Here is a 144,179-nt window from a genome sequence, read left to right on the forward strand (position 1 = left end):
ATCGACACGAGTGACTGGTTGTACTACGTAGATTTTTTTCATGAGCACAATGACCGCGAATATTTATTATATTCGCGAGTAGTAACATTTTCATCTTTTGTATTTTATTTATTAGTTCAGGCTAGGTCTTCTTGTACATCCTGTTTTTGAATATTAATAATTTTTTTAATAATAATAAAATATGAATATAATATTAATATTACTATAATATTAATATTACTATAATAAATTTGAATATTCGTATATAATTTAGCATAAATTCTAAATAAATTTAATATCTAAAATTAAAAAATTGTATATACAGTATATACAATATGAATATATTTATAAAAATTAAGTATCTATATGAAAATTTGAATAAATAATAAATAATAGATTATATTAATTAAATAGTGGAGAAATTGTATATCCTTTGTTACAATTATTATAAAATGAGAATACTCATATATTATTGATAATGCAATAATAAAATTATTTTTAATTTTATTTCATGATAATATTTTAAGAATTTAGTTATTTGAATTTCAATATAATAAATATATTAAAATTTTATTTCTTTTATCTAAAAATGTAATAAATTTTAAGTACAAGAAGACATTTCGCGACAGGCAGATCTCATTATCAAAGCAATAAGTTTTGAATATCGATTTTTTATTTTTTTAAAAATATGCTTTGATGAAAAGATCGCCTGAGGTTATTTCTTTTAATATATCATTTAATATATAATTATTTGTGTCAATTACTTTTGTTTATTGAATTTTATTATTAATATCCTTTGTAATAAGTAAATTTCATTTTTATTATCAATATTTTTCTTTCTTTTCTATTAAAATTTTAATACTTCATTAAATTCATAATATTTATTAATGTTTGAAATAAAATAAATCATAGTCCGTTAGATACAAAATACACTAATATTTTTTAGCTCAGGATTTTCAGGTTTAATCCTTTCCGTGTCTATTGCCAGGATCTCATTCACGTGCCCAGGTGCTACTTGGATGAGAGAAAAGCGATAGGCACGATGAACATAATTTTTAAGTTTATAATAATTTTTTCAGCGATTGACGATGTGTTAGTGTATCGTGCACGACGTATTTTCCGCATTATGTGTGTATGGTTAGGCTGTGGAATTGCGTCGTTAATTTATTATATTTGAAATAATTAAAATAATAATCATAAATATTCTACTACTTGTAATTAGTTCAATTTAATTACAATTTATACAATTAATAATATTACATCTATATATTATCAATCTTATTATTAAAATAATAATTAATAACACTTTACATATACAACAACTTCATTTTTTTTTAAAATATATATACTCTTTCAAATATAAATATTTACCAATAACAAAAATTAACATAGATACGATTTTTTATCATATTTTACGCAATGATCGCTAGCCATCGTCAGTCGATTTCAGGAAAATGGTACGTACAGTTAGAGTGTGAACGTAGTGTGCCAAGCTCGGGTGTCGGAGGCGTCCCGGGACGTTTCCCTAGTTTAGGCTTTTGCGCCCGAGCATTATGCGTGAGAATCGTGGAATGAATGTGTTGGTATGCCTGTTTTGCCATTTTTTTAAATATAGAACTAGGTAGGATAGGTAGTATACTTCTGGTGTGTCTGTTAATTATAAGTAGGTAGGGCCGGGCAGATTGTCACAGTCTCTGATCGGGTAGGCGCGTTTTCGCGTGGCAATCTGTTTCAGGGAATAAAATTTGAAAAATCGAAGATGAAACTAAGACGATATGGCTTGTATTTGAGTTTCTTCATCGATTTTTTGAATTTTGCGATGTGCTCGAGAATATACGTATGTATAGATAACGATCATTGATCGTTTATATATATTTAGATTACGCGATTTGGTTTTTTTTTTTTTTTATTTGCGATTAGTGAATCTCGAGCCTAGATATAAGTTTCAGCGGGTATTGCGCCCGAAGAAAGAAGAGGCTATGAGCCGAAGAGGCCCGGCAAATCGCCATAGAAGAGGGCAACTACCAATGGTCTCTCATTTTTTGGATTCTCTTTGAATTCAAAGAATGGGAAATCATTTTTGTTACTACTTTGTCATTGTGCTCATTTTAGTAATATGTAGTAGTAGTATGTAGTAGTAGTTATTTTTTTTTTATTACATTAGGCCGATGCATGCTGGCCTAATTTGCATGCCATCTAGATCCAGTTATCATTTTATCCAGTGGGCATTTCGCGATTTTGTATTAGTGTTGCGAATTATAAAATATCGGTTTTTTTTATTATAATTTTTTATAAATTAGCATTAAAATTTACGTTATTTATTATTAAAGTCTTTATTTTCAATTAATTGTATTAGCTATTTAATAGTACAGAAATAATAGTTTTTGAATTGAATTCTTTTCTTTTTAAAAGTTAGTGTCGTGATTCTACCGCGATTTTTCTTGTTATTTTTTTATTTAGTGTTGCGTTAAAAAATAATCGCGTTTATTCAAGTAGTGTTGCGAAATACTGAATGCCCAAATTCAACTTCCACTAGAATTGTGGATACTATTTATGTTCCTGCATCACCTGATAGACGATACAAAGGTAATTCTTTTTTCAACGAGATAAATATTTTATTTATAATGCTAATTAATTTTTAATTGATAAAAAAATTTTAAAATTTCCAAAAACAATCAATTATATATGCAAAATAAATATTGTCATTGAATATTATTGAATTTTATTATTAATATTTAAATTTGAGTGCATAAAGTAATGTAAATTATTATAATTAATATTGTAAATAAAACATTTATCTTGTTGATTTAAAAATTTTTTTATTTTATAAGAAATATTAATTTATTACTGTGATACAAAATAAATATTTTATTCACGGTTCGTTATTTAGTCTTATATTGCATGGAAAATATTTTCATTTTAATGGTTTTCCGGTTATATAATATGACTCGTTGTAGAGATTATTATAGAATTGATTCAAGAAAACTTAGGCAATATTTTCAGATTTCTGCTAGATAGAAAATCGATTTATAGGTGGTATCTTAGATTCTTAAATTTCTGCCAGTTATTAAAACAACATTTAACTTTTTTACAGATAGGAATTATAAAGAATTGTAGATTCAAATCAAATTAGTCTGAGTTTGTTTCAATAGTTTTTAAGAATCAATTAATGAAAGAAATATAATATTTGAAGATAGAATATATTTTTCAAAGATTGCAAAATCCATTTTTTTAAATATTTTTAGATATTTGTCTAAAAATTACAGTATTATATAAAATGATTTAAATAATAAGAAATTTTTGATATTTATCTAAAAATGAATTTATTAGATTAATAGAATTCTAGATGGCGTAAGAATACTCATCTTCTTCAAAATCGGTATTACAGAATTCTTTGCAACTGTAGATAACTACAAATAGTAGTGCAAATCTATTTATCGATCAAAACAGTATTACGCGGGAAAACTTTTTTTATTTAAATTTACTTAATTTTTTACTTTTGTTTTTGCAATCAAGATTTAAAAAAGAAAATATCTAGTGTTTAAATATATGTAATGATTCAGTTAGGTTTATATTGTGTATTGTGTGTATGATAATTGCATAAAAATGTTTTTTTATTAATTTCTTATTTATTTTCAATCTCTTTAACAATTTAATTGAAATATACATTATATCATTTGTATCATTTTTTTTATATTATTTGCCAGGTTTCCAATGATTTTTCAGCTAGACTTTTTATATTGAAATTATAAAGCGAGTCAATAATTAAATTTATAATAATTTTAGGATCGTGACATATAACAAAATCATATATTTTTTATCTTCTTTATTATCATACGCTTTCGTTGTTATAATTATGATAGAGCAAGATTACATGTACTCTACAAGTTAGTTTTGATAAGAAATAAGGACGTAAAACGCTCGCTGTCCTTCCATTTTCGTAAAAACTGGAAGACTTAGAGGTGTATCGAAAACTATCGGTTAATCGGTAATACAACGTACGAAATATACAAAGCAGGCTCCATTTATCGGTACCCGCTTATCTACCGTCTTACGACTATATGTCTGACGTTTAAGATTAATATTGTATTTCGAACTTTATACGAAGAACTCGTTTACATCGCGACTTCGTTGCAGTATGACGCCACGAGGTCGCACTGCAAGCGATTTAAGGCGATTTAAGTACTATTAATGATTTTGGCACTTAGATTTACCATTGCGCTAATTATAAAATGGTATTTCTTATTTTCTCAATAAGGAAATGCACCTCTTTTCATTATATATATATACGTGTATTTGTGTGTGTATCTGTGTATGTGTGTCATTAATTTCGTAACATTGTAGTTGATTTTTTATATTTTCGCGCCACGATCATTTCATTCGGTATACAAATATTCTGCGCATGCGCAAAATTCAATTCAAATGTATATCTTTTTTCTTCTTTTCTTATAAACGACAATTTTGATTAAAATTTTTTCCAAATTATTTCACTTACAATTTTATCAGAGGTATATAAAAGCTATAATTTAGATATAAAATTTATACGTATACGTAGCGATTATCCGTGAGAATTTTATTTATATCAAATTTTACCCGTTTTAATGAGAATTCATTATTACAAATACGGTAATCATATTCGATTCTAATACTTGTAATATATTTCTTGCGTTTGTGTATTCAATAATGTTATCCTAAACTCTAAAAAAATTTGACTGCACTATACTTTTCCTCTCTACTTTGGCATATCGACCGAAACAAAAATATCGCCTAACGCTTACAGGCTCTCGTTCAGTATGACGATTGAACTCTCGAAATGAACGAATAGTGCACGTTAAATTACCGTTTCTTTTTTTTTTTTTTTTTTTATATATATCTTTTATAAAGACTCGATTTTCCCTTAGATTGTTGATTGTTATCCTAAATCGACGCTACGAAAAATTGGCAGTATTTGAAATTTGCATAAAATACTATCTCTTTTTTTTTTCTCTCTTTTTCTCTCATCCGAGTAAGGCAAATTGTCAGGCTATCGTACGTGAAGTATTGCTTTAGCAAATCGCTTTAGCTCGGTAAAGCGATGCAAAACTGCTAACGTTACGACGCTGTGGTACCCGTTTATTGTTCATTTCGTGTATTACGTTAAATTAAACAAAAAAAAAAAAAAAAAAAAAAGGAAAAAATAAGGGAAAAGAAAAAAATAAAAACGAAGGCAATGGAGGCACGATAAAATCTGATGCACGCAATGCATTGTTCTATGATCGATCAAATACGTGTGAATGAAAAAGTAAAAAAAAGTAAAAGTCACGATTAATAATATTATAATTTTATAAATTACACACAGATAAATCTTCTGAGTTTTCCTTTCCTAATAATAACGAACATCATTATGAAGAATATTTTAAAATGAGAATGGCCAATGAACGAACGATGAGAGCAACGACAATGCAACGACGAGCATTCAGATATCCGTAACTTAAATTATCACGCGAATAAAAGTTATCGCTTGGATATAATATATTTCGCCGGATTATTGAGCTCTGACCAACTATGAATAAGCTAACTGAATATTCTCCGTGGAATGGCTGGGATTTTATTTTATACAATATTATATCGAACGTTATTATCCGCGTAAGCATATAGATGATCAATGGAAGCACAATGTGTCGAGAATCATCTGGATGATAATCGATGGTTTAACATGAATGATCGGATCGTAATAAACTGTTGTCGGGTTAAAGAGATAACATGCGATCGTGCGATACATATATTTATATATGTATATACTCGATGAGCATAACAAATTATTTATTTATTATTGGTAACTGTTTACAATTCTCTCTATATGCTTAAGCAGTACAGCGTTCATCCGTTTGCTATTTAACATTTCTACCACGACGCAAGCATACGAGATACCGACAAGTTCATCGTGCTAAAGTTCAACCTTTCACTGTACGAAAAAGACGCGTGGAGAGAACCAAGCCAAGTTTTCCCGATCAAAAAGAAACGATGAAAATTTTAAACGAGTCCAAAATCGGTGTGAACAGTAACGTCGCAGTTGTTCGGCTTCTCCGCAGCCGCCATATTGACCTCGACCAACGTGTCCACGCTGTTGATGGGGCAACCTTTCAGAATCTTTTGCGCCGCCAGGCTGGTGAATTGAACCTGCATGTCGCTCAAACTCGGATACGTGTACAGATCTCCTCGACTGACCGTTTTCTCCAAGTTCGGTTCCGAGCCTTGAGGCGCTCTCTGCTGTTTCGTAGCTTCGAGATTCTCTATATAGACGTTGTTGAACGATCCACCGAAACCGTCGTAAGATTTTGTGGGCGAGGGTGGATTCGACGCTATGTTATTCTTCGAACCTGGACGGAGAAGGTTCCTGTAGCTCAAAGCGTCCTTCGATAACGATAGACTCAATTTTCTCGAGTTGTTCATGGCGTCGTTCGTGTTCTTCATGCTTGATTGCTCGTTGACCAGTGAATTCTTGTCTATGTTGTTGGTCGATCCGTCTATCAGATGCGCCTGGCTGTTGTTCAGCCGATTCGTCAGTTTCAATTTGTTAGGCACTTCCTCCTCCACCTTTGGTTTGTTCTCTTTATCGGACTCCGACAACAGGTGGCTCGGTTTCGATTCTTTGGAAGCGTAAAGGGAGGAAGGACGTTCGATCTTGCTCGACTTGTTCAACTTCTCCTCGTCGAGTTTCGATTTGAACAGCTTCTCCTCGTCTATCTTGCTTTTGTAGAGTTTCTCGGTGATCAATTCGCGATCCTGTTTCTCCTTGCAGTCCATCGCCTCCTTGTCGGCCAATTTCGTCTTCACCGTGCCGTTCTCGAACGTGATCACCGATCTCATTGGAGAGTTATTCTGTTGAACGTAGATCTTTGTGCCGGGTGAGCCGGAGATGGTTGTCGTGCTCGTTGCGTTCGAGGCAAGCGTCACGCTGTTCTGGATCGAGCGATGCTGATCTTGCGATGGGCTGACCGGCGTTAGATTCGTCGATACTTGCAGAGTTATCGAATTCTGCGCCTCCTGTAGAGGTGTCAGGGATCCTTGTTGAACCATTTTCAGCGGGGATGATTTCGCTGGTAACGTGGACGTTTTCAACGGCGATGACGAGAGTTTCCCGCTCGAAATCGATTTTCCACTGGAGTGGGACGAGTGGCCGGACGATGTCTTTTGTAGCACCTGGAAAAATATTACGTACGTAATATCTGTTTTATCGTCTTCAGATCACCGATGTTTCATTCGGCACATAAAGCTACAGTGTAGATAGTTTCTATTGGTAGAAAGTAGGTTTGGAGAAAATTGATTTTTGAAATAGACAAAGAGAGACAGGTATTACTGTTTCTTCGAAAATAATTTAGAATTTTGCAAATAAACTTCTCTTTGAAAGAAGTAGTTTAATTTTTCGAACATTTTTTAATACGACGATTGAATCAATTTTTCAATCATCAATTTCTCAATCTCTCTAATTCTTTAATAAATTCGAAGTTAATATTTAAAAAAAAAGAATAGTTTCCATGTATCGTGTCAATTTTAAATTTTAATTAGTAGTCTCTCACGTTTAATCAAATAACGATGGATTCGTTTTTCTTCGGAATTTTTAAAGAAAAACAAATACAACGCAAAGATTATTCTCAAACTAAAAGACACATGTTTAATCACCTTATGCTGAGGCGATCCGTTTGATTTCGTACCGCTGCCAGTGGAATCATGGCTGGGTCGTCTGGAGTTGGATTGTCTCGTGCTGGATCTGCCCAACGTGGCCGTTTTCGCCGGGCTCGCGTTCGTCGTTCTGACGGATCCGGAACTTCCGCCGCTTCGACTCGGCGACGAGTTGGCCGAATTTTTCCCGTTTTGCGTTTGATTGCGCGTCTGATACGGTTCTTGGTTCGTTGTTGGGGGAAGGACAGAAGCTCTGGACGTGCATCTGCTCAGGCTGGAGCACTTTGATCTGGGCAGTGTCGAACAGGGTGATCGATGTCGTCTGGAACTCCTTGGCGTCGAGTTCGCCAATAAACTAGAGGAATCGCCGCTTGCCTGGCGTCGATGTCGCCTGGGCAGTGTGGCGGATCGCACGGAGCTCGAATCATCCCATACTTGGAAACTGGCCTGCGATTGATCTAGACCCTCCATCATCTGAAAACGTTAGTTCGTTGTTAACCGGCTAAGAGCGTGCGCTCTTCGGACTCGCGCAATTTAATCATGGCTCCTGCATTCAATTTCCTACCTGCTATCCTTGGCAAAAGTCTTTGATCGAGTGCAATAATATATTAAATTCGTCAAAAATGATTGTAATTTTTCGAGATAGACAGGTAAATATCGAGCGCAATGGAAATCTTGTATAAACGGATTATTAAAAAGAGAAGATTGAAAAAATATAACTTTACAACTTTACTTATATATTCATTCTTTCGATTCCTATTTTCTTTTTTCACTTTTTCTGTTCTCTTTTTTATAATGCACAAAATCATCTGTATTTATTTCGCATCGCACCGATCATAACGTTTTACGCGTGAACAATTGTTTCTAACGTTTATTTCTAACGAAGAAACTTCGTATTGGCTCAAGAAACCTTTCGATCGAAGAGCAAAACACGGGATGCATTCTCCTTTTTCGTATTTCAAATTGAAACTCACCGAGGGGCTAGCGGCTCTCGTTTGCGTGGCTACGCTGTGTAGGTGAACGACGCGTGGATTAAACCACTCGGTAGGAGGATACTGGGCGCTGAACGTGCCCATTAACGGTGCACCCTTTCTTCGCGTACTGCGTCGGAACAGCCTCGAGAGTAGACCTATTTTCTCTGAAAAAATCCCCGAGAAACCTTGAGAAAAGCGGAGGGATCCGGTGTTGCGTTTCTTAAACGAGAGATTCAGGGGGATCGAGGAAGGGCTTGCCAGCTAAGGGTGTCTAAGAAGCTTCTGTATCTGATGGATGTTCAGCTGTGGTCGCGGATTTAGGAACTCGGGGGGAATCGCAAAAACTCTCCACCCAGGATTCTCGCAACGGAAATAGATGGAAGAGCAGAGCAGAAAAAGATTCAATTACTCGAATATCTTCGAAATTGTCGATCATCAATTAAGAAATGTTTTGGACAAAAGTTGGACAATATTGAAAGTTGATGGAATGAAAGATCATTAAGTTTACATTGTCTTTCACGTAACAAATTATACAAAATTTGAGTTAAAATATTTTCTAAATTAATAATTTCTTCGTCTCTCTCTTCGTTTGAATTTTTACACTACAATTTTTACATTAATCCATCAGTTTCAAAGATATTCAAGATTTGCACGCATAGATCTTATTTACACGAATACGAAAAATATTCCAGCGAGAAAACGGAAATACAAATTTCTTCAACTATAAATTGCAAAACAGCAAGTGGCGGTCTCGTTCTTTACACATTGCGTGGAAAATACGAAGCGAAAAGATTTTAAACGGAAAAGAGAATATATCCACATATCAAGCCTCAAGTTAAGCTCGTCTCCCGATTAAGCGATCATCCATCACCAAAAACAATCCCTTCCCCGGACTCGACTCACTGGTTGGGCTATGGGGCGCGCTGTCTGTGCTCGCGTACTCCGCGCTCGACGAGGTGTCGCTTCTTTCCGGCCTTCGTGGCAAAGACCGTGAACTTCCGCTTCTGTGTAAACGTCTGGCGGATCCCCAAAGTCGCAGAGAATGTCGCCTCTCCAGGCGACCCGGCATCGATCGACATCTTGCGAACAGAACTTTGTCGTTGGGATTACCTGGAAATTTTTACGTGCCTTTCAAATTCAAGGATTAATCGTTTACGAATGACAATATATGGAATAAGTTTCTTTTTTTATTTCTTCCGTGATAATCCTTTTTAACACTCGAGAATGGTTGAGAAGAAGGAAACAGGCGTGTTAAGATATAAAAGTACAAGAGCAGAGTAGGTTCCATGACTCGTCATCATCGGAAATATACAGGAGAGAATACAAGAGTCGAAATCGAACGACGATCGAGAGACGCTCGTCCATTCGCGGACACGTTCGATTCACGCGAGTCGTATTCCTCAAAAAGTGGAACACCCTCGTCCCTGATTTTCATCGCGGTACACAGAGAGCCCAGAGGCGGTGGCGACGACCGGCTGTAGGTTAGCAGCGTGAGAATCACTCGGGAAACAAGTCGGAGAAAAGTAGGAAGATTATATACGTGGCCCCCCACGTGATCTCGACAGCGTGTGTAACGGTAGACAATGTCGTGACCAATAGCTAATATATCGGCTGTGCTAAACGCTTTCCAGGGATCGCCGACTTGGCACTGCTCACCTCTCTGCTATGTATACCGATGCTCGCGTGTACGTCCTCCATACACGTCCTCCTCCCCCCCCCCCCCCTCCTCCCCGATGTATGTAGAGAGGTGAAACACACGCGAGACGTCCAAGACGTGTTTCCGTGTCAATGCGCCAGAAAATTCCAGTTTGAGCGGGTCCAAAAGTTCTCGCGACCAACGACAAAGACGACGACCGCGACGACGACTACGAAGAGGACGAGGGCAAACGTGTTTTCAGAACACGGCGAATACGATCGCATGCAAGGATGGCCGGTGCCTGGTGGCGATCAATGCCGCTGGTAACAATGTAACGTCGTTGCACGCAACGTTCCACCCGTTGGACAGCGGCGGAGAGAAAAGGCTGATAGGGCAGGGCAATATATGGAAACGGTATTATCGTACAATGCTGAAATCACGTTGGCCATAACGGGCGCGTGCACGATATCGGGTGAAAAAGAAAATGTTTGACTTTTCTTTATACGAGGCCTGGTGATACGGTATTACCATTTGAATTTCTAATTTTAAAACGGGCGCGGGGATATAAATTCGCGGCCGAGACGACAACCACTCTAAATACCGAGATAAGAGTGGCGCAATTTAAATCGAATCGCGACGATTTTTCGATCCACCCCGATGGAATGCGAGGGGTCTTCCGGCGCGGGACTTGCGTGGCTTCCAAGGACGACAACAACATAAACGCACGCTCGACTCGTCCATCGAGTTTAGAGAAAAAGAATCGCTCTCGGCGGCCAGCTCTCGAACGCTCCTCCCGAACGATCCCCGAACGAACACGTGCCGAACGGGTTTGCGCGGATCGACCGGCTAGTTTCTGTCCGATTGACTCTCCCTCCCTGGCGCGGCAACTTTGTTTCCCGATCGATTTACGCTTCCCCTCTCGGAAGGAACCTTCGCTTTGACGAGATTTTTTTTTGAATTACGATAAGATATAAAATATGGACGAATAAAATCTATTTTATCTATTTTAATCGATTCGAATCTTCCTTCCAAGGATTCGTTTCTTCTTTACAGCTAGATTTAACACAGGGTGAATTATTCAGAATTACTCGTCCAAGATTCGCGAGCTTATTATTCACGAGCGCTCTTATCTTTTCCTCAGAACGAAAAGAAAACAAAATCTTTCGAAATTGTATTTCAGTCAACCTCCACGAAGGAAATAAGGATTTCCACGCTTCTCGCGATTTCTATCTCTTCTCAGCAAAATTTCGCCGATTAAACTTGACGATAAAGTGCAGATGTATGATCGACGAGCGTACGGGATTTCTTACCTCCGCAAATAACGTCTGCCAGATTCGTCTGCACAGCTTGATGCGTCACGTCGCCGTCCCTCAGGGTTAGCATCTCGCCGTGTACGAGCGCCATGGCCTCGTCGTTGGACATGAGCATGCTACCCTGACCTCTCGATCCGCTCACCTCTCTAGAACATCTCCTCGAGTTGCTCGTGTCGCGTCTAAGCCTCCTCGTCTCGGGCGTAACCACGAAATAACCTTGCGACGTGTGATAGATCTTTCTCTCTTGCATCAGTTTCGCGAGGGCGTCGTAGACCAATTCGCGGCTTGGTCTCTGCATGGCTGGAAACGCGTTCCTCAGGGCGGATCTGAGCGTGTCCAGAGTGGCAGCTTGCCTCTGAGAAGTCAACTCCAAAATGGCCCAACAAAGAGCTTCCGGTAGCGGCGTGAATTGCCCTTGGGCCACCGGGGCAACCAGGCAGTCCTCGATATCGCCTGAAACAGGAAGGAAAATTGCAATTACACTCTCCGTCCGCTCGTTGTATGGGGGAGGAGAGGCAGGACAAAATGAATTATCGACGGATAAAATTGATCGTGGAAAAAAATTTTATGCTAATTGAACATGCAACATTATGCATATTAGCCAACAAAAGTCAATTGAAAACGATTTTAAAAGATTAGAAAGCAACACGCGTATATGCATATTTTAAAAGTTATATATAAGTTTGTAAAAATTTGCATATATGAGAGCAGATATAAGGTGTTGTATTTACAATTTTTTCGAAGGATGGGATAGATTTAATTCTCAAAATTCCAATATTTTTTTCATATCTTGTATAGAGCGAGGGTTGACTTCTTCAAAGCGATATTAATGTCGTAGTAAGTTTTAATTAAAAATGAAATTTCGCTTGGGTGACACAAAGACCATTCTCATATTCTTGAACTTCAACATTTGATTCTTAGCAAAAGGGATCAAGGCTCTGATACTCAATGCGAAATAACCCGGCGGATGCAAAGGTTCGTGGAAGCGGTTAGTGATAAGATCAGACGTTACGAGACATGCCTATCGGATCTTTAAAGTTCTCGCGTTCATTAAAATTCTCCGTGTATATTCGCTCGACAGAATGAAACCGTAATAGCCAAGTTGGCTGCCAGGAACTAGCGACATTCAGGTAACTGCCTTTCTAGCTTCAACCGAGACGGTTCGGGTTTCCATGCGCGTACAAACAGAGTATTTCATTAACGAACACATGTATGTAACCTTCTCGTTGTCCAACGTAATATTTAAGGCATGCTTTCGAATCGGTTGGATCGCGTTTCCTTCTACAGCAAAAAAATACACACAGGAAAATTGATTCTCCTGTTATAAAAGTAGCCAGAGTTGGCCAATCGTATTTAAATTAGTTGCATTTTTTTTATCAGCCTCCATTGAAATTTTAAATCTTTCCCCATGAAAAATTTATGCAATGGACGTAATCTACATATCGGCGCACAGTTCGTTGCCGGAGGACTTATCTCATCACGTTCTATTTCATTCAAAGGCATTCTCGGGTGGCAAAGTTCAATTAAGAGGTGTTAATTTCTTTGGATCTCAAGTTATTCGAATATTAAGAAAAAAAGAAAAAAAAGGGCCGATATTTCAATTTTAAATCTCGTGATTTGATCCCGATATTATCGGCAAGCACCAACGAAATTCACTTTGCGCCGCGTACGATAATCCAAGATAGTTATGCGAGTGCGTATTCATGGAACGGAGGATTTAACGCGGCGGAACATATCGAATTTCATTTTCAACAGACAGGCGCGGGTATATTAAGCTTGTGACAAGTAAATCGCGGTAAAATCTGCGCGTTGCATTCGCATGCGAGCGACGTGCCGGTTGTAAATCCACTTACAGAATATTCCCGTGAGATCTGTCGTGCATAGAATGGCGCGATGCGCGCGTAGGTATGCCTGCGTGAAAGCGGAAAATTGAAACGACCACGCGGCGCTGCCTCGAAGCAGTTCGTAAATTGCGTATTATCGGTATCGATTCGGTCATTCGTATAGAAAATCATTCGGCGTACCATCGATTTATCGATGGTATATTATTAATATACGTTTATTAAATGCTTAACGAGGCAATATAATGTTTCACGATTCCCTCGTTCGAGTGTATATTTCAATCTTTGGCACAGGGGGAGAGAGAGAGAGAGAGAGAACAATTTTCACGAGATTGTGTAGTCACAATAATGCCACGACACTTTCCTATTTGTGATAAATTTATAATATTGTTGGGCAGTGTAAAGTCCGTGATTTTTAAATTAATTTCTTTGAATGTGCATACGAGGGATGGAGTCAAGAAGAGGAAAAATAAAATTTATAATTAAATATTAATAATTAAAATTTTCAATTAGTTGTACGGAATGAGAAGATGAAATTTATAGAGTGGTAGGACAGATTGCAACACAGAATGAGGAAAAGTTGGTATATAAAAGTGTCAGTTGTGAATTATATTTAATAAGTTACATTTAATTTTTCACGGAAGAAAGATGTAGCAGCAATAAATTTGTTCGTAAATTTAAATTTTTTATTAATAAATAAAGTTCAACCGACGTTTTTATGGTAATTTCATTTTTCAGATTATCCGTCTAAATTTTCACGTAGTACTTTCTTTTATCCAAGGAAATAGTTTTAAAACTATTTTTGTATCGTAAACGTTTTCACGTAGAAAACTTATTTTATCGAAGAAAGAAAAGAAAGGATTTGCGGTTGGATAGAAACATTTATACTGGCTTTGAAAAAAGTTGAAGTTCTGGTTTCTTTATTCCGTGATACATTTACATTTATATTTAGAACGTTGTTAATCGAACCAACCATCAAAACAATAACAAAACAAAGTTTAGATTCGGTATCGATACGCAAAATGAGCTTGAAACAGAAAGTTAAAAAGTTGATCCAAATGTTGAAAATTCACCAAGTAACAATTTTCCATTTACAACGCTTTACACTTTCGTCCGAGGTATACGCGTGGATCCTGTTTCGCGGTTTCAATTTTCATCGAGCGAACATTCTCACGTGTGCAAAAGTCGGAGAAGCCAAGACTGAAGAAACTAGTCAATTTCTAGACTAGGAGCGGAGAAAATCGGCATGCCAGAACAAATCTGCTCCGGGCTAACAATGCCTAATTAGCGTTTTAAACGTCAGTCAAGCTGAGGCTTTCCATAAACGCAACAGCAGAGAAGGTAATTAAGGCTGAATAGAAACTGAAAATTTTCGAGCGGCTCTCGAAGGAGATTCGAGAGAGGGCGATCCGTGGAACGAAATTGAAGTCTTTGTTCTTCCGGTCACGTTTTAAGGTGACTTTCCAACCCTCGAGGCCTTCTCCTGTACATTTTGGTCCACACCCACGAATAAGACCATGGATTATTCTAAGCTCGCGGCTCTCAAGGACTCCGAAATTCCCGTGGTATCCGCGTGGCTCGTGCCGAGAATGCTCAATTTTGTCAAAGAGCGCAATGTGTAGCGAACAGCTTGTCATCGCAAAACTTGTGAAATTCTTTTGGACCGTGGATCAATTTAATTCTTCTGTTTTTTCTGTTTTCTTTCTATTCTTTCTTCTCGTGAATAATTCTTTGAATAATTTCACGAGTGATTTGAATTATCGTTGGCATTCTTAATGATGTAATTAAAGATGTAATTAGAGGGGAATAGATGAATTAATGAAGTATGCTCTAGAAGTTGGATTCCAGCCAAATCGTTGCTTAGCTTGAAAATGCAATAGCATTCGAGGATAATGAATGGATGATTAAGAAGTTCTGAATTGAAACGAAAAAGATATAATCTTGTAATGTTTCGAATTATATACATAATCAGTTTGTTCATATTAATAGCAGTTTTATCTGATTAATTAATTTTTTATTTATCAAAAGGGTATTCACGTAAATTGTGGGTTAGATAGAAAATTAGCTAAAGTTCAGATTTCCATTATATTCGAAAAACAATTGATTAATTATTAGATTGATAATATCACGTTTAAAAGTATGATAAAATTTGACACGCGAAACGAGTTTTCGTTGTTCGTTTGTTACGCCATTATTATAGATTGACGAAACAGATGGCACGTAATTTTGCCTCTATGAAAATTAACTATCGTATTTATACGCCGCACGTTTAGATTTCGTGACACGACAAAAATCGACTTGAATACTTTCGTTCGTTCACCCTCGCTTTGAACCATCATGGACCTTCGAAATGTATTTTAATATATTTCACCCTCATCCCTCATGCCATATGCCAATTTCGAGGGGTAGCTCAAGCTTCTATACGCGATATTGCGCTGACCCTTGACGGATATCGATCTCCCGCTTTGAGACTGAAAAATATTCGGTAAATGTTGCAGAAAGCAATTCCACGAGTATTCGAGCATCGTTATTTAGGAATTTAATCTTTCAATACACATATATTTTACTTATTTTTAAATTAAAAGTAATTTGTATAACGTTTTATTTATTGTGGCAATTAGATATTAATTATTTTGACTCGAGTATATTATATTTCACATTATTTAACAGTATGAGAATAAAATGTAAAGTTTGGTGAAAAATACTCCATTAGAAAATATCAAATACTTTTCAGCCATTATAAAAAATACATGTGTTAAACTAATATTTTAAGTTATAATGTTACAACTATCGTAAGATATACAAGATACATTCTAATCATAAAGCTTAGACACTTAGAGTCTTATTGACTATTTATGATTTCAAATAAATAATATAAGATAAACGCCGGTTTAAAATTGAAAATTATTGAAACGTGGAATGCTATTAAATATTCGTTTAAGATTTTATTCTATCTACGTTATCTTAATACTTGTATCTTACAATAATTATACTACATTATTTATGCACACTTTGCGAAAAGTAAGTTTAAAAGGACAGGGTGTTAATATATTTATGCCACATCTTTGGATAATCGATTCTAAATAGATTAAATTACAATTGTTGATACAATATAAAAGTTAGCCTATAAACGAGCAACATTTTTGTACATCAACTTTCGTTTTATATAAAATACACGTACATACATACATACGTATCGCCAGAAATCGCGTGCGCGCAATTTTTCCAAAGATTCCATTTTTTAATTTCGTTAAATGCTCCGTGCACAACAATGAATCTACCCTCTGGAACAGGTCGAGATCACGGATCACTGCCATTTCCGCGCACCGTTCGATGACGCTCTCTCACTGTTCTAGTCCCCTAGTTGCTTTGAAATCCTTGTTTTTGCGGACAGGCAGGAAGGAACAGAGCTGTAATTACGAGCGTTCAGCTACGCCAGAAAACTACGCCTACACCGGTATACCATTCTCGTTGAAGGATCGTTGTACAACAGGCCCTCCGTATGGGAATCGCGCTTCTTAACCGCAGTTTTCTCGTTTCTTCCGCGGCCAATGTCGGCTGATTTCGAATCGCGCGATATTCCAGATTTTCAATTTCAATTTCACCGGAGACGAGAGATGGAGCCGAGGAGAGCCAGCTCATCGTGAAATTACCACGTACGGAGGGAGGGAGGTGCGATCGACGATGATTACGATTCTTTCGCGGCTTTCTCATGGAATATTCATCACGCGGTTATTCGAATGGAAAAGTTGGGCACGGTCGTTACACGAGGTCCAGTTGCCCACTTCCCTGGAATTTCTCCGCGGCCCACGGAGGGAGTTGCGCGCGTAATTATGCAAGGAGGTAGCCCACCCACGCGCTCCTTTTAAGGAACGAGCCGACGACCAGAGCGGGCGAGGAGTTGGGAACGGTTTACGGACAGGTGCGCGATCGAAACTCGTTCTATTTTCGCCGCTCTTTGATAATGATCGCGGGTTCTCTCCCGTTCAAAGATTATTCCAGAGAGGGGTATAAAATTCAGAGGAGGGATTTTTCCTATCGAAAATTCCGAAATTAACTTCCTTTTAAGATTTGTTCTTCTCGCTTTTTAAAGACAAATTAAATCATCTTCGTGTTATCGATTATATTTTGGACAAATGAAATTACTCGTTAAGCAAATATTTTTGATCTGTTACAATTTCTTGTGTATGTCAGAGATTCCTTATTTTTTCAAACAATTGTGCGTGCACCCTACTTTATTTACAAGTAAAAACAAGTCCAAATGAAACTCGTATACTATATTTCTATACCAACGTAACGAAAAGAAAAAACATCCTTTAAACTCTTTCGTCCACGAGTCCAATAAGTGTATACTCGCTTATACTCGATCGGGAAAGATCGTTTCTCCACCGAGGAAAGTTATAAAACCCCTTCTGTTTTAAAATACTTACATCTCGAGTTTATTTTCCGCTTTTTTCCCCCTTTCCCCCCTTTTTCCTCACTCCGGATGGCCGGGAGTAAAGAAGGTAAGTCCCCCACGCTCGATGCTTGAAATTTATTCGCGATCGCCGGGTGTTTCGCGTGTGTATACAAGTGTACGGGCAGCATAAATGGCCCAACTAAGACGGCATAATGGCTGCGTGGGAGAGAGGCCAGTTTCGATCTCGTTTACGAGATCTTATCCGGGCGCGCGAGCACGGTCGGAAAAAAAGAGTCGGGATAATACTTGGGCGTCGTTACACGGCGGCGAGCTGTGGGGGGAGATCGACACGAGGAAACCGAGAAACGTTCGGGTTGCACAATTTTCGCGGGGCTGGTTTCGACGACGAGGGAGAGGCCGGCTCGTTGTTGGATCGTGGAACTCGATACGTCAGTTTCTGGGGCGTGGAACATCGTGTTCCTCCGTGAGAATCTTGTCCCGGACAAGCGTTTTCAATGCTTTCCACTGTGTGTACGTAGCGCGCGTAATGCGGCCCCTCGTGATTCTCGCCTCGAGCTCTCCGCTGTTTGAGCACGGGTTAAGAAGATGGGGGGAGAAAAAGAGCAAGAAGGGAGCGCGAAAATGATAGGCCATTTTTCACGAATCGAATTTGATAAGAATTTCTGTGGAAAAATTAATGGAGTCGGATTCAACGAAACGAAATAAGAATATAACGTTAGAGATATTAGAATGAATCGAATTTCTTTATAAGCAATATTTAATTACGATAGAAATTTGGAAAATTTGTGTGGAATTCTTATAACTTCGTGAAAATAGTTCCTTTAACGGGATTAAGTAATACCAAAGGTATTCACGCATAATCAAGAAAACTGAAATCGAGATTTCTATTAAGATAGACTTATCAAGTTTTCCGTTTCTCGTTCAAAAATTCAACAACTCGATAAAAACAGCAAAAAAATATTTGTTGAATCCATCGCCCAACTTCAGAACTATAATGTAGAACGAATCAACCACGGAGGAGATAACCGGATAATCGAAACGCGACGATTTAATACCGAACATCGGGGGGGAAATCATCGATATCCAACTTCATACGTAACCGGCTGGCTAAAGCACAGGTTACCGTTTTGTCGTAACGATAAAGCGAGACGAGTCGAAGACGGGGCCTCTCATCTGTGTAAATACAGATGAACACCTGCCAAGCTTGGCGAGCCGCTATTATTACCAGCCTCCCTTGTACCTTTCTATCATTCCGCCGGGGCTTTTATTACAATATCCGAACTGCCCACGTAGACGTAGCGCACGGCAACGAGGTAAGAGGAGGCGGATCTGCGGTATTCGGTCGACTCGCCCACGCGAATATCATCGAGGTATCGGGCGGCCGGAAAGAGACAAGAGCCGCGCGCTTCGAGACACACGGCCGGATCACTTCCGGTGTACCGGTACACGGTGCAGAACACGATGCATATATCCTTATCGCCGTGATCCATCATGTCGGTTGGCCGACCTCCGCCGCTTTATGGGTCTGCCCATGGGAAATGGCAAAGACCACTTGCAAGGAATCACCTCGTAACAAGACGACCTTTGGGCACCCGGCCTATCCTCTAACCAGCCGGCGACGCTGTTCTATGCAAATCCATGGGATGCTGGTCGTCGTCCCCCTTTTCCTATCCTTTCTTCTGACCTTCGTCTCTCTGTTTTCCCTTGCTTTTTTTTTTTTTTTTTAATTGTCATCGTTTCAGTTGCAGAACATTGAACTTGAGATTGAACGAGCGGTAGAAAAGTTTCTATGTAATATTGGATTGCAGACAGCGTTGTAGGAAGGAGCATGATTTTTCTTCTGAAAAAATTTCAAGATATTTTTCGAGAAAATATATTCTTTTCTTAGAATTTCAATTTTTGTCCATTCACACTCGTGATTAGTTTCTCGATTAAAGATAATCCGGATTAAATATATTGGTTTTTTTGATTACGGTTGCATAGTAATAAGTTTTACTACCAAGCCAAATAAATTATATTAGACGCGTATCTGCCGTGTTCATTAAGAAAATGCTTTACCTTTCACTTCTGGTCGCCAGGAAATAATGCCTTTACGGTAATCAAACCGGAAGAATAGTTCTGTGTTTAAAGGGTAATTAATATAATAACGATGAAGCTGATCATCATCGTAACGATGGTTGCAAACGTGTCTTCGTCATTATTTCCAATTTAATCGTAAGAGCCTCAACTATTTTATTTTTCATAAATCAATTACAATTGATTCATCGATAACGAGGAGCAAGTGAAAAATCAAAATCAAGTGAAAATCATTCGAAAATTTTTTCGAAAACGAAGAAAAACGAGACCGTGTCTTCCCTTGCGTAGATGTGTCTCGAGATCCTCTCGAGAAAGGTGTGGTCGGTGGCAGCTTGATCAGATCGGCGGGCCTAGCTAGGTCGTTGCCTCGTTGCTATCTGGATTTATGTATTTACTGTTGGCAATCGATACACTACCGAGTTAACAGCCGACCGTTTTGTTATCCAAGAAGCGGAATGCAAATACGTTGCGCAACTTGTTTAAGTTCGCAAGTCAATCGTCGTGCGGAGGCACGTGTTCGTCCGTGTAGTAATAATAATAACCGTGTTGTCTGGAACACGGTTGCTCGACTTAATAATAATCCTTCGTATCGTTATATTTCTTAACCGGAAATATCAATGCGTGTCGAGGAATTGTGCGAAGGAGGGGGCGGCGGTTTATCTAGGAAACTTTATCGACGACGATAATTCGAACGAAACGTCGAACGTAATAGGATTATCCGATTGTCCCTTAACAATGGAATGACTCGATTTCTTTCACCTCGACTTTTCGAATTCCCGATTCGAGCCGCGTGCTGCACAGAAGCTGGCGCAAAATGGATATCGATTCGAGAACAATGGCTCGTTTACCGTTCCCGGTTTCCAAAGATGATTGGCACTTCTCGTTGCGGTGTCGGCCACGCTGCGAGTCTATCTGTCTTCGTGCTCGTTTCGCCTTCGACGGGGGTCACGAAAGATGATATCTCGAGCGAAACGTATCGTAAGGTACCCACGACCTTTTCCACGAATAAAATCGCGGATATCGAAGAGAGGCCGCGAGACAAAAAGGCCTGTCGTTGTAAATTTCATGCAAATCCTGGCTTTCCGTGAATTCGTCAGCTTTCACCATCGTGAGATCCCAGCAAGATCGCGCGCGCACAATGGGGATACACGCAGCTCATCCCCTCCCCCTTTATGAAATCCTATACACCCGATGTCCATTCCCTGTTATTTATTCGCGCCTCCTTTACTCTAAAAACAGTTCGTCAAATCGCGCTACTCGCGTTATACCGTTTTGATCCATCATTTTTACACTACTTCTTACTGTCACGTCTCTTGCCAAACTTTGTAAAAAGTAAATTTGTATCGCGTACATAACACTTCTTTGAAATCTCATCGTATTTCGTTTAAGAATATCGTTCGTACAACAAGATCTAATCCAGAAAATCGTTCGTTTTACAAAGTTTCGACAAAAACAAAATCATCATTCAAAGCTTTAATAACATGACTCGAAAATTTGCATTAAAAATAATATTTAAACTTTTACGACTAACCGTACACGGAATTATTTTCACAAAACTTTCACGAACTGATACATTGTTCGAACAATCGTGTACGTACGCGATATTCCGTATCGCCCGCATTACCAAGGCCTCGTCTTCGAGTGGTCGATCGAACATTCGGAAGGAACTACTGACCGACATCGTCGCAGATGCAAATGGGTCGCCGCGGCCTCTGTAGGTAAGGTAACCTTTGAGTAACGACAGTCACGAGGAGTGATGGGAGTCGTGATCTTCCCGGGAGAATTCCGCGATTGGATCCGGGTCGCGACAATGCGGTTGTCGAGGACGATCCTAATGATCGTCGGTTAAGGCCTCCTGTAAACCTCCCACTCTTCTTTCGTTTGAGAAGTGTGACAAAGAAGCGTCTATCCATCCGAAGAGAAATTAGAATTTTCACAGAGTCGTATCTCTCTCTCTCTCTCTCTCTTTTTTTTTTGTTCGACCAACGATCGATTCGTTGCTGGAGTCAATCGTATCGAAAGTTTTTTTCGAAAAGATGTTTCGTATCGATTGGCGGAGTCAAATCGAAAGGAGTTCTATCTAAGCCAGTTTTTATTCGTTCGAAGTTTTTGTGCAAGTTCTTGGTTAGGATTCGGATAGGGGAGAGGAGATAATAGAGGAGACGGGTTGGGATCGATTTCTCAGCAACGACAAGTTTGTTATTAAATCGAAATCGATGTAACGTGAAAGGTACATCGATTTTCTTTCGAGTCGTTGCACAATGCGTTTAAAATAGAAAATTTTAAGGTAACGAACCATTCTAAAGAGTAAGACAAATATACGTTGGAAAAATGAGGTTTATTTGTCGAGTTGATCGCAATATGGATATATTTATGCAACTAAAAATGTATTCAAATATTCTATTAATGCTCGGCTAATATGCTTGTGTTATGTAAAATATATGTCAAGTATTTTAACCAACAGTGTCTCCGAGGCATCATGAGTTTCCAATGCGAAATTGAGAAAGTATGTATATATGCATACAATATCGAATATCAATTATCCATTTTATCGTATCCTAATATAATAGTATTCCTTGATCCAATCTTTCGCAGTTAAATTGTATAAAATAAATGGTGAACAGATGATTCGATAAGCAGTTTAATTTCGCTTGATATTTTTGCATACGACTTTATATCCAATAATTCGAATATCTTCGTACAAGCGAAACGAATACAGAGTTTCGTTCTACAAGAAGATGAAAATATGTACAAGGCGTAGATCGTTTTAACTTTAAATTATACTATCTCCTATCGATCTTATGGACCGCTTATTTCTCACACTTTTTATGTTCTCTCTTCCACATATAGAGTTGTGTGTGTACAGACATAGGTGCCGATTGCACAATTCGAACCCTGTAAAGCGTGAATGAAAATGTCGCTCAGAGATTCGATGATACTACAGACTTAGGTGTCTAAGGTTTAACAAATTTATGTACAACTTGTTTGTTGCTGCCCGCGCACGTTACCAATTGCATGCACCAATGAAAACGTAACGTTCAACATGCTCGTTTTAAATGGTATGTATCGAGGTTAGGCAAATAATTTTGCAAAGTTCACAGCGAACCACCTTAAGGATAGTCTAGTGACAGGTAAGGTGGGACTGAAATTTACTAACTCGAGTTTATCGTAAGATTTCTTGAACAGGTTAATCTGCGTGATACATCGTTCGATAGTTTCTCTCTTCTTTCTTTCTTTTTTTTTTTTTTTGATTTTGATTTAATTATCTGTCAATCGTGTAATTTCATCCTAAGAAATTTTACGTATCCGCCTGTTAAATTAAATGATGTGAACTGTAACTAAAATTTTTTAAAGAAAAATCAAAAATTCATTCGTATTGTCATATTGTTCTTATTAAAAAAGAAAGAAATTTCTAATCTTTACAAATTTACATTTTTACATTAAATAAAATAAATCCTCCCCCGCTCGTTCTAAAACATTTTTAATATTCAGATAAAAAGGCACGAAAATTGCCATTTCTTTCTGTTGTGATCACATTTGTGAAACGCCAAGTTAACAGGCGTTTAGAAGAAGTTTCCTAAGATGGTAGTCAAAGAGAGTGTGACAGAGAATAGGACGGGTAGAGAGCGGTCGTCATTTAATTAAAACGAATCCCCTCGATGTTCGCGATTTTTCGTCGACCGGAACGAGGATACGAGAGAGGCCATGAGAATCGACTGCTAGCCTGGATTCCGCCGTCTGAGGTCGCGCCGCGTGTACCGGTACCATTAGCTCTTTCCGATAAGGGCGTAGCCGCCGGAATCCTATGTATATCTGATGTAGTCCGTTGCTCGAAATGGCGTCTCCTCGTTCGCCAAATACGTTTGTTACTATCGACGAGATACTACCTTCTTTGATCGTGAATATTGAGTACATTCTTCGAGGGAGTTTAAATCGGCGGAGGAATTATTTCGAAGGGGAGAGACGTTAGGTTAATTGGTTCGCGCGTATTATTTTTCCTTCTTTCATCTTCTCAGCAATCTCGTTCTTCGTTAGTATTGTTAGTTGATGAGAAAAATCATCTCTGATGCAATATATTCTGTCGTTGATTAAATTAATTAAATTTAATTCAAATATACAGGGTGTAAATTTAGCAAACGATGATTTGGATAAGTATCTCCAGTACAATCGTAGTTTTATTTATCCTGAATACGTGAATACGATGATAATGGGAGAGTGGACTTCTCCTTTCTTTTTAATAAGACAATTTGCAGATGGCTGGACACCATTTCATCTCTGAATAATATCTCACCAAGAGATGACATTAGCTCGTGGAAAGCTCACTATCCTCATATATCAAAATCGATTATTCTTTAACGAGGCTCGTAAACACGTACACCAATATCGATTTTCTGATCCCGATTCGTACAATGTTCATCAATCACTGCAACAAATATTACATCATCTGGTATTTCAAGTATTACAGTGATTAATAAATAATTCTCAATAATCAATGCGATAAGTAACTAATAAATCATTCAACAGTCACGATTTATACATTAATTTAGAACCACACACAGCGTATCACGGACATTGTTCCACGCAAATCCATCCAAGTTTGCACAAGTATTAAGCAAAAATGGCGGCGTTTTAAACTATAAACTCTTACTTATCCGAGGAGAAGAAAATATTTTAACTCGCCTGTTTGCTTGCAACCGATCACGAGGCGTTCGTTTTCGATAATGGGATAGGCCCTCGTTTCACCATTTCGGATACAGATAAATCCCATCGAGGATCGGGCGGTTTTTACCGATAATTAGCGAGCTTTTTTCGCCACGATTGGATCGTGCCACGCCGCCATCCTCGAACAAGCCCTCCCCCGTCATTAAGACGGTTTTATTGCTTCGCCTCCGCTATTGTTTCTTTCTAGGTAACCAAGTTGTGCAATCTTGAAAGGATCGTTGCCGTTTTTAGCCGGCGATACAATTTAGCCGGCGTGTCAGCTTTGAGTTATTGAATTCGGAATTATCCGCCGTTCCTATTCCGCGCTATCGACTCCGCAATTATCTTCGTTCTTTTTAGTTATGAGCAAACAGATGTATGATTTATGGGGCAAGGTTGGATCAGGATGGGAACGCGGCGATCTATTTCCTTGTACACGCAACAGGATACGTTTTTTCATTCAAGGTGAATATTATGCAGGCAAATTGAAATTGTTATCAAGAAGGAGTTTTCGTAATATCCCGGTTGCTGGACCTGTTTCAATGTATAGCTTTAATATAGCAATTTCTATGAGTCGTTAAGAGATACGTTAGACGGGAAATGTAAGTTTGTCTTCGAAGCTTTCTCTGTAACGTGTTTATGACGATTGAAATACGTGCGAATTTAAATATATTTTTTTTTTCTCCTCGATTTTTAGATGTAAGAGGATTACAAATTATAAATATATAATTCGGTCTAGATGTATATATTTTATATAAGTGACGTAAATATTTTTAGATATATTCGGTGAGATGTTGCCAAGTATGAAACGTATAGTGGAAAATTTATTCTTCTATCAAGTTCAACGCACAGTGCTTCATAAAAGAAATACGACAATTATTCAACAAGTAATATAGTAAATTTAATATCGAATGCGTGTTTTAATTTACGATAAGCACGATGAAAAATTACTGAATCTGCAAAACCGATCCTCCAAATTTTCAGATGTATCTCAAATTGTTTCAATAATTTTAACTTATAAAAAGACTTTCGGTTTAAAAAAATCATTAACATAAGTCAAAATTAATCGTGCTTTTTCCACAAATATTTTAAAATAATGTAAAAACACGATTGAGAATTATAATTGTATAAAAATCCTCAGTCTCTCGTTCACTTGTTACTTATTAGCAAATATCATTCGAAGATCCTGCAGAAGAAGAAATAAAATGTAAAGAAGATATAAAAAATCCAAATAAAAATATACCTACAAAAGAAGAAATGCATTTTTGATTACAGATAGGATCTAAGAAAATGATTATTGACGATGAAACTCATTTTTGTTATGAGGATATAGTTGGAAATATAATTATATTCGAAAACAATATTTAAACTTCTTCGTTCGATAAATATCCTGGAACAGTACTTCCGTTCCATTGCAGCCCATCGATTAACAAGCGATTTTCACTTTTCGCACGTCGTAGATCATTTCGGCGGCGAATAAATTATTCTTTTCAGATTATATTTCGTTTTTAAATTACGATCAAAAAAGATCAAACGCATAATGCGTTATATAAAACTATAGGCCAGGCTTATACAAAGGATCGGTGTTTCCAGTGGAAATTTCTCACTCGCGATCGGCCAAGTTTGCTGCGAGCCTCGCGAGGAACACGTTCGCCGATAGTTGGTGAATTTATGCCCCGGTTATCGGCGTCAATGTATCAAGGATAACGCGAGCAACGACGGAATTGCGGCCGATATTAATAACAAGCCTCGTATTTCCACGTGTAAATGACGATATATCTTCGGTTGATCGGTAACCCGCGCTCTCTCAGTGTTCGTTAGAAGGCGTCAGCACGAGTGATTCGACACGCGTTTTAATTAGAAAATCGTTTTAACGCGTCGCGTCGATCTCGATGAGATTTAAGAGGTTTCTCGATTTTCACGAATTCGAGAAATTTCTCTTGTTGCGATCGCTTGTTTGCGCAATTTACCCATATTGGCAGGGCAGAAACGTTTTCTCAGACACGTTTGATGATATTTAAACGGTAATTTTAGCCGTGTTGGGATCGAAATCGATATAAATCTACGTTTAATTCGAGGATACGTTTGGGATTCGAGTGCTATTAGTAAGGTATAATGATGACTTGCCAAGTACTTGACAATTGTATGGTTGAACCCGAAATATCTGGAATCGAATATTTATGAGAGTATCTCGTTAAAATTTTATTTCAATTTAGTTTGTATACAATTTTTAGTTCAAATATATATAAATAAAAATTTCAGTTCACTTTTAGTGGGAGTGTTATAGAATATAAAGTTCACTGAAATTTTATTTATAATTTTATCATTGAATGTTGCTAGCAGTATTACTATTTCATAGTTGGTATCCTTTTGTTTATCTTCGATATGCACTCTTCAGTCGTTTTGATAAAGATACGTGCATTTACGTGTATATATAATTGTCGTTAACGAATACCCTTGCGATTTACACATCTTGCAGATCAAGAAATCAGGACGACATAATAATTGGAAGCTAAACCGAGGGGGTTAAATAATTTTTGTCGTGGAAAGTGAAATCGACAGTTGTGTCAGGACAGGTTCAAGCTTACCTGCGTTCGACGAACCGTTCATACTCTTGATGATCGCACGTTATTGTAACGTTGGAACAAGTAGAAAGCGCATGGATGAACAAAAAGAAGGAACTCTTCCTCGTTAGAATCCTTTTAGACGTTAATTTCGGTGGCCAGGAGAATTTTTGCCAACTTTCCCCGCCACGTCGCTTACGTGGCGGAGAATCGCGCGACTCGAATCGAAAATTGTTTTGCGCGAGATGGAGCAACTGGATTGTTACCGCGTTAACAAGCGATTCCAGTCGGTCTCGCGTGGTAAATTGGACGTTATAGAGTGGGCGATGATGCGCGTCATCAATCACATCGCGCGCATTTACCAGATCTGTCATGCTTTCTTGACATTAGCCTACATATGGCATTAATGAGTTCGGGCGAACGACCCCTTTTACCCAACCTTCTGCCACGCCTCTCACCTGGATGGACAGGTTGGTTGGTGGCTAGCGTGCGCTTGTGTAATCGTGTCACCTGTTGCTCGCGCTCCGAGAATTATTAAAATTGTGGCAAATTTTTGTTTAGATATAATAACAGGGCTTGCGTTATTAATGCCTAAAAATGATTATGAAGAAAAATACGAGGATGTTGAATATGCATTGATTCCAATAAATAAATAATTTTAAGCGACATTTTTATGTACCAACTCTTGCTTTCAACACGTAGAATGTATGCATATGTTCCTCGTTTTATATTTTATGAATATTACGATTGTTTCGACGTATATTAACGCCACTAGATCGTTAATTAATATTCGTTATCGTTCATCATTTCTTTGACCAATTATATTCTTTTTTTTTTTTCTTTATATATCGATGAATTCGTTAATGAATAAATTATTCACGATTATTTTCGAGGTTTCGTAAATTTTGCCTGAACTTGTCATCAGGTTTCACAATGAGACACGCATCGCACGTCAAGTGCACACGTGGTGTCCATGAAACTTTCTGAGATTACTCACTCACTTGTCCGGCCGACGAATCCTGTACATCGAGAGATTTACACGCGTATTTTCTAAGAAGCGTGCAAGAACACGTTAAACGCAAATGTTTAGTGGCCGTCCTCGTGACGTATTTATACGGTCACATTATATTCGGACAACAACTCGCAACAAATTTCGTTGTTTCTTTCTTAAAATCGTCAAGTTTCTGGATTGCAAAAAGACCTCGTGTTTAATTTATGGTGTTGTGTCGTGACGTAGCCCTCGTTCGACATTTTTACGACGCGGTTACGAAAAGAGATTTACTTTTTGAATTTCTCGCGAGAATTTCTTTTAATTCGGCGAATTTGGAGGAAGCGCGAATTTCGTAACGCAATTTCGTTAAAAATACTCTTATTCTTTTTCTCACTCTTTCCCTTCCCTTTCTTTTTCTTCTTCTTCCCTCGTCTTCGAGACAAGCCACTCGATTCAAAGGACATCGCACGGGTGAAAGCAAGACATGGAAATCCACTTGGAGAGCCACCTTCTCCGCTCTGACGAGCGCCGCCGAGAATACTTGCGCGCGATCTTCAGACATTCAAGGACGCAACTATGCAAACAGGTGTTCGCCTGCAGTGGTGTTGAGGAAAGTATAGAGCCGCGACCTTGCGGTATCGTTCAAGTTTTTCCTAGATTTTTTGGACGAAAGAAAGTTTCGCCATCCTACGCTTATCTGGACTTTCCAATTTTCTCTCTGTCTTTTTAATTTCGTACACGCGTGTAACAACGAGGATATTACGACGAGGCTGGATCGTCTCTGTTACCTCACGTTACGCGTGTGCGAAAGTATTTGAAAGCATATGAAAATTTTAAATAGATAGAATTATTACTCGTCAAACTTTAGAATAGAATGTAATAACTGTAAAACACGAAACATGTATCTCTTTACTTTATATATTATAAAGCCACTTCGTTCAGAGTGGACATTTATCCTGTTACGTGTTAAACTCAAGTTTGATGTCGCTGTTCAATTGATTTACAGTACAGTAATAACAAATAATAATAATAAGCAAAATCTTCCTTTCACATATTCTATATGTATCATCTTAACACTTGATATCTCGAACAATTTATCTCTGAAACTTAAGTTTATAGAACAGAATATTTTATTAGAAGAAAGCACATATAAATTATATATTAGCAGTTTCAAATACTAGTTTTTCTAATCCGTTCGACACACTAGTTCTTACATCACTCGTAATCGGTAAAAGTCAAAAGCAACAAGTTTTTCAACGAAATTGCGCAACCTTTTCGTGAATTTGTTCTTCCATTCTCACGTGGGTGTTATTCACCTGGAAATATCCAAGTGAGAGTGAAGTGTGGGATCTTAAGGAGACTTCCTCGAGAGAGAAAATAATAAGCTAATTATTCCATCATCGTCTCAATAAACTTTTGCCAAGCATCCCTCAAAATGTTCACAATTTGGTAAAACCGCGATACATCAATGCAGAGTTGAACGATGAAAGCGACGTAACGCACAATGCAACAGGAGAAATTGCTAAATTATCGTGTGTATATGTATATATATCCGGGAGTGAAATGCAGATACTTTATCTGGAACTATCGTGTACAGGCGTTTAAAGTAATAAAATTCTGCGGAGACGAGGCAAGATCTGGAAGATCCACGAATGAGATTTGCCCGGTGATCTACGAGGGAACCGTGAATCGATGCCACGGAGACGAGTCGAAGGCAATTGTGGGCTCGCGATTAAATCTTCATACCCGATCGGACATTGTTCCGTGGCACGGTGACAAGAAACCCTGATGCGGAGATCTTTTACTCGGAACAATGAAATACATTAGGAGGAAACGGAATATTGTTTTACAAGCGCGATCGACCATCGAGATTGCCAAAGTTCAACCGCAATTTTTGCGAATACGAACCAACACGCGAATACGTATTTAATCCATATTTTCTCACGTTTTTCTTTTTCTCATAATCATTCCGAAAATAAGGCGGAGAAAGGACGAAAAAGTTCGAAAAAGTTGCGAGCAGTTCACCATCTTCTTCGAAAATCTTCGTGTCACATCGAGAAGCTTGATTTTATATAACGATTGGATTAGTCTGTTACAATAATGTTGTGACGATTGTATCGTTCGTTCGAGAATTATTCATATAACGGGGTAGGGTTTGATCGATCGGGTTTGGACGCGCGTTTCCATCGAGAATCACTATTCCACGGTCTACCACTAAAGCAACAGTTTGATTGTTCGAGGCTGGTGAAACGAGTTCAATCGAATTTGCCAACAGGCCGGCAGAATCGCGATAGCCTATCCTATTTGTTGGATCCGTCGCAATTGGAACGACGGCAACTATAAAAGCTTTTCAAGGGGGTCGCAATTATTCCGCCCAGTCACATGAAAACGGCGGATCCAATGCGAATCACGAGGATGAAAATTAAACGAGTTCCCCACGATTTTCGTGCTGGAATCACGCCAAACTGTTAGCCTACATTCGAGCGAATCGCGTTCGACGTAAAATAATTCGAAAAAGAAACGACGTTCTACCACGTTCATGGGCTAAACCCGTTACGAAGTGTAAGGAAGAAAAATTTTGTAAATAATTGAATACAGATAAGCAGAAAATAAATTAAAAATTGACGTGATCGAATATTGAAAAGATCTTGTGTGTTTTATTAGCATGCAATTATCCTAGTGGCACAATTGAAATAGTTGAATTAGATACATTAATATTAAGTCCTTCTAAGTCAAGAATAATTAATTAGCTCATTGAGTCATACTGATTTGTATATCGTAAAATAAACTAGTAATAAAATAATTATTCTTATTTTTATTTCTTGAGAAATTAGATTCTGTGAAGTTTGAGACTATTTAAAATATGCTGATAGCTCAAACGATACTTCTATTTTTCAATATAATTCCAATTCATATTTGTGACAATTCTCAACAACATGCTCACAATTATCAAATAAAGAATAGAATTTATCGTTACGTGGAATACTTAACAATGGCTCTAATGACCAGGCTAATCAAACGTTGCGTTTCGTTGCGTGGAAATTTAGAAACTCGTCCCTCGACGATACGAAATCTCGGATCCACGATCTAAACTGTAACGCCTCGGGTGGTGCGGGTCAGTATCGGCAAACGAGAAGCCGGCCAGAAGTTATATTGGCAGGCTTATGAATAACAAATATCCATTGCGGCGCAAAATCGTGCAGAATCCTATCTATGTGTGCGTGCACACGTTCGAGTATCCATGGGAACTGGATCGTACGCGTCTTTCTCCTCCTATATACCTTCTCGAACGAGAAATATGTTTCCTCCTTGGATACTTGAACGTGCCAACCCTTCATACCCGTTTCGACGAAATTCTTTGTCGATAATTAATTTTTTTAATTATATATTTATTTATTTTTAATCCCACAACGTTCCTTCGATATATTTTCTTTTAAAATTAAATTCTCGATTCCACGCAACAGTCAAGTTCCTCTTGAACAAAAATTTATTTCTTCACCTCGACGCTTTTATTCCTGCACGAGATAAATTTAAAATTTTCGTATGAATGGAAGGAAAAAAAGAAAAAAAAAAAAGGAAGAAATCTGTAGAACGTGTACAACGTATAACGAGTTGTTTCGTCAGCGAGCGAAGAGAGCACGCGCCCAATTATTTCCCTGCTCGTTCGCGTGAGTTTTCACCTGATTGTTTATCGTGGAACCCTCTAACAGATTTGTAATAAATGGGCCTTTTACTTTTACCGCGTTAGACACATAAATACGAATGGAGCCGGACAGAAATCTGGGCACGTCGCCGAGGCGCGCTTAATAAGAGGAGAAGGATAAAGTCTCGTTTGTCTAAAGGAACATGATGCAAAGAGTGCTGGTTTATCTTATGCGAGTATAACAACGTCCGTTTACTTTCGAGACCACGTTGCCTGTTATCGTTGCATCTTAACGAGAATCGGCAATCTTCACAGAGTGTCGTACATATAGACGGCCTTGCGGACCTCGAGTACCATCTTTATAGGGTGTCTGGGAATTTTCTGCCTTCTAAGAGAGAGATTGTTACACGCGGATTGTTTCTTTGTTCGTAAAATATCGATCAAAGTTAATGGAGGATGGCTTTTATTTTTATTCTTTTTCTATCTTATTAATACAGTAGGATTTATTTTTAGAGTTTATACATGGATGGATATATATTTTTGTGCGAAATAAATGTTGGACAAGGCGAGTTTCACGATATAAGGAAACGATATATTTTTTCTTTAATTCTATTTTTAAATCCGATCTAAACTTTCTTCGTGTATAATTATTTTTACGTAATGAGAACAAAAAAATACTTGACAAAAATCAATTTCAGGTTTTGAAAGAGGCCATTAAAAAACATGAATATTTTTCTCCATTCGTCCAAATTATGTTAGATAAAGAGAAATGTCGGGAGAAAAATGAAAATTTTCATATTTCCTTATTTTTCAAACCATTATTCGGGCCATTTTTCCTCCCAAAGAGCGAGATTCGCAATTTATGCAAACATTACGAGAGGTTTTCGAAGATATAATCGGCTGCCAGTTGGCATGAATTATAGTAGAAAGGCCGGGCGATGTTAGCGGCGAAACGAACGAAACGAAACGAAACGAACCATTTCATTTTGAGTCATAAACGACACCCAGTACACCGGGCTAGCCGGCTAGCCGGCAGAATGTAAACGTTTGCGTATTTAAACGAAACACAGAGCGGGATGAAAAGCGCAAGCGGGGAAGATCTATGTACCGATTCAGGTTTCCAGCGGATTCGTAATTGGAGAGAGTGAAAGTGCACTTTCAAAAGGTACGACCCGATATTCATACAAATTTTCCAAAACAGTACCCTCGTTAACGGTGCTCTGATTGTCGGCAATCACGTATCCGTGCACCACGTCGAACGAACAGGAACAATACGAGTTACGGATCGTATATCTACACTCGCGAAAACCATCGCTTTCCACCAAGGTGGATCGTGTCCAAGAACCAATTACTCGTGGCGCAAGTGTTGCGGGATCCGTTCATCGTTTCGTTGAAACTTTTCGACACGATCAATTTATTTGGAAAACGTTCGTGCTTTGCCAATTTCAATTTTCCTTAATTCATCTTCAACGATGATGAATTCAGTTTGTTCTAATTAATTGTACAAATTGTGGTAAAGTTACAAATGTATAATTTTAATAATAATAATTAATTTTTAAAAGTAAATTTTAATTGCTTTGCCACAAACTAAAAAGACGTTTCTCGCAAGAATAATAATTAATAACAAGTTTAATTTAATTCAACTACGATAAAGAATAATTTAAACAATTTTTGAAAATACGTGAACGTTTCGCTAAATAAAAAAGTACACAAACGAGCCAAGTTTAAGCGACTGAAAAAAGATGGCCCTTTTTTTAAAAAAAGTGAAAACTAGATCATCGCTGCGCTCTCCCCTAATTCGTCTCGACACTGTCTGAAATGAAGGTTCCGCGTGGTTTCTCCTCTCGATTCTTTCAGTCAGAGTTCCTTCCTTCCTTCTTCTTTCTTTTTTTCTCTTCATCGCCAGGGAACGAGTTTTTATCGCGACACCACGCCGCACGATCATGGTTGGAAGAGCACGAAAGCTCATTCGAGCGGAGTTTTGCCAACTCGGATCACGCGATATCCCTCGATAACCATGAGTTTCCCTTTCGCAGACAGAATGCCGCGCGATCTTCCTTTTTCTTTCTCTCGATCGGCCTCCTCTCCCACTGTAATTTCCCCACTCGTTTTCTCCGGTCGAAGATCGGTTCCTCTCAGATTCTCGAGATTCTCGCGATTTTCATAGGTGGATCATCGCTTTCTCGACGGGAAATATCGCGCGCGCATATAATCTTAAATCGTTCCACCACGCGTCCAAGTACACGCGTTGATTGCGATTTATACGCGTGGCAAGGATTGTATTTCACGTCGTTTGATCCGTTGAATCCGGTTGATTAGGTGTCAACTCCGCGTCCTAGCGCTATATTCGGATCTAGCCTCGTGATAAAGCGTGTGCAAACGAACGAAACATGTATACGCGCCATCTTCTGATATGTATATATATATATATATTTTCGATGAGAAAATCTCGTTGCGAATAAATATCGTAGCTCTTTGTATAGGTTCGTTAAGGATGGCGTTGTTCAAGGAAAGAGAGAACGTGCAAGAGATTTTATTCTTTTGCGAAAATTTTTATGCGTTTTCTCGAAGTATTTTGCGAAATATTATTACGTTTAATTTATCTCTTTAATTACTGTGTATATATCAGAAATTTATTAACGATTTCTTTGCTGCGATAACTGTATATGTTTAATTTAATCAGAGAAGCAAATAATAATAAATTATTTAACAATATCACGATTTATTTAAGGATGAAAATTGTGATGTTTATAAATACCCATTCGACTAATTCGAGGAATAAAATAACATTAATAAAAAAATAAAACGAATTTGCAGAACTTGTTATCGTAAATAGAATTTAAGATAAAGCTTTATATATGTTTACGTACCAACTTATCTGTTTTCGATTCTCAAAAATTGTCTCGAACGAGCATGTATTAACATCCTGTTCATATGAGAGAATCCTTCTGTACATCCGTTATTTCTATCGCGCGAACAAAATAAATAAAAGAGGCTAGGTTCGTTCCCCATCACGCCAGCCGTCCATTGCGGTGAAAGCATTACCCTTCATCGAGAATAATCAAATAAAGCTGCACCCGCGTCATCGTCGTCAGACGCGCGAGCAAACGTGTGAAAGAGCGAACGCGTTTAGACCGAACGAGGGGCAGAGAAAGTCGATTTACATTTGTTATTAATCCAAATTGCGGGGTGAGAAACTCGGCCTGCCCTTTAATTAGATTGTGGCAATAAAAGTTCACCCTTCGTTGTGAACCGTGTAACTCGACACGGTTTGATATTCATCTCGTTTCTCCGCGAGACGAGTCCGTGGAAGAATATAAATCGTCGCGAGAGAAAAATAAAATTTTCGACGATGAAGAATTAGACGTTTTGGCCATGCTTCTCGCTCGAGTTTCGTGTCGAACTGGCAGTTTACGTTTGATGAATTGCGCGCAATTTTATCAAGCAAATTGTTCTGATAACCATGGAAAAATAAAAGGGAATTCGTGACTTGGATATTATTGAAATATTTGAAAAGTAATCTTTAAAACAACAATCGTCACGATGTATTTATGACACACCGTGATTACGTGATTCTTCGCAGTGGTTAATATTTAATTTATAATTATTTATATAGATAATTAATTTTTTTAATTTTTCTCAAACTCCTCTCTGTCATTGTATTATATATTCGACAATACCTATAATTGTATTTACAATTGTTATAATGGTACGTTTATATGAATGAATTATCGGCAACAAAAGTTTTGATAATTTATTCTTAGTCAATTCGTTAAAATAACGCATAATCTCGTGGCAAATTTCTCGCGTAAAATTCTCACTTCTCTTACCTTATTCCTATATAATAGAAATAATTATAATTGATTGCGAATCGTTATTTTTTGTTTCAAACAAAATGCAGCCAAGCCTGTTTGCTGGTTCTTGGAATCTGTGTTATCGAAAGCGCGTAACGATCGTTCAATTAAACAACGTTCAATTAAACTATTACAATTAGTGTACGAGTTTTCTCACATCAAGCCGACAAGTGTATGAGTTTTTCCGCGACACCTTGACCCAAACCCGATCAATTGCAACGATGCAAGGTATCCATTGGACGATTGCTATAAGTCTTTGGTGGGCGTGCCCTAAGGAGATCTAGCAGATTAATTTATTAGCCGACGCAATTATCCGTTCCAGCCTCCCTTTACAAATCGCGCAAGCCTCTCACCATCTTAAGTAAACTAGATGTTGATTTAACACTGACGAAATGTCTCGCTACTGGTTTTCGTTTAATTGCGAACTTATTAAACTCACGGTTCAGGTTTTAATATTTTTATCAGATTTGCATAAAGTGTGAACTGCATCGTTGATGATGAGGATAATATTTTCCTGTCTCATATATTTACGTATTTTACATATTATATCGTTTCTAATCTTTAGTCACGAAAATGATTAGAATTTAAATTCTTTATAGAAGGAATACTATAAAGAAAAGATAATCGATAGTAAGATTTCTTTAAAAACGGGATAATTTTCAACTATCCCATGATTGTATGTGAACAATTACTTATTTCCATGAATGGATAAAATGGAAACATTGGAGTACACAGGATGTAAATAATAAGAATAGAAATTCTGGAGAAACAAAATGCTCATGTTTCGATTGTTTGTACGAAAAAGATTAGAATTTAAATTCTTTATAGAAGGAATACTATAAAGAAAAGATAATCGATAGTAAGATTTCTTTAAAAACGGGATAATTTTCAATTATCCCATGATTGTATACACAGTGTGAACAATTACTTATTTACCAGAAATGAATGGATAAAATGGAAACATTGGAGGATTGCAAATAAGAATAGAAATTCTGGAGAAACAAAATGCTCATGTTTCGATTGTTTGTACAATCATTAGAACGATCACACGTTTAGGGATCCAAGTGTAAGACAGTGTATGCCCTTGTGTTTCCATCCCACCAGTCATCGGTTCAATTGTCACTCTTAGAAGATGGTGAGAAAGCAGCTGCCATTCGACAGGAAGTTGTCACTCGAAAAGTGCCATGGGCCAGCCTGATGGGCCCATAAACATTTTACACCGCGGCAAATAGATAGCTACTTGTCTCTCTCCCTCTCTCTCTCTCTTTCTCTGCTATTTTATTCGTGTAAGTCGGTGCCGGCGGAAGAATCAAACATGGGGGAACCGTGGGACCTGTTTCCAACCTCTGTTTGCTCCGCAGATAGGAACGAGCTTGAAGTCTTATGGGCGAGCAACCGTTGCTCGTACTAATGGCAATTTACATGAGCGTCCCACGGGGCCCGGAGAGTGGCAGGACAAATAAATACGCGGCTAGAAACGATTTGATACACGTTGATCGAGAGTGATCCACGGCCTCGAGCACGCATAAATCGGCGCATTGTAAAACCGCGTTCATTCACAGACGTTTGGTGGCGAACGCACGCTCATATTTGACGTACACTCTCGTTCATAAGTATATTCTAATTGCAATTTAAAAAATTACCTCTTGTTGGAAAATATATTTTAATCATTCATTTGATACTTTACAAGTGTATAATATTTAATTGAAATAATTGTTTGAAGAAAGTTATGAAATTAATCGTGTATTTAGCGTTTCATCAAAAGATTTAATTTTCTTTTTATCAATAGGTATAAACTGTTGAAAGGATTTGAATAATATTGTTTGATTATACTTATTATCTTGTACAAAGAGTAATTTGTACATTCGTTCATTTTGTTGAAAGCAGGATATATATTTTTGGATGAGAGTGTATGTGCGTGCAATATGCTACGAGGCATGCATCAAACATAACCACGTTGCACGCGAGATGTTTTCGTATGATTTATTTATTTCTTCGAGCTGGTTTCAAGATGTAATCAATTAATAGCTTGCTAAGCCTAGCGCTGGAACGCGATACACTTTCGGATCGGATCTAAATTTTGAGAACACGTTGGTTGCGTGCATCCTATGCATTACGTGTCCAACAGGTAACGTTCATTGACAAAGAATTACGCCTTTATTCGATCACTTTAAAGTTAAGACTCGTTACAGTTCTTAGTTAATTCTAAAAAAAAAAAAAAAAAAACTCTCCTTATATTTTAACTATAGTTCAGAGAATCATCCCTATAAGAATATTAAATTCTATACAGATTGCTTGTATGGTATCGATTTTAAAAAATAATTAACGACTAACAAGTTCATACATGCTCTTCGTCGATATATATGAAATTTGGGTTAAAAAATTTCCGATCGATCTGATCGCAGCGTGTACCTAGCGTGTCCCTTGATTCGAATCTAGCCAACAGCAACAGCGTTTTTTCCCTGCACGATACATGAATTATCGAATGGGCTAACGAGTCCTCTTATCTATCCAAGATATTAACTTGTCCGCATTAGCATCTGGAATTCATATTGAACGATCGAAGGCCTCGAGACGAGTATCTATTGGCGTAATGCGCATTAACCGTCGCGTATGCATATCGATATATATCTTTCGAGTAGGAATGCGCCAATTCTGGCGTGTGGTGAAGCGAAGCGAATCGTTCAGACGATCCTGCGAGCAATCTGCGGGATATCGTTGCGAACAACTCATAAACCACTTTCCAAGTCGTGCTCTGCCGCTCATTGTTGGGCGCGCGATAACGGAGACCTTCTTTCCAGGTGTCCAACAGGCGTCGTGTATGCTAATGCCGGCATACCAGGCAAGCTGGGATAAATTTATGGCGAATTAGACCGTTTTCCTCGGTGGATTACGGAAGCAGAAGGGGACCGGGCGTGAAAGTACAAGTGCGTCTGTCGCGCAGTGTTTCATTGTCGCGTGCGCGCGCATATATGCGCGGTGGATCACGCGCGAAACGAAAACAGTTATGAATCGTTTTCATCCGGTTCCACGGTTTTCGATAAAAGTGATAATTGATCGATTCCGATATAACGAAATAACAACCTTGATTGCGACTTTCCGCGGATAAAAGAGGAAAAGGAAGGGGAAAACGGTATAAGAGGTATAAGATAATTGGTTAATTTCGATCGATTCACGGATCGGTTCTCGTGGTTTTCAATCTAGCTTCGGATATATAAGTGTTATCGGGACTTTTTGTATTTATGTGTCTCTCTGTTGAAACGGGACGATGATTTATTTAAATTACAACTTTCACGAGTCAACGATCTCGGTCATACATCTACCGTTAACTATCTTTTTTTCGAGATACAGTTGAATGTACGCAAGTATATAAAAAATACATGTAGTCGATGTAAATAAGATAATGATTTTAAATAATGCAGAGGTATAGAAATTTCGAGATATTAATTAATATGCATATTAATAAAACAGACGTCTGGAAAATGGTTTAAAAAGATACGTGTATTAATTAACTCTATTATTATCTAATATTTACATGGACGAATGAAAATATTCTGTTGCTTAGATTTCTAACATATCCAATTATTGATAATTATTTTACTTACAAATATTTACATTAAACAAGAAGCACTCCTGTTTTTAAATAATCACATATATATATATATATTTATTAAGCAAGGAGTTGATGATGAGAATTACATTCCCAAGAATCTTTTTCGAGACATTATAGGTTGCGTAAAGTATTACATAAAAATGAAGTCTGCACCATGCTCGATTAAATGTAGATGTTCTAATTAGCGATCGAAGTAGTTCAACGAAGTGAAACGTCCTCGTAAATCAAGTGGCAATCTTTCCACACCTTATCAATGAATAATAGTTGTTAGGGGCCGACCTTTACCAGTCCACGTTCCTTTTAATACGTCGTTTCAAAGTCGGATTATCAGTAGGCCACCTGAACGACTCGATATATCGTGCGGTAGAAAATTATGCATAGAAACGAACCGCTTGTCGCTTACGTTTATCCAATAGTGGCGGCTTAATCAATTGTCCCGGAATGCAGGCGGTACCATGCCAGTAGCCAGGCTGATTTATCGGCACTCCATGTTACGTCCACCGTGTCCACCGATTTCAGTTAGGGGTGCGATTGTGAAAGATATAAGAAAGGGAAAAAGATGGAGGAAGGATGGAGAATAGCATTACTGGAGTTTGCACAAATGTCAGTTGAAATTGAAACGAGAAATTATTATTTGAATTTTATTATATTACTTTTGAGACTGGTATTAAGAAAATGAAATGCACGTATGACATAAAAAGAAATTGGATTTTGGTAATAATTTTGAAATTTATAAAGTAACACTATTTTAAATTATCAGTATTTTTAACAATATTGATATTAAATAAGATCAAGTTTTTAAATGTTCACGGATCTGAAAACAAATATGAAGTAATATTCCAAATAATATAAAAATCTCTAGGCTTGGCCAATTTTCGCAGCTAATAAATGGATAAGAGGATTGAAACACGGGGAATAGGTTTGTTTGGTCCTGGCCAAGCGACTAGGGATATTTATCGATCGGTTATATTGGTACAAGCGCCTCGCAACGATCGACAATGTTGACTCTTTTATGATTGAACGGCCTTTGCAGAGGCAACGAAACTTGTAAAGTTACTGGTCAGGAAAGAAGTTAGCCTTGCTAGGTTGATTGCATGTCTGGGTGAACGAACGGAATCGATGGATAGCTTGGCGGAGTGAATTCTTCTTGCAGAGATGCAAATTTCGCGTGAATACCAAGTACAATACATAAATATAAAGCGAAATGTTCGATTCGTAACGTGTATAATGCTTGAGAAAGGACTGTTGGGATGACAAAGATATAGTTTTCTCCTCGATGAAAAGATAATTTCTTTTCAAAGAAATTTCTTATTTTTGATATACTGAAAATACACTGAAACATTGGTGGATTTTTGCCACCCAATCATCACACAATTATACAATTATTTCATTCTCCTTTATACTCCCTTTGCTATGCTACTCAATTAAACCTGTGAATTACGACGAAGAGAAAAACCGTTCTCCATTAACCTTCCTCCTCCCATAAACAAATCCAGTGAATCATCCCCCCATAACGCTACGGCTCACTCGCAGAGAAAGATACCTAGCCGAGATAAATCCTGGAGAGTAGCAACAACAAGTGTACTTATTCCTATAAAGCGCAATTTCTGTAACGAGCATGGAGAACCCGCTCCATTCGACATCCGCAAATTGCGGATCTCGTTTTATCGTCGCGAGGGGGAGGGGAGGGGAGGGAGGGGAGGTTCGTGGTAGTTAGTATGCGGAGGAACGCGTAACGCGTGTCCTTAATGCGTGTCTTTCAGGAAGCTCTCCACGAGAAGTCGATAGTCATCGAGCGATGGTATGCGACTACCGGCCATGTTTATGCGGATCTCTCTGACACGGCCACGAAAGAAGGGAAATAGAGAGATCGGATAAGCTGTCGTCCGCGGGGCAGACGACAGACCAATTATGCTGCTGGCGTGAAACTCGCCTCGCGTGGATTTTGTGCTTGGCTGCGGAGAACATAAGCGGAGAAATCGGGAATTTATCGGAAAATTAACATAATACGCGATTCCATTTCGCGAGCAGGGGATGGGATTATTGGAGCTGTTCGAACGAAATCCTGTTTGCCTCCTCTTCGTGGAACGGCTCTCTGTGAAAGTGTTTCGATGGAAATGAAATTCTCGTAGTAACAAATATGGTGGATCTGTCGGATTCGAGTTTTTGGAAGGATGTCATTTTGAAAGGGTAGAAACCAATCGATTTAATTTGATAAATAACTTTGTAATTTGGATTTTTCTAAAATAGTTTAAGATTAAGATTTTTAGCAAGGAAACGCTCTGAAACTTTTATCATTGATTTCACTTTTTCAAATATATACATATATCCATTATTCTTCGCATTGAAATCGATTATTTTCAAGTTAGCGCGAATTTCCTTGCGTAAAATATCAATTCAAATACCGCTTCGTGAGTTACTGTATCCACCCTCGAGCTCCTCGAGGCCCTTTTGAATTTCTCGCATGAGCGGCCAGTGCCCTCCAGATACGCGTTTGATCGTCCGAAAGATTTGCTCGATTGCGCCGTTGGCGGCCCTCCAAACGAAGAATCCTCTTAATTTTCGAGCGAAGAATTCGGAGAAATTTAAATCGGTCTTGAGAAAGAGCGTGGACGGAATAAGGAAGCGGAGTGGGTAACATAATTTTCATTCACAGCCTCGTAAAAATAAGGGATAATCACACGCGACATAGGGATAATATTAACCGAGTTCCTACGCCATTGAGCATGTATATGACCGTGTGCATTAACATAAGACTGGTATGCCGCGTAGGCGTGTAGATACGAGAGGACGAAGTGTAAAAAATTATGCGAAAGAGGGTGAAAAGAATGCAGACAGGGTGGTATATAGGAGAGAGGAGAAGGGGAAAAAATCTCGTATGAATGTGAGCACGTGCTATTCGCGACGGGGAATGTTGTTTTTGGAGCAGCGAAGAAACTGTTAGACCGAAGAAAATGATAGGTGAAAGAGTGATACTCTCATCGATGGAATCAAATACGTAGCGATCTGTCGATGATATTGCTTTTTGCTCATTGATTGATTAATGATTTGTGATTTCTAAAACGAAAATAACACCGTATTCCTGACTTTCACGAATGTTACAAATGTAACGATAATATTATCGTTGCGGTGGTCAGATGGCAGCACTGCTTTTCATCACTGGCGAGAGATATTGAAATATTTTGTAGTTAAGATAAAATATTGTTACCTTTCTGTTGATAGATTTGTTATGTTTATAGAGAGATCTTTAAATTTAACCGAGTTGTAATTTTATTTCACACCGGAAAATCATTGAAATCGTAAAAAATCATAAAGAAAAAAGAATTAGAAACGGAAGAGGCTTTTAATTTACTGCGTGCAATCGTTAACCATTAACCGGTGGATAGAAATATCAGAAAGCAATTTCCTCTCTTTCGAACGGATTGCTAATATATTGTGTCCCTGTTGCAAAGGCAGGTTCATCTATCCGCTGCTCACGTAAACTGGTATCGATAAAGCGAGAACCGTAGCCGCGTAAAGATAAGGCACGCGAGATAAAGTAACTCCGCGATTTAAGCACTCACACGCTGCCGTTGGCACGAATCTTCTTGGAGAATAAGGCGGAAACTTCACGCTACAATTCATTTGCATTATCGTCGCAGTGTTTCTTTAACTAACCGCGATAATAAAACCGCGTTGCTCGGCGGCCTTTTCCAGATTACCTTTTCTGATAAATTTCTCCATTTAAAGATTTAGAATAATTCTTTAAAGATAATCGAGTCGATAGTTTTCGAACGAAAATTGAAATCGCGAGAGAAATTCGCGAATGAACGATCTCGATGTGAGATTAATTTCGATTTCGATCGTATCACATCACGTTTAATTTCCTTTTAGAATTATTATCGATTAAAAATATTTATATTTTAGATTGTTTCATCTTTCGAAAACTTTCATTATTATTTCAAAATAATTCTTATATCGTTCAAAGAATCGATTCCTTCTCGAACGCTTGTTTAACGCGTGTTTTTAGAAAGCCAAGAAGAAAGCCAGAATTATCCCAGAACGAAACAATCGTATATCTCTCTTACGTCGCGACCACCGAAATCGCGATTGATGAATAAACCGAAAGCATTTATCAAAAACAACTTAATACAATCAAATCGATCGAAATAGAATGTTAGAACCCGCTGATATAATAGATAATATTCGTCGCAGGCGAACAACAGGCCGAGAACACAATGTACAAACGCGAATAATTTTCTAAATCCTTCGCTGAGAAAAAAAAAAAAGAAGAAGAAGAAAAAAACAAAAAAATTAATCGCGGGAACAAGGTATCATTAATTATATGCCCGTGTCCGAGCATGTTGGAATGCATATACATTAGCATAAGCCCGATACGAGCGAGATAGCCGTGTGTGTAGGTGCGTACAAGCGTCTAAACTCGTATATAGAAGCTGGCCTGCGGGAAAGAAGGAAGGAAAGAAAGAAAGAAAGAAAAGGAAAAAAAGCGGGAGGGAAACGAGGAAGCCGTGAAGGGGAAAGGGAGGCTGGAATATAAAGGAAGAAGAAAAGCGAGAGCGTATAAGGAAAGCGGCCGTAACCAGCGGGATGATGCTCTATATAATCCAGCCGGATAAACGATGTAGAACATAGCAGGCTATCGTTGACTTTTTTTCCTTCCTCGGTTTTTTCACCGAGAAGACATCGCTGAACCAGCGAATCGCCCCGCGTTTGCGCATAGGCGCGGGCATAGACGTTTATCAGCCGGGCAAAATCTCGCTGATAAAGCTCTCGAAATCTCCTCTCGATAAAGAAGCGGCGTACGAGAAATCGGATAACTCGTTACCTTCGCGACAGGCTTGGATTTCATCGAGCCGTATTTCAACACCGTATTTTTCGAATAACTACACGCTGCACTTTACCAACCAAGTTCTCCAAGCCGAGTATTTCCATGCGAATTCTAGAAAGGGGTTGGGATTATCATTATTATCATCGCTATTATTATCATCGATCGAATAGGTGGCAGTGGTTGAAAAAACCCGTGAATTGAACGGATCCAGGTGCAGGTTCAGATCGGCCGACTCTCAGAACGTTTCTCTCTCGTCCGCTTTCATTAATTGCGCCGTTACGCCAATGCGCGTTCCGGCTTACACGCATTAGCATACGTTCGGTATGCGCGTAGGTGTATACAGGGGAGAGGGGGGGGGGGTGCGCGAAAATGGCGATGGTGGTGGCGCGTGGAACGAAAGGGGAGGGAGGAAAGAGAAGAAAGTAGGGAAAAAAGGAATCGACGAATATAAGACGGCGGAAAGGTGTGGTGCCGCACGGCCGACAAGTGATACAAGCGGTCGGTGTCGTTGAAACGAGTTCCCGAGCAGGGAGGTGTTCAGCGTCGACACGTGTGCGGAACGACGACAGGTAACAATGCTTAGGTAGCACGTGGTAGCGCGTAAGAGCGTGGAAGCTCGACTCGTTTGGAAACTCGAACTCGGGTGGCGATAATGCGGGAACCACGGCCGCGTAAAGATAAAGCCGGTGAGATACGCTGCCCTCCTCGAGCCGTCGGGCCAGCTTAACGCCACGTCCAATTTGCATTATCATCCGCCTCCCTTAAACGACACGAGATGTACAACCGCGTTTCTCTCTGCCTGAGCAGAGTCCTCCTCTCCGATACCAATCGACGCGCGTCGCTGATCCTCCCGATTCGAGTCGTTCCATTCGAGATATATAACGCGTGGAAATGGAATATTCTCAGGAGTAACCACTTTCTCGTGTAAATGAGGAGGGGAGAAGAGGTACTTACCGAGGCAAGTTATCGCGTGATCGGCCGGTGGTCGCAGGACGTTCCTAGCCCAGGCTGCCCTCAACACCTCGAGGGCACAGGGTGGTCCGCCGACCATCAGCACGCCGGGTGACACGTGGCCCTTGTACCTGAGTTGCCGGGTTGCGTCCACCAGGGCTGCGTTCCACCAGCATTTCGAGTTCGCCTCCAAGAAACTCTGAAACGAACCAGAAAACATTTTACGTTTCATTTACGTTTCAATTGCTACGTCTAGATTGAGAAGAATTTTATTATCTCGCTCTAAAAATTGATCACATTTCTTCCCCGCGTAACATACGAAATTTTCTTCTTATTTACCAGAAAACGTTTCAGGAACGTTTCATTTACGTCTAGATTGAAAAGAATTTTATTATCTCGTTCTAAAAATTGGTCGCATTTCGTAACATACGAAACAATTTTTCACAAATTGTCGATTACAAGGATCGTCAACGTGGGATATAACATAATCCAAATTACGAAAGATAGAATCTTAGGATTCGTCCTCTAGATAAAATACGATCGTGCGGTTAAGTGTTTATTGCCAAGGGGGGTCGACGAAACTGTGCCACCCTCGCAGTTTCCCTTCTTGGTAGTTACAACTCGTGTATGGACGGGCGCAAGCCATGATGGGGTCGAATGGGGCAGACAATGACCATAGACGAATGGCCCCCGCAGGATTTTCATCGTCTATTGCCCTTTTCCTTCCGCCTGCTCGCCTCTCCTCGAATTTCGTTCTCCCCCACGACAAACCCCATGAAATTAGACAGAAGTGTGCGCGAATCGATTGCTCGATTCTCTATGATTCATTGCGGTCTTCGTGCGGCTGCATTGCAAGCTCTTCGTCGATGTTCATCTCGATTCGAGACGGGAGGAGTCGCGTGCCAGCGTTAAATCATCCAGTTTTCGGTGTTATTATTCGAGTTTATATTATAGGAAGTCCATTTGTGTGATCGAAATCTTGCAAATGAATAATTGGACATGCTAATAAGCAGAATTAAATGAGTTTGTGAATGAAAAATTTAAATTATTGTATGATAAATAAGAACTCCTGTTAAAAATCGAATCGAGTTCCGTTACATGCATAAACTGATTATATTAACTTGTTCTCCAACGTGTTTATGTAAATAGGAGTTTTAGGCGGAGGATTCTACAATCGTAATAGAAAGTTGGTATTTCCTTATGCAATGTATTATATATGATACGTGGTACTCGTTCGAGAATAGCTGAGAAAGATTCCTTTTTTTTTTTTCGGGAAGAACGATTAGGATAAGAACGGAAAATGATGTTGTTTCTCTATCGTGAACACGGTTATTGCCCTTTTTGATTGATTCGTAGCAAGAATACGTTTCTTCCCAGTTATCGGCAAATTGAAACATGTTTGTCGTCGCTTATCTATTTCCTTTGCACTTTCATAAACATTAATCAAATATACTTTTTGATTTTAATGCACTTTCACGAGTTGCAACCTTGTTTAAATTTTATTTGCGATCTGGTTTAACGACACGGTTTGACGTATAATTCTGCCACGATGAAGATATAATTTAATTCTATATAGTTTCCTCGTAATTGATAAATTGTAATTTATCATAAATTGGACAGTCGCAAAAATCATCTCGCAAAGATGATAAAAAAATCTCAATTTTCATTCTTAAAATATTCTAGCATGTCGTATCTACTTTATATATTTTATATATTTTTTTTTAAAGTAGATTTTTGAAATTTTCACAATTTAACTATAAAAACTCAAGTTTTGCTACAATTTCGTTTGGAAAGTTATATTGGACAAAAATAATAGTCAAGTAATAGTGAAATTATTGAAAGGATCTTATCTTAAATACGAATTCTTTAACGAAATTCTTTTTCACTAAAGTTTCAAGTACGAAATAAAATTATTCTTCATCCTTTTCATACATAAATTCATTCATAACTCGCTTAAATTGAATTTGCATAAAGTATTTTTTGCCTAATATTGATCATTTATTATATGGCACTTAAAGCTTAGCATTTTGTTCTCTCGTCTATTTTTAATTTTAACGATATCGATCTCACGACCACTTTAGCACACGGAATACAGTCAAAACGTTTTACCCTAGCGTTTTTTTTTTTTTTTTGTCATGTCCTCGTCCTCTGTAACGCAGACTGTGCTAAAGGACCCTCGGTTAGGGATCGGCTCGCTGCACCTGACAGGACATTTTTCACTTCGAGCCCCGATTGAAAGCGTTCTTCTCCCCAAAACGTCACGAATAATCGCACCGTGTATCGAGCGTAATGGCACTTGTGCTCTCGAGGCGTGACTTTTTGCTAACAACATCCAATTCGTAACTGGAAAACCGTTTCACGCGTGTGTCGAAAAATAAAAAAAAGTATCTTCCGTTAAAATGGCTGCAAGTTTCAAATCTACGACAAGTAGAGATAAATTTTGTATCACGGGTAATTTCACAGTTAGGGTAATCTTAATGTAATTTTTAGTTTTTTAGGTAAAGATTTTTATTTGTGATAATGATATTTTACCAAAAAAAAATAATAATAATAAATCCAAACGACAGATTATGTAGATTATTCGCGCCTTCCAGCATTAGAATTGTGCATTAAATCGGCGCACTACGTAGAAAAATTTAATAAAATATATTGAATTAATGTATAATTTAATTAAATTTACTTCCACTTATTAAAATAAGCATGTTAAAAATTATCCATCTGTATATCCCGTGTTCAACTTACAAAAATGTCTATCTTTATTTACATGCATGTGTAGTAGAGGGGCTTAATTAATGTGAGTTCCTTCCTTCGCATTTGCATTATTAAAATGGAAACCGGAATAAGTAATTTACTCGGATTGTCAAGCTCCAGAAACTTTCAGGTTGGCAAGATATCGGTGTTCATCTCAGAAACGGGAAATATTCTTTCAAGCGAGTTTCCAAGTGAGTCCACTTTCGAAGTACCTTCACGTAGATTAATTTTATTCCTTTGTTAATTATTTTTATCGTGTTTGCACAGTTTTCGTACATATGATTCCAATTGTATGAATAATCGTTTTAAAATAACTTGCCTTTCTTTTCTATGTTTATTATGTCCGAAACACATGGTAGAATTTAATACTTGCTCCTCCAGGCAAATTATTTATTTCGAAAAATTCTATAGCAAGGATTCTATATATAAAATTTTTATAACGCTTATTAAATCATTACAACGTCAGTATTCCGAATGGAAAGGTTAAAAAACCCGAGAGAAGCATCAGCAATTCGATCTTGGCGATAATCACGCTGTAAAGATCAAAGGTAGAGCATTTCACATTTTATTAACATATTACTTAACACCGTGATTTAACGGATTTATCCGTGTCAAGGTGTCCTCAAGGTACGAAGACATGCGGATAACGCAATTTCTCGATGCAGTTTCGACCGGTCCCACGGGATACCGTTTAATCTCCTCCGTTCTTTCGGCAGGTGAAACTTTTTTGATTACGTCAAACCTTCCTCCTCTCGTCGACGATTCATGCCTCGTGCCTCTGGGGAACGAACCGCATTCGATTCTTTCCCTCGTAACGAGACCTCTTCCCAACGAAGATAATTGTCCCCGGACAATGATGAAGAAACGTGCAAATAATGTGTACATTTAATAACCAATAAATTAGTTAGTATCTGTAATAGAAAGTTAATATCTTTCCTTTCTATTTTTAGAATCAATTTATTCTAATAAAATTTTAAAATCACTTTTAGATATAGTTGGAAAATTTCTAAATTCAGATTTCGTCGATCTTTGAAAATATTATTTTTATATTTAAATAAATTTCGATTGAAAAACTATAATCTCGTTTAAATTCATTCATTGTCTGCGAGAACAATCGATGGCGCCTCGACGACACTTAAAATTCAGAAACTCCATTTTTCTTCGGTCGGTTGCACACGAAGAAAGAAAGCGATTTCTTTGCTAAGGATATTATTTTGTTTCTTTTTACGCTGTATTGCGACGCGCGTCATCGCTTTCTTCGAGTGAACGCGATTAATCCCTTAACACCTCATTGTTCTTCGACTTCGTGGCAGAAGAAACACAGTTTTTTCAGAGTTGGAACAATTTGATTCGATTTTTCTTTTACAAATTTTCAATTCTTTTGTAAAAAAAAAAAAAAAAATTAGACTTCTAATATTAATTATTTATCCGATTTTTATACAATTTTTTTTTTCACTTTATTTATTACATTTTCTCCGATTTTTCTCACGTTTTTTAAAGCTACCATCACTGTTAAATTCCCATCGCTGTTAACAATCGGTTTTTACAGCGTAATCGTGAGAGATCCTTCCGACAAATCGTTCTAAGCACGAGCTATGCGGAAAAGAATTAATTCTCAAGAGCAGGGTCCGTGTCGCATAAATTCGTCGCGATGGAAAAATGCATACGTCTGGGAATGAAGAAAACAGTCGGGGACCGTGTAAACAGTACGTAAATTCGATCATTGTTCTCGTCAAGCAGCCATTACATACGATAACACCCGGCAAAAAGGGAAAAGGAACAAAAAGTACGAAGGAACGCAGCAACTGCGATATACGGGGTGTTCGAACGAAATAAGAGGAAAACGAGTACTGCATGGAATTATCGTCAAATAGAGCAAATAGAGCAAAGAGTAGGGAAATTTTTAGGGTATTATTAATTAAATGCAGATTTTTGTCTTGGATGAATTATTCTATACTTTCAAGAGAATAATACTATTCTTTTTAAACGATTTTCATTATAAGAATTAGAGATCAATTTGTTCAATATACGTACATTTTTTGAATAATATTCAATCTCATCTTTTTCATTTAACGACAGCTCGTCATCTTAATTTTCGATCTTATTTCAAGTCAATTTAAAAATTATATATTGCTCGAATGTCATTTTACAAATTACCATAGCAATTTAATTTTCCGTCGAATTAAACCTCTAAACTTCCCCTTCCTATACCCCCTTCTATTACACGACAAGCATTCGAGAGCATCTTTGCATTCAATTTGCGGGCAAAGTTTGTTTTATTTTTTTTCTGGAAAAATGATCCGTTAAGTTTTTTACCCGATTCAGGTTGGAACACCGTGTATACACACACCTCGAAACATACACGAGGAGTGGAAAAAAAGAAAGGAGGGACGTGGGGAGAGGTTGAGGGCTCTTGCAATAGCGTTGCTAATCGGCTCGCTGTTCCTGTTGCACGTTACGTTTATATTGCTATTTCTTCGCCGGCAATGAACTTGCGGCAATTCACTGTACAGGGTATATACGGTCGTTGGCTGCCCACTAATTATTATGCAATGTGCTAGCCATGCTCTCGCGAGCATGCTTATCCTTTTAGAGGCTCGGTTACGAAAGGCCGTATGAATTCGCGACGAGCCGAAAGAAACAGACGTCCGATTATAGATTTGACAATGGCCACTTTTGCGTTCCGTTGGGGATCCTGTTTGTGATCGTTAGTTGAATGCCCTGCGTAACGAAGGGTGGATAATAGAAAGGAAACGATTATAGCAAAAAAGTAAGTTGTTTCAATTTTGAAAAATTTAGAATGTTACACTTTCTTTAAAAAGATACAGGATTATTTCAATCGAGAGATTAGCGTAAAACGGTGAAAGTGTAAGTTCTTTTCATTATCTCGTAAGAAGAAGAAGAAGAAGAAGAAAAAGAAGGAAGTTATGGTTATATATCCAAGTTTTAGATTTTAGATTACTTGTGCTTTACACTTGACACAGATTGTCGATCGAGCCGATCAATTATCCGTTCGTTCGAACGATGACAAGAGAAACTAAAATTTGATAAACTGTGACGAAAGTGTTCCTTTCTAGATCCTTTCAAGGAGAGCCGGTCTTTTCCTTGAAATCGTTGGAAAGTCGATGGAAAATCGAGATATTCTGCTCTGTGTGTCGGTTGGATACACTTTCAGATCTGATCGGTGTCGAATTTTAATCAATAGTCCTGCTTCCCTCCAATGCCTGCGTGGGCACGCACGCGGTTCGCTAACATAAATCACGATAACATAATTTATATGCTAATACCGCGAACGCAATGCGGATCGAGGGGGTACCTAACCGGGTGTAACTACGTACCCGACATTGGCGTCGATCTTCCACCGTTATCGCTTTATCAACCAGAGTTGCTTAATAAATTTACAAAATGGGAGCTTAATCCCCGTTCTCCTCTTATTTCTCATCCTTTTCAACATTGGATTCTAACATTTTTATATAACGTATAATCTCTGAATCTTTAAATTTAAATTGGTGAATTCGCGGAGAAAGAATTTGAAACTGAAATGAAAAGAATCTCGATCGATTGTTCGTTTAACATCTGCCAGAATTACCTCCCTGAATGTTATAACGTAAATTAACTATCTTTCCTTAAATTTAAACCGACAATAATTTTATTAACAAGATTTTAAAATTATTTATAATTTTATTTCCTAAATATCGTGTGTATAAACAAATGTTCTTTCTTAAAATTTAAACCAATATTGTTTAAGAAAAAAATTTGATTTCTAAATTAAGCAACTTGCTATAATCCGACGTGTCGATCGTGAATATATTTTGCGATGGGAGACGCCAATGGGATTGGCGATAATCCTGGTTGTTTTATGTCATCGTAAACACGTAAAACTGGGGGATCAGAATTCAGAGGGATGGAAAGGCACGCACGTTCAGCGGGGAACAGGGATTACTTAATTTTTACACAATTAAATTGGCAAACAAATAAAGGAAGACACTGGCTGAAAGGTGAATGGGCATCCCGCGGATAAACAAGTTCTTGCGCTGAGAGATAAAAGTCGCGTCTGTCCACGGCCATATTGATTTACGTCAACAGCTACGAGATAGAGACGAGAAGAAGCAAGTGAAAATTTCCTTTCGATAATCGTATCTCATAGAATGTCTTCTTATTTTGCCGAAAAAAATAAATAATTTCGATAACGATAAGTTTAATTTTATAATTAAAAATCGTGAAGATCGTCATGATCATTCTCTCACAATTATTCCAACCATATTAAAATTATTATTAATCGATGCAATCTAATTTACATTTATAAACAGCCATCCTATTCTTAACAACGATTTCCTCATCTTATCAATCTTTCATCTGTTTCGAAAATACACCATATTTTATAAAAATACCTTTCCAGAGAAACCATCATCACGTATACATTTTTTAACGCTCCACCAACAATTGCTCGAACACTTGGCATTAACGCGAGTTTACAGAAGTTAGTTACGTTTCCACAAGATCGTTCGACAGAATGATGCATTACACCGCCACGGGGTGGCAATCTTAATCGTTGGGAAGACTAGAACCGGACCACAACCGCCTCCTTTTTCTTAAATTAATATGTTTAATCGTGGAGCCACCTTTTCCTCCCTTTCCTCCTCTTTCGTTTATCGTCGTGCTCGCGTTGTAACGGTAAGATTAGATACGAAGTCGATGCACGTGAGACTCGTTTGTACATAGTCGATCGGAAGCCGGGATAGGCTGAACGGCATATTAAGAAGCGATCGCGCGATTTGATTAATGCGCTTGGAAATTGTATGTTTGATGAAGAAATTTGCTGGCAATTATCTATCTATCCCCCTGGCCGTTCTTAATCGAACCCCGTCCCTGTTCGTCCGATAGAAAGGGACAGGTGTACGCGGCGTCTGGTGGGAGGGATGGAGACGCGTTCGAAAGTTCTGTTTAAAACTCGTCTCGTCTGTTTACCCGGTTTATTTCGCTTTCTTGCGGCTCTTAAAACACAGGTCTTCACGGTCTTCTAATCGGTCGGAGGAAAAAGTTGGCGTGAAGTGAAATGCAATAAAAAGGAACGATTTTCCGGGCGATATAAAGCCTTCCTTCTCCATCATTTTTCACCGCGTTTTCGCCTATATAGAAACGTTCCACGATTTTACGATATTCCTCTCAGATGTATCTTTCGATAAGTGCGATATTTATACGTGCTTGTGGTTCGGGATCGATTGCAACCGGGTATCCTCATGAAATTCTAGTTAATCTTATTTCATCCTTGTCGAAAACGACGATCGTAAAGAATGACAGAGTTTGCGTAAAAGGAATAAAAAAAAAAAAGAAAGAAAGAAAAGGAAAATCCGAGGATTCGAAAAGACTTAACGCTTTGTTATATGAGTGAAATTTCACATTTCGTGCAAACGGTTATTTTCACGGTTTCAGCTTTTAAAAGCCAATTACTCTCGGTGAATAAATAGATCGTAGAGAACGACGAAAATTCAGATCGTCTGGAGAGTCTTGTTCTAAATAAGGTGAACGAAGAATGCCAGGTCGTAAAAAAGAAGAATTAAAAATGCAATCGTTTGTAAAAAGGTCCACTAATCCAATCCAACTCCAAGAGGGAAGATTCTTTTGTAACAAAGAAGAATAATTACTTCGTCGTCTTGCTCCAAATGTTCCACGGGAAATGTTTGTAATCAAATATATATCCTGGAGTCTGGACTCCGGCGAGATTCTAAAGAAGTGAATGTAACGAACCGGTATCCTTGGTTACATTGCGGTTATGGGCGGAGAAGGCCGGCACAAAGCACAGTGTTTTTGCGGCGCTGGCAGAAATCGCCATGCGGATGGAAAGTGTCCGCTCGATTGCTGCATCGGCCATCTTCAAGGTAACGTGATCAACGTATCGTAATAACGGTCATTTAACGACAGATCCAACTTGAAAAATCTTTCCCTCCTTTCGAACCGATCCAGGAAATTAGATCCTAATTAGAATCGCCGCGTGGACGAGCTAGACTCCAAAGTGTCCCTTTTATGGTCCTATGCTACTTATGCAACTCGCCACTTATGCAAATTAGGGAACAGTGGACCGTTTTACGCGGAACCAAAATCCTCATCGACGTGCACGTCTCCAGATCTACGAGCAGTGATCGGTTGCAGCTCTGAATCAACACGACCAGACGATAATAACGGTAATACGAAAGGAACACGTTCATTTGCATTTCTTTGAGATCCGTTACGGGGTTCGGGAAGTATTATGATATCTCGTTTTACGCATCTCTTTACGCATTTCTTTTATCCTTATTTTTATCTCGTTATTAATTATTCTATTATCCAATCTTGTACGCATAGTTACAATATAAGTGTCGAATATTCGAAATTCTTATCTTATTATTCGCTATGAGGGATTTATTCCCTATGAGTTTATATCGGGTCTACAACTTCCATCAACGATCCCATTTTCCCGCAACAATTCTGGGTGAGAAAGAAGAGTGATAAGAAATTTGAGGCAAAAACTACGAGTACTGACTCAAATGTAAACGACAGGAGGTCGAACTTCTTGCTTATCATGATCCAAGAAATCGAGAGTTAGGATAAATTTTGGCGTAAAATAAAGTGTCCTTCCAAAAGGGATGTATACCATTATTCCACTTATCCACCCCCTCTCTTTTCTCGAATTAAAGAGACGTATACACGGATCGAGATTTACCGCGCGTCGCATTCCTCCATCTTCCTCCCGAGGCAACAAGCTTGCGCAAAACTTGGCCGAGATATATGCGGCCCATTGTATTGTTCGCGAGAGGCATTGTTGCTCAAACTGACACCAGAACGGTGGAGAAAGAAAGAGAGAGAGAGAGGGCAGCACCGTAGCTAGCGCGTATCAGCAGCGATCCTAAATCGCCTGGGGCCTCCGTGGTCCACGGCCGGTGTAATCGAGGCGTTTCGCTCGGCCGAAGGAGGAGCGGTGCTCGCTCGAGGAGGACGTCCCTTATCTTTATGCATATTTCACGGCGCTTTGCGAACGCTCCGCGCGGAAACGAGGAACTCGGCCGCGTGTGCATTGCATCTTTACGACTCGCCGCTTATACAAACCCCTGAGAGCAAAAGATCGTGCACGTGCGCGCGCGCGATCGAACACCACCAGGCCAAGTCGTACACGCGTTTCTCGATACTTGCTCCACCGGTTGCACCGGAGAGAACACTATTTTCAGGATAGTGTCCAGCAACTGCCTAACGAGGCCCCTTCCCCACCAAATTATCGTCTTATCGCGTTAAACAGGATACTTCTCCGATTTTGAAACAATTGTGATCCTTTTTTCGAAGATGGAAGATGGATGATATAACAAAGATGATATTTCTCGAGAAATTAATTCGATCCCACTTCGAATTTAACCCTTTGCGCTCGTATTTAAGAAGATCCCTGGAATGCAATTATACATATATTTACTACTAACGTAACTAATGTAATGATGAAATATAAAATGGCGAGTGCAAAGGGTTAGACTAATTGAATATATTTGGCGTTAAAAAACTGGCCAACACTCGTGAAAATAATGTTTCTACAGAGACGACCGTCGTAGTATCGAGCTCCACCTGTCGCAACGGTTCGAGGAAACCCGATCCCAAGTGCTACCAACTTGATCACGGCGAGATCACCAACTTCTCGACTACACGTGTAAATACAATTGCCGGTTAATACAATTTTCACGAATATTCGAATTGTTAGAGGTTAGTCTCGGGATAGTAGACCTCTACCCGTATTTCGGATGCGAGGCACACGTGGAATGTGATCTACGCGCGTCTTGCATGTATAATGCGGTATGCGGTATACTGTTGCGCAACGCTTACGTAAACGTAGGCATCAAACGATGGCGTGGATCGTCTATCTGTCCGAATTTCACGGCGTTATCCTGTTCCTGGCATTAATTTTCGACCGAGCCGACCGTTAACCGGATGTCGCTCGAGTGCATAAACAATCGAGGTGTTGCACGAGTATACGGGTGTTTATCAGCGAGTTATGCCCACTTGATATTGTACATCCGCGTGGGATACAAAATTTGCATAGATCGATAGAGTAGGGTTTTTATCGTTGACTCGCGTGGAAGCTAACGGTTTTTAGAAATTTCTTTTCGTCGGTCGATATTTTTATCGTTAGTCTGTATAAATATTGCGTATACAGACGTTAAGTCAAAGTGTTAAGCGTATCGAAAAATCCATAGCTTGATTCAATATCGAGTCGTTCAACGTTTGGTTTGATTCGTTCTAAAGAACGAGAGGATAATTTAATTCGAATCGTTTAACTGGATGCAACTTAGAAGCTTAATCAATTCTGATTAATTTTATTAAAACACTTTTTTCACGATTTTAATAGAAAGTCACGGAATATAAAATAATCGTATTCATTGTGAATAGTTTAACGATAAATTATTCCACTTGTGCTGCACGAGAATTTATTCGAAATCCTGTGAATTTAAAGTCTAGAGGAAATTCATTTTTTCCAACTCGAACACACTTTCTCGATCCTTCCGTCGTGATGTTTATATTAATCCGGTGGTTTTACTCCTATTTACAATCCATTTCCGGTTACGGTGGTACCAGAGGTAACACGATTCCTCTAGGTTGCATCCAGGGCTGGGATTGCGCGTTACCGTGTGGTGTGTGTATGTGTGTGTGTATGTGTGCCCGCCTCAAGATCGTGTTTCACGTTCAAGCGGAAAACGTATCGCAAATATGCGTGTTCCTGGCATAATATCCGCAATAAAACGAACCAAGGTTTCACTCCCTTCCTTCCTTCCTTCCCTGTGTGTAATGGAGTACGTTGTTTATGCATCTACGAGATTCAACGTGTTTATAATCAAACGGGAGAACATTGTCTCTCGAGATGTGACTCTTATCGTGGTTACGTGTTACGACATTGTTCTTGTCGTATCGGGTATAGAATAGAATGTCTTATTTAATGTGGAAGGGGAGAGAACGGAGAGGACTAAATAATAGAAAATAAGAGAGACTTGGAAGGAATCGGATAGAATGGAATATCTTCCCGATAAAATGATAGTATAATTTTCAGTATTTCTTTTTTTTTTCTTTCTTTCGAGATTCATCCAATGTACGTAAATTTCGTGTGGATATTTACGTTTTTGTTTCTAAAAATTTGAAATTTGATTTGATCGTGTAGCGTTGATTTTATAATTTTTATATGATTTTCTTTTGCCAATTGCGTCATTTTTCTATTCGATACAAAAGAAGAATTGTTTAGTTAAATGTCATGAGATAGAATTTCATGGTGGAAGATTTTTATCTATAAAGGCTTCGATAAAGTTTGCCTTGACATCGATCGCCAAGGTTGGCTTGATTACGGCCACCCTCTGTAAACTCTTCACCCCTTGTTAGCCTCTAGATCACTGAAGGTTCGAGAAGTTGACTTTTCTCTTCCACGATGGAAGAGATTTTTATTCGTGATGAAAAGTCGCGAAATATTTATCTTCGTTCGTAATCTCGTCTTAATCTCAAAATATCTTGTTTCTCTATTCAAGGAATTGTTATTTATTGATATTATATTTGATTTTTTTAATTATCGCTTCATAAATAGATTTCTAAGCTCTTTACGTATATTTTATAGAGTATAAAATAACATATTATCAAATTAGATTTTTTTATCTGAAATTAAAGCGCGAATAGAACTACATTTTCGACGTTGGTTCGAATTCGACAGTCGTGGCGATAGAAATATTATTAATGAGTTCGAGTTTTCGTTATTGAATAACGAAATTATTTCTATTCGTTAAGAAATTGATAGAGAGAAGGAAAATAGCGATAAAAATAGAAATGGAATTTCTATTTTAACGGCATTTCATTGTGATACTTGTCTTGACAAACCGAGGATGCATCACTTTATTGTTAAAATATTGCACAAAATATAGATTTTTAATATTCAACAAATTTTCTGTTTTTATACGTAAAGATACATAAAATATTATAAAACGCATAAAAGTTTTATGCGTTAATTCGCGCGTGAAATCATTTTAACTTAGCCAAGAAATTATTACCGAACTGATGGAGGAAATCGTGTGGAGTTGGAAAAAGAGGCCTCGGGTGCAAAGATTCTCTCGTATTTCCTTAAAAACGCTTGCTTCCAGATATCCATCCGCACACAGTTTGTCGCACTATAGCAAAATCGATCGTGCGCTTAATGCACGTTGCGCTTTCACTCGGCTCGCCGGGACAGGTTTAATTTCACATATCCGATCATTTCACAGATATTGCTAATTACAATACCCCTTTATTTTTAAACGATTTCTAAGCGATTTTAATACCGGTAATGTCTTAATAATTGGCCGAGATCGGGGGGGAGAGAGAGGAGAGCGATCATCTGGATCGATGGTAGCCAATTACCGCGTGTAATTGTTTGATTTAGAAGGTTTGTGATGGAATTGGGAGAAATTTACGAGAGTACAGAATCCGATGTTTATCTAAATCTATCCCCCCCCCCCGAGTTTTGCGGGATAATAATATTCGAACAGCAGGTGCACACGTGGGCAGCGCGAGATGGAATCTTTTCAAGCGGCGAACAGCAGTTGGATCGTTTTGTACATACGTCGATAATATCTCGATGGAACAGTGAGTCACGGCGAACAATAATTAACGATGGCGATAAATATGCCGGTAAACGTTATTGTGAAACGATAACGCCGACTGTAAATGTAGCAATTTCGAGCGCGGCTCTAATTAGCCTGACAATTATAGTGCGTTGATCCAATTCACCTTAAGATTACGTTTCCCTTATCGAGACCGTGCACGACACGGTTTCACACCCGGTTTCTTCATCGGGTCGATCTACTTGTGGCGTTCAAATTATTTTTACGCTTTGCAATCAGGATCGAAGCGTGAGAAATGCGATTAATTTTTCCATTTTAATAGCTTTGACTCATTTTATCCGAACTTTTGGAAACTTTCATCTTTTCGAGTGATTAAACAATGGTACTCATCTTGCCAATAGATTTTTCATAGTTAATTTAGTTTAAATATGATATTATTGGCAATTTTGTAAAAAGAAACAATTCACTACGCGAATTATTTTAATGATGCATCATTACTTAATATGTTTTTCATTTCATTAAAAAATTCTATAGAAATAGTTTAACACTTTTATAACTTAATTGCACAATTATATATTCCAAATATATATATTCCATTTCATTAAATTAACATTTATAACATAATTTGTAGAATTTCTCGAATCCTCCTGCTCCAATTATATCAATATAGTTAATTGAATTAATACGAAAAAAAAAAAAAACAATTTATCCAAAACTATAACAGAGATTGGCTTATAATCATCTATCTGGTTCATCGTGTGTGGTAAAGACTTGCGCTAGATCGAGGTAAACACGCTTATTCATGCGACACTTTTTTTGGTTCAGCGTTTAAGGGAAGAGGGGAAGGAAGCTTTCATTGGGGTGCGATCGTGCGGCGATATGCAAAACAAGAGAGGAGGGTTGCCGATGTTATTATCGTTCGCCCTTTGACGATCGATCCTTCCTCTTCCTCTAAGTATGCCTCGAACATCTGCCTACCGTCAATTTATCAATTTAACAAGTTTTCATCCTAAAAGATCCTGATGACATCTTCTCCTTTGATCTTCAATATCTTAACTTCTCCTCTGATCTTGTAAAAAAAAAAAAAAAAAAAAAAGGAATCCTCGAAAACCTTTGAAAAAGATAAAAGGTTTTAATCGGATCGATACCTGTCCATTGATTATTGATGATTCATTCCACACGAAAAATAAGATTCGAATTATTCTGAATTTTCTCGATTACAATATTTAGAAAATGAAAGCGTCGAATTCGATAAGTATAAGTTTAATCATATTCTTTTCCAATATTCCTTAAAACTCTCACTTTCGAATCGAAGTTTCTCGAACCGTTTTGAAAAAAAATTCTTAAGACTTTTGTTTAAACGACTCTGCAACCATCGAAAGCAGCAGGTGTTAATAAAAGAATCCTGTTTGAAAGGAAGTTTCTTGCGCAAGGGTGAGGTAGTCACAACAGGAAGTCAAAGCCGACACAAAGATATCATTGTCGTGCATCGAACGAATCTCGACTGTTATCGCCGCTATTTTCAACAGCTACGAGGAGGCCGTGGTTAACGTTCCCTTCGAGGGGCACTCCACCCCCGACGAGACCGCTCATTGAAGAACCGAAGAGCGCTCTTCTCTCGTGCAAAGGCGTGGTCCCAATTCGATTCCCTTTTCCTGCAAGCGTGAACAACCCCTGAACAGAGAAGAGGAGAAGAGAGGAGAGATTCCGATCGATAAAAACCATCTATCCGCGCGTCGATTCGACGAATTGTTTTTACGAAAAGGAATGAAAGATGAGAGAGAGAGAGAGAGAGAGAGAGAAGTGTTGGAGTGGTTTTGTCACGTTCAATGCGGCGTGTAAACCCAGTGCTGTGGAAAAAAGAAATATGGAAAGGTAGGATTATGACGCGTCGAATAGTTGACAAGAAGACCATAGAACATCCGCCACTTAACTCTTTTGCCTGTGGGGGCCTCCTCCCCTCCCCCTCCCTCTGTTAAAGTTGGCTCGCGAAATTGCTCGTAATTCATATTGTCTCATTCCGGCATAACGGTGCATCCAATCAACGCCAATCTTCGCTTCGGGAATGCTGAGTTGTAAAAAAGGCCGGCGACTAGTTTGGAAGAGGTACATCGTTTTATCGTACGTGGTACAGTCTCGTCCAACAAGACACTCTTTTGCTCCTCCTGCTTTTTTAATTTAATCGATCAAGGCATCGAGAAGTAAGATTCTTTTAAGAAAAGAATCTTTCCGTTCCTCTGATACATTAAAAATTTACAGGGCAAATAATTAATTAATAATGCAATCTTTTTAACGATATCACAATTCCCTGTAATATGAACTTAAGCACATTGTCATCAGTTATCTGACCGTGTTCCCAGAAACAAATTTCAATCGAACAAATCAACCGATGCAACCGAACGTCGCCATCGTCCAATCAGATTACCCCTTCTCGAAGTCGTAAATACCGTTCATATCCCATAAAAGGGGTACGAAAGTAGAATCGTGGCAAAGAATAAACGTAGAGTCGCTAAGGATGCGAAAAGGAATGCGTGTAATACTCGGGATAATACTCACCTGAAACAAATTGTAACCTTTATCGTACATCCACATCTCGTCGGCTGGATGCTCCTTGGGACTCTCGCGTTGGCTGGCGTTGAGGACCTGCGGAGGCGGGCCCCTGGTCAGCTGGATCGCGAGGGACCTTTGCAAGAGCAACAGGCATCGGGAGGGCCCCGAGCCCCCCGGGTCCGTCCCGTCTCCCAAGATCGAGGCCATTTTTCGGGGCCCGTTGCTAACGATTCCAAACAATCGGCGGCGGTGGCATCACGGGGACTGGAAAACAGGAAACGAATGAAGCGTCAGTTTAATGTTGAATAAAATACGTGGCGTAAAGTCAAGATTTTTTTATCTATTTCGAGCAGAGAGTTTTTGTCAAGATATATATGGATTTTCGTTTGGGATATTGCCTTTTTTTGATTAGATAATAGATGGGTTAAAAATACGTATTACTTTATCTTTAGTACGGTAGTATTTTTAGTTAATGGAATTGTATAATAATAAATCGAAAAGTGTGCCATGGCGAGGAAGTGGGTTCTTTAGTTGTGTTTGAGAAATTGTTTTTTCCTTTCGGGTTATTCAATTTGTTATAATATACAGTTATCTTTATAACATTATGATATAAAATATCCAATTATAGTGCGTGAAAAATTCTTTTAATATTAACAAGAAAATGAAATAAGACAATCTTAACTCTATCAGCGATACGATAATAAATATAGATTGATGGATCATGGATCATGTATTTCTAATATATATTTGTACTACGTATCGCTACTACGTTTTCAATTATTGGCTCATCGTCGACTTCGTAAAAATCGAACAAATATTATTCTCTGCGATACATAAAATGATGAAATAGCCACTTTTGAATTCCTCGAGTTGTTTCACCGATCGAAGAAATTCAGAAGGAAAGAACAGATGATCTACTACATTTTCAATTATTGGTTCATCGTCGACTTAAAAATCGAATGCTTATCGAATAAATATTACTTTCTGCGACACATAAAAGTGATAAAATAGCCACTTTTGAATTCCTCGAGCTGTTTCAGAAGAATTCAGAAAGAAAGAACCGAAGTTACAGATGATCGATTTTGCCGCGAATCTACGCACGGAGAGGTTTAGATCGATCTATTTTCTCGTTTTCGAGAATTATAACTTTGTCTATAACTACCCGTTTCCCCCCACGATAAACTCTTATCTACGATTACGTGGAGGAACGATAACACTCGTCGAGTACTTCGTGGTACCGTTATCCTCGTTTCGCGAAACTTTCGCGTAAACTCGAGTGCTGTGCATACTATCGATACCGCGGATGGACGGCCGCGTTGGGCCAACACTTTACTTACATTACTCCTGCTTCGAGGAATAACTTTACCGTTTAAACACGGATCGACGGCTCGCCAATTAGCGCCTCTTCAAATCAATTAAATATCGCGAATCGATTTGTAAAAGGTCTTTCTCGGGGACCGCGATGCGTTTCGACTTATGCTTATCGTTTCCCTCAATTAGCGCCGCTGCAAACCCTTGAAATAACTGCGCTTGCGTAGAGTGTTTGCTGAAAATACGAGACAACTTCGAGGGAATTGATTCTGAACGAAAAGAAGAATTGAAGATTAAATAGTGCGGATTTTCTTCGCGTTTAGTTAGACTAAAAAACTTTCTTCGATTACGCTCCATCTTTCGTAATTAGGATAACTTTTACAGGTTAAAATAAATATTTCGTTTAAGTTTTGAAAAGTGAAGAGAAAGAATGTTCGTCTCGGGATGAAAACGATCGGTCGAATGAAATGTTTGCGTTAACGGGGAGAAAATGATTTGAGCGAGCGAGGCACGAAGAATAATACGTACGAAAGGAAACGTTAATTTTCAACACGACACGTTTCGATTCACCCTTCTCGTTCTCGTTACTCATTTCCTGCCTTCCCATAAGGCAACGTCACGTTTCTCTTTATTGTATCAACAACCAGCACGTCGTCCGCCTAATTGATTTACGTCCTCCCCTCTATTCTCCCTTTGGTCATCAGCAGGCCAGTGAAGGAATCCCGTCCGCAGAAATCCACGTGGGAGCAGGGGTGTACACACCCTCGAAAGGTTTCTGGGAAGAATTATGTGCGGAGGGGCCATGATTACATCTGCGCAAAGACGCGAAAAAAATTGTTTTCCCCGAAACTGAAAACTTTGTTGGAGAAATAATTAATTTCAAAACTATTTCGCTCTCGAAGGAGAAGAGAGGAATATTTTGTCTTGGTTTCTTTCTTGCGCAATAAATTTGTTTTCGTGTGAGTTAAAATTCAATTAGCCTCGCGTTCATTGCGAATTTCTTTCTCAATTTATTTCCGCCTTTCTCTCGGTTTAAATTCAAGATTACATTGGAAGGCCAATGTTTTTAAAAAAGAGATATTGAGTTTCCTTCATCAATAATTGATAAAAGAAAAACAATTCTTTAAAAAGTTACATCTCCAAAAGGAGTAACGAAGGTTGCTCAAAAATCTTAATTTTCATGTATAAATGAATTCTTACGAATTATTCCAAATCACCGAGATATCACTGAGAAAAGTCAAGTTAAAACCGATAACATCGTTGAATTATTACAGAAGATGGAACAATTTATTTATTTCTTTCTTTCGTTCCATAAAAGATATTATTCTTCTATTCTCTTGAAAAATTCTCACCAACTCGTCGATGCAAACAACGACACGAAACGAAGGAGAAAATAGCTATCCACGGGTTGAATATTATATCGGTGTACGAGCAATGTGCCAAGGTACACGTTCTAAAATGTCTAGATCTTTTCGGTGAAAACGGGACGGCTGTAAATTTGGCACGGAAGCCCGGCAATTACGGCCGCATCGAATTGTGGGGCCCGGAAGGAATCAACGAAGTAATCTCCCGCCTTTGGCAACGCTCCAAGGCGCGCTCGATCCAGACAATTCCTCTAATATAGTGTTGCAGTTTGCGCCGCCCCCGAAGAAATTGGACCGAGCGTGGAACTCGTCCGCGGATATTTTACCTCTTTTTCACCGAATTGAGAGGTCACTCGGGGATTCGTCGTTCTTGTAAACTTTTCGAAACGCGGAATGCAATGGTCGAATGCCCTTTTCACCGAATAATCGATATCATCACGGAGAGGAGAATTCTTTTCTCGTGCAATTTTAGAGAGGAGAGTTTTATTATTTATTATTTAAGTAAAATAATCAAATCTGTTAGCTGAATAAATTTTTGTTAGCTGTTTTCTTGATCGAAAGGAGGAAAAGTCAAATTTAAATTGTTATTAAAATTTTGAAATCAATATCGGGAGGAGAATGGATAAAATTTGAATCGAATAAAGTGAATTTGTTTTATTATTTTAAGGAAATGTCGCTTTTTTTTTTCTCAACCAAACATTATTATATCGAGATACGTTACGGCAACATGTAAGATTGAAATAATATGCATAATAATTTCGAATTGCCAGCCGTAAAATTGAACCAAATTTATCGAAGAATAATTTTGCATAATAGCAATTTGTTATTCAACTTTGTTGTTGCTCGATAAATCAAACGAAAAAAAAAAAAAAAAAAAGGAATTTTGCCAGAAACTTTATCGTATACATGCCAAAAAAATAAAATTAATATCTAGGAAGATTAATTGGCGTGAACGATTTATGCGGAATCATAAGTGGATTCGCACATTTCGTTGGATGTCGAGAAAAAAAAAAAGGAAAAAAGGGAAAAAAATTTTAAACGTGGCGAGGAATACGCAGGTGTTGTTAATGGAACAATAATGTAACTTTCTCAGTATTCAATTAGCAGACCGTCCATCATAATTTATTATCGTGACGATCTTGAGAACAGGCGAGAACTTTTTCTCTCCTCTCCCGCGATTGATCGTTAGAAATGTAGATGAATATGGCGGATAGACACGCGATCTCCGCCGGTTAAAATTGTTTCGTTACCGTTTTTTTTTTTTTTTTTTTTTTTTTTTTTTTCCCCTCCCTCTTTGCTCGATTGTGATCGTTTCACCTTGTACCACTTTGTCTAGATCGGCCGAGGAAAAAGAATCGGAAAAATTTTAAGAAGGGAGGAGAGAGAGAGAGAGAGAGAAAAAAAAACTTCCTTCCTTCGAGCGTGATTCATCATCGACACATGCAACTTTTCTTGTCTCGCGTATAATATACGTTCGTGCTCTTTTTTTACGGATAAGGATAGAGCTAAGGAAATAAAATCGATCGATACGTCTGCAGACTTCAAAACGAGATACGATAAACTTTTATGATTCCAATACACCAGTTGGAATGAATGAAGGCCGAGGAGTGATGTGGTGGTGGAGAGAATGAATTCGTTTCAGCGTGTGATTCATCGACGAAACGAATTAATCTACTTGGCGAAAATTAATCATTATTTTTTTTTTTTTGACTTTGAAATATTACAAATTTGGAGATTTAACTGAATAAATCAGAGAATGTGAATAATATTTATTACTTTTTTTTTTTTTTTTTTTTTTAAATATTATTTATTCCCACTTTAAAACTAGAAAGAGATATATATTTTGTATACGCCAGAATTTTATTAATCACTTTAAGATAAAGGAAAATTGACGATCGGTGGGGAAATTGTGAGGAAAGAAGGCAATGTCACTGACTTCGTTTCACCTCGTGCCAATTTTAAAGAGACATCCGGTCTCGGCTCGCGCTGGGCAGACTTCCTGCAGTGTGAGTCATCGGCACCGTGTCTTTGCATTGTGACGGATCTCATTAAGGCGACGTCAGTCATGTTAGCTCTCCTGTTAACCGCAGGTCCCTCCAAACTGACCATCCAGATCTATCGATAGATCGATTCCAAGATCGTTCAACGATCCTTTCCTTCCTTTACCAATTTCTGTCGCGCGTGCCGAGAGAAAGTCCATTTACCATCCCATTTTATCAACTCTATCTTCCACGAATATCATTCGAATAAGATAGAAATTATATCGACAATCATCCATCTATTTCCAACGATTCTTTGTAAACGTAATTTGAAAACGAACTTCAACAAGTTTGCCTATCGTATCTCGTCGATACGATCACTTTCCAGTTTCGGAAAGAAGCCGTTTATTCGCCTCTCCTCCTCGCAATGGAGCGATTTAAATGCATTCCTTACGTCGTTTGCTACGCCCGTTTCCCAAAGGATGCCTTCGTCTTATCGAAGAAAGTGATTGCTTCGTTCCGTGAAACGATTCCTTCGATATTTTCCTCCACTTCCTTCCTTCTTCTTTCCCCTCCAAGCGGAAAAATAAATCAAACAGTGATGCTTTCCTTCTGTATTCTCCTTCGTGCAATGTAATCGAACGGATGAGCTTGCGAACTAATAATCGGGACGATCAAGATCTCGCGGAGATCTCTTTCCACTGGCTCGGATATCGTGGGTGGATTGCTTGTTCCAGTGTTCCAGCGGTGAAAAAGTAGGACGCACGGTTCATCTTCCATTATCGTGTCGAGAAAGGCAACGAGGATGGATCAGATAAGCCGGCTGTAATTTCTTTCTTCTTGTTTCTTCCACGTTGAAAAGAAAAATTGAACGTGATAATTACTCTTTTAATTGCGGCCCGTACATCAACGCTACATCTCGCGCTTTTATTATTACAGGCTCGCACGATCGGGTGTCAACCATCACGTGGATCTTTGCAATTCTCGTTCAAGGCCGCGTGGATGAAATAACTTGCTTAAGCGACAATCGAATCGATCTTTTCTCAAAATCTGGAGGAACGAATTATATTGGAATCTATTTTTATTGCAAGAATGATTGGTTAATTGTAGATCGATGAAAGAATGATTTTGTCCCATTACTGTATTAGAAATTGAATAAAAAATTATTCAAATATCCTTAAACGATAATCCTTAAATTTATCACACTGTCTGGAAAGCCTAATCTAAAAACGCATAAAAAACAAAATATAAATTGGAAAATTATTAAAAAAGAGAATTAAAACTAACATTGGTCGAAAGAAAACGAAAGAAGATCTGGCAATTTCATCACAATCACCTCGTCATTTTATCAATTAGTCGAAGGAGCGGATTTACAGAGGATGAGCTCGCGATTGCCCCTCGAGAAAATCACTTTAACCTTCCACAGATGTTCTCTCGTGTTACACGATCGTGCACACACGTACAAGCTGCGCGCATCTAAAGATGAATAATAGCTGGGATCGCAACAAAGTTGAGCCAGAGAATCGTGGCCGGCTATAATACTTTTTAATTTTTAATTTAAGCGCGGTTTACGCGTGCATATAAATATTTGTCAGGATTTCAGTGTCCCTCGTCCACGAGCGATGGCTGCTACCGCGAGAAAGAATATTTGCACAAGCAGGATTTTTACGACGGGATAAATCACCGAGGCGCTTTCGATCCGTTGTAACATCAATTTGCCACTCTTTGTCGTTATTCATCCATCTGCTCGCGTCGAATAGATGGCGTATGTATATGTGTGGAAGACGCTAGAAGCGAGTCTAGAAGAGGAGTCTTGCATATATTTATTCCGTTGCCACGGACCTTTTGATGTAGCACCGACTCCATCGTTGAATGAGCCTCGTCGAGCGCGAGTCTAGAAAGCACGTCGTCGACCATTCCTCCTCGTGTAAAACGCGTATAACGGATACGAACCGCCCTTAATGGAACGCCAAATAAAGGCAGACCTTTCCTAAAGAGAAATTAGGTAATTAAAAGCGAGTCGGATGCACCGGCGGATGCACCCAGGCTGTAATTTTACCAAGATTACCCTTTCGTTCCGCGCGGCAAAAGTGTTATGGCCGGGGCTTCGATTTACAAAAAAGTGGACATGACAAAAAGTGGTATCGATTATCGAGAAAAGAAAAAAAGGACGAAAGTGAAGAAAATCTGCTTATTTAGATATCGAGTAACTAGGTGGTAAACACTAGTGAAGCGAAATAATGGAACGTCCAAATATAATAACGTTACATATCTCTCACTTAATGCGACTAATCTACTCGAAAATGAAACGTGAAACAATTAAAGAAAAGAAGGGTCATCGTGATCGATCTCTTTACGTGAATTTTGAGAAGAAGAAAGATATTTTATTATAATTAATTTTAACGCGAAAAAATTAATCGAGAATCATTCTCAACAACGAGATTCCACACGTGTTCTCCTTTCGATTATCCGTTCTTCTCCCCTCCGTTTTATCTTCCCTCAGGAGCGAAGCCGGATTCGATCCTGTAAGAAGCGAACGAACCTTGTAATTTTCGAATTTACGATCCTCCTCGCGGCCGATGAACAAATGTTTCCATGCCCTCGAAGGGCACGCTTGTCTGTCCGCGCGTATCATTGAGGGCGCTTTCGCTAAATTTATTATTTCGAGTCGAGGCGGCGAACGAAGCGGCAACGCAACGTTTTCACATTGAATTCGACACGTGACTTCATTGTAAGCAATGAAGGAAGAGCAGCGATTCGAAGTTGCGCACGACGAGGGGATTGTTGGACGGCCGTTTCTTAAATTCGTACCCGCCACAATGTAATTATATGAGCAGAGCGTGTGTACGATATATATGTATATGTATACGAATCTCGCTCGAAGCGATTGCTCGACAAATACCGTGGGGAGAGAAATAAGAGGTGTACGAATTAATCGCACCGTGTATATATAAAGTATTTTTTCTTCGAGAGACCGATTTGTTCCCCTTTAAACGAATTTCTTTTCCTCCCTGGGAAAAGATTTTAGATAACGAATCTGCGAAATCTCCGAGACTCGTTGAAAGGAAGTCGTTACGTACTCCTTTTGTACTCCTCCTTGGAGAGAAATGCGGCATAAGTCGCTTCTTATAATTACAAGCGAGAAGAACCTGGTAATAGTAGTAGTAGTTCCTCGAGAATTATTCCATTTTCCGTAAATCTGAAATCTCCTTTATCACCGTATCCATGATTCGTTAAATCGAAGCAGGATCTCCTTGTCCCGTCGATTCGAATCTGGTTGGTGTCGTGGTCCCAAACACAGGGAAACGTTGCATGCAACTGTGGACGCACGCGCTCACTGCACGTATGCATAATGAATAATGGGGCGCGGTATTATTTCGTGCGGATAAGGTGGATGAGGTTATGAATACGTAGCGCCGCGAGCAGCTACGTATAACTCTGTCGAGCGTGTATCTATCCGGGGGGACCACCCAGATCCGTCCGAGCGCGTTAAATCCTTGGCGAGCGGCTGCTGCTGCCCATTCGTCCATTACGCTCGTATACCATGGGAGGAGAAGAAGGAGAGGAAGAGGAGAACACACGCCGTTTCCTCCTTGGACGATCTACGGCGTGCTCGATCCTCTTCGTCTTCGATCCCATCTTCGATTCTCTCTTCCTCCGCTCGCTGACAACGCGACCAGGCAGGTGTATACCTACCTGCTCGCCGCTTTCTATCGTGGAAGGTTTGCTAGGGGTTTTGTATTTAATTGGTAATGAATTTTAAAATTTGAAATTTGTAGTCGATGAGAATTTAAAAGTGGAGTTCAATTTTTGGGTATATCGATTTATAATAAGAGAGATTCAATTTTAATTTTACGATCTCGATGACTTATTATTTTATTTCGTGCAGTTGAATAAAGAGAATAAATCGTTGAAATCGTATTGTTATCAAATCGGTATCTCGGTTCGTTTTTTTCTTTTTTTTTTTTTTTTTCAATATTTCCGGAGTTCATGCCAATTATATTCCGGAAACGGATATTTCGTTCGTCGATTACCATACGCTGAACTTTCTATTGATTATTATGGACGATATTGATATTTATCGGTGGATTAGGTAGTTTTTATTGGGAATAATTTGCGATATTAATTTTTAGCGAAATATAATTACGGCGAGTTGATCTTCTTTTGTTTAAAATTTAAATAAATCGCGACTTTCGTTTCAGCTACGTTTCTTTATCGTTTGCATTGATCGTAGAAAAATCTCTAAATTGATACATCTTTTACAGGGACTAAAAATATATTTTGAATTTTTATCGAAAATTTGCAGAAACTAATCGATTAATCGAACTTCCGAACTTTAAAGCTCAAAAGAGAGTGTTCGAGTGTTTTATCTCGGATTAAGTCGTTTAGAAACCCATGACAAAATTCACACTTCAATTTTCATTTTACACGGGTGAGAATTGATTCGTATCTATCCTTCCCAGAATCCTCTCCTCTTCCTACGTTAATGTCCAATTAATTTATTTATGCGTGCAAAATCCTTCGACGAGGTAATCTGCCAAGTAACCACGCGTTTCGCACTCAGGTATGAAAATAATTTCGCACCTATCGTTCAACATAGCCGCCACGAGAGGATTACCACTATTTATTGCGCCTCTCCTCCGCGGATTAATTTGCGCTTGTCGACGAGCGATTTCCAAGATTTCTTTCGATTAACGACGATTTATATCGATTTATATTCGAGCCAACAAACTGCGTATATAATTTTTCACCTTCTCCGGGGATCACTTCCAAGTTTCGCCTTCTCGAATCGCGTCCACGATCTTTCGTTATCTCGTTCAGTTTCTCCATTAGATACGGGATATAAAATTATCTATGTATTAAGCGTGTATACAAGATGTTTCGTGTAAGCGCAAACGTAAGTTTTAAACGATTGGAGATAAGATAAAATGATTCGATTTAAATAATTTAAATGCTATTTCTTGTTACTTTTCAATTTTAATCGTAGTGTAAAATAATTATATATTAATCGAAGCATCATTTATATATTCCATAAGAAAATATCTGTTATTTGCGTTGGAAATGTATCTGAAAGATGTTATAATTTTAATTATTTATTCTAAGAATAGATCAATACACCATAAAAACCAATTATTCTTTTCTCGTCTCTTCTTCTCGTCTTTCGTAAATTAAATTAAATTTTACAAATTTCAAGATAAAATATACACTTACGAAATTCTCTCTATGCTTTCACTACAAACACCCACAATGTTTCATCGAACGTTTTTCGCCTCGCCTGCCTTAATTTCCTTCCAAATTCGATTGTCCTCTCGAAGAAACGATCGTCCCCGCACACTCGAAATAGACCACGAGTTATAAATTACTCTTACTGCATGCATTATGCATTTACTTTCATTTCATTTGTTGTTTTATTTATCGTTGACGCTTTTGCAATGGGCAACAGTGGCAGAGCAGCACCGGTGGTTGGTCCTCGTTAACGATACCCACGATGAGAAAGCTGTGGTGGCGGCCCATTAAATACGCTCAGCTCAATAATTACAAAACCCAGCTACGATGAATTATCATTTAAATCGTCCTCCTCTCGATATTTGATTTCCGCTTTCGAGCCGTCGTCGCGGGACGGGAAAAAGATGGAGGAACTCGAGGAAAGATTTACGTACTTGAGCAAGTTGCTCTCGAACGGAAGGCTTCGAATCATTGGCAATTTGCATGGACCCGCGAACGATTAGCGCAAATCTCTACGGCTCCACGGTGTTCCGCGTTGCTTTCCTAATCACTTAGGATAATTTTACGGATAATATTTTTACGAGAATATACGAGACAATCGGCGGACGTTTTGGTGAATAATTTTGGAATGATCGAAATTGGAGGGATTATCTCGTTAAATTTTATTTTACTTTTTTCTCTTCTCGAAAGTGATCGATTTTTTTCCATGTGCCGAATAATTCGGCTAATGTCAAAGAACGTCTTCGATTTAAGAATGATAAAGAACAGTGTCTGTATAATCGTTACTGGAGGAAAAAAAAAGGCGCGTGTAATCGAATACGTGATTAAGGTATAGGACTATTCCAGCTCGTTACGAAACGTTCAGTGTGCAGATACAAAAAGGTATACAAGGCAAAAAGTCGAGGCCAATTACCGTTTTTGCGCCAACGATCAACGAGCCAATGAAGATGACACAGTCAAATTTTTTTTTACCCTCCGCAATATTTCATCATCTTACTAACGATTTATTATACCAAGTGCCATTTTGCGCGTTCTTTACACGAATATCGAAGTATCTCGCAATCGTGCAAGTACGTTTCGAGTGGGTTTCTATCCAAGGGAAGGAATATTTCGAGATATTATTCGGCGAGATATCAGTTGGAATGCGAAAAAGCGAGGAGGAGATCCAAGGAGGAGATATATCGTGGCTTTATATTTTCATAATGACGAGCAACGGTAAAACGGTGGACGGCGAGGAGGACGCCGAGAGGAGCGTTTAACCAAAGGATGTCAATTGCTCTTGGAGCCGCTAGGTGCATGGGTCACTCTGTGTTGTGGATAATACAGCCCCGAGTATTATAAATTGCGTGGACGTTCATATCGAACCAAAACGACGAAGATTCGATCTTGGAAATATATATATTCTGGTGAATCTCGGCATTCTCGAATTTTCTTCGCTGAAATCGACAGTGTCGAGCAAGATTTCATTGTAATTCGCGATTTAATTGTGTAAAACTATTTTTCAATTTTTTTTTAACTCTCGATCCTGTTATAGATTAATACTATCTTGGAATCTGATCTTATTGATCATTGATTAATATCATTGTCATTTTATCCTTTTTTAGTTAGAATATAACAATACTTTAATCTTGCAAAATAAATAAATTGTTCGATTTATTTATCCATTCCAAAAACTTGATCGTAGAATTTCAAATAAAGTAGATATCACTCGGAGATATGGCGATCGGCGATATTTAAATATCGCCTTTATTCGCGAAATCTCGGACTTTCCAAATAATTTTCAACCGTGCCTATCAACGTATCCATCGAGGATCGCGTGTATCTCGAAACGAATTCGGTCGTTAATGCGTCGACTTATGGAACTGGGTCTCGATCAGCGATAGGCAAACGTAGCGGTACTACCGCGGCGCATTATAAATTGCCGTTAATACACGCCACTATGTTAGGCACTAATTGTCTGGCTACCACCATGAAACAACTACCTCTTTCCAATATTGGCCCAAGAGAATTCTTTCCAAACACGAAACACTGTGTGATGAATGGTTCCTTTTTTTAAATGAATACAATCGATTGAAAGGTACGGGCGAAATTGGATTGGTAAATCGTGTAATACCCGGATAACACATTCGATATATCCAATTTTCTCGGAATACGCACGGAAAACGAATCGTGAAAACACTTTAAATTCGTCGAAAGAAAATCATGCCTGTTCCATGTATGATACGAACGAAGCGTTAGAACGAAGAATCAATTTGGAAATCGATATTAAATTGATATCCAAAAACGATATCATCGTTATTGAAAACACTGCTCCAGGATAAGAATCCTCACGATACATTCATCGATTACGACGCGTTAGAACGAAGAATCAATTTGGAAATCGATATTAAATTGATATCCACGGTGTAAAATGTCTTATTAACGAGCTTATTCTGGAAATTTAGACGAGGCGAGATCGAGATCGGCGAGGGAAGGGATTAGAAAACGGAGGAATTCGCGTGTCGTTAGCGAGGTAAATGGTGCGCGAAGGAAACGCGGATTCGATTTTATATGGCCGACACTGCGGGGTGGAAAATGTCATCGTGGCGGGGATCGGTTTGCTCGAGCCGCGCTAACGAACGAAACGAGGAATATGAAGCGTTGGTATATAATCGGCAGCAAAGGATGTCAACTGCAGTGGAGTGTGACCACCGGTTGTCAGGGAAGCAACACTAGGATAAATTGCATTGGACGTAACGAGTTGGACCGAGCGATCCTTGACGATGAACGTTTATTAATAACGTATTTCAATTTCGAATATAATTTTATTCTCTTATAAAAAGTATCGTGCATTTTTACTTTTATTTGTGTAACACATATTATACAGCGTTATATCAATATTGGACGAAGAATTGTGGATACGTATATCATTTTGAAAAGATATATATTATATTTGCTCCTCTCTGAATCTCTCAAATATCAAAGATCGGAAATTAATTTAATTTATCATAATATATTCCAGTCTCAATTCAATAAATTTTCACGTATGCTGATAATTTTGCCGTCCACTCTTAAATAATAACAAGATTCCGTCGAATTAAATTTCTCTCGCAAAGGAGTATATATATTTTTACACGCGCGAGAACGAATTTCCATTTCACGTGCTCCTCGCAATTAAATCTCCATTGAAGTCTTGAACGTATATAGAGAGATTGACTCTCTTGCGCGAGATGAATTTATCAAACGCTGACGGCAGGCGTAATATTATTTATCCCATCGAGGAACCGATTCTAAAACCAACACAACACGTTCCCACCTCGATCCCAACTCTCGTAGACGGATTAGTCGCGCAAGCAGACAAATTAAGACGCGGAAGAAAGTGCATCTCCCAACTCGATTGCTTCGTTGGAAATCTACCACCTCGTCCCGTCAACGTCGTTATCGTGATAAATTTCCGTCCGCGGTGAGGATCGCCTTTCGCCTTTCGAGGACAAAAACCGAAACGAATCTAAATAATTTGGAGAAGGAAGGGAGGGGAAAAGAAGGGAAGTAAGAAGTTAGAAAGAAATGATCGAAACAACGGGAGGGGAGAAGAAAGCTTGGACGGGTCGAAAGTTCATCTACGAGGAAATTTTTAAAATCCATCATCATCCGGATGGATTTAATCGAGCAGCCACCTAATTACAGTCGCGTGGATCGTTATCGACGCGTCACCTGTGCGCCGCGTGTGTATGACAGAGAGATGGAAACAGGAGTCGGCGGATTTTCACTTTCCACCGATCGAGGATCGAGCACGCGCCGTGTACACTGACGTACGATACGTGATCTGGAGAGATCGTGGGGAGGAATTGATCAATGGGTTCGATTACCATCGGCGAATTCGTATTCCTGGTAATTGCTCCGTGTCGTTTTCTATCTCCAGGTGTTTAAAACTTGTATATATATTTCGTTTCGAGTCAATCAAAAAGTTTGGAGGAAAATTTTCAAGCGATCTTTGTTTTTAATCTAATCATCAGAAAGAGGATAGCGGTTGAAATCTTATCGCTACTTCAAGTGGATCGAGAGTAAAGTTATATCTAAATCGATAATATGTATTGTACGCTTGCGCGAACGTTATATCACCGTGTCCTGCATTATCGAAAGGAAAAGGATCGACGTAATTATAAATATTCGCGACAAGAGTTCTTGAAGAAATACAGAGATGTAGCGTTAATTCTTTGTTCTCGTATGTCGCTGTCCTGCATTAATGTTTCCATTAGTATTACACTCTAGGAACTCTTGTTACAAGATAAAATAAAAGATAATAAAACATTTTTCTCGAGATTATTTATAAAAAAATCTTCAAACAAAAGTAAAAAATAAAAGACACCATAAATTTCTTTATAATTACTGTTCAAGAACTTGCGAAGTCCTGGTCGGGTAACTTGGCTTTTATTTTCAACAATTCGAGTACCAACACAATAATTTATCTATTTTTCAAATTTTTTCTTACTAAAACGACAAGTTAACTTGTAATACATTCCCCCCAAAAAAATGTTTTCGATCGAATATGAAAAAAAATTCCGAGTTGATAGCCTTCTTAAACGCAAAGAGTGCAAAGGGTTAATCCATCCGAGCCGGTGGATAAATCGGCGAGACACATCGCGCAGATGGCTATCTCTCCCATTGACGCGGTTGAAAAGTGTCGGCGTCCAGAGGTTCGTCTATAAATGGTTACCGCCCATGGAAAGTGTGCGTTGAAGGAGTGCGTGGAGGCGTAAAGGAGATTGAGCTAGGAGAAAAAAAATCTGGAGACGTATCGAGATCGTCTCTCGGGTGAAATTTATGCGCATTGCACCGCCTGTTTTAGACGTCGTTTCACCGATAGATCAGTTACAACTGTGTGTAACAGTTCAATTTACGAGTGGTGGTGCTGCAGAAGTCGTGGTATGCAAATTACCCGTCTCACGGTAATTATTATCCTGAAAGGAGCGTGATCTCGTTGGTTCCTCGAAATTTCATTTCACCGCCGCTTCGCGATCCATTAAGGGGGAGGGGGGGGGGCCCATCAACGTGTACACTCCCGTCCATAAACGTGGAATTCCCTCGTTAATCGCAAAGGGAAATGAAATCGAATAAGTGAAAATGAATTTTATTTTATTTTAACGATATTCCAGATTTTAGTTATCTCGTGGATGTCGTGTGCCCCCCTATTTTATTAATGCTCTTCGCGTGCATTATTATTAATATTCAAAATATAAAACTTGTCATTTTAGGGAAACCGTGTTCACACTATTTATCATATCATTACGTATCGATGACGATAATTTGTTCCGTTACATATCGATCGTTCACCAAACAGACAAAGCATACTTATGATCCGGAGTGTACATTTACGATATCTACCTCTATCTACGCTACCAACTCCATTTCACGAGTTTGAAACACGTACAACCTTGTTTAACCGGTAATTTCACGATCGATCGATCTTAATCCTAAAACAACCGAACTTGCCCATCGTAGAGCAAGGTACACACGTTTTCCATTACGCATCTCCCCGAAAGGTTTCACCCGTCAGAAGAGTTAGAAAAAACATCCCCATAACAGTCGAAATTATTCGCAAAATTGTCTCAAAATTCACGAAAAAGCAAGGAAACAAACCAATCCGATAAGATTCGATCAAGCAAGAATTTCACCACTTTTTTTTTTCTTTTTTTAAACTTCACAAGCCACGTTTTACGTGCCTTCTAGATTCTAGCTTCCTTTCCCTTGCTCGATCCATTAAAATCACCGCCAACGAAGATAATTAATCGATGGATACCCGGTTGAAATTAGTATCCGTAATTTACTAAATTTATCCCAGCGCAGGAGAAAATCGCGGCCTCGATCGACCGACAACCTCGCGTGCTTGCAGCTAGCGACGCAGCGCCATTGTTCCGCAAAGCCTCGTAATAACGTCGAACGTGTAAAAAGACGTGTACGAGAGAAAGAGAGAGAGGTGGCTTTTCCTCGTTGCTTTTCACGGAAGAAAGTGTATCCGTGGGAGGGAAACGGGCCTGGGTGGTGCCTCTTATCCAAGATAACGCAAAACGAGCAACGAGGGGGCCTCCGCTCGTTCGTTAATATCGTGTGCAGGACGATGGTGGTGGTGGTGGTGGTTGTGCATCGACCAATTACCGTTAGTTGTTCGGCTGCCGGTGGAAAATGATTTATCGTGGATTGTCCTCGCGGACGAAATTTATAGAGCTGAGAGAGAGAAAATAATAACGGGCGGATCTCGAAAGCGCGTGCTCTCGATTAAACACGAAACGCTGGGGAATTGGCAGCTCGTCAAAGCGCGCGCGAATTATACATTTTGCGGGCAATCGTGTTATCCGAGTCTGATGAAATGGACAATTTTTTCAGTTTTCAGTGGCTGTTCCATCGTTTAATTTTTGCAATTCGTTTCGTTCGTTCATATTGTGAATACGATGGTACAAATATTGCGAATATTTTGGCTCTGTGGTGAATCACTTTGATTTCTAAAGTATTTTGGTGTAAATGATTTTTGAAAATTTAATTTTTTAAAGGCAGATATTTCTGAACAAAAAAGTGTAATAAATTTGGATTTTTTCCCTAAATGGGATCCTGTTCGCTTGAATAAAGGAAAAAATTGTCACTTAGATTTTGCAATAAGGAAGGAAAACGAAATTTTATTATTAAACTTCGATATATTCGATATTCCTTTGGGCCACGTATCGTTTCCATTCTCACTTATCAACGAGTCATCGAGTACAAGTTTACACGTAACAAAAAAACCTTTCAGTAATCCTTCTAAGGGTACCTTTGTCCTATAGATGACTCATAATTTACCGATCCACCGTAACAACATCCCTATAATAATTAGCCCGACAAACACATACAATAAACTCTCGATCGAGAGAGTTTTCGTTGCGGCGCAATTCTCAACCGAGGAGAATTTATCGTTTGAAAACGATACGTGTTTCGTGCCGTGGCGCAGGTGAGACGAATCGGTGCAGTTTGAAAAGAAAAGTAAAGAAAAAATTGCCACATGAGACGAACAACTGGGGGACTTGAGCAAATCGAGTAATTAAATTACTAATGGACGACCGAGGAAAAAGAAAAACGCTTGTTGAAATCCAACATGGACGTCGAATTCTATTTATAGTTTTTCCATTGTTCGTTCCTTTATTTTTCTTCCCTTTTTCTCAAACTGAAGATTCGTATATTTCCAGATGTGTTGTGCTTTAAATCTAGCGTTTGTTGGATCGTCGTTCCATTACACTCGATGGCAACGAAGGAGGCCTTGATAGACGCGGAACACGCGAGTTTCTCGGTTAAAATCACTCTTGCTTTTGCTTTTTTTTCTCTTCTTCTTCTTCTTTCGGCTGGCAAGGACAGACAAGAAGCCTTTCTCCGGCGGTTGAACCGGCCTCTTTCACCCGTTGCACAAAGTCCTTGTATTATTTTTAATATTCTCGTATTATCTCGAAATTCCTCGTTGAAAATGTCGCTTCGAAATTGAAGAACCGTGTTTTTCGATCGGGAATATTGTTCATTATATCGCTCGAAAGAAAACGATATAAAGGAGATAAAATTTCACGATCTGCTTCGTTCGATCATATAACTTAATAAGAGATTCGAAATTTTAAATAATGGAATATCGATTGAATCGCTGTTCCATTTTATATTTAATATAATTCTTTTTCGTATTTCACGAAATCGTATTTGAATCGCATAAGAGGAGGGGGAAAAAATGAACGTTGTTTTCAACGTATGTTTTTGTCGAAAAACATTATAGGAATCGCACAAATGAGAAATATTACAGTCTACGTGTTGTAGAGTGTCTGCTTTCTATCTAATAAAAATCTTTTGAGAAATATAAGAAGATAGACATTATGTAAATGGATGCATAAGAGATTATACCTCAAAGTCAGTTTTAATTTTATACAGAGATGGATTATAAAGTGCTAAGCAATTTTATGTAGAAAAATTATTAATTTATAACTAATTATTTTTCGATATTAATATTCAATTTATAGCAGTTATAACGTTTCTCAATATTAAATTTTCATTAAGTTGAAACATTCCTTCCTTTTTAAACGTTTAACGTCGAAATCAATCGGTGTTGGATTTTGACAAGAAGAGCAACGGTAAACTCGAAATATTTTGGCCGTGAAAAACGAGGGAACAAGTGGCGTGAACAGCAATAACCGTGAATCGACAGTAATTTTCCACTATTAGTCAATATGATGGATGCCCCGTGTGACGCGTGTTCCAGAAAAGTTGAACAGTTAGGAAAGAATTTTATCTATCCAGGCTTGCAAAATGTCGAGGCATTCCATTCGCGGCCTTTGCCTCTCCAAGTTCAACACTTTTGGAACCAGGATAACATAATACGATAAGTTGGAGAATCGTTTCCTCGACACATGCTACATAGTTGAGTTTGCGAGTATGGAATGGAAGAGAAAGCTTTGCCAAATGTTTGCTCGAGAAGAGAATATCTTCTAAACGACTAACAGAATAATATTCGAGTAAACTCGAAATATACTTCACGCTCGTTACAATTCACTTAATTTTGGATATTTATAATTTTAAATAAAACAATCACAATTCTAAATTTAACACCTTATCAACAGTGATAAAAATTAATATAATAATTAAATTATTAATAACAAATACTTGTAACGTATGCACAAAATATTTGCCAATTTTCGTAAACCATCAAAAGGTGGAAAACTTACTGAAAGAGACGTGCGAACGGATATCAAAGAGGCCGACGAAGGAACGAAAAAGCGGACGAGGAGGAAAGCAAAATAGAATGGTTGGAGTCGAACGATTTCCCTCCTTAACGCGGCTGCTTCACGCCCGTCGAGCGCGATTAACGCCCGCCGTGTAATATTCGTCGACGAGATTTCTACTAGTTGACTCTCGTCTGACGTGCGGTTGGCCTCTCCTGTAACCTTATAGCCGTGCCAGCATCGTGTACACGCGCGCGTGGAGAGAAGGAACCGGCGAGGAAACTGGCCGACGAGACGAAGATTAGCTTCGAGCAAGCTGTGTGTATGTGTATATACGTATATATGTAGGATCGAGAGAAAAGATCCGGTGAAAACGATTTGCAATCGTGTCTCCTTAGATCGTTCCAATATCGACGATGATCGGTCGAGAATCGAAACGGTGTTTGAAGATTTTGTTGGAAGTTTTAAGAATCTTAAGGAGATCTTAAGGATCGACGTTGCGAAAGGATAACGAGTAAATGAGAAGATTCGAACGATAAATTTGGATTCTTTTGCTCCTAAGAATTATTGAAACTTTCATGAGCGTCTCGTGATTTTGAAAAGTCTGTGACGCGTGTCAAAACGACAATTGGTTTAAATCGTAATTTATACCCTGTGTAAACGTGAATGATACTTTATGATAACTTTCACTGGAACTTGTGACTTGTTTGGACGACGATGACAGGCTTTTTCATTGAGTAATTGGGATTCCGATTTGCGTATATATCCTTTCTGCATTATAAACGTTGGACATACTGCTTCCTGTTAAAGGAGTGTTTGCTTGTCTTTCCCACGGCATCGGGAAGGCTGTTGGCTATTTAGGAGATACGAGAGAGCGCGAAGAGATAGTATTGAATCTTTAACGACTTCCGTTTGGTCTTGAGGAACTCGAAGATCGATCCACCTTGACACGTCTGATGTGTGGGATGAGTGACGGTCGAAGCCAGGTTTCGTTGTAGATAAATGAACAAGTATTGCTTCTTTGATTTGAACGTTTTCTTCGAAGCGTTGGTGTAGACTGTTTTTCACACGATCCCACGACTGACCCCTCGGAAAAAGAGAAGATAAAATCCTGAATAGACGTAGCTCCGATGTATTTATTTACTCTGCATAATAATATCGTCAAACTATCGCTTAGGTATCCCTAGATATTTTGTCAAGTATATAAAAATTATTCGTCCTTAACGCATTTCAAATAAACAATCACTATACACATATCCCTACTAAATTATACAAACTATCTAGGTATCCCTAGATATTTCGTTAACAATGATCCAAAGAAAACGCAATCAATGTATTTAAATTAATGATTTCGCGTATGAAATCTACGTGCACTATCTAGGTATCCCTAGATATTTCACCAAGTACATAGAAGAAAAAAACAACACGTATCAAAGTTCTTTTTTTTTTTTTTTTTTTTTTACTATAACTTCTTCAAACTCCTTCCAAACACGTATGCAACATTTCATCGAGATTTCTCGTTAAAACTTTCCTCATCGACCGAACGAAAGTTATCAAAACTTTCTTATGTTAAAACCTTCTTATGCACAACAACGTTCCCTTGTCCTCCCTCGTCGAATCGATTCATTCCATCCCGGTTGAACGGGCTGTCAAATATTTACAAATCCGACGTATCCATTCGTTAGATCCATCCAACAGTCGGACAGCCGAGCGTATAAACGCGGTATTATGCTTTATTTCCCCCTTGATCCCGTGGCGAAACGTTAGGCGGGCATCGGGGAGAAAGAGGACGGCAGGAAAAGATCGGGGCCCTACGGGCGCGGAGGCAGAAACGGGGCAAAAAGCACCGATGATCCGATCCTTGGTCCTGAATAGGCTCGCCCATTCAATTATGTAGAGGCGCTGTTTAACGCAGCCCCTTCAAAGAAAAGATAACGAGCTCTCTTTCCCCTTGGCTTCTCTCTGGCTGGTTATAGGCGCCGACTCGAGAGTGCGCCGCTTCACGGATTTTTCGCCGTGAAACGGCTTTTTGCCTGCACTCTTTCTCTCTCTTCCTTTTTCTCTCTCTCTGCCGCTTCTCTCTCACTAAGTACGTGAGTCTAAGCGGCTCGTCCCTAAGCGGGTGGAACGGCTGAATTGTCCTTTAGAGGATCGATAATCGTTTTACGCGCCAATCCTGAACAGTTTTTGCTACGTGATGCGTCCGAATCGACGCATGGTAGAGAAAGCTTGGTCGAGGCCATCGCTTCTGGGAATTCGCTCGACTTGTATGGAATATCGCGGGGCAAATGGGCTGACTTTCGACGAATCGAACGAATTGATGAAATTAAATTATGGGAGAGAAAACTTATATTTTTAAGAAGAAGTATCTCTAAAGGGACTTTACGTCTCGATTTTCTCCTCTAAATTGAAGGTTTACTTTTTATGTTATTTTGCGGTCTGTTATTAGTACGTGTATTATTATAAATTGCTCGACTATATGCAATCGTTGGTAGAAACTTCAAAATCGAAGCAAAATTAGTACTTTCGTGAAAATTATTGTAAAAATTATTATGAAAAATTATTATGAAAGAAGGAAGAAAGATATATTCGGAATAATTAAAACTAACCACGATAATATATTATCAGAAAATAATAGTTTATGAATTGGCCAAAATATCATTTAATAGAAAAGATTGCGCTAATTCGAAAAAGAAAGGAATTAAGTCAATTATTACTCTCAACTTGTCGTTTCAAACTTCGATCGATATTTTACTTTCGACAAACACCGAATTTATAAACACCAAAATCAGAGATCAATCAGAGATTTTCCACCAATCCAATGTGGATTTTCTTTTCTGCCGGGCAAATCTCGTGAGAGGAAGAGGAGCGTCTTCTCTCACGGAGGGAGAATAAAACGCAGGAGGAAACGAGGATCGGTGTGTTCGATCGTCGTATTGGGGCGGGAAAGGAAAGGTGGCGATGCCGAAAGAGGAAGAATTCCGGAGGAAGACGTACGCGCTTGCGATCCCAACGACGGATTTCGCTCGAGGGCTCGGATGTGGTCGATCGTTGGATAATGCTCGCGCGGAGACGAAAGCGGAGATACGAGAGGGAAGCTCGCTTCTTCTCCTCGAGATCGATGCCCAAAGGCGAGACGAGTTCACCTTCTGTGCCCGGCCGATGCAGCGCCGACGAGTGGCGGCGGATATCTCGGGTATAAATTTCTTCGAGAGGAAGAATTCCTTTCCTTTTTTTCTTTTCCTTTCGAGATTTTACTTGGTAAAATCTGATGCCAGGAATTGTTCCGCGTCGATCGGCCACGGTTTCACCTGGTCTGTGTGATACTTTTCATGGCCGAGCTCGATAGACCGCACGCCACGAAGATTCTTGTCGACCGATAGGAAATTATTGTCCAATTATGGATTAAACTGGTTCTCATGTCTTTGAGCTTAGCGATTTAATTATTTGAGGAAATTTTGTTAAATAATTCGTTCTCTTTCTACATATTTTTAATAAAGTATTTAACAAAACGTAATAATGAAGAACGATAGTTTTAACGAGTATTTTTCAAAGAATTTAAACTATTCTTCTAATGGATATTTATAGCATATTTTTTACTAGATTCAATTTTGCTAAATATAGTATCTATTTGATCGTGTATGACGAATCTGTCTCGTTAGACATTAATTTATACATCTACTTGAAATGATAAATTGAACGAATAGATAGATGGGAAGAATTTCTTAAAATTACCTCGAGATACAAATCCCCCTTTTTACACCTAATCTAAGATTCACATAATAAAGCTAATAACTTTTATAAATCTATATATTTTCCATTTAAGTAAACAAACGCATTACCACATTCGTCATCGCGAGAATAAGAAAAAAAAGTGTCTGACCAATAGAAGACTTATATAACCAACTTTGCTTCCTTATCACGAGTCGAAGAGAGAGAGAGAAAGAGAGAGAATTAAAAAATTCAACAATCCTTTTCGATCGGCTCTCCACCATCCAAAGTCTCGTTTCCACGCGAATTCTATGCACGAATATCCAAGTCGAGACATTAAACAACGACGTGGCCACGTAATAGTCCAGCTACCGTTATCCCTTTATTTCAATGCCGTGCCCCGTAACGTTCCGTTTCGTGGCTCGTAATCTTCCTACTCGGGCTCGCGTGATGGCCTGGGCCCCTCGAGAAAACCATCTTCCTCCTCCTTCGTTCCTTTCTTTTTTCCTTTCTTTTTTTCTTTTTTTTTTTCCCTCAACTTCTCACGACTATTATCCTATGATCAACCCCGGAGGCGGTTCAATATCCACGCACGTGCATCCAGATTTTCTTTCGACTTCACCGCCTTTCCGATCGCCACTTCCGGGAAGAGGAGTTCCGTGGAGGATTCGATCCTCCTCGAAGCGCCAAGTCGAGTTTCAATTTATAGTCCTCCCGTTGATCCACGATTTATCTCGGCCCATTGATAAAGGAGAAAAGGGGATTGAAAATGTGATTCGAAATTGTTGTTGAGAAGGGATTTTAATTTCTGGATGCATGATTGAACGGAGAAGAAGAAGATCTGCGAATAAAATTTTGTTTTTCTTTTTCTTTATGATGGGATATTCGATTATGTACGAGATTTTGTTACGTTCGATGTTTATTTAGGAAATTTAATTATTATAAAATTGTTAGATGAGATTGAGATAGATATTGCTTGTTATTAATAATTAAAAATAATTATTGTAATTTTTTTACATCAATTAAAAATTCAATTATCAATATTGAATTTTAAATTTATATAAGAAAAGACTCGAAACGTATAGTTCTTATCATTCAATATTTCGTATCTTTTCAAGTAATTAATACTTTATAAGTAGTTGCAGAAATAAAATAATTCGGCAAATCATCATGGATACTCTTCTCACGAATTTCTTCACTTTTTCTTTTACTCCATTGATACAAATCTTTCATTTCCCTTGTTGGGACACTCAAGAATCAACTTGGCGCAAAAACTTTCACGAATTGAAATCCAACAGCTTCCTGCTTTCTCGATAACTACCCTAATCCTCGGGAAAAAGTTCGGTATTGTTCGGTCGGACATTTAATCGTTATTTAATTAGTCATTGTTAGAGCCGACCAGATCACGTCTGTCTCGAAGCCGTGTTCGACCTCCAACGAGCGTAGCCTTCGAATCGATAGCCTGGGATCCTCTGACGTATGGATCGGTCGGTAAGCTGGAGGCTAGATAAATGCAATGAGTGGAACGTTCGCGTAGGACGTGCCGATCGTTCCAATACAGTTTGCTCGTGTTGCTTTCTCCGCGACGTTCCACCTTATTAATGGGACATTTGTGTCCAAGTTTTCTTTTCGAATCCTCTGCTCGCCTCTACGATTAAATTAACCTTTCCTTTATGACACACGCGTTCTCCACGCTTCCTCTTCACGATCTGATGCGAGTATTGATATATTTTATTATTATTGTCGTTAGCCAAATGTGTGAAATTCAAATTCTCGATCGTTCGTTATTAGAAGTAATTTGTACATTGTTGTTGTAAAGACAAATGTAAAAATTAGATTGCTCGCTGTGATAACCGATACGTTAATCCCAATCATCGGTTGGACGATGGAAAGTGTTTCTCGGAAAATTCGTTGTTGAGAAGAGAGAGAGAGAGAAGGATGGTTTCGTGAGAAACGTTCGATGATTGGACGAGTGTATATAAGAAGAGGTAAAAGCGCGGTTCGTGATGAACACATATATCGCGGGAAGTGAAAACAAGCGCGTTGGCCGTTGTCGAGTGGATCGTTCAGAGAGTCACCTCTTAGTGTCAATCACTAGTGCCATTCACGGAGTCGAAGAAGCTTCCTCCAACACCTTTTCACATCAGGGACGTCAACGCCACGTGTTGCAACGAGTTTAAAACCCGTGTTACGATGCTTAAGCGTCCGGATAATATTTTCTATTCCCGTCGAAAAACTCGTTCCTGATCGAAATAATCGACAGGGAGTATTGAAGTTAGAAGGAGGAGTCCTTCTAACTTCTGGGGAACAAAGGGTAAACACCTGATATAGGGTGCAAAGTGTCGAACTACGTTTCTTGTTTAAATCGTTTCGATTGCAATTTGAATCGGGTTGAGTTCTCGAGAAGGATCTTTTTTAATTTCAGTATCTTACGTGGGGAAATTAATTAAGGAATCAGAAAATGATATGAGGACAATTGCTCGCGTTTGATATTTAAATATTTCGTTTAGATAAAATGTTATTTTAGATTTAATAAGATAAGAAACAGGTAATCACAAAAACTGCGTTGTATAATTAAGGAAGAGAAGATTCACAACAGAATCTCGCGTGGTTTGAATTGGTTTGAATCAAAGATAATTATATACCATCGAAGAAAATTATCCAGAAAAGAGGACTGTAACCTCTCCGTTCCCTCGCACAATATGTCAAACTGTGACATTTAACCACTTCATATCATTCTTGGTTGAACTTAGAAAAGGATTGGACGATTAAACAATTAATTGCCAGAAACAAATCTTCTCCAATAAAAGTTTCCACCTTCGATCTTTACTCTGGACTTCCATCGATGGCCAAAGGGCACGCTTTTAAATTTCTCGGACGAAATCCGGTGAAAAGCGACACTGCGCGGGGATATTTCCTTTAACGTCAGACCACATTGTTCGACGGTAGAGGCGCATTGTTCTCGACATTGTCGTGGCAGGTAGCTCTTGGAGGTAGTTCGTTTCCGTGGCGAGACGTATACTTTCTATCCGTCTCGGTGGACACGCGACTCGGTGCAGCGTGCCACAGTGTGTCCAGCTGCCGGACGACGCGTGCCTAAATGCAGGAAGGAAAGTGCAAAAGCCGAACCTTTTCTCCTGCGGCGAGCCGTCGTTCGATTGGAAATGCGTGCCTCGGTGCCTTTCTTTCTTTCTTTTTTCTTTTCGACGATGTGTCGAGAAGAGAAGATTGAAATATATTTTTCATGTGGAAAATATCATTGCAGATCTTCTTTTAAAATTTTTTAAGAAAGACATCGAGTCGAGTTAATTGGACGTTCATCAGAGATTTTGAGAAGAATACGTGAGCAACTTTATTTCGTAATTTCGCAGAAATGAGTTTTTCGAATTAAATTACGTTAAAATTGTAATTAATTTAAATTGATGATTTGCAGTATTGACGGGGCTCGATTTTTGCGGAATGTTGTTTGAAGAGAATGTAAGTTTGAAAAAGTTAATTGATTCGTGTGTAAACGAATCGATTAAATAGTATTGATTTAGATAGAATAAGATATAGAATTACAATTAGAAAAGCGGTGTTCGTTAAACACAAGCACGAATGGTAAAAGATGATTCAATGTAGTACGAGATATGAAATTAATGAGTTTCTGAAGGAGTGAGGTCAACGTTAATTGCTCGATCAAACAACTTTCTCCTATCTTTAATAATTTATGGAATATTTCAAAAGAAGAAGGATTACGTACGTCTCCCTAAATAGAATTTAGAACAAGGAAAATAAATAAATAAATAATTTTAAAAAAAGAGATTTTTTTTTTACGTTGTATCTTTAAAGCACTTAATTTTTCTACACGTTTATTTCTCTCCTAATTTCTGCATTTTTATTCTCTTTTATCCATATATAAATAAATAAATCAAGATTACATTGTATTTTTCAGCCCTCAATTTTTCTACACATTTATTTCTATTCCTTATGTTTCCGTATGTTTATTTTCTTTTATCCATATATAGATAAATAAATAAATGTCGAGATGACTACTGGTAGTAGCTGAAAATTTAAAATTCGGATCGTTTTACGAGCGGCTGACCTATTCTTCCACATGTCTGACGGATTTGTCACCGGGTTTACAGCGCTTGCGGTTATGGTAGTTAGATGACGAGGCTGGTTCTCCGCTCAGCTACCAGAGCATGGTGCTCGAATAGGCGTGTAACGAACGCCAGTTTCGAGAACAAAAGTTCATCATTTCTTGATCTTATTTTTAATCTGCTTTCTAAGATATTTGTCTATCCCTGTGTGTAATTATCACCATTGATTAAATCCAGCCGATTAAATAAGCGCAAGGTCGATCGGCTCGGATGGAAAGTCAAAGGTTGAGGATGAAAGCGAGGCGCAACCTTTGATTCCGTTCCAAACGTTTAATTGCTTGTGGGATATTTCTTAATGAAACGTGAAATTTCACCCGTAACGGGATGATATTATCGAAAGTTCGATCAGAAACAGACACGATCGGCGATGAAGAGGAAAAATTAATGGAATTTATTAATCACTGAATCTGGCCAAAGTTAATTCTCTTCACTCAATGCAGGTTTTTCGATAGAACGAACATTAAAATATATCCCAGATTGGAAAGAATAAGCACAATCTTTCGAGTTGAAAGAATTTAATTTTGATATTAAACTTGTTAAATAAATTCAAATTTCATACTAAATAATTTTTACGTGTAAGTTGGCTTTTTTAAATCTAAAACTAATCTAACTTTTGCCTCGTTCTGGTGTTACTTATCTTGTGAACTTCGACCTCATCCTATTTCCTTCATTCTTTATCTGGAACTTAAGATGCCCTTTATTTTCCTAGTTATGAAATTCTACGCACCATTCTTTCACAAGAATAGAATATTCGATCGCACAGATCTCAGACTCGGCTCGTAAATCAACGATATTCGTGATATTACACAATTTTTGATATTTCAATGATATAAAATGCCAATCTTGGAATCTGAATCGAATTCAGTCAGATTCGAAAATCTTTCGATCGGATTGAAGATAAAAAATCTTAAGTGTGTAATAAAAACAGAGACTTTACTCTTCGTTGGCGACGTAATCCAAGAAGGAATTTATTAGCGACGAAAAAAAAAAAATAATATATTCAACCGTGCAAATTCTTTTCTCGGTCTCGAGTTAAAATCCAGTTACGAAAGGTCAAATCGTTTCTTCCGCGTTACTCTTCACTTTATTACGCCGTAAATGGGCGAAGAAGGACGGGGAAGGACACCGTATAGATATACGTTGTAAGTTGGCCGTGTAGTGTGCCGTATCGTTCTATAATCTTCGTCTAATATTTTGCAACAGTGGAAGAAACGTGACCGTTTAGCGGGCCGCGCGGAGGTTTGATAAATCATCCTCAACGCAACGAATCGTAGCGCGCAACAACCGTGAACCGCAAGCCTCGCGAGTTTTCTGCGAGTATCGGTAACGAATCACCGTCGCGCGATAAAAATTCAAAGTTGAGACGCGAACCGCGCGTTTAAATAATTCAATGCAATTTGTTCTACGATTGAAAATTAGATCTTCACGCGAATTAATATCTTTTACGATATATATGAACACAAATTTTATTCGATATCTTACTTCACGATGTTTTATTCTGCATTCTTTTTTTTTTTTTCAGGATCGATCACGTTTTTGATTTACTTAAAAGAGTTAATTTTCCTCTCGATTCTTTCTATCCATTGTTCAATTTTATTCGATTTTAACTACTCATCCTTGGATTTGGTTATCTTCTTCTTTCCACTTGTGTTATATTATGACATTGCTTTATTATTATTATTCGTGTAATTGTAATACATATACGTCTTCCCATTCAAATTGACACGCTCCTTTTACGGAACGCGGCCGTTTTATGTAACCCCATGGACTCGTTACACCATGCAGCCATTTTTGGCGAGGAATTGCACAGCCGTCGTTAATTATTCTTCTCCTTTTCTTTTTTTTTTTTTTTGTTTTTTTTTAATTTTTTGGCACGTACACGCACGGCGGCGAGGTGTGGCGGCGAGGCGAGACGAACGGCGAGAATAAAATTGAACGGCGTTCCACTTAACGAAAACTTACGCCCCATAAAAATGAGAACCGGCTACGCGACAAATTTTCTCGGTCGATAAGGATACACCGGGCTTTTTGTATTGTATATATACCCGTCGGTAACGGCGTGTAACGATCATCCGGGCGGCGACGAAAGAATATTTTCTCTCGCGAGTTACGACCAATTCATTCCTCTGTTGCTTGAATTGTACATATAATCACGTTACGATCGTAATACCGTGTACTTTGAACCGAATTGAGGAAGCGATATTCGTAGCGAGACATTTGTATCGTGGTTGTAACACGACTCCGATATTGTTGAGGAGACAATAGTTCATTTGCCAAGATAAAATGTAATCTTTTTGGAGCAACCTAATAATTTAACTAGGTTTTAATCCCACTCGTTTTATCGTCCCAATGATTACACTGATGCACAATTGAATTTGTTATTTTATTACGTGACGGTAACTTTTAAAATTTTTCCTAATCGTATGAATCGTATTCGGTTAGATATCTTATCGAACAATGATTCGTGTATCTTAACAAGTTGTCGTCTGAAAATTACGAGATCGATATAAATAGTCAGAAAGTCAGAAATATTAGATATACGTTTGATTAAAATCTCCGCCATCATCCCCTCGTCGAACGAAGGCACAAGTCCGCTCGAGGATAAAACTTTTCGAAACACTTGCTGTTAAGAATTATTCTTCGTCGAGAGTGAAAATTATCGTCGAACAATCGAGGCGGCCGCCCTGAAAAATACCCTCGAGAGAATCAACTCTCCTCAATTTTACTTTCAAACGTTTGTGTTTATTCACGCCTGGAAGAAAGAAAAACTGTTGGACCGCCCGCGAGAAAGATCAGCTTTGTTTGACGGGAAGAGAGCCGGTTGAGAACCTTCGAGATTCAGGTTCTACCCGGTGCGCTGCGACCCGACAGAGCGAGGAGAGTCTTGGGTGGCATGAGAGTGCGGTGGTCGCGCCCTATGCTAACCTAACCTAACACAGCCTAAGATCTCCTTGGGCTCTTCTTGGCTAGATTCTCACCGCTCGAAACCGCATCGGTTGGACTTGTTTCCATAAGATCGTGGCGTACACACGGAGGACTTCGATCGAGCCGACTCACGTACAACCGTGGCTACTTACCGGCCTAACCTCGATTCTCACGAAGTCTCTTAGGTCTGTACGAGGCCAATGGGCAAAAACGTTAGTCGAGTGTTTTTTCGTTTCCTTGATACCGAAAACATTGCAACTGTTCTTTCTTTCTTCTTCCTCTTTTCCTTCTCTTTTTCCATCGATGAAAAATATCAGTTGTGGCGTTATCGATAAGTCTCTCTGTGGTAATCGTTCGAACAGTTATTATACAATAATATTCTGTTACTCGTAACTGTACTGTAGCGTCTATATTCGTAACAATGTAACAGCAATTTTCTCGCTGCGATAGAATTTAATTCGAAGTTGAATACTCTTATGTATAGTAAACGTGCACTTCCTATTATTTGTTGAAACGAAATTGAGAATAAGAGATTAAAAGAAATTAGGAAACGGTGAAAGCGGTACGAAATTGATAAAATTGCTTGTGTAATATTGGCGATAAAAAGAGGGAAGAGATTTCTTGATATGTTAAAAAAACAATTGTATTTGCTTATTTTCTGAAAATATAGAATTTATGTTCAATTATTCGAGTATTCGTAAATAATGATCAAAATTTATAAAAAAGACAGTATTGTGAATATCAGAAAAGAAGAAATATTCAAAAATCATTGGTCCTCTTATACCTGTTTCGATTCAGAGAAGGTTAGGATAGGTTCGGTTTTGCAAGTGAGGTTTCCAGGTAGTGCAAGTGATTTTTCGACTTGGATCGGAGTAGATTTATTTTAAGGGGCAACGGTTGGTTCCTTCGGGTCCTGAGCTGATTTGTTGCGCCCGATTCTTTCCTAAAGGAGTTTCGATTTCCGGCGACCTTGGGTTTCTGGTCCCGCACCAACACGTCGTGTTTCTTTTGGAGGGTCGTTGAATAATGGTTTAGGCAGCTGGTTCCCTTTTCGTGAAGAAAGTCTCGAGATTTAAAGCAGTTTCTTGGAACATTCTCTTCCAAGAATGGAATATACTTCTCAATGAAGGAGGATGTTGAACGTTTATTTTTTTAAATCGGTTTGCCGAAAGAGAAAAATTCTTGAATTATTCTCGCGTCCAATTTTAATCTCAAAAATTCAAGGAACCTATATATTTTAAAAACGTTCGTTTCCTATCGAAGATACAAAAATAAATACAAAAACAGCGAATAATTTTAAAAATTTTTCATGCGTTTAACAAAATATTCTAGATTCAGGAATTCACAAACACGTTTATCTTATACGCATCTTTTCACGAGACAAATATTCACAACACATGTTTTCCAAATTTTCCTCAACTCCTTAATTTCCTTAGTTTAATTATAGAAATAAGGATCGATCACCTTAGCAATAATCTCTTTCAATAGTCGAATAGAAAAACGTGATATTTTACACTTCTCCATAAGAAATTGTTGTTTATCCCGTATCCAGTGGATCGTGGCGGCATTGTTCCGTGAAAAATTGATTCGTCGATTAATCGATTTTCAACGGTCTCGTGGGACGAAGGGGGCAAAGGTGATGACGCTTAGGACAATCGTGAGAGTACAATGTTTCGCGGCTGGCAAGAATATGGCGTAAAGATTCACGATGAAACTCTTCTTCCAGCCAGATCTTTGATCTTGCACGATCCACCGACCTAATTAATGGTATGCGGGTCAGCCGCGGCAATAATTGAGGGAACCGGATGCGAACGAATCTCCACGTGTTATCATTCAAATATCTTACGCTGCTTCTTCTTTCTTCTACCTCGCTCGCTGTGACGATGCACAACTTAGATTCTAATCACGTTACCTACGAATGGTAATTTAGTAGCTGAGGCAGAGCGGGATTATAACTTTTTTCTTTCTTTCACTTTGGTTTGATCGTATATATTTGTAAAGTGGTGGAAGATTCTCTCTCGTCGAAATGATATATATATATATATACATAAATCTCGAAATTGTGAAGGCTCTTTCTAATTTTACCGACTCGAATTACGATTTCATTTAAATTCGATACACATTAAAAACATTTGATCGATTGTTTTCGATCGTGTTCATATTTTTATTTCCCAATCAAAATTTCAATTCAGCTTCAACGCGTTATTAATTATTCAATCACATTTCTTAATTAAGTTTATCTTAATCAGCTTTCTTGAAAATTGTTACGGACAATTTTTTATCAAATGTCGCGTTAAAACTTGTATAAAAGGAAAAAGATATTGAACGTCTCTTCGTAATAAAGCAATCGATGAAACGTGTGCACGATCGTGTCATATTCGAATCAATTATAAACTTAAAATTGACGCGCAATAAATATTACTTGCCTATGCGTATAAATATTTAAGAATCCATTCCGTGTTTCCATAATAAGAAACACACTCTTGCTCGATTACGCCAAATAGATCCTCCGCCTTGTTTCGCTAAACAAATAATTTGAAGAAAAAGAAAAATCGGTAAGAAAAAAAGTAATGGAGAGTTGAAACGAAGGAAAAGCGAAATTTAGAGGCGGTGAACATCGCGGAAAAATGGAGGAGGAAGGGGAGGATCGGGGCGATAAACTCTGGGACGGGTAACAAGTTATGAAACGTGATTTGCATGCGACCGAGATTCGCGTGTCGGTGCCTCGAGTTGGGCGGCGAAACCAGTCCTGAACTGGATTCCATCCGAATTCGGGGCCATGGTCCGGCCTCTGGGACGGATCCGCTTTCGATCATCCTCGATCATCGTCGAAATTGGCGCGTTGAAAAGGAGGTGTACGCTCGTCGATGGAAATCAACTGTTTAGAGTTGGCAAATTTTGGCAGGAGAAATTGGATCCGTGCCAGTGTTTGAACGTATAATGCGCCCGCATCGCGTCAAACGTTTGAAACGCCGAGTGAAAAGGTTGCGAGAGACGCATTGCGGAGGAACGAATCGCACGGAGGCCGCCAGATTCGAGGTTAATTATTCGATCGAGCCACTGTCTTTCACCTTTTCTTATTCATCATTCCCACAATTCGTATAATATATTTTCCACTATTCAATTAGAAATTAGTGATTAATAATAATTAGATATGCATCATAGGAGAATGATTAGAGTCTCAAATTTAATGTTAATTCTACGCGAGTCTCGTTTTTGGATCCCCTTTTTTTATTTTTGCTGATTGTTTTAATAGATACTTGATTGGATGAACGATCGTGTGACAAAATATCTTGGGATTTTTTCAAATTTCGTTGAGAAGTAAAATTTTAATAATAAAATTCTATAGCGAGAAAATCTTTTGAGAAAGAGAAAAATAAGAGAATTCTTAATGCCTATTCTTTCTCGTAGATTAATTCCATTAATTTCACTCGAAAACGGAAGCAAAAACGCGAGACTGAATGCAAGATTCCCCGGAAGTTAATGATAGAGTCTGGACGGGTCGCTTCTTTCGTCCGTTTCTTTCCTTATCTCCACTTCATTCCAGAAGTTGCTTGAAAATGTTTCCAAGTAACGAGAAGTCGCGATACTGGGATTTTAATCGTCTACTTTAATCCTGAAGAGTCTTGAACGTGTCTCCTCTTGCTGCAGTAGTTTTATCCGCCTGAGATTGAATCCAGACGCTTATACAGGCTTAACTTTTTACGAAATAATCGTAGAGCTACGTGTAAACCCAAATTTACGGTCCATGTTAATAAATTTATGCCAATATGACTAAAATTCGGTTTCTTTTGGAACCAAGCACCGTCCTTTAGAAATGACAAAGCATCTGCAAGTTTCATTTTGATAATTTATCTGTTTTCTTCTAAAGATCTTCGATCTTCAAAAGTAAAAGTCAGGATGCTGGTCGAATAATGATCCGTTGACAGTTTTATTCCATTCAGAAGTTCGCTTTAACGTCTCATTTCTCAAGAATCGGTGAGAATCTGTGGCGCCAACATCGTCTTTTCCATTTCCAAGGATTCTCGTTTCCAAGGATTGCGATATTAAACTGGGCAAAAGTTGGAATATCAAAACTATACGTTTCGAACGTAAAACTTTCATTTTAAGAAAGTTTCAATGGGTGCAATGATGACGATCACCAGTTTGGAAATCGACTGTTGCCACCCCTCTCGCTCGATCGAACTTCAGAAGTTGCAGAGTTCGAAATTGATGGAGCAATACGTTGGATAGGTCGGTTAGATCCAGATGAAATCACGAGCTGGTTAATGGGCACAATGGAAATCGAGGCGTGCAGGAGGAACGACAAGAGGGAAACAAAGTGGCGCTTGTCTCTCTGCCCGTTGAAAGACCGTAATGGCCGCCTGTAACAAAGCCAGTTCTCGCAATCAAGTTTATATGGGAGGTTGTCGTTGCGTAAAGGAGAAGGAAACACAGGCAGAGATATTCAAGAGGTATAACGAGAGGAAAGCTGCATCAGAAGACGGAAATTCTCTCGATCTCTAGGATTCTCATTGTGAAATCTCTTTATATCCAGTTTTTAAATGCAATACACATTTTCCTACGAATTCGTATTTGAGCGAAAAATTATTATTAAATAATTAATCTTCCTCTTAAATTCCTCTTATTAATCTTCCCCTGTAAAATCAAATTTGATTTAAAATCGTGGTATCTTTTACACGCATAAGTAAAAACTTATTGTATTTTCGCCTCGATATTCGAAGAATTATAAGAATAAACGTTTGGCATTTATTTAATAATAAAACAAACTCGAATCTTTTTCCTTGTTGTCGATGGAAAAAAGTAAACTTAGCATTAGCCTCGAGAGAGAAATTAAAACACATTGGGGCGTGGCTATCGTTTTTGATTGTACAAACACCGTGGATCTTTCGATACTCCAGATTGGAAACGCTCGTTGGAAATATTCTGGTCGGGGAGTATAATGAACAGTTCGCGTTGCAGATCGCGAGCACGATGTTTCGTGAAATCGATGAGCAAGCAGGAAATAATAAGGCATAACACGCGTGCGCGAAGGGAGCTGGGCTTTGTGGCCTCTGTTATCTACGGTAAAAATCGGTAATGACTTTTTGATAGAAGCACGGTTACGTTCCCACGACAACGGCGATATAATTACTTAATTGCGCGACACCGGAGCCAGGATCCAGAAAGGAAGACGACGACGATTTCAATCTCGTACGATGATCCCTGATGCTTGTGTCCATTGTTATTATCCGTTCCTCTTTTCTCGTGGGTTCGATGATCCTCCTCTCCCCCCCCCCTCCCCCCGCCCCTCGTTATTCTGTTATCTTCTCTCGTTATCTTGTTCCTTGCCTCTGTTTAAATTAGTTTTCTTAAGAAACAGGATAATATTTCAAACATTCGTCCATGTGTTGTTCAATCTATTACAAACTGTGTACATGATGATTGCATCGAAGAAGTTGGACAAGGGAATAGAGAATGAAGACGGGCGATCATTGTTCACATTTTAAAGAAAATACATGGAATATTATCGAAAAAATTTTAGTTGTCATGTGTTGTACGAAGAATAAAAAAGATAAGAAAGTATTTATAGATCCATAGATAATATTCTGTACTTGTTCACTTGTGAATTACGTCAATGTCGAAGGGGAGCGTAGTATAAACGAATCGAATCTCCCTCCTCTCACCATCGTTCAAAAACACCATCTGTCCGCGTGAAACGTACAGACTCGCCACCAACCCCTTCGCGGGAAGATAGCGCAGCACCCTACAGAGAGAAGGACAGGAGTTAAACGAGCTGGCACGGTTAACAACGGCACGCGTGTGGCAAGAAAAATGAGAGTAACGGCACGATTCGTATGGAATCATATGTGACTGTGTAAGCCTCGTTCTCGGCCTGTGTATAGTCTACATTTCGATCCTCCCCTCTATGAATCTCCGGGGCTTAAAGGGATCCTTTCATATTGGGACTCGTGTACACATTGCTCGACCGGACACGTGGGGGATTTTCTCTCTGCCATATTGCATCTCCTCTTTGAAAAACTTTACGACGCGCTTTTAATCGATTTGGTTATCACCTGGCTTAACGTCCAGTAAAAGTTAAATCATACGGTATTAGCAGAGCTCTCTCTCTCTCTTTCTCTCCTCGATATATCTTTATATTTTTAGTATTTGTAGTAAGTTGTTACAAGTGTCGTGGTTTAATTTAAGAAAGTTACCAATCAAGTAACAGCAGTTCCTAGAATGTAATAATAAAATGTAGGATTTTATTAAGCAGCAAAAGATTAAACTATTTCAGAGGACAAATAATTTTGCTTGTTGAAAAAAATAGCAGAGACTTTTGGAAATTTTATTTAATTGGTAATACGTATGTATTTAACTGATTCAATCCATTCAATTCGTTAATTGTGATCGATGTAGTTTAAATTAAGTAAAGAGGAGTAGTTAGGATAGAGATGCATTTAAGAATAGAACTCTTAGGGGTTTAGGATATTTCTTTTTCTAGAAACTGTATATTATCTAATAAAATTAAGAATTGTTCCACGTGACAACATTGATTTATTCGATTGATCGATGATTTAACAATATTTATATTAATTTAAAAAGCCAAATAGCTCAATAGCAGTTTGATATTCTGAATGAAAAAGGGGATACTATGTAATTCTCTTCGTTTTCTCTCTAGATGGAATTTATTAATTATAGTTATTTTTTTTTTCTTTCTCTTAACGCATAAGATTTAGATATTAGTCTTAGACTGTTCGAAAATACTTCTTTCAATTCTTCTAATTTAAAGTAAATAAAAAATGAAAAAGAGATTAATCTCTATAATTCAATCGTTTCGAAAACATCGAAACACTTATACTCTCGCTCAGAGTTTGCTCGAGGAATGCAAACATTCGAATATATGTGCGTGTACGCATATTCCACGTTCCTTGGCGATGGTAGGGTCGATTTCGTGTGAAAATAAACGGTACGGCACGTTGGTCGAAAGTATTTCGAGGCTTTCCTCTATAAATATACGCGTATGGGTACGCGTATAGCACCTTGCGCTCCACTCCACGTGGAGTTATCCGTCCGCATCCGGAAGTCCAGCGTATTAATAGAAACGCCGGCCTTGAGAGCCTTTAAACCCCTCCCCGGCTCATCTTACTCATTAATTATCCCGCGCGCAATTGTTTGTAAATGTTATCGGCTCCTTTACAACATGTCTCTAATGAGAATTGGCTCGAAGATTGGGTGATTTTTTAACGCGATACCGTTAATGGATGGATTTATTTTTTTCTTTTCTCTCGACGAATACACGTTAATTACAACAAGGAATTAGATACTTCAGGTATTGATCACATATTGTAAACAATACAATTATCAGAATTAATCTTGTCCAAAATCTTATCAAACTTTATCAGTATATAAAACTGAATCATATATTTCATCGATCTAAAGGACACATCTCGCAAACTCTTACATTTTACAAGAATGCATTCGTTACTTAACCCTTTGCGCTCCAATGGTGACTCTCAGGCATCACTCGGTGTAATGCGATAACTCCACAGGTGACTCTCCATTTGGATTGATGCAGCAATTTGAACGGCGACAATATTTATTTATGTTTAATTCTTTAAAAATATAGCTCTTATAAAGTATGGAATAATACACCATCAAATGGTTAAATTTTTTTACCTAAAATTAGATCGTGATCGAACTACATATTCGACGTTAGTCCCAGTTTGACTGTCGTGGCGATAGAAATATTATTTTCATGGATAAGTATGGAATATTGTGAATGAAATTAGTTCAAGTGGAGATGAGTTTGATATTATTAAATAACGAAATTATTTCTATTCGTTAAGAAATTGACAATAAGGAGATAAGTGATAAAAATTGAGATACAATAGAAGAAGATGAAAAATAAGCATGTTATTGTAAGTATTGCTTGTAACGATATTTCATTGTGATATTCGACAAACCGAGGATGCTTCTTAGTAATTACTTTATTATTAAACAACGTCGCACAACATAGATTTTTAATATTCGATAAATTATCTTCCTTTATACGTAAAGATAGATAAAATATTAAAATATAAAAGTTTTGTACGTTAATTCGTGCGTGAAATCATTTTAAGAATCGTCTGGAGTTGTTGGTTCGCCCAATCGAATATATAACTTCGAAAATAATAATTAATCTCCATTTCTCCAATTTCCAAACCACTTCTCACTTTACCTCTTTCAAACAGTGTATCGTCAGTCGAGCAGTGTATCATCTCTAAATAAGTATAGAAGGGCAAGTATAGAAAAAGGAAATTCTAAACAAGAAGACGCTTATTTCATCTTTCCTGTTCCATCTCTTCCATCCTCAAACAATCACGGTTTACAATTACTATTGCTCGTGGAGCGATCGATACCGATCTCCTATTTCATTACACGCGTTACATATCCACGTAATATTCCGATGCAGGGGATAAACAAGGGGTCAAATTCTAAAAACTAAGAAGGATCGCGTGGCGACAACACACACGACCTCGTCTCCTCTTCCGTGAAACCGCAACGGCGTCGAAACGGGGGGGCCCGTTAGGATCGGTCAGGTGCACACGTGCACGGGGCTTTCGCATTATCTATTCGTGGGCGCACACGGCCTATGGGAAAATTCAGCGGCTGTGCAGACGCGGCTGGGGCGGGCCAGGACCGTTAGCAGGCTTCAAGGATATCCTGTGTCGCGTGCAAACGAGCCGCGTGAATTACCTTACGTGGTAGAGCCTATCCGCGCAGAAAGGATCGCCCAAGGATTACCGGTAGTCAATGGCCGACCATCTTTTTCCCGACCGGTTTCCAGCGCGCTTCTTCCGCGCGCGGAGAAAATGGTTCGATCGGATCCCTCCCCCCTCCCCGCGCTTCCCAGAAATTTGAAGAATTACGAACGCTGTTATTCTCGAATTTTTTTTCGAGGTGTTTTTCGAACGTTTCTCTTGTTTCTCTTCGATCTGGTGAATTATTTATGCGCTCGTTGGAAGTAAAAAGAAAGTGGTCCAAATAACAAGCTTTTTTTTTGAATCTAAATTTAACGCAGTTAAATTTTCTAGTGGTGAATAATTTTAACGATTCCATTTATTCTGAAGAAGATAGGTAACGATTCAAATTCAAATACTGTTATTACTGAATTGAGTGAACTGTCGGTTTTTCTAAATAATAAAAAGGTGCAATACGTAAAGAGAAATTGATCGAGAGAGAGAGAGAGAATAGATAATGTTGGTGCGATAGAAGAGCGAAGGACAGGGCGTAAATCTTTCGTCGAGTTGTTTAGCACTTGAGATGAAGTTGCGAGATACCATAATGCTAAATCGCGAGGTTGGAATTCGAAAAAATTTTAGATATCTTTATTAAATAGGGTGTGGTGTGGTGTCGAGTTGGTTGCCTAAGGAAAGGTGAACGCGAGATGTCATAATCTTCGACCTATATATATATATATATATATATATGAGAAACATTGGAACGAACGTTTGCAAAAGATTGATACGAAAGATCAGATCAGACGAACACGATAATATCGGTTAATATTTATAACATATTCGAGATCGATTTGTCACGGTTTTATGACGCGTCACTAATTACCAGACAATCGGTGTGCACGATGACTTATTGTCGAGGAATGAGAAACACGATATACGTACATAATCGAAGACTATTTTTTTATATCCTCTTCCTTTATCTCTTTCGAAAAAAAATAAATAATCTTGAATCATCCTTGTTTCTTATTTCCGGAGAATCGTTAAAGATCTCGATCGAACAATTTAAAGCATTGTATAACGATCTTTTAAATTATTGTCTTATAAATTAGCGTCTTTCGTCTACTATTGTCCAGAGTTGGATTATTTTTAACATACTTTTAACATTTTTATATAAAAGTCGATCAAAAATAAAATTCGAATATCATTTTTTCAATGAATATGATTGGCGTGTCGCATAACAGTAGCCAATAATTAAACAATTATCCAAATATCGATCCTCCATAATATATCTGTTTATGATTGCACAGATAACTATTTACACGATATTTATTTATTTTATTATACGTATACAAGAAGCATAAAGCCTCCTTAATTCAACACTTCGAATATCAAATGATCATTTCTTTCTGTAGCTATCAACGTATCACTTTGTCTTCCGAGTACAAATCGCAAAAGTTTATGCAAATCATCATACATCATTATTTTGGGCACAGCAGTTGTCGAGCGACAACTTTCATCACCGGTTATTACCCAACTTCCTTGTTGTTCCGGCCTCGTGAACAACGCTCATAACATTCTTCGTTATTACTAATTATTCCCAGCTTTGACACGAACCTCTTTATTACGTCAACGTCAATACCGACGCGTGCTACACACTCTGACCTTTGTAAAATGCAGCACTGTCGGCCGCGTTTAAGCGCTGCAGCGATAGAAAAACTAGTTTTCGATACGCAACCGTGTCAAGTAGGAAAGCCGCAATGCGACGTGACGTCATTTCTGAAAAGAACAACCTCGTCCTGGCAATATATATATATATAAGCTGTATCGTTGCTCCGTTTTTTTATTCATGACCTCGAGCTGATTAACCGATGCTTATCTAATAACGCCTCTCGGCCATCGAGTTTTCTAAAATATAGACGAGGGAGAGAAACTTGGACTCCTCCGAGCTATCCTTTTACCGGACAGACATTCGTGTAAAGTGTACTTTACGGATAATAAGGTGGGATCGTAGTTGATGGAAAACATTGCGCTCTTAAATACGTCGCGTGTTTTCCTCGTGCGTGTCTACTGTTAAAAAAATAAAGATCTCGACTCGGTTATCCGATTGTTTCGTATGTCTTCTAACCTGGTGCAACATGGAGATGTTAATGGCAACTTTTCAATTAACAATCTTAATTCTCATGAAATTAATAGAAGATGAATAAGCAAATTAAAAAACGACAATACTCTTCAACTCTATCCCCAAGTAAGTGAAGCGAGAATTTCTTAAGTAAAGGTAAAATTAAATCAATGAGCTTAGAATGTACAAAATCAATTCAACACTTTTCCTCCCTGTTTAATAAAATATCGTATATACCCATTTTAATCGAATTTAATCCCTTCCCCTTCGAACGATTAATCGCCTGCCGTTTCAAATATTTAAAAAGCTGGCCACCTACTACATTGTCATTACATCCTTCCTTCACCCCCATTTTCAACCCCTATTTTCGCGACTTACCGACTTACTTGCGCCGCTTTTACGGAGGGTTGTCAATCGGATCGTTGCTCGCCCCCTGAAAAGAAACGAGGCTCGACAGCTGAAAGAAGTCCCTCGTTCTCAAAACTCGACTCTATTTTTTTTTTTTTTTTTTGCCGTTGAAGAGAAAGCATGAAATTCGAGCGAGGCCTTCCCCCTCGAGGAACGTGGGTGTTTCGCACGCGTTGAAACAAATCGCTGGGCGACAAGCCGCGCGAATCGCATCCACACCTTCTTGAACGCTTTTACTTTTTACGGGGAAACCGGCTTTTCGAGCGCGCTTAGTTAGAAATCGCGATTACACAGGAAACAGCATCGGTAAGCAACGGAACGAAACTTTCTTTTCGAGCGTTGATTTTTTTGTGCGATTGTATTGTGGGTGGTCGACTTGTGGCAGGGTGTCAATCACGGTAAAAGCTACGTGATAATTTCGCTACGATAATTTGGGGAGAGAGAAAAAAAAAAAATTAAAATCATATATCTGTTGAAAGAGATGGAAACAAAATTTGATATACGCAAAATATTAATTATTGTTAAGTTATTAGGCGATTTTAGATGAGTTAGATGAAGTGAGATGGATGGATAGAGATAGAAGATAGCTCGATTCTTTAGGATTGATCGTTCAAAGGTGGCCTATGAATATAATATTAACATCTTACGGAATGGACGAATTGAGAGGGAATGTATTGTACGTAAATCGGTGTGCAAGAAGGAGATCAATTTCAGCGGTTGAATTCGAGTGAATTGTGCGTTCGAAGGGAAAGTCGGGAAGGAATTTCATTATGTCGACCGAATTTTTTTCCGCTTTGCAAATGGAAAATTTGTTATATTGGAGAAAACTTTTTTTCGGTTTACACGCTCTTTCAATTATCTAGCTTTTAGCTTGAATATAATTAAATATCTAAAAGTGGAAAATTAGTTTTATTTTTGCAATAAAAATATTCGAATATTTTATCTCAAGTAAACGATATACATTTTCATCTCTTCGAGTGTATACCAATAACACAAACTAATTTACAATATCCTGAATCGTATTACTTTCTATCAAGAAAACCATCTTTATCTCTTAAATTATAACTTCCATCCAATACACTCGAATACAAATAAGTCCAGATAAATTATATATACATACACTAAATATTCCTGTATCATACAAATAATCACATTTCAATGTTCTTCAACATCCCAATTCAACCGCACAACGTCTACTAAAAATACCTAACTGAAACGTGTGAATATATTAATTACGCACATACATCACGCAATATCTTCTTCTCTCCAATATATTTTATACTAATACTCTATATGTATAATACAATTCCATTCTACTATTCTTGTTATTTGATTGGTAATACGAGTGCAAAGGGTTGAATCTCTATGTTCCAAAGGTAGAAAGTCGCAGGGTATGATAGAAAAGCCGTTCTGTTCATTCCGCGAAGAGGTTTTACGAACGAAGTTGGCGAGTCCAAGTTACGGTTTACGCGCGTGACAGGAAGGCGCGCGTGCAACCGGGCTGTCAAGGGTCGCGTACCTCGACTTCCGGCGCGATGAACGCGGCCGGAGATGGCTGTAAATCCCCACGAATTACGTATAAATAACCGGGAACGCGACAATCGAGCTCTGGCAAATTTACGGCTCGAGTCGTTTCCCTCAGATTTTCGATGAAAATGTGGCCGTGGAATCGATCCGTAAATCATCCGTTCTCGTCGAATTTATGAGGGGCGCGATGAAAAGGCGGAAGAAAGTAAACGGTGGGGGATGAATTGTTGTGAGCGATTATTTTTCACAAACTAAACTCCCCTTTCCTTTTAATTAAAGCCTGGCTGACGATGAAAAATAAATTTTATTTATTTAATTCATTTGTCGTTTCTTCTTAAATAATCAATGACTAGAAAAAGACGGGGCACATTGTATCCCATAAAGTATGGTACGTGGATTTCCTCGTAAATTTTCGAATCGTGGAAAGAGTGGGATTCGATCGCCCGGAAATGGAGTTCGCGTGGCGACTTCTTGCCGTGGCGCATAATTTACCGGTTAAGCGCGGTTCTCGTAGAAAGTAAGGGAATCGAATAGCCGATTTGCCTGCGTGTCGACGTTCTGAAAGCTTCTCGCGAACGCGTGCCACGCGATGACTTCCTTTTGCGCGGAAACGGGTTTAACGGACTCCTCGAGCGGGTTCGAGAATTGCCTTTCACGTTCTGTACAAACGATGCTCGAAAATCGAGTGATTTCGATTCGTGTTTGGAAACTGTAACGAGAGCTTCTCAAATATCGAGGAAAGGAAAATTCTCTGGTTGATCGGTGTTTCCATATTTTTCGAACATCGTTTGAAACAATAAATAGAAAATATAAGTGCAAAAGTGGCATTAAAAATGAAGTTTTATTTTTTATTTAATTTCACGTCACGTGTATTCTTCTCGTTTAAGTCTTTTTCACAAGTGCATAGACTATCTCGCGATTTAGAAACGAAAGACAAGTTGACACACAGGATGAGGTGCCTAGGCTTTTTGTTTTAATGCGAAATCTAATTTGCGACGATTCGTTACGGATGAAAATGGAAAATTATTCGATGAAAAGATTTTATTGGAGGATTAAATGTAAACGGAGGATGTTAAAAGAAAGGAGATCGAGATGCAGAACGAGAAGGACGTATTCCATAATTAATATCGTAAATCGAATTTGCGCAGGGAAAACAAAGAAACTCTCGCGAGAAGTGTCTCGAATGTTAACGATAATTAATATTTTATTTCAATATTCAAAGACGGGGCACTCAATTCGAACGGATCCGTGAAAAGAAGTTCGACGCGCGTTTTACACGTTCAAAGTGCAAAACTGAACGCGCTTCACAGAGATTATTTTACAGGCGCAAGTTTACAAGGCACTTTTTGCCAGCTTTCGACTCTTCTTGCCCAGTTTCTGTTAGCCTATAATTCCGAAACGGTCCGCTCGAGGTAATAACTTTCAATAACAGTAAAAACGGAACGCATTGGCGTCGCCTGCGCTATCGCTTCTGATTAATGGGCGCCAATGATTACTTAAAGATGGCGCCCCTTTAACAAACCGACAATTTTCCTCTTAATTTCTGAGAGGCTGATCGCGCGTTCTTCAAATTCGAATCGAATGGAAAATGTTTGGATATGTTTCTCTCTCGAGATCGTGAATCTCGTTTCACGCACTTTCCATACACGACCAACTTGTGGCCACGTTAAGAATAGGAACGAACGTGTGTGATTGTTTGCAAAATGGCACGCGAGTGCATCCAACTGCACGCATGATCGATTGTAACGACATCGACGAGAAAGTTGGCGAAATGCTGATTTACAACTTCGTTATGAGCCACTTTAGACGGTGCATTGTAGTTTCGAGTTGCACCTGAAATTAGATATAGCATACAGAAGTTGAAACATTGCATAAGAATATTGTTTTGCTACAGTGAAAAATGAATATATTTATAATAGCTTTGCACAGGAAAGGTAGCTTCTGAAAAGTTGATTATTAAAGGAGGAGGACTTTGAAGTTTTAATCTTTTAAATACGTATTATCACAATTGTAATATTGTTTCTTTAACGTTGTAAATTTATTAATAGCTGCACGATAACTGCACGTTGAAAGAGATATTGCACATTTTTGTAAAGTCAAAGCGATCATTTTTAAATGATTTATCACGTTGTAAAAAATTTGTTGATCAAACTCACACTTAAATATTATTGTTGGAATGCAGCAGAAAGAACAGAGGGCAACCTGTTACAAGGCCTTGTAACAGAGATTAAAAAAATGAGAAATTTTTATCGAAGAGTGAAATCGAAACAAAGAAAAAAAAAAAAAAAAAATGTAAAAATCTTCATCGATCCAAATCTCGTGATACTTCGTTTATTAACAAATCATTATATGAAGGTTGTGCGTACAGGAAAATTAAAGGCTTCATTCGAAACTTCATTCCATTTCGTTCGACTTCGATTAAAAGTCGATTAAGCCATTAAATGGCACGAAGTGTAGCGGCAAGCAAGTCGAAAAGCGGCGTGGATACTTGGGGGATAACGAGCTTCGATATTCTGGAGTACGTAAAATTTTAATGAAATACGTGATCAACCACGGTGAAACTTGAGAAATGCACGCCACTGATATCGGCCAACACTGCTTTTAATCGAAACTTTCAAATCCGTCGAATCACGTAGCCATTTTTCGCGCGCGGTTTCCACGTGTACGGGCAAACTAAATATTAGCAAGAGCGGTCGGATGGTGCAAAAATTCATTGCAGCATTGGAGGTGAAGGTGCTTGCCGTGCCAAATGATAAATAACGAAGTTCAATACGTAGGGAATTTCGCCTATTCGCGCGATAAATTGCGCGATTATTTGCTCTTTTCTCTTTTATTTTTCCCCGCGAAAAAACCGTGTAAGATATATTTGCAACGATTATTAATATCACTTTAAGAGTTTTTTCCTCGAGCAAACTCTATTTGTCTATCTCATTTTTACGCTTCTTGCGTATTCGAGATATAATTTAATATTTCTCTTGGGAAATTTTTTGCAAATTATTGTATTTGTAAAGAGCACCAAACAGGGAATAGAACAAGTTTGCGAGTTAATATAGATCTTAAAAAGAGTCACTTGTGCGTCAAATTCCCTACACATACATTATGCAAAGTTAGTTTTCATTATCAAAGTGAGATTAAAAAAAATACAAACTATTGTAAATTTAACTATTAAATTTAACCTTCCAACGAGACCATTCCTTTCTTCTCTTAAAGAGAGAACTATTGCTTCAAAAACTTTCGAAGCACGATGGCAGTGGCCATCGTCAATCGTCGGTGGAAACTTTTTTTGGACCGTTTTCGGAACAATTGAATTTCTGGTTTGAAAAGTACTGGTAGCTGGCCGCGGTTGATATCTCGGAGATTTTGTTTTCTGCAAGGAAGAGAATGTCCCCCATCGTATAACAGTTCCGCAAAAGTTGTTACAGCCGCGCAAACTTTTAGCAATCCGATGGAGGACAGTAGCATCGCGAGATAAAACTTGGAAACCGGCCCTGAGAAGTTTCCTCTTCTGCAAAAAGTTTGGACGCGCGTAAATTTGAGCAGACAATTGTGAAACAAAATGTTCGTCTATTATCAAGAATATTCTTTATCATTACTGTATTTTGGAAATCAAGATACCAAACTTGCAGAATAATTTTCTCGAATCTTCGATGTGTCGTAACACATATTAGTGCACATCGTCATGTCATATATATACAACTCTGAATACAATTCAGACAGAAAAAAACACGGAAATATTTGCATTTGCACAAACTCTCAGGAAAAATCAACTCTTTTAGCGATCCGCGATTCAAGGAATCCACGAAATTCGACAAACTATCACCTTCCTTTCATCTCCAATCGAGTCGAACTCTACCCAAACCCCTTATCGAATCCTCTATCAGACGCAACTATCGAACTTTCACGCATCTCGTCACCATCGTTATCACACGCGTGTTCACCGATCGATCGATCGATCGATCGAGGAGGATAAGGAGTACTCGCGTACTCTCGAAGAGAAAGAGAGAGAAGAGGGAGAGAGTTCCTCGACCCATTCTCGATCGTAACGAGGCTAATGGGAGAAGGATCGTCGGTCCGGGTTTTCGAGCCGGTAATTTCTCCTACGCTCGATTCCGCGGGAAAAACAAGACCGGCTGCAGGAAGAGGAACGAACGGCGATCCTCTCCGCCAGGAGGCCATCTCCCCGTGTACAGGCGACACGCATTATCCGCCAGATATGGTCAAGGCAGGAAACGCTTTTAAAGAAACGTGGACAGAAAGGCAGAAAGCCGGTGAACCAGAAGGACGGCTTAGTCACACTCTGGTCTGGTATCTCTCGATATCGCCGATTTTCTAAAACGATTACGAGTAATTGCGAGTTGGTTATACAAGCCGCGAATAAACGATTGGACCGATAACGGGCATTGCGTGTCGAGGGATTAATTAAGAAACTCGAGACTTTTATTTTCCAACTTTGCCCAATTTTTTTAAAAACTAAAGGAAAAATAAACGTTTCAAAATTTTCATTCGTATCCATGATTAATAAGTATTTTAGTATACAGAATTTCATTGAGATATCTCGAAACGAATTTTTCAACGTTCTTTTCTCTATTATATGCGCAAGTACGGATATAAAAATAAGCGGAATGACAATTTTTGATAGAAGCAATATTGATAAAATATAATGATAAAAATCCGCTTGTAATTACATTTTCGACTCATTTTTGCACGAAGAATCATCCTCTCTGCATCATAATTTTCGACACACCTGCCAGAATTTATAGCAGCAATCAACTGCAGGACTCTGTCTGCCGATACCGGAAGCAGCTAGGTTTATGTCGTTAATAATTTCTTTATTAATCGACTCGTGAACAGTTAATTACCTCGGCTCGAAGCTCGCCATGATGTCCACGATTCCTTGGCACGCCCGTCGACTAACTTTTACTAGATTCTATATTTATCCTTATTTTTCATTTCCACCGTAAAGTCGCGTCTTATTAACGATCCAACCTTTCTTCTCCTTTTTTCTTTTTTTCTTTTTTTTTTTTTTTTTTGCTCGAAACGTAATTACACGCGTTAAAACAGATCGGAATATATATTGGCTCGTTAGGGAAATGAAACACTCGGGAATCGTGGATTCGACGCGGCTCTCTATCTATCCGTTGAACACCTCTCTCGAATGATATTAAAACCCAACGCTGATTACGGCGGATGTAAAATTTATGCCTGTGATAAATTAGATTACGGATACTACCACTTTCGATTGTTTCTTCTTGTTTCTTCACTTCGCTAATAATTTCATTGTTGTGTTCCTTTTCCTATAATTAAACGCGATTCAGATGTTAAAAATTATTTTACCTCAACATTTATCCAAACATCGAGATAGGCGGGGAACGGATGTACGGATTTTTCTGCTCGTTATTCGTCTCGTTATCGAAACAATTGGAAGTGATATTGATATGATGCCTTCCTTGACCGAGTAACGTTCTCCTCGATCGACGCTGTTGATTATCGATGTTAAGGAAAGAGTAATTGACAGTCGCTTTCCGTTTGCAAATAGTGCAACGGGTTGTGGAAATTGCATTACGCGAGTAGAAATCGTGTCCCGTCGAAAAAGTGAAGAAGAAAATGCGCGATATTAATGCGTGAGACGCCGGCTCGTTGCTTGCGGGCTTCGCGCCGGAAACTGGACGAGTTTCTTGAAGGGACAAACGTTTTTTTTCTTTCTTCTCCTTTTTTCCACTCTCGATGTAAAACGAAACATAGCTCGCATAGGTGTAATTAATATTTTTCCGCGATTGGACGATTACGATACTACAAAACGAAGATCGATCCTTAATTATTTTCTAATAAAAGAGATAAAGAAGAACTTGCTTTCAATTTTTTATTCGCGTGTGCGAATATAGAACGTGCAAAATTCTCGATTTCGATTATTTTTATTCGAGCGTATTGCAAGGATTAAATATGATTGATTATGATGAACGTTATTTGGAAACTAGAATTAAATTACTGGACAAATGTAAACTTAAATCGAACTTTATGTGAAATAAAAATCTGTAGAATATATACGTACGTTTGAGTATTTTGATTCTTAACTTATGCTTCTTTTAAATTTTAAAGATATCACACGTAATATACTGCACCTGCGCGCTGTTGTACAATAGACGCAGAAATTTAATAGGAAGCTTCCTCGAAACAGGTCGTTATCGATACGGGTGAAATCAAGGGGCGAATCGGTTCGATCGATGCTTGCTTTAATTGGACAGCGATGTTTCGGCGCGCGGATTTTCTAAACCGATTAGAAGTAATTGCGGTGCCCCGCGGCCTGGAAAACCAATACTAACCATTCGATACATACGCCTTTTTCTCGCCGATTCGTCATTAACGTCCATCCCGTCGTAAGAAAATAATCTTGTCGTCGAATTTCTCCCAATTCTTCCCCGCGCGTTTCATCGATCGCCACGTGAAAAATAAAAATCGACGCTCGTCCGCCTCGCCAATTATTCCTCGAATAAACGGGAAACCGAATGAATGGAGCGATGATACAACGCGATTTTATATTCTATATTCGTCCCGTTTGTTTTGACCAAGGTCGTCGCATGCGGAGATTCATTAATAGGGGAATACGTATGCATTGCGCGGTGATTAAATCGTATAAATCGTTGTCACGACATTACGTAATGGAAGTAACGTGAATCGTGGTTAGGAATGTTACATTGTTGTTGGGGATAATTGAGAAAAATTGTTATATTCTTTAAATAAGTATTTCGAGTGTATGTGAATATCATTAGAAATTGTCGATATTCGTAAAGTTTCCCAAAGAAAAGAAACTTCCAATAACTTTTGAAATTATCAATTTCCAAATACCTTTATTCGTGGGAAATATTGCAATTGGAAACGAGACGTCCTTGATTCCGTTCTATCTTGCGTTCGAATATTAGATTCGATTTTCGGTGCCAAGTTAATGCCGAGTTAATAAAGCGCCCACGCTTCTGCATTATAATCGAAACGGATAGAGGTTATCTCCAAGCCTCGTAATACGAGGAGCAACGTTGTTGAATCCAGGTCAAACGTTGGAAGCCAAGTTTTTCTTGCCAACTCGCTTTTTCCCCCGGCAGATTTATCGCGTTCTCCATTCATAGGCGAGGGAATATGTTGATTCGTGAGGGAAAGAAGTCGAACACGAGTGACGTCCACTCGAAGAAGAGAGCCTTGTTAGGTCGACATTGAACTTCCTTTCACTGTGTAATTGAATTAATCGCCGCCGATACTTTGTTGTTCCCTTACGTCTGCTTCTCTCTTTCTCTCTTTTCCCTTTAAAATACGCCTTGGGTCGTTGACTTTCTTGCTTGACATCGAAGTCTCTCTTCGCGAACCAATTTTACAAAGAGAGTGACTTGTGAAATTATTAATATTAGAAAAAGTAACACGTATCGGTCTCGATGATTTTTCCTCTCGTCTCGTATTATGGATGCATATGAATTCCAAGTGTAAGAATAACAGGCTTTTCCGGATGATTTAGAAATAGGAGGCGAAGAAAGCAAACTTTCGAGTAGTTATTTTTATTCGTAAGAAAATGATGACGTTTTCTTTTTAAGATTTATCTCAAATAATAAACTTGTCGTTGTAAATTTTCACAAAGCAATTTTTCAGAATGATTCAGGGAATCTTCTCGTCGTCCTCACTTTCAAACTCTGCTGGGCCAGTTTCATCCTCCCAAAACTTCTTCTTCCCTTTCACAACTCGACATCGAGCATCTCGAAATCGATCGCTTTTTCCTATCGAAAAAGAGAGCCCCGATTCTTCCTCAATTTTCCCCGTTCCTCCACCGGCAAAAAACGAGAAAACCGCACGATGCACAGGTTCGCGACGGGCAGAAGAAGAGAATCCGTTGAACGAGGAAGGCCGATACGAATGGAGCACGTTAGAGAGCTCGCAGACAGAGTTCTCTCGCCCGTTCACGCCCGAGCTGACGCGAGTTTTTGTCGTTGTCCAGGGTGGAACGAGCGCTGGAGGGGGAGAGGAGGAACCGGTAACCCTGGATTAACTTACTTTCAGCCGATGGACGGCGGGCAGATGGTTGAATCGCGAGATCGCTGTAAACACCGCCTAAACGGCGATCAGAGGCGTAAAAGGCATAAACGGCCTGCTCTCTCGCCGTGGACCGTAATTTTCCTCGCTGGTAGAGAAACAAGTGTACGGCCGTTCGAGCAACTTTAATTTTTTCTTTTTTTTTCTTTTTTTTTTTTTTCTTTTTACGTCTGTTTCGTCTATTAGGTAACGACGATCATCATCGTTTGCCGCGAGAAGAAGAAGAGCGGCGGCTCCCTTTTGGTCAAGGAATGGCTGCCCTCTTTGGATGCAAATACGAGATGATTGCGAGGAATGGCCGTTTCGAATCGTTGGTAATTATCGTGTTGGCCGATGGTGGTTGGACGCTTTTTTCTTGGAAGATTTATTGGAATACTCGTTGTTGCAGCTTGTTCGAGTGACACAGAGTCTTGAGATAGCAAGAAGTTTGAATGTATGCTGGTGAATTAAGCACGATGCAATTTACTTTCGATTTTGTACAAGATGAATGGGCGAAGACTTGTTATTGTAGTCGATGAAGATTCTGACTTTTTCTTTTTTTTCAAGGTCAAAATGTTATTATAAGTCCGGTATTGGAATCGATCTCTCTGCTCGACAGAAATTTTGTTTCTCGTCGAAACGATTTCTTTCTTTAAATTCTTCAAGCGTTGTTGTATAATTGCATCCATTTTTGAGTTTCAAGAATAAACGTTAAACGATCCAATTTTCTTATTTCGAAACATTTCTGACAATTGTCCACAGAATCTTTTAGAATTTCAATCTTAGAGATCCTTTCTTTTTTTTTTCCGAACACGATTCGATAATAAACCTACTTCTGAATGAATCTAATTAGTCGTTTCGCACGATACAAAGGAGAAGTAAGTAAGATATATAACATAATTCAATAAATATCTCGGCCACGATCTCATGTGTTCACACGTATTCATAACACGCGACCCCGCAAATCCTTCGATCAAATCGCGAACGCATAAATCTCATTCCCGCAAGGTTAATGTATTCTTAAAACATGGATATAATATTTCTGCTCTTTCCTGCATATTCGAGGGCTATAAATCGTCTTCGTAGAGCTGCCGATTCCAGCTTTGACCGTGAATGGCGCGTTGTGGACAAACGTTGCATCACACGGGATCTGTCATTTGCATTCCTCTTCCGCCTGTTGAGATGAATCGTCAATAGGGGCCGAGATAAATCGAGTTTGACTCGTTTCCAGATGAAAATGAACAAGGATTCTCCTTGATTTTTCGAGAAAGATTTTAACAAAAACATAAAATTTATCCTCATACAAGAGGGAATCTTTCTTTAAGTTTTCTTCAAGACTCTTCTTATTATCCAATTTCAAAGATAATTAATTCTGGAATTATTCTTGTAATATTGCAGATAATATTGTCGAATCTTTGAAGATAACGGCAAAACAAGTTCAATCTACTTCGATTGAATTTTTCGATGAAAATGGTTTCTGAATGAGTCTTTTATTTTCTCCATACTTCTGCATCGCTTTGTATTCGTCACAATAGTATCGCCGTGCGAAAGAGGATTTATTAATGAAAAGAAAATATTCGAGCGATAAATTTCTGGTTGGAAACAGGAGAAGTGTCTCGTGTAATCTGGTATAATTGAATGAAGACGAAAAGTGGATTAGGCCACTTTCCTTCGAGAGGGGGCGCAATCAGGCTTGATTATTATGTGCGCGAACTCAATAACGTCCCCTGTTTTCTTCCCAACTCCTCGAAGCTGGATTACGTTTAATTACTATTATGACGCCTGCCAACACACGGAACAATGTAGACGGATTCGAAATGGAGGATTTCACGACGAGCGGAATCTCTTTCACCGACTCTTTCGTGAAGCAACTTTTTATATGCCAAGGGTTCAGAAACCGATCAATATGCGCCTGATTCGCTGAAAATGATGAAAATGATTTATTCAAGAATATTTTTTCAATCCTTTTATTAAGTGAAATTTTTCTTGCTTATACTTTGTTCATTACTCTTAAATTTGAAACTTGGAAATTAATTTATATTAATTATAAATAAAATTGGTACAATAGAAAACGAATAATATTAATAGTGTATAACAATATGCAAATACATTATAAATAAACCGTGCAACGACAAATAATAAAAAATATCGATACACATATGACATAATACAAAGAGAAATATAAAATAGAATTTTATTAAAAATATAGGCATGTATAAATATGTGATATCCAAAGATTGAGTTTGTGTTACAATTATCAATTATCCAAAATCCTTTCTATGAAAATCGTACTCTTTTTTTTAATATACTACGTAATGTATCGTCGAGAAGAAAATATTTGCTAACTCGAACAATTCTTAATACGACATCGAATCGAATGGAAGAAAAAAAGCATCGTTCCAGTAATCAAGCTCGAGGATTCTCAACGATCTGCAACGATGCAGATTTGAGAGCCTCGACTCGAGATCTTTCGTCACGAAAGATGCTTCGACGAAACCTTTTTTCTAACTAATCGCGACGAGGGGTGATTCCGCGTCGAGGTCGAGGTCGCAAATTTACGTGTAAAAAGAGAGTCATCGACCCCTTTGATTAGAAAAAAATATCGAGATATTTCGATAAGAATTAATTATGGAGAAAAATGGAGGAAAAAATGAAATTCGTCGTTGAATGGGACACGATGAAGGTGTTGGATTTTGCCTCGAGGAAACTTTTCTACACTTGCTTCGTATTTAACGAAGAATTCGAGAGGAATACACCGGTTTCGAGGACGTTTATGTGGGTCACCGAGAGAATTAAGTCGAACGTGTATCACTTGTTAACGACAATGGTGTAAACTTTGTGAACGGTCGATGGATCGATTTCCACGTGTCTGGCCGAAAATTTTCGCCTACAATTATGCTTCACACGATTTGTGAACGTGTTTTCTTTCAGAGTTTCCGATCCTTGAAATTTGGATTGTCAGATATCTTGTATTAATACACGTATTCTTAATCAAATTAATATCATTGGATCGATATTATTTATCAACACGATTGTTCTAATATGTTTTATAATTTCGAAGAAAGATATATCGAAGAAAAGTTTATTTTCATAGGAAATGCAACACATAGAAATTCACTTTATCATGGTAAAAATAATCATGCAAGAAAATTAAAATTGTTACATACGTTTTGCATTTTATGCACACGTCTAGATTTTCATTTACTGATTCTGTGAATAAAATCAACAAGCTTGCGAATAATTATTATAATAGAATCTAATTTTTTCTTGATATTAAATCGTGTTCTCCGAAGTCAAATTAATATCGTGTTGAAACTCGATTAATATATCGAGTGCAAACATTAGATTGCACGTATCGTTCTGCATAGATTTCTCTCACATGTTTGAATTATACGCAATTATTACTCGATACTCGTTCGAGTATAAAAATCGAATAAAAATTATAACTGCGTATAAATTGCGTATACGTGTGCAAAGTTACACCTGTATTTTTATTACACGTGAAAGATCTTCGACGAAATGAATCAAAATTAAATTAAAACCTCAAGTAAATCGATCACACGTTAATTACCCTTACAATCCAAATCACGTTATCCATAATGCTCTTCTATTTGAAATAAAATTAAAAATTTTCAAATCCACATTTTTATTTCTCGACTATGTTCATTATCATGATTTTCAATCATCAATGAATGATCGAAAATCGAAAACTTATAGTTATTGGTGCAAAGCTGATAAATAGATGTCACGTGCTACGATAGCGAATCGTCAACATGATCGTTCCCCTCGAAAATAATCCTTCGAACGGTTGAACATCTTATTATGCGTCTCACAGGTCAGCGGTTCGGTCTCGTGATTTCAGTGTCGAGTCAATTGAATCGGCGCGGAACATGGATCAGCGCGATCCTGACCGTGCTACCCTGAACGGATAATGGGAAGATGAAAGATCACGCCGCCAATTTTCCCTGCTCCATAATGCACCGAAATGATTTATTATCGTCGAGCCAACGACGAGCACGTTTCCGACTTTTTTCCTCATCAATTTATCCGGGAATACAGAAGAGTGTATGCCGCGAAATTTTCAATCTATCCAAAATCTCTTATTGAAAGCTACTTTAAATTACGGAAAATTACGGATATCGGGATAAAGGATATCCCTTAAGATGTCATAATTTCACCTATCTTTTTATTTCAACTTGTCGTATCGAAAGGGAAACCGTTCATTTTAACTTTTAGTTTCGTGTAACGTGTAAAATTCGAGTAGCACGGATTCTACTATTCGCAGAGAAGAAAACAGAAGATGGATGACTGTTATTCTACTGTATAGATTGACACATCTAACGTTCACGTAATATATATTCACCTGTCCAGAAGAGCTATGATTTATACATTTCAAGGAATTCGAGTTCCGATTAAACTCGTCCGAATAATCGATCAACAGAGAGAATAATACAAGGCAACGACGAAAATGTTTTCGCGAGGATGAAGAAAAAAAGGGTGGCGAGATACGCATTTTAGCCCAGTTATTTGCTCAGCTGCGGAACGGCCGTTCTGTGTTGATTCTGGCTAATTTCACCATCATCCCAATTTCCAAGCGGCAGTTCGTTTCACGGTCGTGACCCACGAGGATGCTGGCGTTCACTTTTCACCAGCCGACTCAACCCTCATAGTCCCACGCTCTATCTCTCTCTCTCTCTCTCTCTGTCAGAATAATCCCTCTCCCCGACATGGTGTCTACGCGGTAATAGGAAGATGAAGGATCACGGTGGTAATTTGCTCAGTCAACGGCCGGCGAGATCGCGAAGATTTATCACCGGTACGTTCGATGAAGAGGAGAGAGACGAAGAAGAAAAAGAAGAAGAAGAAGAAGAAGAAGAGGGAAGGAGAGAAAGGGCAAGGGCAAGAAAAAGAGAGAAAGAGAGAGAGCGAGACAAAGAGCGGTAGAACTCGAAAACCAGTCTACACGCGTCGCGTCGCGACGCGCGAGAGGCCTGACCGCTCTTGACCCTCGGTACCAGGGCGTTGGGGAATTTATCGTGCTGGACTCACCTCGCCACTGGTGCTGCTGGCCCTGCTTCGATCGAGATCCAACCGAGATATACTACGCTGGGGCTCCGAAATATCCAAGAAGGCTCTGGTGGCGATGGGTCGTCGGTATATCGCGCCGCCGGGCTCTTTCCACCGTCGAAGAAGCCGAACCACGACACCGGAGGAACGAGTTTTCACTTTTATTATACCGGCAGTCCCGCCGCCTCCTCTCTTCCTTTTCACGTTCTCGTTACACGTTATCACAGTTTCTCGGAGGAGGGACGGCCCCTCGAGCACGCATCAAAGGAGCGAACTGGAGGAGCTGGACGATAATAACAATCAACGAAAGAAACTGCCAAGAAAATACGTACAATACGATATGAAGAAACACTGTGTGGGGGACGAAACACAAGCCGATCACCGATCACGTTCGTATCAGGAAGAACGAGGAAGAGGAAATATATACGAAGCTGGAAGAAAGAAACGTGTATCCACGGAACGGATTTATCCAGAGAGGTTGCCACGATGTTTGGTCGCGTTATGTACTTGTGTGCGTTCGCGGTGGTGGTGTCTATCTCTTCAGTCCTTCTCGATGAACGAAATCGGAGCCCGGTTCACGGTATTATCCATGGAGTATCGGTGTCGAGGAGGGGGATCCACGATCAGGAGCGTTGATCCGTGTGCACGACGAGCGTAGTTGTCGCGTTATACAGGACGACAGGTGCAGCGGCTGCAGCTGGCACGGTCGTCGGCTTCATACTGAAGGGGCGCCTCGACGCCGCCGGCACGCCGATGCTACGAGAAACTGGCTCTGCCACTGGCGACGGCACCGAAAACTCGGACCAAGCGCAGACTCTGCCCTCGCTCCACGCTCGCTCTCCGCCGCTGGTCCTCTCCGCCTGCCCTCCCCTCCCTCTCCTCCCCCCGCCAGAGCGTCGGCAGAGGAGGAGGGGGAAGCGCTCGTGCTACGTTCTCCTGGCTCTCCGCGTTCCACTTCCTCGCCCCCTCCGCTGTCGCCTTCCCCCACTCCTCGCCCGCAACCCCCACCACGCGCCTCTGTGACCGCGCTCCCCACCACTCTCCTCTTCTCTCCACTCTTCTCCTCGCCTCGCCTCGCCTCGCCTCACCGCTTGATTCATTCTCCGCGTCGTTCTCTTCCACGGACGCGGCGGGCATCGCTGATATTCCAGCACTTCGTAGCCGGTCCTCGATGGATGCTGGGCGAGTTCCACGCGTTCCGGTAGGTCGGTGCCGGTAGGTAGAACCGGACCGGCGGCAAAAACCGATTGCGTTTCGAGATGAGGGAGAACGCGGGCCGGCTCCCGCTGTTGGCAGGGGCCTACCAGGGGCTTGGAAAAATGTTTCACGCGATCGAGGACCCCTTCCAGGAATGTTTCTTTATTTTTTTTTCTTTTTTTTTTTGTTGGATGGGGAGATTCGTTGTTTATCGAGGAAGAGTTTTTGGGGTTATCGAAGATAGGGTTATTAGGGATTCGATAATCGCATTTTATGATCGTTCTCTATTTGTGTAATTGGACGGATATTGACCCTTCTGTGTCGTATACTTTTAAATGGTTATCTGGAAATTGTGAAACTGATATATGTTGAAACGTTATGCCGTCCGATATTTTTATTATTGTTCGCATTTATTTCGACCTATATGATAATAAATTTTTGATCTAAGCGAATCGATTAGAATCATTCGTGTAAAATTCCGATCAATTTGACTTAGAGAGCAATAAAAAGCTTATTGAAAAGTTATTAATCCAGAATTGAATTCGTGGAATTAAGGATCGTTCGTTAACCAAGCATTATCCCCGTGGAAGCGAAATAAGATGTAGGATCGAAGATAAAAGAGACATTCCGTCGAGGAATTCCTCGCATGCAGTACACCAGAACATTTATCCACCTATTGACCATTCTGGCTTCTGATTAAGCTGAAACTAGACAAAGTTGTCCGTTTTAGAAAGGCTGTCGTCAACGTCTTGCGTTTCGTTCAACGCGCGATCAAGGATCACTGGTTGCATTTTTCGAGGCAGTACTTGAAGTACAAAACAAATGGAGCGGATTTATCGAGCGGAGAGGCGATATTAAGCCGCGTGGAAAGCCGGTCACCGGTTTCGTCTCCGGTTCCATCCTTTCCGCGAACAACCCGCATCTCGAAAGTATCTTCCTATCGTCGAGATGGAAAGTGGAATGTAAAAAGCATCCACGCACCGCTGTTTAACCGACGGTTCTCTCGCGTGTATGCGTGAGCTTTCTTTCGTGTGGGTGGGATTTCCAGAGAGATCGAGGGGAGCTCGTGAAGGGGCGAGGAACCCTCGTAACGTTCGTCCTGATGATCGTCGTCGAATCAAAGCTGTCTCGTTCGAAATTCGTGGTGTAAGATTTTTGTGATTGTGCCGCCTCTGGTCCCTCGAGATCGCTTCCTTAAGGTGTGTATATAATCTGTGAAGATATAGTATAATGTAATAAGGAAAAGTATTCGAAGGATGAAATTGTATTTGAAAGAATGCTAAAACTTTGAGGGTGGATTTTTCACAAGCGTGTCGAATATATTTCCTGTCGAAGGAGAGAAATTGCTTTATCCTTTTCTGAGCGTATTTTATTTGAATTTTATCATACGCTTAAAATAATTCTTATTTCAAATTGTTCGTCAAAAAAAAAAAAAATATCTGTGACAAATCTAATGATAAATGAAAACGGAAATAGAATTGAAGAATACTTGAAATAATTTAAATAATTATTCGATCAAATTATAAGATAGTCTAAAGAAAAAGATCATTTGTTCTACAAATAAATAATTATTTCAAACAACATCCATTCGAATATACGTTACATTAATCATTTTTCATTTGCTATTTGGATAACACTCGAGTCACTGTATATCTGTATACTCTTCACGTGATACGATTCCCTTTAGCGCCACGAAAAATACGGCGATTGCCGAAACGATAATCGATTTCTGTAAATTCGTACTAAGGTCGTCGAACATAATATGATCACCGATAAAAATACCCAAGGAACCAAAAGTAACCAAGAGTGCTTCATTCAAAGCAGCGAGCGTCTGACGATGGTATTCGAGGGGGAAAAAAGGACGAAGAGGACGTGCGAAATAGTGACGAGGAGGGTGGGTGGGGCACGCATGGGCTGGGTGGAAAAGGAGGTTGAATTGGAGAAAGAAGGAAGGAGAGAGAATGGAACAAAATGATCCCGCGTGTGGAACAAAATGGTCGGTAGAATTTATAACTTTCGCACTCGGGTTAATACTTGGCTACCTCCTGGTCGGGGTTTATCGACCAGGTTGCACTTGTTTTGTCCAGCTATCGGTGTAAAGATCGAAAATGTCGCGGCCAATTTCACGAGTCGACGAGTATTCACTGTGTATATATGTACAGGGTGTGCCAAGTTTTAATCGCCGTTTGTCGGTACGGGTTTGAATAATGTATAATGTATTAGATAAATATGGATTATTTATAGCTTTTTTTTCTAATCGTTATGATGAAATATAGTAGAATAAAATAGAATAAAATAGCATATTCTCAAGATATTTAAATAAAGTCCCAATTCGAAGATTATTGAGACACCGTGTGTTACAAGGAAAATTGTGAAATGTTTGTAACATTTTTTTAAAGAAATTAGAAAGTTATATCATAAATAGGAAACATCGAGTAATAGACTTCCGGTTATTGCGATACAATATTTAATTTTAGCTTGTTTATGCAAGCTGTCTGCTCACTATCTGATAAATTGAATATTATTCTATATATATATATATATATATATATAAGCTTTCTTAATGACAGAAATTATTTTTCAAATTTTTGACTGTACCACTGATTTGTTTTTGCAAATACATTGTGTTACAAATATTATTTTATTCGTATGCATTGGATATTAAAAACCAATACAATACTACCATTGAATATACAAAGGAATGTAAATGAAGAAGATTGAGAATTACAATTCTATTGGTCCAATCATAGACACGATTTAAAAATTAACAAAAAGATCCTCCTTTCATAAATACCTATAAATACAAATTTCTTGTGAAAGGAAATTTTCACACCATGAATTTCATACCAATAATTTTTAATCCCCCCACAATTCGTCTTTTATCCAAACATTTTGAACATCATCACAAACAAACAAGGTACACCCTATGTATACAATCTCTCTAAACGCAAGGCGGCTTCGAGTTTGAACGCAAGGGAGAGAGGGAAGGAAGGGAGGCAGAAACCTCCGCCTTTCGTGCCCCGAACGACTTTCCTTCAAATCGTGGGGACATTTTACGTGGCGTCGGTTGACATTTACAGTGAAATCCCGACCGTAGCCGGTCGCCTACCATTTGCCTCAATGACATCTCGGGGATCTACGGTTCTGCCTTGCGCAGAACCTGTTTCGTGCCCGTGTTCCTGCTTTGGCTGGCCCTCTACGAATCCGCGAATCCAACATCGTCCACCGCCTATCCAAACGTCGTCCACGTATAGCAGCTTGTTCTCCTGCCTCTCTCGCCTCGCGCGATTTAATCGGCCCTGTCGTGTTTTCAACGGTTACATTTCGAGGCACTTCGAAATGCCCGATACAGGACATTCTTCTGCGGACGATATCTTATCGCGATAAAAGGGGGCTTTGGTTAGGTTTAGTTTTTGCAAAATTTGAAGTTTCACCTTGTGGAGATCTTTTTAACTTAACTTGTTTCTTGGAACGGTGGTGGATAAAGTATCGAAGTATCGAATAAATTGTTTGGAAGAAATTGTAAATTTTTTCTTAGTTTTTGGATAAACAGAAATTAGGATAGAAGTGATATAATGCGTTGTTATAGCTACAATAGAAAACAGTACGTTTCAAATTTCCATTGATATTTCGAAACTTCGATTGTTTTACAATGATTTGAAAATTGTTAATGAGCAATTGGAATAAATTTATTCGAATAGCTATTTAAATAAACTTCCTGTGGAATAAGGAAGATTAGAAGGACAACAACTGTTACGAAAGATGTAATCCCCATCTCATTTAGGATTTAATTGTTATTATAAATGAAAACCTTGATATCTCACATATCTCTTATATTCCTACCATTTCCTTCATAAAAATTCTTACTTCTTATTTCATAATATAATATTCGAATAATTCAACAATACATCTTATCTCATAAAAAGAAAAAATTAATTTTCAAACTTCTTAAATGAATTAATAAGTTTTTACTTTGCAATTTTTTTTTTGGATTCTTTCTTTCTTTCTTTCTTTTTTTTTCCAAAGTGCAAGTGCTTTGAAATCGCACGGTATTTTTCGCCGTTGAGCGTGACTCAATGCGTTTCATTGCGCCACTAAAACAGAAGCTGCGTGCGCGCGGTGAATTTTAATTCGCCGAGATTAATATGTGAACAACTCGACTTCCTGCCCATAGATGGATCCCGGCGCGCTTTAAGCCGGAAACGATGCTGAGGATAATTGCACAGGTAAAACGAGAAGGATACAATTTCGCGATATCGCCTTCGTTCGGCTTAGCGCACGTTCATATCATTCTGTTACGTGTATTAAACGTGCTTATAGGATTAGAGACGAAGGATCGATGGCTTGATGCGACAACAGCTTTGCCAGATCTCCCTTTGGATATCTCTTCTTGGAGCCTTTGAAACGTTTAAAATTCAGCAATTGTGCAATCGATATTCAATTCTTAGATTTCAAAATTTTCTGAATATTCGAATAGAAAATTAATTATAGTTACGTATATTTATATCGAAGAGTCAAATAGCAACTACATTCCTTTCCAATAATACGTCTAAATTAGTACAATCGATCGTTTTACTAGAAATATTATAAAAAAAAATATCAGTTAGACTAAAAAAAAAAAATTTCACCCGTGAAACGGTTGAATTCTCGACTGTCTAAAACAAAGAGAATACGTTTAAATTTACGTATAAATCATTGTTTCAATTTCCTTTTGTACACTGTACATGGATGGATCATAAGAAGAATAATAATCGGTCGAAAACGTATCTCAATTATAATTTGCCTCTTCGTGTTATATATATATATATATCCTGTTCAAACTCTGTTTGCTCTCGGAGTTCTTCCGCGGAAGCCTTTCCACGAATTCTGTAAACACTGTGCCGTGGAACGTCAATAAATTTTCCTCGCGATATCGGCCCGTTTGTTTGCCGTTGAAAAATTTCGGAAGGCGACGCGGTTGGCAGCTGAACAAACACGGGAAAGCCCTATTAATCGGCGTACCGCTTTCAAATATTTGAGGAATCTGTTGCGATGCCGCCTCCTTTCGGTGAATAATACATTATCACGCGGTAATTAAACATCGTTTCGCGGAAACCGTGTGAGAAATGGCGCGCTTGTTGCCCCACTGCTCTCTATATTAAATTCAATCGACGTGTTTTCGATTTTACAACGTTGATTGAAATTACTATTCGCGCGTTTATTCTTGCTTCATGTTTTTTTTTTTTTTTTTTAATCACGTTCCATATTTTGTTTCGAAGGTACAGTTTTGTATCGAATTTATATTCTAATCTGATTCGAAAGCAGCTGACATAAGCCAACGTGGGGAAGCCAAAGCAAATGTACATGAATTTTTTTATTCAATTATGAGCAAAATTGAGAGAGAATTGTTTGAGAGAATCGATAAATAAACTTCGACATTTCAAATAACTTTCTATATACGACACGAATTATAATTTTCATAAATATATGATTGAATATCCTGACAGTCGATTAATTTTACGGATATACTTGTCCAAATTCGAAAGTGTCGAGTTAAGAAAGTTAATTAACGCGCACAAAATAATTCGATAAAAATTAAACAAAAAGAGAGTCTTACAAAAATGAAAAAATTACGATCTATTAAATTTTTCCTTCGCGTAATCATCATCGAGTTTGGTCAACTGTTCACGCCGTTTTTCGAGAATAATACTATCCTGTAAATTGTTGTTCATGCAACGTTCATGAAACCATATAATAAAAAGAGAATCGAGAACACCTAGAAACCAGAGACTTTCCGTCTATCGATTTAAATTCCCGCGATCGCGATTTCACACAATTTCCCCTGTTCGCCTTACCATATTGGAACACCCGCGCTTGTTTCGTTTAATTGCAACTCTCTCGCCTCCTCTCTCGATTCTACGTCAAGCTAGAAATCACAAGGAACACGCGTGGCCTGCTCTTTTTGCGTCCGTTTTCACGACTCCGATTGTCGCCTTCGAATTCCACAGAAAGCCACAAACAGTGAAAACAAAGCGCAGCGTAATTTCAGCGTGAAAAAGCATTTAGAGAATTCGCTCGAACGCGCGCTATTTTGCGCTTAAAATACGTGGAAATCGTGTGCAATTGCAGAATAGTACTAATTTTGTTACGTAAGACAAGATATCTCGTAATTTGATATGTTAATTTATAATTTTCATTACTGCGTTTCAATTCTTATTAGCAGTATCAGAAAGATCGTAATGATTTTGAATCGATAAGATTGCTTTTTAATTAATTAATCTCGAAATGTTGATACCAACCTCGACATATTTCTACTTTTTATTTTCTTAACTATCGAATCTGTGAACACATCTTGCTCGATCGTGTCTTCGCCATTAGACTAGTCTCTCCATCTCTTAACCATCTCAATCGAGAAAGACTCCTAATTTAAATTGCCAATTTTTTTAAATTTAACAATTCCTTTCCGTTTATTTTTTCACTCGTGTAATGATTTCTGGCAAGAAAGTGAATTATAATTCCATTTTTATATTTATCGAAAACAGAAATCCGAATAAAATTCACTCGATTCAATCAATCCCTCTTGAAAGATCCCGGTTAACAAATTAATCATTTCTCGTAAGAAATTGCGGGTAATAAATTTAATCTGTCAACGTGTAACATTTCGAATAAAAAAAAAAAAAAGAAAATCTCTCATAACACCGCGGCTAATTTCCTCTGTCCGTTACACAACGAACAACTTTTCATAGTTTCATTAAAATTGTTTCAAGCCCACGAGTTATATATATGTACGAGTGCATCGCGTACGCGGCCTTATTTCCTCGCGAAAATGGCCAGGCTTGTTGGATAAATTAGCATAAATGCCGTAACACTGTTACGCGGTGGGAAGAGAATATACATCGTGCTGTATAAAATAAAGTACTTGTCCATCCATTTAACGCTACGCTACATTTCTCAACTGTGGGCCCAGCTTTTCTGGAACTCGTTGTTTTCCAATTTCACGGTGTTACTCGTGACGTGATCGACCCAGGAAGAAGTTACATATCTCGACCATCGATCTAACAAGGTGTTAGAAACTTGAAAGGCAGGGCTGGGTAAAGTGGATAGAAATTTTGCAGACAACGATCTTTTCTGATCAATAACGATCGTACAAAAAGTGCATCTCGATCTTAATACACATTTCTTGGTTAATAAGTTAATACGAGCTTGGCAGTGATTAAGTTTTTTTAAAATTCAATAAAAATATTCCTTTGAATGTTATTATTAATGTTTCTCAACGTACACAAGGAAATATATACACGTGATTGAAATATTAAATGATATTTACAAATGCACTTATATTTAAACTATTAATTATAAAGATAGAATTCTCATCATAAGCAAGCAATTTACTTACTTATCAGCCACTAAATGAAATTCTATATATACATACCGATAATCATCCCACGATAACATCTCTCAGCGTTATTTAGCGATCGTATCGGTGGCGATAAATGCCCTTGGATCCGATCATTCTTTTTATTTCAAGAATTACCCCTCGACGGCGTCACTTACCAACTCGTCGAGATGGTAGCAACTTCCAGACGCTAGCGCTTCTAATTATTTTAATATATTCCCGCCTGGAGCCACTCTTTAAAACCCTCCTCCTATTTTTCCTTGAACATCCTTTCGCATCAAGTTCCTCGCCAAGTGATTATTTCACCTCGCGTCACTTCCAAACCGTTTTCTCTTCGTATCCCCCCACGCACGATGAAATTCCCTCCTCTCTCTATCGATGGATAACTCATTAAACGCGTTGCGTTTATCATAATAATTATGTAAATATTCCACTTAGCCTTGGAGAGGGGTTGGAGGCAGCGTTAAAAGTCCACGGCAGAATAATGGCGACCTACGATTTTATCTCAAAGTACAAAGTATCTCTTTCTTAATAATTGTAACGCAACTTTTTTCTCTATTCCATTCTACGTAGAATCGTTTCGTCACGTTGTATCAATATCTGGTTAACTGTTTAAGGTGTTTCATTCGATAATTAAACTAGCGTGCAGCGTTGGAACACGTTGAAAATGGTTCGCTCGTCACTGAATCATTGGGACGAGCCAGTTCTTCCCCTCTTGTTCTTTTGCTGAATCGTGACATTAATCACTGGCTGCTATGGTCGCTCTACAGGTGTGTACGAGCGTCCGATTTATCAATTATTCTCCCATTTCCTCCGGTTATATCCGTTTGATATTCAGTCAAGGGATTGCACCTTCTAAATAGATTCTAATAACAAGTCTCGAAGTTAATTGGAATTAAAAGGAATATCGATTTTCGACTCGAAGAAACAACGAAGCTTCTCCAAGCTTTTCTATTTTTTTACGAGTAGAAAGACAAAACGATAATTTCATTCAAAAAGAAGCAGATTTCAATCCTTTCCGCCTCTTTTAAAATTTTTTTGTCATTATTTCCAAATTGGAATGGCATCGAAAACAATGATACACATTTTTTTTTAATTCTCCATTCAAGGAAGAATTTTAACGCCTGGATCGAGGATAACCGCGATATGACCTTGCCATGAACGCGTGCACGATCCTGGACGACGAATACGTGTCGTCACCCTTACCCGTATCGACGACGTCATTCCTCGTCGAGAACGTTTGCGTTCCAGTGGCGTCGATGGAATCTTCAAACGCGCTCCTAATGCGCGGATACGTAAAGTGGCCGGCGTTGTTACGGGGTCAAACGGGATACCGTTGCCTCTGTTAACTCAACTCCGATGCCTATTGCGCAAACCGCGGCGTATTTGAACGCTCCCCCCTCGCCCCCCTAATGGGACATTTTTCCCGCCTCATCTGGGACAAGAGTCTCGTGGATCGCTTTCTATCTTGATACAACCGGCCACTTATCACTCCGCTTATGCGGAGAGCTCGAGAACGAACTCTCGCACAAAGGATATATCTGTCTATTCTCTTTTATAGAGCGATAAAGCGCGGCTGCATCGAGATGGCCGTGATTTTCGTGTTGATATTTTCTCGAACAATGTTGGATCGGCGTAATTCAATCAGTTTCGAACGTAGCGTGGATTATGTAACGAGGTGATAATTGTTGACAGATCTGTTGTTGTATTGTAATTGTAATTTAATAGAAACAATATGTTTCGGATTATAAATTTGATGCGATACTCGGATCGAGGGAATTGAATTGTTTTGCAGAGTCTCGTTTGTTTTTTTACTGGATTCATAGAGGATCGTTTTTTTTATTAGCTCAAGTGTTACACTCCTAGGAGTTTTTCTTGCACGTGCTCTTTAATATCGACCGTGTTTTTTCCACGTTTCTTTCGTGTAGAATGTTTATTATTAAGACCTTAATAGGCAATTTTTTGAAAGTGAAAAATACGACTGAAATTATTCTCGACCTAGTAATTCACCGAGGCAATCATTCTAAAAGCGGTATTTTTATGAAAATGAAATAAGAGAGGTTAATTAATCGTAAAATTTGTAAAAGAGATCCAACCATTATTGTTCGAAAACGAAGCAAAAAAGTCTTTATAATTATATCATAGAAATAATAATCCCCTTTACGATAAAAAAATATTTATTGGCGCAAGAAAAAAAAAAGAAGAAGAAAAATTAATAGATAGAATTTAGATTTAGAAATAATAATAATAATAAAAAAAAGAATCACTTTGATGAACGAAGATTTTTGTCATCATTTTCAATACAACATTTTATTACTCAAACCTTGGCTGTTGTAATTAATCTTTTACAACTTCGCGTTATTTTGAGGTCAAATATCCATATACCTTGCCATATTTAATTCTCGTGCCAACACTTAACGTGCCCTCGTTTCTGAAATGAAAAAAAATTAACCCTCTAACATCCTATAAATCGTGCCTCCATTATATTACAAAAATTACAGAATAACTCGCCATTTCCTCCAAACATTCGAATTCCACTCTTCGAATCGAACCACGCCCTCGATCTGAAAATCGGCGAAAACATCTCGAACGAAATTGGAATTCGAATCGAAGGAATATTCCCTTGGGAATACACACCTTGGAATCCTATTTTCCATTACGATTATCGCCACGTTCAACGCGCATTTGTCAAACGTCGAAGGACAAGAAGCAAGCGTGTTAAGGGGATAGGCTCGATCAATTAAGAATGAAAAGGAGCGCGGCGAGTGGAAAGACGCTTCGCGTGGACGCGAGCGGATTTCACAATAACTTGTCGCGTATTAGACGCGAGAGTTTCTGAATCGATCGTGTCCTTACGCAACCCAGGATTATTCGTTCGATACGCGCGTGCGTGCGCATAGATCCGGGAAGGATCGTTGCGATCGGAGTGCGTTGACTTGCCTCCACGCTCCAACGAGCTTCCTACCTCGCAAATGAACGTCTTCTCTTCGCGAGCATCGAGAGCGAATCGAATCGTTCGACGGTATTAATTTTGAGATGAGATAATTTAAGATTAATTTTGAGATGTATACGTAAGTTCTACTTTGGTATTTCGAATTTTTAAGGGGAAGAGATCTTCGATGAAGAATGTGAGAGAGGGATGGTATAGGTTCTGGTACAAGAAAATAAGATTTCGCCGATGTTAAGCAAAATGTTATAGTTCTCATAAACAAATATACGTAATATTACGTAGCAGTTTTATTGTTTTTTATATGATGATTAGAATTTTAAAATTTAGATCGATCATTATGAAATGTTGAATGATTGGTATCTAATAATATAAATTTTTGACAGTAATTTCTATATTTTCTTGCAAAAGTTCATATCATATTTAAGAAAAAAGAAAAGTAGATTTTTTACCGCACAATAAATTTATAACACGTTAACTGACTCATCGATTACTCGTTAATTTTTACATTTTCGATAAAATTCACTTACCATCGAATATCAAGGATATTTTACGAACGCTGAATTGCAATGCTTGCCTAACCACGATTCCAATTTTCGTGGACGAAGCGATTTTTCACGTGCAGGAAGTTCCGCCACACGAAGATAAAGCGTGATGGATGTGCAAATGTGCATGGGTTATCGCGATAGTCTGGATACGTACGTATAGGCATCTGAAAGAGTGGAAGGGTTTATTAATTATACTTTCTGCTTTGGTTTTTGCCTTCGGTTCATAAAATTGTGCACGGAATATCGAATGGTGGACTGAATTCTTGATTTATCGTTCGTTGTGCATTCACATCGTATGCTTTTATTTGATGCGGATGCTTTTCTAATATTGTCGAGGCAAACCACCTTTAAAGAGATGTGTTGAGTTGCAACACAATAAGCTTAGTGGCGCCACATGATTTTTTATGATTTCAAAACGAAATAGTAGGTGTTGTACAATAAAGAAGATATTTTTTAACGATAAGATCGTTTTTATAATTGAATGACGACGAATACCTTTTGTAAAGAAGAAAAATTACAAGTAGAAATTTTAATTATCTTTTAGTCATTTGGTATTCATTAGTAATATGAATAAAAAAAAACGTTTGAGAATACGATATATAAGAATGGACACAGATATACAGTTAATTAAAATAAAAATATCAATGTATCAAATAAGAATGTTAATTTTTTAATTCGATTGATCCAATTTGTTTGACTCCTTGATTACGATACGTCCATTATATTCAAACATTATTCTTATTACAATAAAATAATGTATTAAAATTTTCATAATCCATATATATATATACGCACACGTCATTTCCATTTGGTTATAACGTATGCTGTTCAGTGAATTATCAAAATTGATAAAATTAACACGTCACATAAATAATCGAATGCAAAGAGAGAAAGAGATCGGAGAAAATTTCAATTTAGATTAACAGTTTGAATGAATAATAAATTTTGAGGAAATGCATATTTACTTTGTAAGTAAATACGAGCTGAACGTTAGTTTCCTCGAAAGGCGTTTTAAACTCGTTTCGAACGGAACTTGAGGAACAACAAAACGTATTTGCAAGCGGCCAACCCGTTCCGTTTTTTTCCTAGAAACGTACGAACATATGCAAATCCGTTTCAATTAGATGTTCCGTCCGCGCGATTAAAAATAAAAAAAAAAAAAAATAAGATCTGAGTTCGCGGTGCTAAACAGTGTAATTAATTGTTCGTAATAATGACCAGTTGCACGGTGGATGCCGTTAGACGCGAGATAAAGAGTATAAATCAAACGTCGCATTCCCCGTGTCGCGATTTCTCGTCGTCGAATCTTTTTACTGGATTAGCCGTGAACCTCCCCCCTCCCCACGAGTTCGGTTGAAAGAGGACATTTACGTAATATACGACGCGGTTTGGTGTAACAGTTCTACCGAATAATCGAGTAACAGTGTCGCTGTTACGTCTCGCGAAATTAATGAGTCCTTGATACGATGACGATTTCGTGGGAAGAGAATCTTGCTCGGCAAATGGATACACGAAACGTGGAAATACAGCAGTGATTCTTCTTTTGGTTTTAATACGTAATAATATATATATAAATATATTGGACTAATAATTTTGATGGACACGTATTATGTATTATTTTTATTAAATAGGCTGGAATGAAAAAGTTAATGTTGCCTTTAATTTTCTAAGATAAGATGATGGATAGAATTTTCTAATATGAATAAATTATCGAACGGATTGCAAAAGCTTCTCGTTTCTTGTTTTTTTCAAACATATTTTTCGATTTTTTTTAAATCATTATTTTTGTTATATTCGTCGCGCTATAAATAAATTGTATTTATTTTTAATTATGATTTATTTATAATTATTTACACCTTACTTCGTTACATAATAAAAGGATTACTCGGGGAGCAGAGAGAAACACGTCCGTTCCGCTCCGTGTCCGGAAAACGACTTCGTTTAATCGATGTGTTCGACGTTATTATTTCTCGTGCCTCGGTCACATTCGCCATAACATTCCACACCGTGGCTGTTGTCGTTCGTTTAATACGATATAATACAAGAATATTCCGTTAATTATTAATATTTTTTATTATATTATAATATTCTTTTCTTTATCTCGTATCTTGTATACCATAAACTTTGAAAATTGATATATATATATATACAGGATTTTGTTTAAATGCAAATAAAAAAATTCTTTCAGAATATCAATTAACAATATTTTTTCCTTCATCTTGCAAATTTATCGATACTTGCAAGATCGGTACGTGCAGGATTGTGTTTATAAAGAAGAAGAAAAATGAAAAATTATTGGTTGGAAAGAAAAATTAGATTGAAAATTAGAGTGAAAAATTCGAAGAAATCAATGAAGAAACAAAGTGTTATCACTTGTATTATCAAATTTCTTGAAGGTATTAAACGTGTTTTCAACGTGTAATCGATCCCGTCCCGCTCTCTCGTTCGTTATTAAGCTATATAATTACAGTGCTTCGAGACACACAGGCGCTCGACTTTCTTCTCGCGAGCAAAATTGTTGTGACGTACGGAGAGGCGGCCGATATTAATTTTAAACGCGCGAATCCGCGCATCGGCCATAAATGGGCCGTCGTGATTCAGCCGGTCCGGATTCGTGGAGAACTTGACCTGCTCGTCTTTCCGTCACAACTTCTTTCATCGTGTCCGCCTCGTACTTTCTCGCCTGACCATTTTTTGCCCTCCCCCCCTCCTCGAAAATTAACGAAAGCGTGGAAATTGTTACAGCGATCGAGTTAATGATCGCCTGCCACGAACTTCATTATTATTGTTTGGCCCTCGGAGGAGCGTCGAAAAAATTGAAATTGTCGAAAAATTTTACGATTCCTCGCGCAGGATGTTTGTTGTTCAAGATATCTTCGTGCGGAAAAATTTTTATCGAGGCTTATTTATTAATTATTGCATTTATGAAAATGAGAAGAATTTTAATTTTATTACAGAGAATTAATTTTCGGAGAATTCACGAGGGAAATTGCAATGAAAAAACGAGGATTAGAAAGATCTCTAAACGTTTTAATTCTAATCTAATGCGATTTGTGAACAAAGAGATTTCTTTTTTACACAATTTTTGACACAATTTAAAAGAGAAATTGCAGAAAATGGAAAACGATCGAGCGGCGTAAACAGAGAGATACGCCTATAAAAAGAATCGTTCCCAAAAAAGGCTGTGGAGACCGTTAAGGTGCGCGACCTCGGCGATGAACCTCGAATCATGGATATTCGAAACAGCTTTTCGTTTTGATTTTACGTCGAATCATCGAACTTTATCGCGAAAATTCTCGATTCGAATAAAATTAATTAAAATTTATTATAATTTTATAATAAACCTGCTTTACGGTTAACAACTTTATCGAGACTTTCATCATTTCATTTCGTATCCATCACACGACTCGTATCGGTCGTCCAACAAAATCGTATTCAACACCATCTACACATCACGCGCAAAACTAAAAGAAACTCGCGCAACATCGTGTATTTCAATGTTAACACCGATGAAAAGCGAAAAATAGTACAACACGAACCCAATAATAGCATAGCTCCCATAATTTCTTTTTCTTTATTTCTTAATAAAATTTAGATAAAATGAAGATCGAAACGGTATTTTCTAATTCTGGAATGAAATAAACAAATTATTGTACACAGATAGATACTTGAAAATTGTTAACTGGATAATAAATTGAATTTCAAATGCCAAGGAAAAATTCGAAGAAAGGAAAGACTTGAATTTGGATAAATTTCAATAATTATTCCATCCAGATTGTGCAAAGTAGAATATATGATTAATAATCATATGATTACTATGAAGCAAAATAAATTATAATTATTAAACTTATTTAACGTCATCAAAACCTGTTCATTATCACTTTAACGCATATCTCTCGTATTAATTAACTTGCGTTAGTTTTCTTCTTATTTTTATCAAATCCGTTTTAATTTATAACACTCGCAAATAAGTTTCTCGAAGGTAACAATATTTATAACAGATTTATTACGTTTCACGTTAATAAAATTTCTTTAAAAAAAATTTCTTCATTCCTCCTTCATCAATTCTATTTTTAAACTTTTTCGAGCGGGGAAAAAGAAAAGAAAGAAATGGAGCACGTCGTCAATTTCATCTGTCACGTTTCCTTTCCTCCCGATACACGAATAAACATCTAATTAATACATACTTTCTATCAGCTCGTTTGGAAGATGGTCGCATTCGATTTGACGATTTCCTTAAAAAATCGTCGTCGCGATCCGTTTCGCTTAACGGGTTGAAAACAGGTTTTCATTTTTGGCTCGAATTACTATTAATGCCGACTGGCGGCCGTTATCGACAGTGGATACTGAACTGTGACGAAACTTAGGTAAAACGAGAGAGAGAGAGAGAGAGAGAGAGAGAGAGAAAAGAAAGAAAGAAAAGGAAAAAACAGTCGCTTCGCATTCGATCTCGAGCGGTAAACACATCGCAACGATATTTACGCAAACGACTCCATTCTTGGCTCGATCGATTATTACCAAGTTTCCCGATCACCGCGTATATATAAATCGCGGAACGTCGCCTTCAATTACTCTCGTCATACTTTAACGTCCTCCTCCTAGAAAACTTTCGACTTGATTCAGTAGTGGATTCACGAAGAGTGTGGACCTTGAAAAAACCATGATAAAACTGCATTGTATTTATTTAATTCGAAATTCTGTAAAAAGAAAAAAAGAAATTGGGAAGTGAATTCGGAATTGCAATAATAATTTTTGAATAATGTATATTGCCTGATTTTTAGAAATTTAAAATACACATTGTAAACATTTTTATAAAAATAGCGTTTAAAAAGAGATTTGTTTCATCCTTTAAATAATAACTAATAATAATGTTCATTTTATTGGATATTTTGTACTTTTTTATGTGTATTTTCATACATTTAAATTTTCTATATAAACTATGTATTCACTATTCGTTTCTTCTCTTTTCACGAATGTGGCGATTGAAAAAGAAATCAACCAGCCCCTAAATTACTATAAATTGGATGAAAATTAATTGAGTTATCGATAGATAAGCAATTGTGATAATAATTGAAACTTTTATCGAGAATAACAATTACTAATCCTTATTCGAATCTAGAATATGTTTCGACTTTAAATACCTTCAGGCTGGGTATATCATTTCTTACATTTTGCTCGTGTGAATATTCTACGATATTTTCATACATACAGCTTGCCCATCATTACGCTACAAGACCTTACTTGATTCAGAAAAGACGAGATGGTGCACGAGTTCAACATATGGTATCCATATTTTCTTCGAGTCCAAACATAGGTATCTAAAAATTCTTGAACACGAACTCGCGAACGTTAAACCCGTCACTGGCATCGATTGCGTCGATGCGTCCACGAGACGTCAATTCGTTGGAAAACGAACGAATCACTCGAGCATCGATATATTCCCTATTTCTCCTTCGAGCCTGGTCTCTCGTATATAAACCGAGAGAGAAAAACCGGTCGAAAAAGGTTCCGGTCTTAAATTATCCAGGCTTATTGCCTGGAATTTGTTAGTCCTCGTTTTTACCCATTATCTGCGCCGGTTGCACACGCACGAGCACGATCGATCCACGGCCGCACAGATAACAGAATAAATTATGTGTAGCGAGCGACCGAGTGGAATGATTTTTCCAATCTCTCAAATACGAGACGTGTTAACGATCATTGTCGTTGGAAATATGTCGTGCTGCTACTCGTGCAATCGGCTCGTGCTGTGGAACGCCTTCGATCGGGCAAGAAATTTTTATTTCGATCGGAGTTATCGATCTATAATTAACTTCGGTTTGAACGTCGGTTTCGAAAATCGCAGCAAGATTGTGCGCCAGTGAACCAGTTTCGTCTCGTTTATCGTCGCGGAGAAATGCGCAAACAGCCGTGGTGTGTGTCGATGAAGTTGAAGGTAAATCGAAAAAGAAGTGGACGTTCGCGGATTTATATTGTTTCGATTAATATTTCGATAATAAAGTTTACAAGTTTTTAACAACACGCGACGAAAATTTAAGGAAAGTTGAAGAAATATTCGCATACAGAAAAATCAAGTTAAAAATTGATCAAAATATTTTTTATGCTGTAATTTAAGAAATAAATATCGTGTAATAACACGAATTATTGTAAGTTCTTTTATTATAAATTTTGGCATTGAATGTGTAATTCAACAGATTGAAATATAATTTAAAATCATCGTATTAATACATCAAAAAATTGAAAAGAGCTTAAACATCTAAGAAATCTCGCTTTAAAATTAAAATATCATTTTTCCTTCATCAAATTCTTCCCTTCTAATCTTATGCTTACTCGTAATAAAATTATTCTCTAGAAATTAGATGTACGAATACTTTTCTCGATTTTCACAGTAAATATTAAAATTATCCATCGCGACAAGTCCAATCTTCGCACGTTACAAGTCGACGACGCGTTTATTCCAGTCATAAAACTATTTCTAAAACTTACGAGAAAGAAGAGAAAAAGGAAAAAAAAGAAAGAAAGAAAGAAAGAAAAACATTGATGTCAGCTTTTTGCTAGGAACGACACTACTACTTAAGATTCATAATATCTTCGCCTTCCTTCAATGGCGCGCTCGACGGCAAACAAAAGGCTGCCACGATACAAAGAGGCGGGAAGTTAAAGAGATCCGTTCGTGCTGTCGTTGTTCTCAAAAGGGGGCAGCCAGTTTTTTTTTTCTCTTTCTTTCTTTTTCTTTTTCTTTTCTTTTTTCAGCCCATTCACGCGTTTTTTCATCTATCCTATTTTTACCAATGACAAAACGTCCCCGACGAGCATTAATCGCTCGTTCCTTTGCATTCCGTACGAAGCGCCACGCCACTGTCGCTTTTCAACCGACCTTCGTGCCTCCTTGAGAGGCTAACAGAGATAGGAAGAAAGTAGGGAGAGTAGAGGTGATCTTACGAGGCACCGTTTTCCTCTGAATTCCACGTGTGGAATTAAGCACCACGATCGGGCATCGTTATCTTTCAATCCGTTCTTTGGGGTAGCAAAGAATAGGATTTGAATATCGTTCTGGGAATTGTTAAGTCGAGAAAGTTTTTCATAGATTTTGTAATAAATAATTAAAAATGTAAGTTTTAATTGGAATAAAAGTTGTGGAAATGAAAAATACAGAATATATTAGAATGTATTGAATATATATATATATATATTGGATGAAATTAAATGTTATATATTACGTTGTTAAATTTAATAGTTTTATGGAATCTTTTTTCAATGAGTGTTTAAAAATAACTTGTTGTTTCCATGAAACTTGATATTATATAGGTTTTTAAAATATTTGTCTTATAAAAACATCTTTCAGAAAGGTTTTAAAGCTTCTTTCCATAAGAATTCCATCCAGGAACAGTTATTCTTTTGAACGAAATATATTTGGATAGAATTTTTTTTAAAAACGAAAGAAACTGTTTATTTCGACGTATGTTAAATATAATTCACAGGTATCACGAAAAATATGTTATGTAAATACAGTCATGAGAGGAAAAAATTGCCTTTTGATATTTAAATTAGAATCTTAGTAAAAAAAAGAAATAAAAATATTGGTAAACGTACGACATTTTTTGAACACGTATTTCGAGGCAACAAAAAAAATAAAAAGAAATTCATTTGAAGAGAATTTATTATTTTTTAATGATATACTATCTTTTTTCGTTAACAAGAACGTTATGAATTTTTAAGTTTTGTCGATAAAAATGAAATTTTTATATATATTTCAACGAATTTGAGCAATAGAATTATTCATTTTTCAATAAAAATAACTTTTATTGATCCTTTTGTTATAATTCAATTTTATAACACGTTTATGCATTTCTTTCTATCTATTCAATATGGAATATGTTTCTCATTTTTTAATTTTCAGAATAAAATTATACAAACATTAAAAACGAAAATAATTTTCAAATCTTTAACAGAACTTTAACAGAAAAATTCGCGACTCGTAGACAAAATTGCGAATCAAACGATTAAAAATATGACTTGCAGACAAAATTTTTTATACTCAGAACTCAGAATTTCGCTGTTGCCAGCATATATTTTCGCTATTGCAGACATATTGCATTACCCTTATTAATCCTTATCCGTCTTTCGTGCATTTGATCCGCCATATTGGATTCCAAACGAAACTCCACGAAGAGGATAAATCGAAGGCGAAGAAAAGCGATCAAAAAAAAAAAAAAAAGTATTCTTTGAACGAAGAGAAAAATGTTTCAAGAAAAGCAATAATATACTATAGGTTTGACACAAGGTTAATATTATAAGGTTAATAGCCACTTTCTCGCATTAGACCGACTGTTCGTCTGACGGAAGTCATATACTATTCTACCGGCGTTCATTTATTTCTCACGTTACGTTAGCACGGCTTTTGAGATATTTATTAAGGGAAAAAAATGATCGGCATTCAGATCGTCTCGCGAAGCTTTATGCAATAAATATCGCATAGAAATTCGAGTCGTTAGTTAGTTCGAGCCGTTAATTTTCACGTGATTTCTATAATTACTACCATCGATCGGTATTTTCCATCGTGCGTAATTATAAAATGCGTTGAATTTTCACGGAACGGCGTGTCTCAGACGCCATTATTTGTCACGTGATTACGGCCGTTGGACATCCTGATTCTTTACCCGAGGGGACAGGTTGAGTTACGCAACAGGCTTTTCTACATAGGTGAAAAAAGACAACGGAGGCTCTCGAATTTACGGTTCTCCATAGTTTCAAACGTTGGCCGAGATAATTAAAGTAAAACTAGCAAGAGTCCAGAGGTTCGAGGCTCTTGGAAAATTACGTATCGTTGAGAAATATATAATATATAATTGACTCCTACTTGGGTGAAATACGTGTTTCAAGAATTATCATTGATTTATAATAAGCGCTACTTTATTCATTTTATTTATTAGCAAAAAATATACGTATAATGCACGTAATGTGGAGAAAAATTTTATGATTAAGTTTAGATTTAGGATTTATATAATAGCGTGGAGACACATTTTGTGGATTCCAAGAATTTAAAAATTAATGTTAATGAATGTTTGAGTGTTCAAGATATAATTATGTAAATAGAAAATTATGTAAATAGAAAGTGAGAAAAATTGATGCTAACGAAAAGATAATAATTTTTTTATTTGATATACAAGTAATAATAAATAGTAAAGTAATAATTATAAAATTAATTGTCATTATCACAATGTGATAATAATTTAGTTACGTGGATAAAATATTTTTTGAAATTATAATAGAAATATTTAATTAATAATTAAACTAAATAATTTTTGAATGATATAGAGTAGATATGAGGAAAATTTTATGAAATAGAGATCAAAGTTTGGCCTTCTTGTTATCGTATTTTCAACACGATCTTGATTTTTTTTTTTTTTTTTTCGTATTTACATATGAATCGAAGAAGGTCGAAAGCTAAGCCAGATTGAAAAGAAGAATGGAAAATGGGTTTACAATTTATACATTGTTATACATGTATACTTATTCATTTAGAGACAAAATGAAGACCTACTCAAGAAAATAATGATGCACATTATGCATAAACATATGGAAAATTGCTTTCTTGAAATATAGTTTATAGCAGTCATGGAAAGAAATAAATAGAATAGAAAATAAATAGAAACTAAAGCCATTGAGAGAAGCTAGAATACTTAAAGCGTTTGTGCTTTTTTAATCTTTTATTTAGTTACCACTGAAAATGAGGTGACTCTGAATGGAAGTGTGAAATACAGTCTTAGACAATATAATAGTTAGACTGCAAATATTCATGGTTTCCAGTAAATGCAATAAAGATTTTTTTATAGTATTATTAATATTTCTTTCTTAAAAAGAAAAATTAAAAATATCTTCAAAGTATTACAAAAATTACGCTTTTTTTTTTTTATGATAAAATCCTTTAATAATAAAATTTTCCAGTCAACTTTCATCACTGTATTTTTTTTTTCTCTCTCTCTCTCTATCAAAATATGCACATTTATGTAAATATCTACAGTTTGATAATAGTATTACCTTATTTTGAAACAAGGAATAATTGTGTATACGTATCTATAATTGTACGTTCGTCATGAATCCTCATTATAGTCAAGCATCCTTTGAATCTAATTATACCTTACACTTAGATCATAAACACTTTAATAGTTCCCTCGATTATATTTCATCGTTATACCATGTGTTATATCATAAGAAAGCACCTACATAATATCCACTGAGGTAATCGAAGAAATGAGAAATTAAATAAATCATTATAATAATTTTATTAACATGTTTTATCATTTAATTTTCGTTTCGTTATGTATTTATCAGGAAAGGAGAAGGATGCAATTTCTCGTTTCCATTAAACTGTTCGAGATGAGGATTTTATTATTATTTTAAGACGATCATCATGAATTGGAAATTATTTTATAGCAATTGTCTTGACTGTAGCGTAAATCGTATAACTGAAGTGTTCTTAACATATATTTCACCTTAACTTGAAACTAAAAGCAATTATAATTTTTACATTCATTTTTTCCATTATTTTATTTCAGCACAATCTTAACAGTTAGTCAGAAAATTGATCGTATAATACAATCCTCGAAAAATCGATCACCTTTTAAAGGAGAATAAATTTTTAAAAAATTCGATCCAACAACTTATGGTACAAACACATCACTAAGATGATTTTTAAAAAATATTCGAGAATAAAGATTTTACCAAGCTCTTACAACCTTTTCACACAAATCTACAACGAATGAAATTTACAAACAATAGTTTTCGCAGATTTATACATCACTCATATATATCGAAAAATATAAAAATCCATTGATTTTAAAATAATAATTAATATATAATAGTTGTATAAACTCATCTTCGAAACACGCAGTTAATAGTTATCGATCTCGAATAACTCGTGCAGTTGTCGAAGCGAAATTACAACCGATCGTGCACCTCGAACAAGGCAATTCTTCACGCTCGAGTTCAAATATTTTCTCGTTTGGCTGAAATGGTGGCTACGCAGATGAGTACACTCGGCCTTATTCGGCTTATTTGGCGTGGATAGACGCAGGTGTTGTGCAGGAAATCGGCGGGAAAGGGGTCGACCGGAAAGAGAAACTGTGAGCTAATCGTATCGAGAAAAAGGGGGATCTCCCCCTCCCCTGTTCGAACATTGAAACACACTGTCGAACAATCATAGGTGTTCCAACTTGCTTAATGTTTACTTTAATCGCGTGTCGATAAAGCCTCTCCACTCGTGAAGAGCGGTTTCGTGATATTGTGCAAATGATCATTCCTTCACAAATTATCGAGGGTTGTAATTAAGAGAAATTTTTGCATAATGAAGCAACTTTCTTGCGCATATAGACGATACGTGTCGATGAAATATATATATATATATATACGTATTCGACAATAAGTTTTATTTCCTTTTTCGTCGTCGTACATTTGATTTCCATTTATGGAATTTCTGATTGGTTAAAGTATTTATGCCCGGTTTATAGACTTGGATCGACTTGGTGGTTTATTTGTTACAGAGGCCGAGATTTTATGGTGATGGTGAGTTTTGCTTTTGTGTGGAAATAATGGAATTAATGTATCGTAAGTGGTACATGTTTAAACGTTTGTAAAAGTGATCATTTGATACTTTTGGAACAATGGACACATGATTAGAAAGTACTCGCGTTTCCCAGAATTTCACGAGTAGATCCACGGATGGAATATACTCTTGAAAACATACTTTCCAAATGGAATAATCGTTCTTGAAGAACCTTGAGAAATTGAAGGGGGAAATCGTTCCATATATTTGAATTATCGTTTTTCCGTTTTTTCTTTTCCAATTTTACAGAAACAGATGATTAAAAGAAAATTGTGGAAGATCGAAAATACAAAATGGTCGATGTAAGTAACGCGCTCTTAAAGTTGAAAACAAAAGTTGGTATACAAAAATTGTCGCTTATTAGGCTTTATTTATTAAGCAATAACAATTTATGTTCGCGTTAAACGAAGCAAGGCGAAAACAGACGGCAGCGTAATGAAGGCAGAGCGGAATGGAATTATAGGTTATAATAGAATTAAAGTTAATTATAGTTTAATACGAGTTCCTTTGTCCTCGGTATTTTCGTGCTATATCTCTCATAGATTAAACACGACACACATATCTTAGATTATGCAATATCCAATCGATACTTAGTTATTATTAAACAATCGAATCAGAAACGGAACCACTTTTATTTTAAGAAATTAAATTAAACAATACGTTCGTTTACGAAGATGGAAGGATCGAAGTGAATCGAACATTGACATGCATAATAATAAACAAGAACCATGAACAAATTGTTCCTTGTCACAGAGACGTGAAAACCTGTCGCTTCTCGTCTTTCATTATTCTTACAATAACAACGATACTTACGCGTCATTGGTACAAGAATAATCTCACCGTTTCCACCATTCAGCCTCGAGCGATGCTTCGAGTCCTTCTCTGGTGTTATAATATTATTCTAATAGGATAAAATTTTCCTGTTCATGCAGGAAAGCAGCGACAAGCAAGCGTGGTATTCCGCCACGCGTATTCCGCCGGTTCATCAGCCACTTTCTAAAGTGCAATACGCGGCGATGAAGCGGCGCTAATGAAGCTATCTCCTCGAACAAGCGGTGTAAAAAGTTAAACTCGCTCTTACGTGGAGCGGAGCCATGTTAATTAAGAGACGGGGTCACCTACATTGACAGTGAGACGACGCCCTCCCCACCCCTCAGGAGAAATGTCGGGCAGACGTTTGCTTTCCGCTTCCAGAGTTGTGATCCCGCTCCATCGTATTCATTATTTTTTCCTTCTTGGAAAGGATTTTTCATCTTACGCCCAATGCCAAGGAAATTCGTTCGAGTAAAAGTGCGCCAAATGTTTTCTCCTAACGATGCGGAAACAAGGGGACTTTCTAATTTGAATTTCATTGTGAATTTCTTCTATCCTTTTTTTTTTGTTTTCGCAGCTTTCTTCTCTTTTTTTTTTACAGGAGAATTAAAATTTTTGAACGAAAAGAAAAATTTCAATAATTCCACAAGTCGGTAAACGTGTTTTTACGAACATCAATTTCGCCACGACGATCTTTATCGCGCGTGGACATTTTTATGCCGATTACTTTCTTTCACGTTATTTATAAACAAGAACAGGGAATAATAATATTATTAAATTCGAGATTCTCTTTACCGATTTATCAACGTTGGTTGCGATATTAATATAATCTCGATTCAAAGTTTCGCGGTTCAACGACCAACCAATGATCGCTCGGCATTCACTTCCTTCCGGAAGACCATTCTCTTATCCACTCGATTGATTTCCAAATCGTTCGCAACTATACCATTTCCTCGTATATTCTGCCATAATTTCAATGAGTTATACGACCTTGAAAGAGAATTTTAAAAAGAATATCGTGCAGTTTGGATTATGGTTGAAAGATACTCGATCAATCTTCACAGAATCAACAAGTGAAAATTCGTGAAACGATATTGTCCCTATCTTTTCTGTTATTCTGTTACAACTTATTATCCACAAATTGCGCGTGTTTATCCATTCATGGAAAATTTTAATATCCAAAAATCTCCAAAGCAAAGTATCCATAAAAATTTAAATTTGCACGAAACATTTTTTTCTCATTCTATTTTATACACAGCAATGTATCGACAATTATTGTTGAAATTCTATTAACATTTCTTTCTCTATCTTACACGTTATAATAGCATTTTGATAATCCGTCGTTGCATGTTGGACTACTGGAATTTTGCTGCGTTTAAAAGTTTTCCAATTCGAAAATCAATCGTAACTTCCACGTTCGTGACGTTCGCGTATACGATCTTTGGATATGGAGAATTAAAGTTCCCGGTTATGCAACTCTCTATACCTGTCGGATATAAATTTATATGGAGCGGCCATTTGTTACATATGTATTTGCTTTATTTTTTCCTCCTTTCTTTTTTTTTTTTTTTTTCTCTTTTTCTTTTCCATTCCTATACCGCTCCTTTCCGCCGCAATAAATATAAATCAAACCGTTCCGCGGGATTTTATAACATACACCTCCCCACGATCTTTCGATCGAAGGCTGGTTTATAATAATCGTCCAGAGAATTGCTTCATCTCCATAACTTGTATATAAATAAATTTTTTTATTCGATATCACAGACGTTTCATTCGATTATATTAACGAAGGTTAGCTATATCTCCGTATCTTTTCTCTTTCATCCGACATGTGATTGACATATTATATCTAGAAAGAAACGACGTGATTTTGCTTCAGCAAAATCGTGAAATTCATATTAAATTACTTCATTTTTAGGTGAAGAAAATATTCGATAAACATCGTTTATAAATAACAATAAATAATAAATATATTCTCGTGCTTAAATTTTCAATCGTACTACGATGTATCGTGATTCTTAAAAATTTTCGTTCTCATTGTAAGTAAATAAGATATCAAATTTATTTGCCAAAAAGTAATATAGAAACATATATTTTCATTTCACAATACCGATTATTTTCGTAACCGGTTGCTAATTTATGCATGTACATCTTCATTTTATTTACAAATATACAAATGATATTATCCGATATTAACCAACCGTACGAGTCGAATTAAGAGGAGAATCTGTCGTATGTTCCTCGGTGAAACGCCATATAAACAGCCATTACCAACCGCTCTCAAAAATGGCGGTTACGAAAATGTTGGCGTAAAAGTGAGAGTCCAAGAAGGTGATATAATCCTGTGTTATCGTTCCGTTGTTCTGTCGTTACGCGCATTACACTCACGAAAAAAAAAAAAAAGAGAAAAGAAAAAAAATGGGGAGGGGGAATATATATAGAACTCTCAAGATTACGTGTGTTCCCCGAGCAACGCTCGCGAGTTACGTCTTAATTACGCGCGAGAGAGTTTCGTTGTTAATCGCCTGCGGGACCAACGACAGACGAATGTGTATTTTATCGTCGGAGGTCATCGTACTCGGGCGACAGGAACCTCTTCTGGCTATCCTGCGTGACCCGAGGCTGAGTCGCCGAGTTTCCTGTCCTCTTCGTTCCTCCATTGTTGGAGGAATCGTGCGTTTCCACGTTGGGCAGAAACTCGTCGTGCCGCTGTCACGTTGAATATTCTCCAGAGAGATAAATATCGATTTATTTCGGAATACGCGATATATTCCACGAATATGAATTACGAGACAAAATTTGTACGAATAATCTTCCTACGAATAATATTTTTGTCATCTAAACTGTGTATACAATGAGCTGCGAGAAGAATAATATTATAGCGAGAATATTAAGTCTTTTGTTTAAAAAAAAAAAAAAATGAATGATTGGAAGATCGAGAAGAATTAGACTTGCTTAGTACATTAAAATCTAGATTAAAAGAATTTTGAAACTTTCAATAAATTACATGACTTACTTATTCTAGATAAAGTTTCCAAATAAGGAGAGTATTCCTTATAACAAAGCACGTGGAAACTTTCTAACTTTATTTCATAGCTTCAAACATATTTTAAACATATGTTGAAACATGAAAGACACATAGAAATACACATAAATATGAAGATATTTCAATCAAGAAAGGCAGAATGCCAAATTTTTGAGAGGTTAGGATGGAAGGCTTAACCAAGAAAAACGATCGAAACGAACAAACCAACGTACCTCACGATCAACACACTTATCCAACACACTAAGCGATGCTTAGAACCACGTCGAAACGCGCGCTAACGATATCGACCTATCGACAAAGGTGGAAGCCTGCGACCTTTCGTCCAGGTGACAGGTTTGGGCCGCGGGGTACTTTAATTCTCGACGAGAAAATAATAAACGAGGGGAAAGTCCGGCCGAGTTTATCCTCCACCACGATTATGTGCTTACGTCCTGACTCCCACGTTATGCAGCATCGAGGATTCGCCTCGGCCGTAATTTACGGCCGTTTGAC

General features: G+C 38.1%; 1 protein-coding gene across 3 annotated transcripts; it reads right to left on the bottom strand.

Moving 5' to 3' along the window:
• Positions 1-4,821: 4,821 nt before the first annotated feature.
• On the bottom strand, positions 4,822-116,982 carry knockout (Stork-head domain-containing protein knockout). 3 transcript variants are annotated; one of them, XM_003698352.4, is made up of 8 exons: positions 116,142-116,982; positions 60,940-61,197; positions 45,050-45,245; positions 11,562-12,017; positions 9,519-9,725; positions 8,616-8,779; positions 7,642-8,115; positions 4,822-7,161 (listed from the first exon to the last, which is right to left on the bottom strand). In XM_003698352.4, the coding sequence occupies exons 2-8, from the start codon at positions 61,138-61,140 to the stop codon at positions 5,992-5,994; spliced, it is 2,868 nt and encodes a 955-aa protein (XP_003698400.1). In that variant the 5' UTR covers positions 61,141-61,197; positions 116,142-116,982; the 3' UTR covers positions 4,822-5,991. The 3 variants fall into 3 exon arrangements, with proteins under 3 accessions (XP_003698400.1, XP_012348699.1, XP_086767749.1); XM_012493245.3 differs by having other exon boundaries at positions 8,616-8,800; XM_086911623.1 differs by lacking the exon at positions 116,142-116,982 and adding an exon at positions 70,799-71,226 and having other exon boundaries at positions 8,616-8,800.
• Positions 116,983-144,179: the final 27,197 nt, after the last annotated feature.

The sequence above is a fragment of the Apis florea genome, unplaced genomic scaffold, assembly GCF_048593485.1.
Source record: "Apis florea isolate Af1SG1 unplaced genomic scaffold, ASM4859348v1 contig_3326_pilon, whole genome shotgun sequence".
Taxonomy (NCBI): Eukaryota; Metazoa; Arthropoda; class Insecta; order Hymenoptera; family Apidae; genus Apis; species Apis florea.

What these genes read in the sequence shown, in the direction of transcription:
- knockout (XM_012493245.3), bottom strand. Translation starts at nt 61,140, where the DNA reads ATGGCCTCGATCTTGGGAGACGGGACGGACCCGGGGGGCTCGGGGCCC. An exon ending in AAGGTTACAATTTGTTTCAG is followed by an intron (nt 45,246 to 60,939) that starts GTGAGTATTATC and finishes GGTTCGTTTCAG; the next exon opens with AGTTTCTTGGAGGCGAACTC. An exon ending in GGCAGACGTTATTTGCGGAG is followed by an intron (nt 9,726 to 11,561) that starts GTAAGAAATCCC and finishes AAAAATTTCCAG; the next exon opens with GTAATCCCAACGACAAAGTT.